This window comes from Carya illinoinensis, chromosome 16 (genome assembly GCF_018687715.1).
Source record: "Carya illinoinensis cultivar Pawnee chromosome 16, C.illinoinensisPawnee_v1, whole genome shotgun sequence".
Lineage (NCBI taxonomy): Eukaryota > Viridiplantae > Streptophyta > Magnoliopsida > Fagales > Juglandaceae > Carya > Carya illinoinensis.
The window spans coordinates 16232916-16377094 of NC_056767.1; positions in this window are offsets into that span (position 1 = coordinate 16232916).

Here is a 144179-nt window from a genome sequence, read left to right on the forward strand (position 1 = left end):
TGCCGTTTACACCAATTTCTAGAGGGAAATCTCGTCAAATGCATGCCACCTTAACCGTCTAGCTGAATTCTCTAGCATTGGACGAACTGCCACGAAGAAACCTGTCTTTTATATCGTTCTTCCAATTGTAGCCTTAGATGTGTGCCATACGCTCCTTATTTGGCCTTGGTGAAACTTGGAACCGGTGCTAAGGGCATTAATCAACTTACAAGCGATTACTCATGTCCAAAACATGTTTTAGGCTGGATTTCCCTTTTAGTTCTTACATACCATTTTAATATGGACATTAATACTTTTATTGTTGTTTCCCACCATTCTTACAGTGCAATAGAAGATTAGACTTGATAAACCACATTTGAACACGAGGAGAGTCGTTCCAACGCCCAAGTCACCGCCAAACGCCACCTAGCTGCACCTCCTTGTGCATTGCAACTAATCCGACTGTACCCTATGCCGTTTACACCATTTTCTCAAGGGAAATCTCAGTAAATGCATCACACCTTAGCTGTCAAAACTCAGTTCTGGCATTGGACGAATTGACTCAAAGAAACCTTTCTTTTCCTCCATTCATCCAATTGTAACCCACAGATGCCATACCATCGGTTTCCCACAAGCCCAAGACGCGCCATACTCCCCTTATCTTGCCTTGGTTAAGCTTCTAACCGGAGTTAAGGTCATTAATCAACTTACAAGTGATTAGTCATCTCTAAACCATGTTTCAAGATTAATTTCCTTTTTAATTCTTTCTCACCGTTTTTATATGGATGTTAATACTTTTTTATAGTTGTTTCCCATCATTCTTAGAGCGGAATAGAAGATTCCACTTGATCCACCACATTTCAATATAAGGAAAGTCACTCCAATGCCAAAGTCACCGTCGATCGCCACCTAGGCGCACCTCTATGTGCACTGCAACTAATCGGACTCTAGCCTATGCTGTTTACGCCATGTCCTCAAGGGAAATATCATCAAATACATCCCATCTTAACTGTTGTAACTCAGTTCCAGCACAGGACGAATTCAAACGAAGAAACCCGTCTTTTCTTTCATTCTTCCAATTGTAGCCCACATATGCCATACCATTGGTTTCCCTCAAGCCCAAGATGTGCCATACGCCCCTAATCTAGATTTCGTGATGCTTGTGACTGGAGTTAAGGGCATTATTCAACTACTAGTGATTATTCATCTTTAAACCATCCTCTGAACTTAATTTCCTTTTTAATTCTTTCTCTCCCTTTTCGTATGGGCCTTATTCCTCTTATTGTTTTCTTTGCCATCATTCTTGGAGTGAATTCGAGGATTAGACCTGATCCACCACATTTCAATACAAGGAAAGTCATTCCAACGCCAGAGTCACCGCCAATCGCCACCTAGGTGTACCTCTTTGTGCATTGCAACGAATCGTACTATAGCCTATGCCGTTTACACCAATTTCTAGAGGGAAATCTCGTCAAATGCATGCCACCTTAACCGTCTAGCTCAATTCTCTAGCATTGGACGAACTGACAGGAAGAAACCTGTCTTTTATATCGTTCTTCCAGTTGTAGCCTTAGATGTGTGCCATACGCTCCTTATTTGGCCTTGGTGAAACTTGGAACTAGTGCTAAGGGCATTAATCAACTTACAAGCGATTACTCATGTCCAAAACATGTTTTAGGCTGGATTTCCCTTTTAGTTCTTTCATACCATTTTAATATGGACATTAATACTTTTATTGTTGTTTCCCACCATTCTTAGAGTGAAATAGAAGATTAGACTTGATAAACCACATTTCAACACGAGGAGAGTCGTTCCAACGCCCAAGTCACCGCCAAACGCCACCTAGCTGCACCTCCTTGTGCATTGCAACTAATCCGACTGTACCCTATGCCGTTTACACCATTTTCTCAAGGGAAATCTCAGTAAATGCATCACACCTTAGCTGTCGAAACTCAGTTCTGGCATTGGACTAATTGACTCAAAGAAACCTTTCTTTTCCTTCATTAATCCAGTTGTAACCCACAGATGCCATACCATCGGTTTCCCTCAAGCCCAAGACGCGCCATACTCCCCTTATCTTGCCTTGGTTAAGCTTGTAACCGGAGTTAAGGTCATTAATCAACTTACAAGTGATTAGTCATCTCTAAACCATGTTTCAAGATTAATTTCCTTTTTAATTCTTTCTCACCGTTTTTATATGGATGTTAATACTTTTTTATAGTTCTTTCCCATCATTCTTAGAGCGGAATAGAAGATTACACTTGATCCACCACATTTCAATATAGGGAAAGTCACTCCAATGCCAAAGTCACCGTCGATCGCCACCCTATATGTGCACTGCAACTAATCGGACTCTAGCCTATGCTGTTTACGCCTTGTGCTCAAGGGAAATATCATCAAATACATCCCACCTTAACTGTTGTAACTCAGTTCCAGCACAGGACGAATTCAAACGAAGAAACCCGTCTTTTCTTTCATTCTTCCAATTGTATCCCACATATGCCATACCATTGGTTTCCCTCAAGCCCAAGATGTGCCATATGCCCCTAATCTAGATTTGGTGATGCTTGTGACTGGAGTTAAGGGCATTATTCAACCACAAGGGATTATTCATCTTTAAACCATCCTCTGAACTTAATTTCCTTTTTAATTCTTTGTCTCCCTTTTCGTATGGGCCTTATTCCTCTTATTGTTTTCTTTGCCATCATTCTTGGAGTGAATTCAAAGATTAGACCTGATCCACCACATTTCAATACAAGGAAAGTCATTCCAACGCCAGAGTCACCGCCAATCGCCACCTAGGTGCACCTCTATGTGCATTGCAACGAATCGTACTATAGCCTTTGCCGTTTACCCCAATTTCTAGAGGGAAATCTCGTCAAATGCATGCCACCTTAACCGTCTAGCTCAATTCTCTAGCATTGGACGAACTGCCACGAAGAAACCTGTCTTTTATATCGTTCTTCCAATTGTAGCCTTAGATGTGTGCCATACGCTCCTTATTTGGCCTTGGTGAAACTTGGAACCGGTGCTAAGGGCATTAATCAACTTACAAGCGATTACTCATGTCCAAAACATGTTTTAGGCTGGATTTCCCTTTTAGTTCTTACATACCATTTTAATATGGACATTAATACTTTTATTGTTGTTTCCCACCATTCTTACAGTGCAATAGAAGATTAGACTTGATAAACCACATTTGAACACGAGGAGAGTCGTTCCAACGCCCAAGTCACCGCCAAACGCCACCTAGCTGCACCTCCTTGTGCATTGCAACTAATCCGACTGTACCCTATGCCGTTTACACCATTTTCTTAAGGGAAATCTCAGTAAATGCATCACACCTTAGCTGTCAAAACTCAGTTCTGGCATTGGACGAATTGACTCAAAGAAACCTTTCTTTTCCTTCATTCATCCAATTGTAACCCACAGATGCCATACCATCGGTTTCCCACAAGCCCAAGACGCGCCATACTCCCCTTATCTTGCCTTGGTTAAGCTTCTAACCGGAGTTAAGGTCATTAATCAACTTACAAGTGATTAGTCATCTCTAAACCATGTTTCAAGATTAATTTCCTTTTTAATTCTTTCTCACCGTTTTTATATGGATGTTAATACTTTTTTATAGTTGTTTCCCATCATTCTTAGAGCGGAATAGAAGATTCCACTTGATCCACCACATTTCAATATAAGGAAAGTCACTCCAATGCCAAAGTCACCGTCGATCGCCACCTAGGCGCACCTCTATGTGCACTGCAACTAATCGGACTCTAGCCTATGCTGTTTACGCCATGTCCTCAAGGGAAATATCATCAAATACATCCCACCTTAACTGTTGTAACTCAGTTCCAGCACAGGACGAATTCAAACGAAGAAACCCGTCTTTTCTTTCATTCTTCCAATTGTAACCCACATATGCCATACCATTGGTTTCCCTCAAGCCCAAGATGTGCCATACGCCCCTAATCTAGATTTGGTGATGCTTGTGACTGGAGTTAAGGGCATTATTCAACTACTAGTGATTATTCATCTTTAAACCATCCTCTGAACTTAATTTCCTTTTTAATTGTTTCTCTCCCATTTCGTATGGGCCTTATTCCTCTTATTGTTGTCTTTGCCATCATTCTTGGAGTGAATTAGAAGATTAGACCTGATCCACCACATTTCAGTACAAGGAAAGTCATTCCAACGCCAGAGTCACCGCCAATCGCCACCTGTACCTCTTTGTGCATTGCAACGAATCGTACTATAGCCTATGCCGTTTACACCAATTTCTAGAGGGAAATCTCATCAAATGCATCCCACCTTAACCGTCTAGCTCAATTCTCTAGCATTGGACGAACTGACAGGAAGAAACCTGTCTTTTATATCGTTCTTCCAGTTGTAGCCTTAGATGTGTGCCATACGCTCGTTATTTGGCCTTGGTGAAACTTGGAACCGGTGCTAAGGGCATTAATCAACTTACAAGCGATTACTCATGTCCAAAACATGTTTTAGGCTGGATTTCCCTTTTAGTTCTTTCATACCATTTTAATATGGACATTAATACTTTTATTGTTGTTTCCCACCATTCTTAGAGTGAAATAGAAGATTAGACTTGATAAACCACGTTTCAATACGAGCAGAGTCGTTCCAACGCCCAAGTCACCGCCAAACGCCACCTAGGTGCACCTCCTTGTGCATTCCAACTAATCGGACCGTACCCTATGCCGTTTACAGCATTTTCTCAAGGGAGATCTCAGTAAATGCATCACACCTTAGCCGTCGAAACTCAGTTCTGGCATTGGACGAATTGCCTCAAACAAACCCTTCTTTTCCTTCATTCATCCAATTGTAACGCACAGATGCCATACCATCGGTTTCCCTCAAGCCCAAGACGCGCCATACTCCCCTTATCTTGCCTTGGTTAAGCTTGTAACCGGAGTTAAGGTCATTAATCAACTTACCAGTGATTAGTCATCTCTAAACCATGTTTCAAGATTAATTTCCTTTTTAATTCTTTCTCACCGTTTTTATATGGATGTTAATACTTTTTTATTGTTGTTTCCTATCATTCTTAGAGCGGAATAGAAGATTACACTTTATCCACCACATTTCAATATAGGGAAAGTCACTCCAACGCCAAAGTCACCGTCGATCGCCACCTAGGCGCACCTATATGTGCACTGCAACTAATCGGACTCTAACCTATGCTGTTTACGCCTTGTCCTCAAGGGAAATATCATCAAATACATCCCACCTTAACTGTTGTAACTCAGTTCCAGCACAGGACGAATTCAAACGAAGAAACCCGTCTTTTCTTTCATTCTTCCAATTGTATCCCACATATGCCATACCATTGGTTTCCCTCAAGCCCAAGATGTGCCATACGCCCCTAATCTAGATTTGGTGATGCTTGTGACTGGAGTTAACGGCATTATTCAACTTCAAGGGATTATTCATCTTTAAACCATCCTCTGAACTTAATTTCCTTTTTAATTCTTTCTCTCCCTTTTCGTATGGGCCTTATTCCTCTTATTGTTTTCTTTGCCATCATTCTTGGAGTGAATTCGAGGATTAGACCTGATCCACCACATTTCAATACAAGGAAAGTCATTCCAACGCCAGAGTCACCGCCAATCGCCACCTAGGTGTACCTCTTTGTGCATTGCAACGAATCGTACTATAGCCTATGCCGTTTACACCAATTTCTAGAGGGAAATCTCGTCAAATGCATGCCACCTTAACCGTCTAGCTCAATTCTCTAGCATTGGACGAACTGACAGGAAGAAACCTGTCTTTTATATCGTTCTTCCAGTTGTAGCCTTAGATGTGTGCCATACGCTCCTTATTTGGCCTTGGTGAAACTTGGAACCGGTGCTAAGGGCATTAATCAACTTACAAGCGATTACTCATGTCCAAAACATGTTTTAGGCTGGATTTCCCTTTTAGTTCTTTCATACCATTTTAATATGGACATTAATACTTTTATTGTTGTTTCCCACCATTCTTAGAGTGAAATAGAAGATTAGACTTGATAAACCACATTTCAACACGAGGAGAGTCGTTCCAACGCCCAAGTCACCGCCAAACGCCACCTAGCTGCACCTCCTTGTGCATTGCAACTAATCCGACTGTACCCTATGCCGTTTACACCATTTTCTCAAGGGAAATCTCAGTAAATGCATCACACCTTAGCTGTCGAAACTCAGTTCTGGCATTGGACTAATTGACTCAAAGAAACCTTTCTTTTCCTTCATTAATCCAGTTGTAACCCACAGATGCCATACCATCGGTTTCCCTCAAGCCAAGACGCGCCATACTCCCCTTATCTTGCCTTGGTTAAGCTTGTAACCGGAGTTAAGGTCATTAATCAACTTACAAGTGATTAGTCATCTCTAAACCATGTTTCAAGATTAATTTCCTTTTTAATTCTTTCTCACCGTTTTTATATGGATGTTAATACTTTTTTATAGTTCTTTCCCATCATTCTTAGAGCGGAATAGAAGATTACACTTGATCCACCACATTTCAATATAGGGAAAGTCACTCCAATGCCAAAGTCACCGTCGATCGCCACCCTATATGTGCACTGCAACTAATCGGACTCTAGCCTATGCTGTTTACGCCTTGTGCTCAAGGGAAATATCATCAAATACATCCCACCTTAACTGTTGTAACTCAGTTCCAGCACAGGACGAATTCAAACGAAGAAACCCGTCTTTTCTTTCATTCTGCAATTGTATCCCACATATGCCATACCATTGGTTTCCCTCAAGCCCAAGATGTGCCATACGCCCCTAATCTAGATTTGGTGATGCTTGTGACTGGAGTTAAGGGCATTATTCAACCACAAGGGATTATTCATCTTTAAACCATCCTCTGAACTTAATTTTCTTTTTAATTCTTTGTCTCCCTTTTCGTATGGGCCTTATTCCTCTTATTGTTTTCTTTGCCATCATTCTTGGAGTGAATTCAAAGATTAGACCTGATCCACCACATTTCAATACAAGGAAAGTCATTCCAACGCCAGAGTCACCGCCAATCGCCACCTAGGTGCACCTCTATGTGCATTGCAACGAATCGTACTATAGCCTTTGCCGTTTACACCAATTTCTAGAGGGAAATCTCGTCAAATGCATGCCACCTTAACCGTCTAGCTCAATTCTCTAGCATTGGACGAACTGCCACGAAGAAACCTGTCTTTTATATCGTTCTTCCAATTGTAGCCTTAGATGTGTGCCATACGCTCCTTATTTGGCCTTGGTGAAACTTGGAACCGGTGCTAAGGGCATTAATCAACTTACAAGCGATTACTCATGTCCAAAACATGTTTTAGGCTGGATTTCCCTTTTAGTTCTTACATACCATTTTAATATGGACATTAATACTTTTATTGTTGTTTCCCACCATTCTTACAGTGCAATAGAAGATTAGACTTGATAAACCACATTTGAACACGAGGAGAGTCGTTCCAACGCCCAAGTCACCGCCAAACGCCACCTAGCTGCACCTCCTTGTGCATTGCAACTAATCCGACTGTACCCTATGCCGTTTACACCATTTTCTCAAGGGAAATCTCAGTAAATGCATCACACCTTAGCTGTCAAAACTCAGTTCTGGCATTGGACGAATTGACTCAAAGAAACCTTTCTTTTCCTTCATTCATCCAATTGTAACCCACAGATGCCATACCATCGGTTTCCCACAAGCCCAAGACGCGCCATACTCCCCTTATCTTGCCTTGGTTAAGCTTGTAACCGGAGTTAAGGTCATTAATCAACTTACAAGTGATTAGTCATCTCTAAACCATGTTTCAAGATTAATTTCCTTTTTAATTCTTTCTCACCGTTTTTATATGGATGTTAATACTTTTTTATTGTTGTTTCCTATCATTCTTAGAGCGGAATAGAAGATTACACTTTATCCACCACATTTCAATATAGGGAAAGTCACTCCAATGCCAAAGTCACTGTCGATCGCCACCTAGGCGCACCTATATGTGCACTGCAACTAATCGGACTCTAACCTATGCTGTTTACGCCTTGTCCTCAAGGGAAATATCATCAAATACATCCCACCTTAACTGTTGTAACTCAGTTCCAGCACAGGACGAATTCAAACGAAGAAACCCGTCTTTTCTTTCATTCTTCCAATTGTATCCCACATATGCCATACCATTGGTTTCCCTCAAGCCCAAGACGTGCCATACGCCCCTAATCTAGATTTGGTGATGCTTGTGACTGGAGTTAACGGCATTATTCAACTACAAGGGATTATTCATCTTTAAACCATCCTCTGAACTTAATTTCCTTTTTAATTCTTTCTCTCCCTTTTCGTATGGGCCTTATTCCTCTTATTGTTTTCTTTGCCATCATTCTTGGAGTGAATTCGAGGATTAGACCTGATCCACCACATTTCAATACAAGGAAAGTCATTCCAACGCCAGAGTCACCGCCAATCGCCACCTAGGTGTACCTCTTTGTGCATTGCAACGAATCGTACTATAGCCTATGCCGTTTACACCAATTTCTAGAGGGAAATCTCGTCAAATGCATGCCACCTTAACCGTCTAGCTCAATTCTCTAGCATTGGACGAACTGACAGGAAGAAACCTGTCTTTTATATCGTTCTTCCAGTTGTAGCCTTAGATGTGTGCCATACGCTCCTTATTTGGCCTTGGTGAAACTTGGAACCGGTGCTAAGGGCATTAATCAACTTACAAGCGATTACTCATGTCCAAAACATGTTTTAGGCTGGATGTCCCTTTTAGTTCTTTCATACCATTTTAATATGGACATTAATACTTTTATTGTTGTTTCCCACCATTCTTAGAGTGAAATAGAAGATTAGACTTGATAAACCACATTTCAATACGAGCAGAGTCGTTCCAACGCCCAAGTCACCGCCAAACGCCACCTAGGTGCACCTCCTTGTGCATTCCAACTAATCGGACCGTACCCTATGCCGTTTACAGCATTTTCTCAAGGGAGATCTCAGTAAATGCATCACACCTTAGCCGTCGAAACTCAGTTCTGGCATTGGACGAATTGACTCAAACAAACCCTTCTTTTCCTTCATTCATCCAATTGTAACGCACAGATGCCATACCATCGGTTTCCCTCAAGCCCAAGACGCGCCATACTCCCCTTATCTTGCCTTGGTTAAGCTTGTAACCGGAGTTAAGATCATTAATCAACTTACCAGTGATTAGTCATCTCTAAACCATGTTTCAAGATTAATTTCCTTTTTAATTCTTTCTCACCGTTTTTATATGGATGTTAATACTTTTTTATTGTTGTTTCCTATCATTCTTAGAGCGGAATAGAAGATTACACTTTATCCACCACATTTCAATATAGGGAAAGTCACTCCAATGCCAAAGTCACTGTCGATCGCCACCTAGGCGCACCTATATGTGCACTGCAACTAATCGGACTCTAACCTATGCTGTTTACGCCTTGTCCTCAAGGGAAATATCATCAAATACATCCCACCTTAACTGTTGTAACTCAGTTCCAGCACAGGACGAATTCAAACGAAGAAACCCGTCTTTTCTTTCATTCTTCCAATTGTATCCCACATATGCCATACCATTGGTTTCCCTCAAGCCCAAGATGTGCCATACGCCCCTAATCTAGATTTGTTGATGCTTGTGACTGGAGTTAACGGCATTATTCAACTACAAGGGATTATTCATCTTTAAACCATCCTCTGAACTTAATTTCCTTTTTAATTCTTTCTCTCCCTTTTCGTATGGGCCTTATTCCTCTTATTGTTTTCTTTGCCATCATTCTTGGAGTGAATTCGAGGATTAGACTTGATCCACCACATTTCAATACAAGGAAAGTCATTCCAACGCCAGAGTCACCGCCAATCGCCACCTAGGTGTACCTCTTTGTGCATTGCAACGAATCGTACTATAGCCTATGCCGTTTACACCAATTTCTAGAGGGAAATCTCGTCAAATGCATGCCACCTTAACCGTCTAGCTCAATTCTCTAGCATTGGACGAACTGACAGGAAGAAACCTGTCTTTTATATCGTTCTTCCAGTTGTAGCCTTAGATGTGTGCCATACGCTCCTTATTTGGCCTTGGTGAAACTTGGAACCGGTGCTAAGGGCATTAATCAACTTACAAGCGATTACTCATGTCCAAAACATGTTTTAGGCTGGATGTCCCTTTTAGTTCTTTCATACCATTTTAATATGGACATTAATACTTTTATTGTTGTTTCCCACCATTCTTAGAGTGAAATAGAAGATTAGACTTGATAAACCACATTTCAATACGAGCAGAGTCGTTCCAACGCCCAAGTCACCGCCAAACGCCACCTAGGTGCACCTCCTTGTGCATTCCAACTAATCGGACCGTACCCTATGCCGTTTACAGCATTTTCTCAAGGGAGATCTCAGTAAATGCATCACACCTTAGCCGTCGAAACTCAGTTCTGGCATTGGACGAATTGACTCAAACAAACCCTTCTTTTCCTTCATTCATCCAATTGTAACGCACAGATGCCATACCATCGGTTTCCCTCAAGCCCAAGACGCGCCATACTCCCCTTATCTTGCCTTGGTTAAGCTTGTAACCGGAGTTAAGATCATTAATCAACTTACCAGTGATTAGTCATCTCTAAACCATGTTTCAAGATTAATTTCCTTTTTAATTCTTTCTCACCGTTTTTATATGGATGTTAATACTTTTTTATTGTTGTTTCCTATCATTCTTAGAGCGGAATAGAAGATTACACTTTATCCACCACATTTCAATATAGGGAAAGTCACTCCAATGCCAAAGTCACTGTCGATCGCCACCTAGGCGCACCTATATGTGCACTGCAACTAATCGGACTCTAACCTATGCTGTTTACGCCTTGTCCTCAAGGGAAATATCATCAAATACATCCCACCTTAACTGTTGTAACTCAGTTCCAGCACAGGACGAATTCAAACGAAGAAACCCGTCTTTTCTTTCATTCTTCCAATTGTATCCCACATATGCCATACCATTGGTTTCCCTCAAGCCCAAGATGTGCCATACGCCCCTAATCTAGATTTGTTGATGCTTGTGACTGGAGTTAACGGCATTATTCAACTACAAGGGATTATTCATCTTTAAACCATCCTCTGAACTTAATTTCCTTTTTAATTCTTTCTCTCCCTTTTCGTATGGGCCTTATTCCTCTTATTGTTTTCTTTGCCATCATTCTTGGAGTGAATTCGAGGATTAGACTTGATCCACCACATTTCAATACAAGGAAAGTCATTCCAACGCCAGAGTCACCGCCAATCGCCACCTAGGTGTACCTCTTTGTGCATTGCAACGAATCGTACTATAGCCTATGCCGTTTACACCAATTTCTAGAGGGAAATCTCGTCAAATGCATGCCACCTTAACCGTCTAGCTCAATTCTCTAGCATTGGACGAACTGACAGGAAGAAACCTGTCTTTTATATCGTTCTTCCAGTTGTAGCCTTAGATGTGTGCCATACGCTCCTTATTTGGCCTTGGTGAAACTTGGAACCGGTGCTAAGGGCATTAATCAACTTACAAGCAATTACTCATGTCCAAAACATGTTTTAGGCTGGATTTCCCTTTTAGTTCTTTCATACCATTTTAATATGGACATTAATACTTTTATTGTTGTTTCCCACCATTCTTAGAGTGAAATAGAAGATTAGACTTGATAAACCACATTTCAACACGAGGAGAGTCGTTCCAACGCCCAAGTCACCGCCAAACGCCACCTAGCTGCACCTCCTTGTGCATTGCAACTAATCCGACTGTACCCTATGCCGTTTACACCATTTTCTCAAGGGAAATCTCAGTAAATGCATCACACCTTAGCTGTCGAAACTCAGTTCTGGCATTGGACTAATTGACTCAAAGAAACCTTTCTTTTCCTTCATTAATCCAGTTGTAACCCACAGATGCCATACCATCGGTTTCCCTCAAGCCCAAGACGCGCCATACTCCCCTTATCTTGCCTTGGTTAAGCTTGTAACCGGAGTTAAGGTCATTAATCAACTTACAAGTGATTAGTCATCTCTAAACCATGTTTCAAGATTAATTTCCTTTTTAATTCTTTCTCACAGTTTTTATATGGATGTTAATACTTTTTTATAGTTCTTTCCCATCATTCTTAGAGCGGAATAGAAGATTACACTTGATCCACCACATTTCAATATAGGGAAAGTCACTCCAATGCCAAAGTCACCGTCGATCGCCACCCTATATGTGCACTGCAACTAATCGGACTCTAGCCTATGCTGTTTACGCCTTGTGCTCAAGGGAAATATCATCAAATACATCCCACCTTAACTGTTGTAACTCAGTTCCAGCACAGGACGAATTCAAACGAAGAAACCCGTCTTTTCTTTCATTCTTCCAATTGTATCCCACATATGCCATACCATTGGTTTCCCTCAAGCCCAAGATGTGCCATACGCCCCTAATCTAGATTTGGTGATGCTTGTGACTGGAGTTAAGGGCATTATTCAACCACAAGGGATTATTCATCTTTAAACCATCCTCTGAACTTAATTTCCTTTTTAATTCTTTCTCTCCCTTTTCGTATGGGCCTTATTCCTCTTATTGTTTTCTTTGCCATCATTCTTGGAGTGAATTCGAGGATTAGACTTGATCCACCACATTTCAATACAAGGAAAGTCATTCCAACGCCAGAGTCACCGCCAATCGCCACCTAGGTGTACCTCTTTGTGCATTGCAACGAATCGTACTATAGCCTATGCCGTTTACACCAATTTCTAGAGGGAAATCTCGTCAAATGCATGCCACCTTAACCGTCTAGCTCAATTCTCTAGCATTGGACGAACTGACAGGAAGAAACCTGTCTTTTATATCGTTCTTCCAGTTGTAGCCTTAGATGTGTGCCATACGCTCCTTATTTGGCCTTGGTGAAACTTGGAACCGGTGCTAAGGGCATTAATCAACTTACAAGCGATTACTCATGTCCAAAACATGTTTTAGGCTGGATTTCCCTTTTAGTTCTTTCATACCATTTTAATATGGACATTAATACTTTTATTGTTGTTTCCCACCATTCTTAGAGTGAAATAGAAGATTAGACTTGATAAACCACATTTCAATACGAGCAGAGTCGTTCCAACGCCCAAGTCACCGCCAAACGCCACCTAGGTGCACCTCCTTGTGCATTCCAACTAATCGGACCGTACCCTATGCCGTTTACAGCATTTTCTCAAGGGAGATCTCAGTAAATGCATCACACCTTAGCCGTCGAAACTCAGTTCTGGCATTGGACGAATTGACTCAAACAAACCCTTCTTTTCCTTCATTCATCCAATTGTAACGCACAGATGCCATACCATCGGTTTCCCTCAAGCCCAAGACGCGCCATACTCCCCTTATCTTGCCTTGGTTAAGCTTGTAACCGGAGTTAAGATCATTAATCAACTTACCAGTGATTAGTCATCTCTAAACCATGTTTCAAGATTAATTTCCTTTTTAATTCTTTCTCACCGTTTTTATATGGATGTTAATACTTTTTTATTGTTGTTTCCTATCATTCTTAGAGCGGAATAGAAGATTACACTTTATCCACCACATTTCAATATAGGGAAAGTCACTCCAATGCCAAAGTCACCGTCGATCGCCACCTAGGCGCACCTATATGTGCACTGCAACTAATCGGACTCTAACCTATGCTGTTTACGCCTTGTGCTCAAGGGAAATATCATCAAATACATCCCACCTTAACTGTTGTAACTCAGTTCCAGCACAGGACGAATTCAAACGAAGAAACCCGTCTTTTCTTTCATTCTTCCAATTGTATCCCACATATGCCATACCATTGGTTTCCCTCAAGCCCAAGATGTGCCATACGCCCCTAATCTAGATTTGGTGATGCTTGTGACTGGAGTTAAGGGCATTATTCAACTACTAGTGATTATTCATCTTTAAACCATCCTCTGAACTTAATTTCCTTTTTAATTCTTTCTCTCCCATTTCGTATGGGCCTTATTCCTCTTATTGTTGTCTTTGCCATCATTCTTGGAGTGAATTAGAAGATTAGACCTGATCCACCACATTTCAGTACAAGGAAAGTCATTCCAAAGCCAGAGTCACCGCCAATCGCCACCTAGGTGTACCTCTTTGTGCATTGCAACGAATCGTACTATAGGCTATGCCGTTTACACCAATTTCTAGAGGGAAATCTCGTCAAATGCATGCCACCTTAACCGTCTAGCTCAATTCTCTAGCATTGGACGAACTGACAGGAAGAAACCTGTCTTTTATATCGTTCTTCCAGTTGTAGCCTTAGATGTGTGCCATACGCTCCTTATTTGGCCTTGGTGAAACTTGGAACCGGTGCTAAGGGCATTAATCAACTTACAAGCGATTACTCATGTCCAAAACATGTTTTAGGCTGGATTTCCCTTTTAGTTCTTTCATACCATTTTAATATGGACATTAATACTTTTATTGTTGTTTCCCACCATTCTTAGAGTGAAATAGAAGATTAGACTTGATAAACCACATTTCAATACGAGCAGAGTCGTTCCAACGCCCAAGTCACCGCCAAACGCCACCTAGGTGCACCTCCTTGTGCATTCCAACTAATCGGACCGTACCCTATGCCGTTTACAGCATTTTCTCAAGGGAGATCTCAGTAAATGCATCACACCTTAGCCGTCAAAACTCAGTTCTGGCATTGGACGAATTGACTCAAACAAACCCTTCTTTTCCTTCATTCATCCAATTGTAACGCACAGATGCCATACCATCGGTTTCCCTCAAGCCCAAGACGCGCCATACTCCCCTTATCTTGCCTTGGTTAAGCTTGTAACCGGAGTTAAGGTCATTAATCAACTTACCAGTGATTAGTCATCTCTAAACCATGTTTCAAGATTAATTTCCTTTTTAATTCTTTCTCACCGTTTTTATATGGATGTTAATACTTTTTTATTGTTGTTTCCTATCATTCTTAGAGCGGAATAGAATATTACACTTTATCCACCACATTTCAATATAGGGAAAGTCACTCCAATGCCAAAGTCACCGTCGATCGCCACCTAGGCGCACCTATATGTGCACTGCAACTAATCGGACTCTAACCTATGCTGTTTACGCCTTGTCCTCAAGGGAAATATCATCAAATACATCCCACCTTAACTGTTGTAACTCAGTTCCAGCACAGGACGAATTCAAACGAAGAAACCCGTCTTTTCTTTCATTCTTCCAATTGTATCCCACATATGCCATACCATTGGTTTCCCTCAAGCCCAAGATGTGCCATACGCCCCTAATCTAGATTTGGTGATGCTTGTGACTGGAGTTAACGGCATTATTCAACTACAAGGGATTATTCATCTTTAAACCATCCTCTGAACTTAATTTCCTTTTTAATTCTTTCTCTCCCTTTTCGTATGGGCCTTATTCCTCTTATTGTTTTCTTTGCCATCATTCTTGGAGTGAATTCGAGGATTAGACCTGATCCACCACATTTCAATACAAGGAAAGTCATTCCAACGCCAGAGTCACCGCCAATCGCCACCTAGGTGTACCTCTTTGTGCATTGCAACGAATCGTACTATAGCCTATGCCGTTTACACCAATTTCTAGAGGGAAATCTCGTCAAATGCATGCCACCTTAACCGTCTAGCTCAATTCTCTAGCATTGGACGAACTGCCACGAAGAAACCTGTCTTTTATATCGTTCTTCCAATTGTAGCCTTAGATGTGTGCCATACGCTCCTTATTTGGCCTTGGTGAAACTTGGAACCGGTGCTAAGGGCATTAATCAACTTACAAGCGATTACTCATGTCCAAAACATGTTTTAGGCTGGATTTCCCTTTTAGTTCTTACATACCATTTTAATATGGACATTAATACTTTTATTGTTGTTTCCCACCATTCTTACAGTGCAATAGAAGATTAGACTTGATAAACCACATTTGAACACGAGGAGAGTCGTTCGAACGCCCAAGTCACCGCCAAACGCCACCTAGGTGCACCTCCTTGTGCATTGCAACTAATCCGACTGTACCCTATGCCGTTTACACCATTTTCTCAAGGGAAATCTCAGTAAATGCATCACACCTTAGCTGTCAAAACTCAGTTCTGGCATTGGACGAATTGACTCAAAGAAACCTTTCTTTTCCTTCATTCATCCAATTGTAACCCACAGATGCCATACCATCGGTTTCCCACAAGCCCAAGACGCGCCACACTCCCCTTATCTTGCCTTGGTTAAGCTTGTAACCGGAGTTAAGGTCATTAATCAACTTACAAGTGATTAGTCATCTCTAAACCATGTTTCAAGATTAATTTCCTTTTTAATTCTTTCTCACCGTTTTTATATGGATGTTAATACTTTTTTATAGTTGTTTCCCATCATTCTGAGAGCGGAATAGAAGATTCCACTTGATCCACCACATTTCAATATAAGGAAAGTCACTCCAATGCCAAAGTCACCGTCGATCGCCACCTAGGCGCACCTCTATGTGCACTGCAACTAATCGTACTCTAGCCTATGCTGTTTACGCCATGTCCTCAAGGGAAATATCATCAAATACATCCCACCTTCACTGTTGTAACTCAGTTCCAGCACAGGACGAATTCAAACGAAGAAACCCGTCTTTTCTTTCATTCTTCCAATTGTAGCCCACATATGCCATACCATTGGTTTCCCTCAAGCCCAAGATGTGCCATACGCCCCTAATCTAGATTTGGTGATGCTTGTGACTGGAGTTAAGGGCATTATTCAACTACTAGTGATTATTCATCTTTAAACCATCCTCTGAACTTAATTTCCTTTTTAATTCTTTCTCTTCCATTTCGTATGGGCCTTATTCCTCTTATTCTTGTCTTTGCCATCATTCTTGGAGTGAATTAGAAGATTAGACCTGATCCACCACATTTCAGTACAAGGAAAGTCATTCCAACGCCAGAGTCACCGCCAATCGCCACCTAGGTGTACCTCTTTGTGCATTGCAACGAATCGTACTATAGCCTATGCCGTTTACACCAATTTCTAGAGGCAAATCTCGTCAAATGCATGCCACCTTAACCGTCTAGCTCAATTCTCTAGCATTGGACGAACTGACAGGAAGAAACCTGTCTTTTATATCGTTCTTCCAGTTGTAGCCTTAGATGTGTGCCATACGCTCCTTATTTGGCCTTGGTGAAACTTGGAACCGGTGCTAAGGGCATTAATCAACTTACAAGCGATTACTCATGTCCAAAACAAGTTTTAGGCTGGATTTCCCTTTTAGTTCTTTCATACCATTTTAATATGGACATTAATACTTTTATTGTTGTTTCCCACCATTCTTAGAGTGAAATAGAAGATTAGACTTGATAAACCACATTTCAATACGAGCAGAGTCGTTCCAACGCCCAAGTCACCGCCAAACGCCACCTAGGTGCACCTCCTTGTGCATTCCAACTAATCGGACCGTACCCTATGCCGTTTACAGCATTTTCTCAAGGGAGATCTCAGTAAATGCATCACACCTTAGCCGTCGAAACTCAGTTCTAGCATTGGACGAATTGACTCAAACAAACCCTTCTTTTCCTTCATTCATCCAATTGTAACGCACAGATGCCATACCATCGGTTTCCCTCAAGCCCAAGACGCGCCATACTCCCCTTATCTTGCCTTGGTTTAAGCTTGTAACCGGAGTTAAGGTCATTAATCAACTTACCAGTGATTAGTCATCTCTAAACCATGTTTCAAGATTAATTTCCTTTTTAATTCTTTCTCATCGTTTTTATATGGATGTTAATACTTTTTTATTGTTGTTTCCTATCATTCTTAGAGCGGAATAGAAGATTACATTTTATCCACCACATTTCAATATAGGGAAAGTCACTCCAATGCCAAAGTCACCGTCGATCGCCACCTAGGCGCACCTATATGTGCACTGCAACTAATCGGACTCTAACCTATGCTGTTTACGCCTTGTCCTCAAGGGAAATATCATCAAATACATCCCACCTTAACTGTTGTGACTCAGTTCCAGCACAGGACGAATTCAAACGAAGAAACCCGTCTTTTCTTTCATTCTTCCAATTGTATCCCACATATGCCATACCATTCGTTTCCCTCAAGCCCAAGATGTGCCATACGCCCCTAATCTAGATTTGGTGATGCTTGTGACTGGAGTTAAGGGCATTATTCAACTACAAGGGATTATTCATCTTTAAACCATCCTCTGAACTTAATTTCCTTTTTAATTCTTTCTCTCCCTTTTCGTATGGGCCTTATTCCTCTTATTGTTTTCTTTGCCATCATTCTTGGAGTGAATTCGAAGATTAGACCTGATCCACCACATTTCAATACAAGGAAAGTCACTCCAATGCCAAAGTCACCGTCGCTCGCCACCTAGGCGCACCTCTATGTGCACTGCAACTAATCGGACTCTAGCCTATGCTGTTTACGCCATGTCCTCAAGGGAAATATCATCAAATACATCCCACCTTAACTGTTGTAACTCAGGTCCAGCACAGGACGAATTCAAACGAAGAAACCCGTCTTTTCTTTCATTCTTCCAATTGTAGTCCACATATGCCATACCATTGGTTTCCCTCAAGCCCAAGATGTGCCATACGGCCCTAATCTAGATTTGGTGATGCTTGTGACTGGAGTTAAGGGCATTATTCAACTACTAGTGATTATTCATCTTTAAACCATCATCTGAACTTAATTTCCTTTTTAATTCTTTCTCTCCCATTTCGTCTGGGCCTTATTCCTCTTATTGTTGTCTTTGCCATCATTCTTGGAGTGAATTAGAAGATTAGACCTGATCCACCACTTTTCAGTACAAGGAAAGTCATTCCAACGCCAGAGTCACTGCCAATCGCCACCTAGGTGTACCTCTTTGTGCATTGCAACGAATCGTACTATAGCCTATGCCGTTTACACCAATTTCTAGAGGGAAATCTCGTCAAATGCATGCCACCTTAACCCTCTAGCTCAATTCTCTAGCATTGGACGAACTGACAGGAAGAAACCTGTCTTTTATATCGTTCTTCCAGTTGTAGCCTTAGATGTGTGCCATACGCTCCTTATTTGGCCTTGGTGAAACTTGGAACCGGTGCTAAGGGCATTAATCAACTTACAAGCGATTACTCATGTCCAAAACATGTTTTAGGCTGGATTTCCCTTTTAGTTCTTTCATACCATTTTAATATGGACATTAATACTTTTATTGTTGTTTCCCACCATTCTTAGAGTGAAATAGAAGATTAGACTTGATAAACCACATTTCAATACGAGCAGAGTCGTTCCAACGCCCAAGTCACCGCCAAACGCCACCTAGGTGCACCTCCTTGTGCATTCCAACTAATCGGACCGTACCCTATGCCGTTTACAGCATTTTCTCAAGGGAGATCTCAGTAAATGCATCACACCTTAGCCGTCAAAACTCAGTTCTGGCATTGGACGAATTGACTCAAACAAACCCTTCTTTTCCTTCATTCATCCAATTGTAACGCACAGATGCCATACCATCGGTTTCCCTCAAGCCCAAGACGCGCCATACTCCCCTTATCTTGCCTTGGTTAAGCTTGTAACCGGAGTTAAGGTCATTAATCAACTTACCAGTGATTAGTCATCTCTAAACCATGTTTCAAGATTAATTTCCTTTTTAATTCTTTCTCACCGTTTTTATATGGATGTTAATACTTTTTTATTGTTGTTTCCTATCATTCTTAGAGCGGAATAGAATATTACACTTTATCCACCACATTTCAATATAGGGAAAGTCACTCCAATGCCAAAGTCACCGTCGATCGCCACCTAGGCGCACCTATATGTGCACTGCAACTAATCGGACTCTAACCTATGCTGTTTACGCCTTGTCCTCAAGGGAAATATCATCAAATACATCCCACCTTAACTGTTGTAACTCAGTTCCAGCACAGGACGAATTCAAACGAAGAAACCCGTCTTTTCTTTCATTCTTCCAATTGTATCCCACATATGCCATACCATTGGTTTCCCTCAAGCCCAAGATGTGCCATACGCCCCTAATCTAGATTTGGTGATGCTTGTGACTGGAGTTAACGGCATTATTCAACTACAAGGGATTATTCATCTTTAAACCATCCTCTGAACTTAATTTCCTTTTTAATTCTTTCTCTCCCTTTTCGTATGGGCCTTATTCCTCTTATTGTTTTCTTTGCCATCATTCTTGGAGTGAATTCGAGGATTAGACCTGATCCACCACATTTCAATACAAGGAAAGTCATTCCAACGCCAGAGTCACCGCCAATCGCCACCTAGGTGTACCTCTTTGCGCATTGCAACGAATCGTACTATAGCCTATGCCGTTTACACCAATTTCTAGAGGGAAATCTCGTCAAATGCATGCCACCTTAACCGTCTAGCTCAATTCTCTAGCATTGGACGAACTGCCACGAAGAAACCTGTCTTTTATATCGTTCTTCCAATTGTAGCCTTAGATGTGTGCCATACGCTCCTTATTTGGCCTTGGTGAAACTTGGAACCGGTGCTAAGCGCATTAATCAACTTACAAGCGATTACTCATGTCCAAAACATGTTTTAGGCTGGATTTCCCTTTTAGTTCTTACATACCATTTTAATATGGACATTAATACTTTTATTGTTGTTTCCCACCATTCTTACAGTGCAATAGAAGATTAGACTTGATAAACCACATTTGAACACGAGGAGAGTCGTTCCAACGCCCAAGTCACCGCCAAACGCCACCTAGGTGCACCTCCTTGTGCATTGCAACTAATCCGACTGTACCCTATGCCGTTTACACCATTTTCTCAAGGGAAATCTCAGTAAATGCATCACACCTTAGCTGTCAAAACTCAGTTCTGGCATTGGACGAATTGACTCAAAGAAACCTTTCTTTTCCTTCATTCATCCAATTGTAACCCACAGATGCCATACCATCGGTTTCCCACAAGCCCAAGACGCGCCAGACTCCCCTTATCTTGCCTTGGTTAAGCTTGTAACCGGAGTTAAGGTCATTAATCAACTTACAAGTGATTAGTCATCTCTAAACCATGTTTCAAGATTAATTTCCTTTTTAATTCTTTCTCACCGTTTTTATATGGATGTTAATACTTTTTTATAGTTGTTTCCCATCATTCTTAGAGCGGAATAGAAGATTCCACTTGATCCACCACATTTCAATATAAGGAAAGTCACTCCAATGCCAAAGTCACCGTCGATCGCAACCTAGGCGCACCTCTATGTGCACTGCAACTAATCGGACTCTAGCCTATGCTGTTTACGCCATGTCCTCAAGGGAAATATCATCAAATACATCCCACCTTAACTGTTGTAACTCAGTTCCAGCACAGGACGAATTCAAACGAAGAAACCCGTCTTTTCTTTCATTCTTCCAATTGTAGCCCACATATGCCATACCATAGGTTTCCCTCAAGCCCAAGATGTGCCATACGCCCCTAATCTAGATTTGGTGATGCTTGTGACTGGAGTTAAGGGCATTATTCAACTACTAGTGATTATTCATCTTTAAACCATCCTCTGAACTTAATTTCCTTTTTAATTCTTTCTCTCCCATTTCGTATGGGCCTTATTCCTCTTATTCTTGTCTTTGCCATCATTCTTGGAGTGAATTAGAAGATTAGACCTGATCCACCACATTTCAGTACAAGGAAAGTCATTCCAACGCCAGAGTCACCGCCAATCGCCACCTAGGTGTACCTCTTTGTGCATTGCAACGAATCGTACTATAGCCTATGCCGTTTACACCAATTTCTAGAGGGAAATCTCGTCAAATGCATGCCACCTTAACCGTCTAGCTCAATTCTCTAGCATTGGACGAACTGACAGGACGAAACCTGTCTTTTATATCGTTCTTCCAGTTGTAGCCTTAGATGTGTGCCATACGCTCCTTATTTGGCCTTGGTGAAACTTGGAACCGGTGCTAAGGGCATTAATCAACTTACAAGCGATTACTCATGTCCAAAACATGTTTTAGGCTGGATTTCCCTTTTAGTTCTTTCATACCATTTTAATATGGACATTAATACTTTTATTGTTGTTTCCCACCATTCTTAGAGTGAAATAGAAGATTAGACTTGATAAACCACATTTCAATACGAGCAGAGTCGTTCCAACGCCCAAGTCACCGCCAAACGCCACCTAGGTGCACCTCCTTGTGCATTCCAACTAATCGGACCGTACCCTATGCCGTTTACAGCATTTTCTCAAGGGAGATCTCAGTAAATGCATCACACCTTAGCCGTCGAAACTCAGTTCTGGCATTGGACGAATTGACTCAAACAAACCCTTCTTTTCCTTCATTCATCCAATTGTAACGCACAGATGCCATACCATCGGTTTCCCTCAAGCCCAAGACGCGCCATACTCCCCTTATCTTGCCTTGGTTAAGCTTGTAACCGGAGTTAAGGTCATTAATCAACTTACCAGTGATTAGTCATCTCTAAACCATGTTTCAAGATTAATTTCCTTTTTAATTCTTTCTCACCGTTTTTATATGGATGTTAATACTTTTTTATTGTTGTTTCCTATCATTCTTAGAGCGGAATAGAAGATTACACTTTATCCACCACATTTCAATATAGGGAAAGTCACTCCAATGCCAAAGTCACCGTCGATTGCCACCTAGGCGCACCTAGATGTGCACTGCAACTAATCGGACTCTAACCTATGCTGTTTACGCCTTGTCCTCAAGGGAAATATCATCAAATACATCCCACCTTAACTGTTGTAACTCAGTTCCAGCACAGGACGAATTCAAACGAAGAAACCCGTCTTTTCTTTCATTCTTCCAATTGTATCCCACATATGCCATACCATTGGTTTCCCTCAAGCCCAAGATGTGCCATACGCCCCTAATCTAGATTTGGTGATGCTTGTGACTGGAGTTAACGGCATTATTCAACTACAAGGGATTATTCATCTTTAAACCATCCTCTGAACTTAATTTCCTTTTTAATTCTTTCTCTCCCTTTTCGTATGGGCCTTATTCCTCTTATTGTTTTCTTTGCCATCATTCTTGGAGTGAATTCGAGGATTAGACCTGATCCACCACATTTCAATACAAGGAAAGTCATTCCAACGCCAGAGTCACCGCCAATCGCCACCTAGGTGTACCTCTTTGCGCATTGCAACGAATCGTACTATAGCCTATGCCGTTTACACCAATTTCTAGAGGGAAATCTCGTCAAATGCATGCCACCTTAACCGTCTAGCTCAATTCTCTAGCATTGGACGAACTGCCACGAAGAAACCTGTCTTTTATATCGTTCTTCCAATTGTAGCCTTAGATGTGTGCCATACGCTCCTTATTTGGCCTTGGTGAAACTTGGAACCGGTGCTAAGCGCATTAATCAACTTACAAGCGATTACTCATGTCCAAAACATGTTTTAGGCTGGATTTCCCTTTTAGTTCTTACATACCATTTTAATATGGACATTAATACTTTTATTGTTGTTTCCCACCATTCTTACAGTGCAATAGAAGATTAGACTTGATAAACCACATTTGAACACGAGGAGAGTCGTTCCAACGCCCAAGTCACCGCCAAACGCCACCTAGGTGCACCTCCTTGTGCATTGCAACTAATCCGACTGTACCCTATGCCGTTTACACCATTTTCTCAAGGGAAATCTCAGTAAATGCATCAAACCTTAGCTGTCAAAACTCAGTTCTGGCATTGGACGAATTGACTCAAAGAAACCTTTCTTTTCCTTCATTCATCCAATTGTAACCCACAGATGCCATACCATCGGTTTCCCACAAGCCCAAGACGCGCCAGACTCCCCTTATCTTGCCTTGGTTAAGCTTGTAACCGGAGTTAAGGTCATTAATCAACTTACAAGTGATTAGTCATCTCTAAACCATGTTTCAAGATTAATTTCCTTTTTAATTCTTTCTCACCGTTTTTATATGGATGTTAATACTTTTTTATAGTTGTTTCCCATCATTCTTAGAGCGGAATAGAAGATTCCACTTGATCCACCACATTTCAATATAAGGAAAGTCACTCCAATGCCAAAGTCACCGTCGATCGCAACCTAGGCGCACCTCTATGTGCACTGCAACTAATCGGACTCTAGCCTATGCTGTTTACGCCATGTCCTCAAGGGAAATATCATCAAATACATCCCACCTTAACTGTTGTAACTCAGTTCCAGCACAGGACGAATTCAAACGAAGAAACCCGTCTTTTCTTTCATTCTTCCAATTGTAGCCCACATATGCCATACCATAGGTTTCCCTCAAGCCCAAGATGTGCCATACGCCCCTAATCTAGATTTGGTGATGCTTGTGACTGGAGTTAAGGGCATTATTCAACTACTAGTGATTATTCATCTTTAAACCATCCTCTGAACTTAATTTCCTTTTTAATTCTTTCTCTCCCATTTCGTATGGGCCTTATTCCTCTTATTCTTGTCTTTGCCATCATTCTTGGAGTGAATTAGAAGATTAGACCTGATCCACCACATTTCAGTACAAGGAAAGTCATTCCAACGCCAGAGTCACCGCCAATCGCCACCTAGGTGTACCTCTTTGTGCATTGCAACGAATCGTACTATAGCCTATGCCGTTTACACCAATTTCTAGAGGGAAATCTCGTCAAATGCATGCCACCTTAACCGTCTAGCTCAATTCTCTAGCATTGGACGAACTGACAGGACGAAACCTGTCTTTTATATCGTTCTTCCAGTTGTAGCCTTAGATGTGTGCCATACGCTCCTTATTTGGCCTTGGTGAAACTTGGAACCGGTGCTAAGGGCATTAATCAACTTACAAGCGATTACTCATGTCCAAAACATGTTTTAGGCTGGATTTCCCTTTTAGTTCTTTCATACCATTTTAATATGGACATTAATACTTTTATTGTTGTTTCCCACCATTCTTAGAGTGAAATAGAAGATTAGACTTGATAAACCACATTTCAATACGAGCAGAGTCGTTCCAACGCCCAAGTCACCGCCAAACGCCACCTAGGTGCACCTCCTTGTGCATTCCAACTAATCGGACCGTACCCTATGCCGTTTACAGCATTTTCTCAAGGGAGATCTCAGTAAATGCATCACACCTTAGCCGTCGAAACTCAGTTCTGGCATTGGACGAATTGACTCAAACAAACCCTTCTTTTCCTTCATTCATCCAATTGTAACGCACAGATGCCATACCATCGGTTTCCCTCAAGCCCAAGACGCGCCATACTCCCCTTATCTTGCCTTGGTTAAGCTTGTAACCGGAGTTAAGGTCATTAATCAACTTACCAGTGATTAGTCATCTCTAAACCATGTTTCAAGATTAATTTCCTTTTTAATTCTTTCTCACCGTTTTTATATGGATGTTAATACTTTTTTATTGTTGTTTCCTATCATTCTTAGAGCGGAATAGAAGATTACACTTTATCCACCACATTTCAATATAGGGAAAGTCACTCCAATGCCAAAGTCACCGTCGATTGCCACCTAGGCGCACCTAGATGTGCACTGCAACTAATCGGACTCTAACCTATGCTGTTTACGCCTTGTCCTCAAGGGAAATATCATCAAATACATCCCACCTTAACTGTTGTAACTCAGTTCCAGCACAGGACGAATTCAAACGAAGAAACCCGTCTTTTCTTTCATTCTTCCAATTGTATCCCACATATGCCATACCATTGGTTTCCCTCAAGCCCAAGATGTGCCATACGCCCCTAATCTAGATTTGGTGATGCTTGTGACTGGAGTTAACGGCATTATTCAACTACAAGGGATTATTCATCTTTAAACCATCCTCTGAACTTAATTTCCTTTTTAATTCTTTCTCTCCCTTTTCGTATGGGCCTTATTCCTCTTATTGTTTTCTTTGCCATCATTCTTGGAGTGAATTCGAGGATTAGACCTGATCCACCACATTTCAATACAAGGAAAGTCATTCCAACGCCAGAGTCACCGCCAATCGCCACCTAGGTGTACCTCTTTGTGCATTGCAACGAATCGTACTATAGCCTATGCCGTTTACACCAATTTCTAGAGGGAAATCTCGTCAAATGCATGCCACCTTAACCGTCTAGCTCAATTCTCTAGCATTGGACGAACTGCCACGAAGAAACCTGTCTTTTATATCGTTCTTCCAATTGTAGCCTTAGATGTGTGCCATACGCTCCTTATTTGGCCTTGGTGAAACTTGGAACCGGTGCTAAGGGCATTAATCAACTTACAAGCGATTACTCATGTCCAAAACATGTTTTAGGCTGGATTTCCCTTTTAGTTCTTACATACCATTTTAATATGGACATTAATACTTTTATTGTTGTTTCCCACCATTCTTACAGTGCAATAGAAGATTAGACTTGATAAACCACATTTGAACACGAGGAGAGTCGTTCGAACGCCCAAGTCACCGCCAAACGCCACCTAGGTGCACCTCCTTGTGCATTGCAACTAATCCGACTGTACCCTATGCCGTTTACACCATTTTCTCAAGGGAAATCTCAGTAAATGCATCACACCTTAGCTGTCAAAACTCAGTTCTGGCATTGGACGAATTGACTCAAAGAAACCTTTCTTTTCCTTCATTCATCCAATTGTAACCCACAGATGCCATACCATCGGTTTCCCACAAGCCCAAGACGCGCCACACTCCCCTTATCTTGCCTTGGTTAAGCTTGTAACCGGAGTTAAGGTCATTAATCAACTTACAAGTGATTAGTCATCTCTAAACCATGTTTCAAGATTAATTTCCTTTTTAATTCTTTCTCACCGTTTTTATATGGATGTTAATACTTTTTTATAGTTGTTTCCCATCATTCTGAGAGCGGAATAGAAGATTCCACTTGATCCACCACATTTCAATATAAGGAAAGTCACTCCAATGCCAAAGTCACCGTCGATCGCCACCTAGGCGCACCTCTATGTGCACTGCAACTAATCGTACTCTAGCCTATGCTGTTTACGCCATGTCCTCAAGGGAAATATCATCAAATACATCCCACCTTAACTGTTGTAACTCAGTTCCAGCACAGGACGAATTCAAACGAAGAAACCCGTCTTTTCTTTCATTCTTCCAATTGTAGCCCACATATGCCATACCATTGGTTTCCCTCAAGCCCAAGATGTGCCATACGCCCCTAATCTAGATTTGGTGATGCTTGTGACTGGAGTTAAGGGCATTATTCAACTACTAGTGATTATTCATCTTTAAACCATCCTCTGAACTTAATTTCCTTTTTAATTCTTTCTCTTCCATTTCGTATGGGCCTTATTCCTCTTATTCTTGTCTTTGCCATCATTCTTGGAGTGAATTAGAAGATTAGACCTGATCCACCACATTTCAGTACAAGGAAAGTCATTCCAACGCCAGAGTCACCGCCAATCGCCACCTAGGTGTACCTCTTTGTGCATTGCAACGAATCGTACTATAGCCTATGCCGTTTACACCAATTTCTAGAGGGAAATCTCGTCAAATGCATGCCACCTTAACCGTCTAGCTCAATTCTCTAGCATTGGACGAACTGACAGGAAGAAACCTGTCTTTTATATCGTTCTTCCAGTTGTAGCCTTAGATGTGTGCCATACGCTCCTTATTTGGCCTTGGTGAAACTTGGAACCGGTGCTAAGGGCATTAATCAACTTACAAGCGATTACTCATGTCCAAAACAAGTTTTAGGCTGGATTTCCCTTTTAGTTCTTTCATACCATTTTAATATGGACATTAATACTTTTATTGTTGTTTCCCACCATTCTTAGAGTGAAATAGAAGATTAGACTTGATAAACCACATTTCAATACGAGCAGAGTCGTTCCAACGCCCAAGTCACCGCCAAACGCCACCTAGGTGCACCTCCTTGTGCATTCCAACTAATCGGACCGTACCCTATGCCGTTTACAGCATTTTCTCAAGGGAGATCTCAGTAAATGCATCACACCTTAGCCGTCGAAACTCAGTTCTAGCATTGGACGAATTGACTCAAACAAACCCTTCTTTTCCTTCATTCATCCAATTGTAACGCACAGATGCCATACCATCGGTTTCCCTCAAGCCCAAGACGCGCCATACTCCCCTTATCTTGCCTTGGTTTAAGCTTGTAACCGGAGTTAAGGTCATTAATCAACTTACCAGTGATTAGTCATCTCTAAACCATGTTTCAAGATTAATTTCCTTTTTAATTCTTTCTCATCGTTTTTATATGGATGTTAATACTTTTTTATTGTTGTTTCCTATCATTCTTAGAGCGGAATAGAAGATTACATTTTATCCACCACATTTCAATATAGGGAAAGTCACTCCAATGCCAAAGTCACCGTCGATCGCCACCTAGGCGCACCTATATGTGCACTGCAACTAATCGGACTCTAACCTATGCTGTTTACGCCTTGTCCTCAAGGGAAATATCATCAAATACATCCCACCTTAACTGTTGTAACTCAGTTCCAGCACAGGACGAATTCAAACGAAAAAACCCGTCTTTTCTTTCATTCTTCCAATTGTATCCCACATATGCCATACCATTCGTTTCCCTCAAGCCCAAGATGTGCCATACGCCCCTAATCTAGATTTGGTGATGCTTGTGACTGGAGTTAAGGGCATTATTCAACTACAAGGGATTATTCATCTTTAAACCATCCTCTGAACTTAATTTCCTTTTTAATTCTTTCTCTCCCTTTTCGTATGGGCCTTATTCCTCTTATTGTTTTCTTTGCCATCATTCTTGGAGTGAATTCGAGGATTAGACCTGATCCACCACATTTCAATACAAGGAAAGTCATTCCAACGCCAGAGTCACCGCCAATCGCCACCTAGGTGTACCTCTTTGCGCATTGCAACGAATCGTACTATAGCCTATGCCGTTTACACCAATTTCTAGAGGGAAATCTCGTCAAATGCATGCCACCTTAACCGTCTAGCTCAATTCTCTAGCATTGGACGAACTGCCACGAAGAAACCTGTCTTTTATATCGTTCTTCCAATTGTAGCCTTAGATGTGTGCCATACGCTCCTTATTTGGCCTTGGTGAAACTTGGAACCGGTGCTAAGCGCATTAATCAACTTACAAGCGATTACTCATGTCCAAAACATGTTTTAGGCTGGATTTCCCTTTTAGTTCTTACATACCATTTTAATATGGACATTAATACTTTTATTGTTGTTTCCCACCATTCTTACAGTGCAATAGAAGATTAGACTTGATAAACCACATTTGAACACGAGGAGAGTCGTTCCAACGCCCAAGTCACCGCCAAACGCCACCTAGGTGCACCTCCTTGTGCATTGCAACTAATCCGACTGTACCCTATGCCGTTTACACCATTTTCTCAAGGGAAATCTCAGTAAATGCATCACACCTTAGCTGTCAAAACTCAGTTCTGGCATTGGACGAATTGACTCAAAGAAACCTTTCTTTTCCTTCATTCATCCAATTGTAACCCACAGATGCCATACCATCGGTTTCCCACAAGCCCAAGACGCGCCAGACTCCCCTTATCTTGCCTTGGTTAAGCTTGTAACCGGAGTTAAGGTCATTAATCAACTTACAAGTGATTAGTCATCTCTAAACCATGTTTCAAGATTAATTTCCTTTTTAATTCTTTCTCACCGTTTTTATATGGATGTTAATACTTTTTTATAGTTGTTTCCCATCATTCTTAGAGCGGAATAGAAGATTCCACTTGATCCACCACATTTCAATATAAGGAAAGTCACTCCAATGCCAAAGTCACCGTCGATCGCAACCTAGGCGCACCTCTATGTGCACTGCAACTAATCGGACTCTAGCCTATGCTGTTTACGCCATGTCCTCAAGGGAAATATCATCAAATACATCCCACCTTAACTGTTGTAACTCAGTTCCAGCACAGGACGAATTCAAACGAAGAAACCCGTCTTTTCTTTCATTCTTCCAATTGTAGCCCACATATGCCATACCATAGGTTTCCCTCAAGCCCAAGATGTGCCATACGCCCCTAATCTAGATTTGGTGATGCTTGTGACTGGAGTTAAGGGCATTATTCAACTACTAGTGATTATTCATCTTTAAACCATCCTCTGAACTTAATTTCCTTTTTAATTCTTTCTCTCCCATTTCGTATGGGCCTTATTCCTCTTATTCTTGTCTTTGCCATCATTCTTGGAGTGAATTAGAAGATTAGACCTGATCCACCACATTTCAGTACAAGGAAAGTCATTCCAACGCCAGAGTCACCGCCAATCGCCACCTAGGTGTACCTCTTTGTGCATTGCAACGAATCGTACTATAGCCTATGCCGTTTACACCAATTTCTAGAGGGAAATCTCGTCAAATGCATGCCACCTTAACCGTCTAGCTCAATTCTCTAGCATTGGACGAACTGACAGGACGAAACCTGTCTTTTATATCGTTCTTCCAGTTGTAGCCTTAGATGTGTGCCATACGCTCCTTATTTGGCCTTGGTGAAACTTGGAACCGGTGCTAAGGGCATTAATCAACTTACAAGCGATTACTCATGTCCAAAACATGTTTTAGGCTGGATTTCCCTTTTAGTTCTTTCATACCATTTTAATATGGACATTAATACTTTTATTGTTGTTTCCCACCATTCTTAGAGTGAAATAGAAGATTAGACTTGATAAACCACATTTCAATACGAGCAGAGTCGTTCCAACGCCCAAGTCACCGCCAAACGCCACCTAGGTGCACCTCCTTGTGCATTCCAACTAATCGGACCGTACCCTATGCCGTTTACAGCATTTTCTCAAGGGAGATCTCAGTAAATGCATCACACCTTAGCCGTCGAAACTCAGTTCTGGCATTGGACGAATTGACTCAAACAAACCCTTCTTTTCCTTCATTCATCCAATTGTAACGCACAGATGCCATACCATCGGTTTCCCTCAAGCCCAAGACGCGCCATACTCCCCTTATCTTGCCTTGGTTAAGCTTGTAACCGGAGTTAAGGTTATTAATCAACTTACCAGTGATTAGTCATCTCTAAACCATGTTTCAAGATTAATTTCCTTTTTAATTCTTTCTCACCGTTTTTATATGGATGTTAATACTTTTTTATTGTTGTTTCCTATCATTCTTAGAGCGGAATAGAAGATTACACTTTATCCACCACATTTCAATATAGGGAAAGTCACTCCAATGCCAAAGTCACCGTCGATTGCCACCTAGGCGCACCTAGATGTGCACTGCAACTAATCGGACTCTAACCTATGCTGTTTACGCCTTGTCCTCAAGGGAAATATCATCAAATACATCCCACCTTAACTGTTGTAACTCAGTTCCAGCACAGGACGAATTCAAACGAAGAAACCCGTCTTTTCTTTCATTCTTCCAATTGTATCCCACATATGCCATACCATTGGTTTCCCTCAAGCCCAAGATGTGCCATACGCCCCTAATCTAGATTTGGTGATGCTTGTGACTGGAGTTAACGGCATTATTCAACTACAAGGGATTATTCATCTTTAAACCATCCTCTGAACTTAATTTCCTTTTTAATTCTTTCTCTCCCTTTTCGTATGGGCCTTATTCCTCTTATTGTTTTCTTTGCCATCATTCTTGGAGTGAATTCGAGGATTAGACCTGATCCACCACATTTCAATACAAGGAAAGTCATTCCAACGCCAGAGTCACCGCCAATCGCCACCTAGGTGTACCTCTTTGTGCATTGCAACGAATCGTACTATAGCCTATGCCGTTTACACCAATTTCTAGAGGGAAATCTCGTCAAATGCATGCCACCTTAACCGTCTAGCTCAATTCTCTAGCATTGGACGAACTGCCACGAAGAAACCTGTCTTTTATATCGTTCTTCCAATTGTAGCCTTAGATGTGTGCCATACGCTCCTTATTTGGCCTTGGTGAAACTTGGAACCGGTGCTAAGGGCATTAATCAACTTACAAGCGATTACTCATGTCCAAAACATGTTTTAGGCTGGATTTCCCTTTTAGTTCTTACATACCATTTTAATATGGACATTAATACTTTTATTGTTGTTTCCCACCATTCTTACAGTGCAATAGAAGATTAGACTTGATAAACCACATTTGAACACGAGGAGAGTCGTTCGAACGCCCAAGTCACCGCCAAACGCCACCTAGGTGCACCTCCTTGTGCATTGCAACTAATCCGACTGTACCCTATGCCGTTTACACCATTTTCTCAAGGGAAATCTCAGTAAATGCATCACACCTTAGCTGTCAAAACTCAGTTCTGGCATTGGACGAATTGACTCAAAGAAACCTTTCTTTTCCTTCATTCATCCAATTGTAACCCACAGATGCCATACCATCGGTTTCCCACAAGCCCAAGACGCGCCACACTCCCCTTATCTTGCCTTGGTTAAGCTTGTAACCGGAGTTAAGGTCATTAATCAACTTACAAGTGATTAGTCATCTCTAAACCATGTTTCAAGATTAATTTCCTTTTTAATTCTTTCTCACCGTTTTTATATGGATGTTAATACTTTTTTATAGTTGTTTCCCATCATTCTGAGAGCGGAATAGAAGATTCCACTTGATCCACCACATTTCAATATAAGGAAAGTCACTCCAATGCCAAAGTCACCGTCGATCGCCACCTAGGCGCACCTCTATGTGCACTGCAACTAATCGTACTCTAGCCTATGCTGTTTACGCCATGTCCTCAAGGGAAATATCATCAAATACATCCCACCTTAACTGTTGTAACTCAGTTCCAGCACAGGACGAATTCAAACGAAGAAACCCGTCTTTTCTTTCATTCTTCCAATTGTAGCCCACATATGCCATACCATTGGTTTCCCTCAAGCCCAAGATGTGCCATACGCCCCTAATCTAGATTTGGTGATGCTTGTGACTGGAGTTAAGGGCATTATTCAACTACTAGTGATTATTCATCTTTAAACCATCCTCTGAACTTAATTTCCTTTTTAATTCTTTCTCTTCCATTTCGTATGGGCCTTATTCCTCTTATTCTTGTCTTTGCCATCATTCTTGGAGTGAATTAGAAGATTAGACCTGATCCACCACATTTCAGTACAAGGAAAGTCATTCCAACGCCAGAGTCACCGCCAATCGCCACCTAGGTGTACCTCTTTGTGCATTGCAACGAATCGTACTATAGCCTATGCCGTTTACACCAATTTCTAGAGGGAAATCTCGTCAAATGCATGCCACCTTAACCGTCTAGCTCAATTCTCTAGCATTGGACGAACTGACAGGAAGAAACCTGTCTTTTATATCGTTCTTCCAGTTGTAGCCTTAGATGTGTGCCATACGCTCCTTATTTGGCCTTGGTGAAACTTGGAACCGGTGCTAAGGGCATTAATCAACTTACAAGCGATTACTCATGTCCAAAACAAGTTTTAGGCTGGATTTCCCTTTTAGTTCTTTCATACCATTTTAATATGGACATTAATACTTTTATTGTTGTTTCCCACCATTCTTAGAGTGAAATAGAAGATTAGACTTGATAAACCACATTTCAATACGAGCAGAGTCGTTCCAACGCCCAAGTCACCGCCAAACGCCACCTAGGTGCACCTCCTTGTGCATTCCAACTAATCGGACCGTACCCTATGCCGTTTACAGCATTTTCTCAAGGGAGATCTCAGTAAATGCATCACACCTTAGCCGTCGAAACTCAGTTCTAGCATTGGACGAATTGACTCAAACAAACCCTTCTTTTCCTTCATTCATCCAATTGTAACGCACAGATGCCATACCATCGGTTTCCCTCAAGCCCAAGACGCGCCATACTCCCCTTATCTTGCCTTGGTTTAAGCTTGTAACCGGAGTTAAGGTCATTAATCAACTTACCAGTGATTAGTCATCTCTAAACCATGTTTCAAGATTAATTTCCTTTTTAATTCTTTCTCATCGTTTTTATATGGATGTTAATACTTTTTTATTGTTGTTTCCTATCATTCTTAGAGCGGAATAGAAGATTACATTTTATCCACCACATTTCAATATAGGGAAAGTCACTCCAATGCCAAAGTCACCGTCGATCGCCACCTAGGCGCACCTATATGTGCACTGCAACTAATCGGACTCTAACCTATGCTGTTTACGCCTTGTCCTCAAGGGAAATATCATCAAATACATCCCACCTTAACTGTTGTAACTCAGTTCCAGCACAGGACGAATTCAAACGAAAAAACCCGTCTTTTCTTTCATTCTTCCAATTGTATCCCACATATGCCATACCATTCGTTTCCCTCAAGCCCAAGATGTGCCATACGCCCCTAATCTAGATTTGGTGATGCTTGTGACTGGAGTTAAGGGCATTATTCAACTACAAGGGATTATTCATCTTTAAACCATCCTCTGAACTTAATTTCCTTTTTAATTCTTTCTCTCCCTTTTCGTATGGGCCTTATTCCTCTTATTGTTTTCTTTGCCATCATTCTTGGAGTGAATTCGAAGATTAGACCTGATCCACCACATTTCAATACAAGGAAAGTCACTCCAATGCCAAAGTCACCGTCGCTCGCCACCTAGGCGCACCTCTATGTGCACTGCAACTAATCGGACTCTAGCCTATGCTGTTTACGCCATGTCCTCAAGGGAAATATCATCAAATACATCCCACCTTAACAGTTGTAACTCAGGTCCAGCACAGGACGAATTCAAACGAAGAAACCCGTCTTTTCTTTCATTCTTCCAATTGTAGTCCACATATGCCATACCATTGGTTTCCCTCAAGTCCAAGATGTGCCATACGGCCCTAATCTAGATTTGGTGATGCTTGTGACTGGAGTTAAGGGCATTATTCAACTACTAGTGATTATTCATCTTTAAACCATCATCTGAACTTAATTTCCTTTTTAATTCTTTCTCTCCCATTTCGTCTGGGCCTTATTCCTCTTATTGTTGTCTTTGCCATCATTCTTGGAGTGAATTAGAAGATTAGACCTGATCCACCACTTTTCAGTACAAGGAAAGTCATTCCAACGCCAGAGTCACTGCCAATCGCCACCTAGGTGTACCTCTTTGTGCATTGCAACGAATCGTACTATAGCCTATGCCGTTTACACCAATTTCTAGAGGGAAATCTCGTCAAATGCATGCCACCTTAACCGTCTAGCTCAATTCTCTAGCATTGGACGAACTGACAGGAAGAAACCTGTCTTTTATATCGTTCTTCCAGTTGTAGCCTTAGATGTGTGCCATACGCTCCTTATTTGGCCTTGGTGAAACTTGGAACCGGTGCTAAGGGCATTAATCAACTTACAAGCGATTACTCATGTCCAAAACATGTTTTAGGCTGGATTTCCCTTTTAGTTCTTTCATACCATTTTAATATGGACATTAATACTTTTATTGTTGTTTCCCACCATTCTTAGAGTGAAATAGAAGATTAGACTTGATAAACCACATTTCAACACGAGGAGAGTCGTTCCAACGCCCAAGTCACCGCCAAACGCCACCTAGCTGCACCTCCTTGTGCATTGCAACTAATCCGACTGTACCCTATGCCGTTTACACCATTTTCTCAAGGGAAATCTCAGTAAATGCATCACACCTTAGCTGTCGAAACTCAGTTCTGGCATTGGACGAATTGACTCAAAGAAACCTTTCTTTTCCTTCATTAATCCAGTTGTAACCCACAGATGCCATACCATCGGTTTCCCTCAAGCCCAAGACGCGCCATACTCCCCTTATCTTGCCTTGGTTAAGCTTGTAACCGGAGTTAAGGTCATTAATCAACTTACAAGTGATTAGTCATCTCTAAACCATGTTTCAAGATTAATTTCGTTTTTAATTCTTTCTCACCGTTTTTATATGGATGTTAATACTTTTTTATAGTTCTTTCCCATCATTCTTAGAGCGGAATAGAAGATTACACTTGATCCACCACATTTCAATATAGGGAAAGTCACTCCAATGCCAAAGTCACCGTCGATCGCCACCCTATATGTGCACTGCAACTAATCGGACTCTAGCCTATGCTGTTTACGCCTTGTGCTCAAGGGAAATATCATCAAATACATCCCACCTTCACTGTTGTAACTCAGTTCCAGCACAGGACGAATTCAAACGAAGAAACCCGTCTTTTCTTTCATTCTTCCAATTGTATCCCACATATGCCATACCATTGGTTTCCCTCAAGCCCAAGATGTGCCATACGCCCCTAATCTAGATTTGGTGATGCTTGTGACTGGAGTTAAGGGCATTATTCAACTACAAGGGATTATTCATCTTTAAACCATCCTCTGAACTTAATTTCCTTTTCAATTCTTTGTCTCCCTTTTCGTATGGGCCTTATTCCTCTTATTGTTTTCTTTGCCATCATTCTTGGAGTGAATTCGAAGATTAGACCTGATCCACCACATTTCAATACAAGGAAAGTCACTCCAATGCCAAAGTCACCGTCGATCGCCACCTAGGCGCACCTCTATGTGCACTGTAACTAATCGGACTCTAGCCTATGATGTTTACGCCATGTCCTCAAGGGAAATATCATCAATCACATCCCACCTTAACTGTTGTAACTCAGTTCCAGCACAGGACGGATTCAAACGAAGAAACCCGTCTTTTCTTTCATTCTTCCAATTGTAGTCCACATATGCCATACCATTGGTTTCCCTCAAGCCCAAGATGTGCCATACGGCCCTAATCTAGATTTGGTGATGCTTGTGACTGGAGTTAAGGGCATTATTCAACTACTAGTGATTATTCATCTTTAAACCATCATCTGAACTTAATTTCCTTTTTAATTCTTTCTCTCCCATTTCGTCTGGGCCTTATTCCTCTTATTGTTGTCTTTGCCATCATTCTTGGAGTGAATTAGAAGATTAGACCTGATCCACCACTTTTCAGTACAAGGAAAGTCATTCCAACGCCAGAGTCACTGCCAATCGCCACCTAGGTGTACCTCTTTGTGCATTGCAACGAATCGTACTATAGCCTATGCCGTTTACACCAATTTCTAGAGGGAAATCTCGTCAAATGCATCCCACCTTAACCGTCTAGCTCAATTCTCTAGCATTGGACGAACTGACAGGAAGAAACCTGTCTTTTATATCGTTCTTCCAGTTGTAGCCTTAGATGTGTGCCATACGCTCCTTATTTGGCCTTGGTGAAACTTGGAACCGGTGCTAAGAGCATTAATCAACTTACAAGCGATTACTAATGGCCAAAACATGTTTTAGGCTGGATTTCCCTTTTAGTTCTTTCATACCATTTTAATATTGACATTAATACTCTTATTGTTGTTTCCCACCATTCTTAAGAGTGAAATAGAAGATTAGACTTGATAAACAACTTTTCAACACGAGCAGAGTCGTTCCAACGCCCAAGTCACCACCAAACGCCACCTAGGTGCACCTCCTTGTGCATTGCAACTAATCCGACTGTACCCTATGCCGTTTACACCATTTTCTCAAGGGAAATCTCAGTAAATGAATCACACCTTAGCTGTCGAAACTCAGTTCTGGCATTGGACGAATTGACTCAAGGAAACCTTTCTTTTCCTTCATTCATCCAATTGTAACCCACAGATGCCATACCATCGGTTTCCCTCAAGCCCAAGACGCGCCATACTCCCCTTATCTTGCCTTGGTTAAGCTTGTAACCGGAGTTAAGGTCCTTAATCAACTTACAAGTGATTAGTCATCTCTAAACCATGTTTCAAGATTAATTTCCTTTTTAATTCTTTCTCACTGTTTTTATATGGATCTTAATACTTTTTTATAGTTGTTTCCCATCATTCTTAGAGCGGAATAGAAGTTTCCACTTGATCCACCACATTTCAATATACGGAAAGTCACTCCAATGCCAAAGTCACCGTCGATCGCCACCTAGGCGCACCTCTATGTGCACTGCAACTAATCGGACTCTAGCCTATGCTGTTTACGCCATGTCCTCAAGGGAAATATCATCAAATACATCCCACCTTAACTGTTGTAACTCAGTTCCAGCAGAGGACGAATTCAAACGAAGAAACCCGTCTTTTCTTTCATTCTTCCAATTGTAGTCCACATATGCCATACCATTGGTTTCCCTCAAGCCCAAGATGTGCCATACGCCCCTAATCTAGATTTGGTGATGCTTGTGACTGGAGTTAAGGGCATTATTCAACTACTAGTGATTATTCATCTTTAAACCATCCTCTGAACTTAATTTCCCTTTTAATTCTTTCTCTCCCATTTCGTATGGGCCTTATTCCTCTTATTGTTGTCTTTGCCATCATTCTTGGAGTGAATTAGAAGATTAGACCTGATCAACCACATTTCAGTACAAGGAAAGTCATTCCAACGCCAGAGTCACTGCCACTCGCCACCTAGGTGTACCTCTTTGTGCATTGCAACGAATCGTACTATAGCCTATGCCGTTTACACCAATTTCTAGAGGGAAATCTCGTCAAATGCATCCCACCTTAACCGTCTAGCTCAATTTTCTAGCATTGGACGAACTGACAGGAAGAAACCTGTCTTTTATATCGTTCTTCCAGTTGTAGACTTAGATGTGTGCCATACGCTCCTTATTTGGCCTTGGTGAAACTTGGAACCGGTGCTAAGGGCGTTAATCAACTTACAAGCGATTACTCATGTCCAAAACATGTTTTAGGCTGGATTGCCCTTTTAGTTCTTTCATACCATTTTAATATGGACATTAATACTTTTATTGTTGTTTCCCACCATTCTTAGAGTGAAATAGAAGATTAGACTTGATAAACAACTTTTCAACACGAGCAGAGTCGTTCCAACGCCCAAGTCACCGCCAAACGCCACCTAGGTGCACCTCCTTGTGCATTCCAACTAATCGGACTGTACCCTTTGCCGTTTACAGCATTTTCTCAAGGGAGATCTCAGTAAATGCATCACACCTTAGCCGTCGAAACTCAGTTCTGGCATTGGACGAATTGACTCAAACAAACCCTTCTTTTCCTTCATTCATCCAATTGTAACGCACAGATGCCATACCATCGGTTTCCCTCAAGCCGAAGACGCGCCATACTCCCCTTATCTTGCCTTGGTTAAGCTTGTAACCGGAATTAAGGTCACTAATCAACTTACCAGTGATTAGTCATCTCTAAACCATGTTTCAAGATTAATTTCCTTTTTAATTCTTTCTCACCGTTTTTATATGGATGTTAATACTTTTTTATTGTTGTTTCCTATCATTCTTAGAGCGGAATAGAAGATTACACTTGATCCACCACATTTCAATATAGGAAAAGTCACTCCAATGCCAAAGTCACCGTCGATCGCCACCTAGGCGCACCTCTATGTGCACCTAGGCCCGCCTTAACTGTTGTAACTCAGTTCCAGGACAGGACGAATTCAAACGAAGAAACCCGTCTTTTCTTTCATTCTTCCAATTGTAGCCCACATATGCCATACCATTGGTTTCCCTCAAGCCCAAGATGTGCCAGACGGCCCTAATCTAGATTTGGTGATGCTTGTGACTGGAGTTAAGGGCATTATTCAACTACTAGTGATTATTCATCTTTAAACCATCATCTGAACTTAATTTCCTTTTTAATTCTTTCTCTCCCATTTCGTCTGGGCCTTATTCCTCTTATTGTTGTCTTTGCCATCATTCTTGGAGTGAATTAGAAGATTAGACCTGATCCACCACATTTCAGTACAAGGAAAGTCATTCCAACGCCAGAGTCACCGCCAATCGCCACCTAGGTGTACCTCTTTGTGCATTGCAACGAATCGTACTATAGCCTAAGCCGTTTACACCAATTTCTAGAGGAAAATCTCGTCAAATGCATCCCACCTTAACCGTCTAGCTCAATTCTCTAGCATTGGACGAACTGACAGGAAGAAACCTGTCTTTTATATCGTTCTTCCAGTTGTAGCCTTAGATGTGTGCCATACGCTCCTTATCTGGCCTTGGTGAAACTTGGAGCCGGTGCTAAGGGCATTAATCAACTTACAAGCGCTTAGTCATGTCCAAAACATGTTTTAGGCTGGATTTCCCTTTTAGTTCTTTCATACCATTTTAATGTGGACATTAATACTCTTATTGTTGTTTCCCACCATTCTTAGAGTGAAATAGAAGATTAGACTTGATAAACCACTTTTCAACACGAGCAGAGTCGTTCCAACGCCCAAGTCACCACCAAACGCCACCTAGGTGCACCTCCTTGTGCATTGCAACTAATCGGACTGTACCCTATGCTGTTTACAGCATTTTCTCAAGGGAGATCTCAGTAAATGCATCACACCTTAGCCGTCGAAACTCAGTTCTGGCATTGGACGAATTGACTCAAACAAACCCTTCTTTTCCTTCATTCAACCAATTGTAACCCACAGATGCCGTACCATCGGTTTCCCTCAAGCCCAAGACGCGCCATACTACGCTTATCTTCCCTTGGTTAAGCTTGTAACCGCAGTTAAGGTCATTAATCAACTTACCAGTGATTAGTCATCTCTAAACCATGTTTCAAGATTAATTTCCTTTTTAATCCTTTCTCACCGTTTTTATATGGATGTTAATACTTTTTTATTGTTGTTTCCCATCATTCTTAGAGCGGAATAGAAGATTACACTTGATCCACCACATTTCAATATAAGGAAAGTCACTCCAATGCCAAAGTCACCGTCGAGCGCCACCTAGGCGCACCTCTATGTGCACTGCAACTAATTGGACTCTAGCCTATGCTGTTTACGCCATGTCCTCAAGGGAAATATCATCAAATACATCCCACCTTAACTGTTGTAACTCAGTTCCAGCACAGGACGAATTCAAACGAAGAAACCCGTCTTTTCTTTCATTCTTCCAATTGTAGCCCACATATGCCATACCATTGGTTTCCCTCAAGCCCAAGATGTGCCATACGCCCCTAATCTAGATTTGGTGATGCTTGTGACTGGAGTTAAGGGCATTATTCAACTACTAGTGATTATTCATCTTTAAACCATCCTCTGAACTTAATTTCCTTTTTAATTCTTTCTCTCCCATTTCGTATGGGCCTTATTCCTCTTCTTGTTGTCTTTGCCATCATTCTTGGAGTGAATTAGAAGATTAGACCTGATCCACCACATTTCAGTACAAGGAAAGTCATTCCAACGCCAGAGTCACCGCCAATCGCCACCTAGGTGTACCTCTTTGTGCATTGCAACGAATCGTACTATAGCCTAAGCCGTTTACACCAATTTCTAGAGGAAAATCTCGTCAAATGCATCCCACCTTAACCGTCTAGCTCAATTCTCTAGCATTGGACGAACTGACAGGAAGAAACCTGTCTTTTATATCGTTCTTCCAGTTGTAGCCTTAGATGTGTGCCATACGCTCCTTATCTGGCCTTGGTGAAACTTGGAACCGGTGCTAAGGGCATTAATCAACTTACAAGCGATTACTCATGTCCAAAACATGTTTTAGGCTGGATTTCCCTTTTAGTTCTTTCATACCATTTTAATATGGACATTAATACTTTTATTATTGTTTCCCACCATTCTTAGAGTGAAATAGAAGATTAGACTTGATAAACCACATTTCAACACGAGCAGAGTCGTTCCAACGCCCAAGTCACCGCCAAACGCCACCTAGGTGCACCTCCTTGTGCATTCCAACTAATCGGACTGTACCCTATGCCGTTTACAGCATTTTCTCAAGGGAGATCTCAGTAAATGCATCACACCTTAGCCGTCGAAACTCAGTTCTGGCATTGGACAAATTGACTCAAACAAACCCTTCTTTTCCTTCATTCATCCAATTGTAACGCACAGATACCATACCATCGGTTTCCCTCAAGCCCAAGACGCGCCATACTCCCCTTATCTTGCCTTGGTTAAGCTTGTAACCGAAGTTAAGGTCATTAATCAACTTACCAGTGATTAGTCATCTCTAAACCATGTTTCAAGATTAATTTCCTTTTTAATTCTTTCTCACCGTTTTTATATGGATGTTAATACTTTTTTATTGTTGTTTCCTATCATTCTTAGAGCGGAATAGAAGATTACACTTGATCCACCACATTTCAATATAGGGAAAGTCACTCCAATGCCAAAGTCACCGTCGATCGCCACCTAGGCGCACCTCTATGTGCACTGCAACTAATCGGACTCTAGCCTATGCTGTTTACGCCATGTCCTCAAGGGAAATATCATCAAATACATCCCGCCTTAACTGTTGTAACTCAGTTCCAGCACAGGACGAATTCAAACGAAGAAACCCGTCTTTTCTTTCATTCTTCCAATTGTAGTCCACATATGCCATACCATTGGTTTCCCTCAAGCCCAAGATGTGCCATACGGCCCTAATCTAGATTTGGTGATGCTTGTGACTGGAGTTAAGGGCATTATTCAACTACTAGTGATTATTCATCTTTAAACCATCATCTGAACTTAATTTCCTTTTTAATTCTTTCTCTCCCATTTCGTCTGGGCCTTATTCCTCTTATTGTTGTCTTTGCCATCATTCTTGGAGTGAATTAGAAGATTAGACCTGATCCACCACTTTTCAGTACAAGGAAAGTCATTCCAACGCCAGAGTCACTGCCAATCGCCACCTAGGTGTACCTCTTTGTGCATTGCAACGAATCGTACTATAGCCTATGCCGTTTACACCAATTTCTAGAGGGAAATCTCGTCAAATGCATCCCACCTTAACCGTCTAGCTCAATTCTCTAGCATTGGACGAACTGACAGGAAGAAACCTGTCTTTTATATCGTTCTTCCAGTTGTAGCCTTAGATGTGTGCCATACGCTCCTTATTTGGCCTTGGTGAAACTTGGAACCGGTGCTAAGGGCATTAATCAACTTACAAGCGATTACTAATGGCCAAAACATGTTTTAGGCTGGATTTCCCTTTTAGTTCTTTCATACCATTTTAATATTGACATTAATACTCTTATTGTTGTTTCGCACCATTCTTAAGAGTGAAATAGAAGATTAGACTTGATAAACAACTTTTCAACACGAGCAGAGTCGTTCCAACGCCCAAGTCACCACCAAACGCCACCTAGGTGCACCTCCTTGTGCATTGCAACTAATCCGACTGTACCCTATGCCGTTTACACCATTTTCTCAAGGGAAATCTCAGTAAATGAATCACACCTTAGCTGTCGAAACTCAGTTCTGGCATTGGACGAATTGACTCAAGGAAACCTTTCTTTTCCTTCATTCATCCAATTGTAACCCACAGATGCCATACCATCGGTTTCCCTCAAGCCCAAGACGCGCCATACTCCCCTTATCTTGCCTTGGTTAAGCTTGTAACCGGAGTTAAGGTCATTAATCAACTTACAAGTGATTAGTCATCTCTAAACCATGTTTCAAGATTAATTTCCTTTTTAATTCTTTCTCACTGTTTTTATATGGATCTTAATACTTTTTTATAGTTGTTTCCCATCATTCTTAGAGCGGAATAGAAGATTCCACTTGATCCACCACATTTCAATATACGGAAAGTCACTCCAATGCCAAAGTCACCGTCGATCGCCACCTAGGCGCACCTCTATGTGCACTGCAACTAATCGGACTCTAGCCTATGCTGTTTACGCCATGTCCTCAAGGGAAATATCATCAAATACATCCCACCTTAACTGTTGTAACTCAGTTCCAGCACAGGACGAATTCAAACGAAGAAACCCGTCTTTTCTTTCATTCTTCCAATTGTAGTCCACATATGCCATACCATTGGTTTCCCTCAAGCCCAAGATGTGCCATACGCCCCTAATCTAGATTTGGTGATGCTTGTGACTGGAGTTAAGGGCATTATTCAACTACTAGTGATTATTCATCTTTAAACCATCCTCTGAACTTAATTTCCTTTTTAATTCTTTCTCTCCCATTTCGTATGGGCCTTATTCCTCTTATTGTTGTCTTTGCCATCATTCTTGGAGTGAATTAGAAGATTAGACGTGATCCACCACATTTCAATACAAGGAAAGTCATTCCAACGCCAGAGTCACTGCCACTCGCCACCTAGGTGTACCTCTTTGTGCATTGCAACGAATCGTACTATAGCCTATGCCGTTTACACCAATTTCTAGAGGGAAATCTCGTCAAATGCATCCCACCTTAACCGTCTAGCTCAATTTTCTAGCATTGGACGAACTGACAGGAAGAAACCTGTCTTTTATATCGTTCTTCCAGTTGTAGACTTAGATGTGTGCCATACGCTCCTTATTTGGCCTTGGTGAAACTTGGAACCGGTGCTAAGGGCATTAATCAACTTACAAGCGATTACTCATGTCCAAAACATGTTTTAGGCTGGATTTCCCTTTTAGTTCTTTCATACCATTTTAATATGGACATTAATACTTTTATTGTTGTTTCCCACCATTCTTAGAGTGAAATAGAAGATTAGACTTGATAAACCACATTTCAACACGAGCAGAGTCGTTCCAACGCCCAAGTCACCGCCAAACGCCACCTAGGTGCACCTCCTTGTGCATTCCAACTAATCGGACTGTACCCTATGCCGTTTACAGCATTTTCTCAAGGGAGATCTCAGTAAATGCATCACACCTTAGCCGTCGAAACTCAGTTATGGCATTGGACAAATTGACTCAAACAAACCCTTCTTTTCCTTCATTCATCCAATTGTAACGCACAGATACCATACCATCGGTTTCCCTCAAGCCCAAGACGCGCCATACTCCCCTTATCTTGCCTTGGTTAAGCTTGTAACCGAAGTTAAGGTCATTAATCAACTTACCAGTGATTAGTCATCTCTAAACCATGTTTCAAGATTAATTTCCTTTTTAATTCTTTCTCACCGTTTTTATATGGATGTTAATACTTTTTTATTGTTGTTTCCTATCATTCTTAGAGCGGAATAGAAGATTACACTTGATCCACCACATTTCAATATAGGGAAAGTCACTCCAATGCCAAAGTCACCGTCGATCGCCACCTAGGCGCACTTCTATGTGCACTGCAACTAATCGGACTCTAGCCTATGCTGTTTACGCCATGTCCTCAAGGGAAATATCATCAAATACATCCCGCCTTAACTGTTGTAACTCAGTTCCAGCACAGGACGAATTCAAACGAAGAAACCCGTCTTTTCTTTCATTCTTCCAATTGTAGTCCACATATGCCATACCATTGGTTTCCCTCAAGCCCAAGATGTGCCATACGGCCCTAATCTAGATTTGGTGATGCTTGTGACTGGAGTTAAGGGCATTATTCAACTACTAGTGATTATTCATCTTTAAACCATCATCTGAACTTAATTTCCTTTTTAATTCTTTCTCTCCCATTTCGTCTGGGCCTTATTCCTCTTATTGTTGTCTTTGCCATCATTCTTGGAGTGAATTAGAAGATTAGACCTGATCCACCACTTTTCAGTACAAGGAAAGTCATTCCAACGCCAGAGTCACTGCCAATCGCCACCTAGGTGTACCTCTTTGTGCATTGCAACGAATCGTACTATAGCCTATGCCGTTTACACCAATTTCTAGAGGGAAATCTCGTCAAATGCATCCCACCTTAACCGTCTAGCTCAATTCTCTAGCATTGGACGAACTGACAGGAAGAAACCTGTCTTTTATATCGTTCTTCCAGTTGTAGCCTTAGATGTGTGCCATACGCTCCTTATTTGGCCTTGGTGAAACTTGGAACCGGTGCTAAGGGCATTAATCAACTTACAAGCGATTACTAATGGCCAAAACATGTTTTAGGCTGGATTTCCCTTTTAGTTCTTTCATACCATTTTAATATTGACATTAATACTCTTATTGTTGTTTCGCACCATTCTTAAGAGTGAAATAGAAGATTAGACTTGATAAACAACTTTTCAACACGAGCAGAGTCGTTCCAACGCCCAAGTCACCACCAAACGCCACCTAGGTGCACCTCCTTGTGCATTGCAACTAATCCGACTGTACCCTATGCCGTTTACACCATTTTCTCAAGGGAAATCTCAGTAAATGAATCACACCTTAGCTGTCGAAACTCAGTTCTGGCATTGGACGAATTGACTCAAGGAAACCTTTCTTTTCCTTCATTCATCCAATTGTAACCCACAGATGCCATACCATCGGTTTCCCTCAAGCCCAAGACGCGCCATACTCCCCTTATCTTGCCTTGGTTAAGCTTGTAACCGGAGTTAAGGTCATTAATCAACTTACAAGTGATTAGTCATCTCTAAACCATGTTTCAAGATTAATTTCCTTTTTAATTCTTTCTCACTGTTTTTATATGGATCTTAATACTTTTTTATAGTTGTTTCCCATCATTCTTAGAGCGGAATAGAAGATTCCACTTGATCCACCACATTTCAATATACGGAAAGTCACTCCAATGCCAAAGTCACCGTCGATCGCCACCTAGGCGCACCTCTATGTGCACTGCAACTAATCGGACTCTAGCCTATGCTGTTTACGCCATGTCCTCAAGGGAAATATCATCAAATACATCCCACCTTAACTGTTGTAACTCAGTTCCAGCACAGGACGAATTCAAACGAAGAAACCCGTCTTTTCTTTCATTCTTCCAATTGTAGTCCACATATGCCATACCATTGGTTTCCCTCAAGCCCAAGATGTGCCATACGCCCCTAATCTAGATTTGGTGATGCTTGTGACTGGAGTTAAGGGCATTATTCAACTACTAGTGATTATTCATCTTTAAACCATCCTCTGAACTTAATTTCCTTTTTAATTCTTTCTCTCCCATTTCGTATGGGCCTTATTCCTCTTATTGTTGTCTTTGCCATCATTCTTGGAGTGAATTAGAAGATTAGACGTGATCCACCACATTTCAATACAAGGAAAGTCATTCCAACGCCAGAGTCACTGCCACTCGCCACCTAGGTGTACCTCTTTGTGCATTGCAACGAATCGTACTATAGCCTATGCCGTTTACACCAATTTCTAGAGGGAAATCTCGTCAAATGCATCCCACCTTAACCGTCTAGCTCAATTTTCTAGCATTGGACGAACTGACAGGAAGAAACCTGTCTTTTATATCGTTCTTCCAGTTGTAGACTTAGATGTGTGCCATACGCTCCTTATTTGGCCTTGGTGAAACTTGGAACCGGTGCTAAGGGCATTAATCAACTTACAAGCGATTACTCATGTCCAAAACATGTTTTAGGCTGGATTTCCCTTTTAGTTCTTTCATACCATTTTAATATGGACATTAATACTTTTATTGTTGTTTCCCACCATTCTTAGAGTGAAATAGAAGATTAGACTTGATAAACCACATTTCAACACGAGCAGAGTCGTTCCAACGCCCAAGTCACCGCCAAACGCCACCTAGGTGCACCTCCTTGTGCATTCCAACTAATCGGACTGTACCCTATGCCGTTTACAGCATTTTCTCAAGGGAGATCTCAGTAAATGCATCACACCTTAGCCGTCGAAACTCAGTTATGGCATTGGACAAATTGACTCAAACAAACCCTTCTTTTCCTTCATTCATCCAATTGTAACGCACAGATACCATACCATCGGTTTCCCTCAAGCCCAAGACGCGCCATACTCCCCTTATCTTGCCTTGGTTAAGCTTGTAACCGAAGTTAAGGTCATTAATCAACTTACCAGTGATTAGTCATCTCTAAACCATGTTTCAAGATTAATTTCCTTTTTAATTCTTTCTCACCGTTTTTATATGGATGTTAATACTTTTTTATTGTTGTTTCCTATCATTCTTAGAGCGGAATAGAAGATTACACTTGATCCACCACATTTCAATATAGGGAAAGTCACTCCAATGCCAAAGTCACCGTCGATCGCCACCTAGGCGCACTTCTATGTGCACTGCAACTAATCGGACTCTAGCCTATGCTGTTTACGCCATGTCCTCAAGGGAAATATCATCAAATACATCCCGCCTTAACTGTTGTAACTCAGTTCCAGCACAGGACGAATTCAAACGAAGAAACCCGTCTTTTCTTTCATTCTTCCAATTGTAGTCCACATATGCCATACCATTGGTTTCCCTCAAGCCCAAGATGTGCCATACGGCCCTAATCTAGATTTGGTGATGCTTGTGACTGGAGTTAAGGGCATTATTCAACTACTAGTGATTATTCATCTTTAAACCATCATCTGAACTTAATTTCCTTTTTAATTCTTTCTCTCCCATTTCGTCTGGGCCTTATTCCTCTTATTGTTGTCTTTGCCATCATTCTTGGAGTGAATTAGAAGATTAGACCTGATCCACCACTTTTCAGTACAAGGAAAGTCATTCCAACGCCAGAGTCACTGCCAATCGCCACCTAGGTGTACCTCTTTGTGCATTGCAACGAATCGTACTATAGCCTATGCCGTTTACACCAATTTCTAGAGGGAAATCTCGTCAAATGCATCCCACCTTAACCGTCTAGCTCAATTCTCTAGCATTGGACGAACTGACAGGAAGAAACCTGTCTTTTATATCGTTCTTCCAGTTGTAGCCTTAGATGTGTGCCATACGCTCCTTATTTGGCCTTGGTGAAACTTGGAACCGGTGCTAAGGGCATTAATCAACTTACAAGCGATTACTAATGGCCAAAACATGTTTTAGGCTGGATTTCCCTTTTAGTTCTTTCATACCATTTTAATATTGACATTAATACTCTTATTGTTGTTTCGCACCATTCTTAAGAGTGAAATAGAAGATTAGACTTGATAAACAACTTTTCAACACGAGCAGAGTCGTTCCAACGCCCAAGTCACCACCAAACGCCACCTAGGTGCACCTCCTTGTGCATTGCAACTAATCCGACTGTACCCTATGCCGTTTACACCATTTTCTCAAGGGAAATCTCAGTAAATGAATCACACCTTAGCTGTCGAAACTCAGTTCTGGCATTGGACGAATTGACTCAAGGAAACCTTTCTTTTCCTTCATTCATCCAATTGTAACCCACAGATGCCATACCATCGGTTTCCCTCAAGCCCAAGACGCGCCATACTCCCCTTATCTTGCCTTGGTTAAGCTTGTAACCGGAGTTAAGGTCATTAATCAACTTACAAGTGATTAGTCATCTCTAAACCATGTTTCAAGATTAATTTCCTTTTTAATTCTTTCTCACTGTTTTTATATGGATCTTAATACTTTTTTATAGTTGTTTCCCATCATTCTTAGAGCGGAATAGAAGATTCCACTTGATCCACCACATTTCAATATACGGAAAGTCACTCCAATGCCAAAGTCACCGTCGATCGCCACCTAGGCGCACCTCTATGTGCACTGCAACTAATCGGACTCTAGCCTATGCTGTTTACGCCATGTCCTCAAGGGAAATATCATCAAATACATCCCACCTTAACTGTTGTAACTCAGTTCCAGCACAGGACGAATTCAAACGAAGAAACCCGTCTTTTCTTTCATTCTTCCAATTGTAGTCCACATATGCCATACCATTGGTTTCCCTCAAGCCCAAGATGTGCCATACGCCCCTAATCTAGATTTGGTGATGCTTGTGACTGGAGTTAAGGGCATTATTCAACTACTAGTGATTATTCATCTTTAAACCATCCTCTGAACTTAATTTCCTTTTTAATTCTTTCTCTCCCATTTCGTATGGGCCTTATTCCTCTTATTGTTGTCTTTGCCATCATTCTTGGAGTGAATTAGAAGATTAGACCTGATCCACCACATTTCAATACAAGGAAAGTCATTCCAACGCCAGAGTCACTGCCACTCGCCACCTAGGTGTACCTCTTTGTGCATTGCAACGAATCGTACTATAGCCTATGCCGTTTACACCAATTTCTAGAGGGAAATCTCGTCAAATGCATCCCACCTTAACCGTCTAGCTCAATTTTCTAGCATTGGACGAACTGACAGGAAGAAACCTGTCTTTTATATCGTTCTTCCAGTTGTAGACTTAGATGTGTGCCATACGCTCCTTATTTGGCCTTGGTGAAACTTGGAACCGGTGCTAAGGGCATTAATCAACTTACAAGCGATTACTCATGTCCAAAACATGTTTTAGGCTGGATTTCCCTTTTAGTTCTTTCATACCATTTTAATATGGACATTAATACTTTTATTGTTGTTTCCCACCATTCTTAGAGTGAAATAGAAGATTAGACTTGATAAACCACATTTCAACACGAGCAGAGTCGTTCCAACGCCCAAGTCACCGCCAAACGCCACCTAGGTGCACCTCCTTGTGCATTCCAACTAATCGGACTGTACCCTATGCCGTTTACAGCATTTTCTCAAGGGAGATCTCAGTAAATGCATCACACCTTAGCTGTCGAAACTCAGTTATGGCATTGGACAAATTGACTCAAACAAACCCTTCTTTTCCTTCATTCATCCAATTGTAACGCACAGATACCATACCATCGGTTTCCCTCAAGCCCAAGACGCGCCATACTCCCCTTATCTTGCCTTGGTTAAGCTTGTAACCGAAGTTAAGGTCATTAATCAACTTACCAGTGATTAGTCATCTCTAAACCATGTTTCAAGATTAATTTCCTTTTTAATTCTTTCTCACCGTTTTTATATGGATGTTAATACTTTTTTATTGTTGTTTCCTATCATTCTTAGAGCGGAATAGAAGATTACACTTGATCCACCACATTTCAATATAGGGAAAGTCACTCCAATGCCAAAGTCACCGTCGATCGCCACCTAGGCGCACTTCTATGTGCACTGCAACTAATCGGACTCTAGCCTATGCTGTTTACGCCATGTCCTCAAGGGAAATATCATCAAATACATCCCGCCTTAACTGTTGTAACTCAGTTCCAGCACAGGACGAATTCAAACGAAGAAACCCGTCTTTTCTTTCATTCTTCCAATTGTAGTCCACATATGCCATACCATTGGTTTCCCTCAAGCCCAAGATGTGCCATACGGCCCTAATCTAGATTTGGTGATGCTTGTGACTGGAGTTAAGGGCATTATTCAACTACTAGTGATTATTCATCTTTAAACCATCATCTGAACTTAATTTCCTTTTTAATTCTTTCTCTCCCATTTCGTCTGGGCCTTATTCCTCTTATTGTTGTCTTTGCCATCATTCTTGGAGTGAATTAGAAGATTAGACCTGATCCACCACTTTTCAGTACAAGGAAAGTCATTCCAACGCCAGAGTCACTGCCAATCGCCACCTAGGTGTACCTCTTTGTGCATTGCAACGAATCGTACTATAGCCTATGCCGTTTACACCAATTTCTAGAGGGAAATCTCGTCAAATGCATCCCACCTTAACCGTCTAGCTCAATTCTCTAGCATTGGACGAACTGACAGGAAGAAACCTGTCTTTTATATCGTTCTTCCAGTTGTAGCCTTAGATGTGTGCCATACGCTCCTTATTTGGCCTTGGTGAAACTTGGAACCGGTGCTAAGGGCATTAATCAACTTACAAGCGATTACTAATGGCCAAAACATGTTTTAGGCTGGATTTCCCTTTTAGTTCTTTCATACCATTTTAATATTGACATTAATACTCTTATTGTTGTTTCGCACCATTCTTAAGAGTGAAATAGAAGATTAGACTTGATAAACAACTTTTCAACACGAGCAGAGTCGTTCCAACGCCCAAGTCACCACCAAACGCCACCTAGGTGCACCTCCTTGTGCATTGCAACTAATCCGACTGTACCCTATGCCGTTTACACCATTTTCTCAAGGGAAATCTCAGTAAATGAATCACACCTTAGCTGTCGAAACTCAGTTCTGGCATTGGACGAATTGACTCAAGGAAACCTTTCTTTTCCTTCATTCATCCAATTGTAACCCACAGATGCCATACCATCGGTTTCCCTCAAGCCCAAGACGCGCCATACTCCCCTTATCTTGCCTTGGTTAAGCTTGTAACCGGAGTTAAGGTCATTAATCAACTTACAAGTGATTAGTCATCTCTAAACCATGTTTCAAGATTAATTTCCTTTTTAATTCTTTCTCACTGTTTTTATATGGATCTTAATACTTTTTTATAGTTGTTTCCCATCATTCTTAGAGCGGAATAGAAGATTCCACTTGATCCACCACATTTCAATATACGGAAAGTCACTCCAATGCCAAAGTCACCGTCGATCGCCACCTAGGCGCACCTCTATGTGCACTGCAACTAATCGGACTCTAGCCTATGCTGTTTACGCCATGTCCTCAAGGGAAATATCATCAAATACATCCCACCTTAACTGTTGTAACTCAGTTCCAGCACAGGACGAATTCAAACGAAGAAACCCGTCTTTTCTTTCATTCTTCCAATTGTAGTCCACATATGCCATACCACTGGTTTCCCTCAAGCCCAAGATGTGCCATACGCCCCTAATCTAGATTTGGTGATGCTTGTGACTGGAGTTAAGGGCATTATTCAACTACTAGTGATTATTCATCTTTAAACCATCCTCTGAACTTAATTTCCTTTTTAATTCTTTCTCTCCCATTTCGTATGGCCCTTATTCCTCTTATTGTTGTCTTTGCCATCATTCTTGGAGTGAATTAGAAGATTAGACCTGATCCACCACATTTCAGTACAAGGAAAGTCATTCCAACGCCAGAGTCACCGCCAATCGCCACCTAGGTGTACCTCTTTGTGCATTGCAACGAATCGTACTATAGCCTAAGCCGTTTACACCAATTTCTAGAGGAAAATCTCGTCAAATGCATCCCACCTTAACCGTCTAGCTCAATTCTCTAGCATTGGACGAACTGACAGGAAGAAACCTGTCTTTTATATCGTTCTTCCAGTTGTAGCCTTAGATGTGTGCCATACGCTCCTTATCTGGCCTTGGTGAAACTTGGAACCGGTGCTAAGGGCATTAATCAACTTACAAGCGATTACTCATGTCCAAAACATGTTTTAGGCTGGATTTCCCTTTTAGTTCTTTCATACCATTTTAATATGGACATTAATACTTTTATTGTTGTTTCCCACCATTCTTAGAGTGAAATAGAAGATTAGACTTGATAAACCACATTTCAACACGAGCAGAGTCGTTCCAACGCCCAAGTCACCGCCAAACGCCACCTAGGTGCACCTCCTTGTGCATTCCAACTAATCGGACGGTACCCTTTGCCGTTTACAGCATTTTCTCAAGGGAGATCTCAGTAAATGCATCACACCTTAGCCGTCGAAACTCAGTTCTGGCATTGGACGAATTGACTCAAACAAACCCTTCTTTTCCTTCATTCATCCAATTGTAACGCACAGATGCCATACCATCGGTTTCCCTCAAGCCGAAGACGCGCCATACTCCCCTTATCTTGCCTTGGTTAAGCTTGTAACCGGAGTTAAGGTCACTAATCAACTTACCAGTGATTAGTCATCTCTAAACCATGTTTCAAGATTAATTTCCTTTTTAATTCTTTCTCACCGTTTTTATATGGATGTTAATACTTTTTTATTGTTGTTTCCTATCATTCTTAGAGCGGAATAGAAGATTACACTTGATCCACCACATTTCAATATAGGGAAAGTCACTCCAATGCCAAAGTCACCGTCGATCGCCACCTAGGCGCACCTCTATGTGCACTGCAACTAATCGGACTCTAGCCTATGCTGTTTACGCCATGTCCTCAAGGGAAATATCATCAAATACATCCCGCCTTAACTGTTGTAACTCAGTTCCAGCACAGGACGAATTCAAACGAAGAAACCCGTCTTTTCTTTCATTCTTCCAATTGTAGTCCACATATGCCATACCATTGGTTTCCCTCAAGCCCAAGATGTGCCATACGGCCCTAATCTAGATTTGGTGATGCTTGTGACTGGAGTTAAGGGCATTATTCAACTACTAGTGATTATTCATCTTTAAACCATCATCTGAACTTAATTTCCTTTTTAATTCTTTCTCTCCCATTTCGTCTGGGCCTTATTCCTCTTATTGTTGTCTTTGCCATCATTCTTGGAGTGAATTAGAAGATTAGACCTGATCCACCACTTTTCAGTACAAGGAAAGTCATTCCAACGCCAGAGTCACTGCCAATCGCCACCTAGGTGTACCTCTTTGTGCATTGCAACGAATCGTACTATAGCCTATGCCGTTTACACCAATTTCTAGAGGGAAATCTCGTCAAATGCATCCCACCTTAACCGTCTAGCTCAATTCTCTAGCATTGGACGAACTGACAGGAAGAAACCTGTCTTTTATATCGTTCTTCCAGTTGTAGCCTTAGATGTGTGCCATACGCTCCTTATTTGGCCTTGGTGAAACTTGGAACCGGTGCTAAGGGCATTAATCAACTTACAAGCGATTACTAATGGCCAAAACATGTTTTAGGCTGGATTTCCCTTTTAGTTCTTTCATACCATTTTAATATTGACATTAATACTCTTATTGTTGTTTCCCACCATTCTTAAGAGTGAAATAGAAGATTAGACTTGATAAACAACTTTTCAACACGAGCAGAGTCGTTCCAACGCCCAAGTCACCACCAAACGCCACCTAGGTGCACCTCCTTGTGCATTGCAACTAATCCGACTGTACCCTATGCCGTTTACACCATTTTCTCAAGGGAAATCTCAGTAAATGAATCACACCTTAGCTGTCGAAACTCAGTTCTGGCATTGGACGAATTGACTCAAGGAAACCTTTCTTTTCCTTCATTCATCCAATTGTAACCCACAGATGCCATACCATCGGTTTCCCTCAAGCCCAAGACGCGCCATACTCCCCTTATCTTGCCTTGGTTAAGCTTGTAACCGGAGTTAAGGTCATTAATCAACTTACAAGTGATTAGTCATCTCTAAACCATGTTTCAAGATTAATTTCCTTTTTAATTCTTTCTCACCGTTTTTATATGGATCTTAATACTTTTTTATAGTTGTTTCCCATCATTCTTAGAGCGGAATAGAAGATTCCACTTGATCCACCACATTTCAATATACGGAAAGTCACTCCAATGCCAAAGTCACCGTCGATCGCCACCTAGGCGCACCTCTATGTGCACTGCAACTAATTGGACTCTAGCCTATGCTGTTTACGCCATGTCCTCAAGGGAAATATCATCAAATACATCCCACCTTAACTGTTGTAACTCAGTTCCAGCACAGGACGAATTCAAACGAAGAAACCCGTCTTTTCTTTCATTCTTCCAATTGTAGCCCACATATGCCATACCATTGGTTTCCCTCAAGCCCAAGATGTGCCATACGCCCCTAATCTAGATTTGGTGATGCTTGTGACTGGAGTTAAGGGCATTATTCAACTACTAGTGATTATTCATCTTTAAACCATCATCTGAACTTAATTTCCTTTTTAATTCTTTCTCTCCCATTTCGTCTGGGCCTTATTCCTCTTATTGTTGTCTTTGCCATCATTCTTGGAGTGAATTAGAAGATTAGACCTGATCCACCACATTTCAGTACAAGGAAAGTCATTCCAACGCCAGAGTCACCACCAATCGCCACCTAGGTGTACCTCTTTGTGCATTGCAACGAATCGTACTATAGCCTATGCCGTTTACACCAATTTCTAGAGGGAAATCTCGTCAAATGCATCCCACCTTAACCGTCTAGCTCAATTCTCTAGCATTGGACGAACTGACAGGAAGAAACCTGTCTTTTATATCGTTCTTTCAGTTGTAGCCTTAGATGTGTGCCATACGCTCCTTATTTGGCCTTGGTGAAACCTGGAACCGGTGCTAAGGGCATTAATCAACTTACAAGCGATTACTAATGGCCAAAACATGTTTTAGGCTGGATTTCCCTTTTAGTTCTTTCATACCATTTTAATATTGACATTAATACTCTTATTGTTGTTTCCCACCATTCTTAAGAGTGAAATAGAAGATTAGAATTGATAAACCACTTTTCAACACGAGCAGAGTCGTTCCAACGCCCAAGTCACCACCAAACGCCACCTAGGTGCACCTCCTTGTGCGTTGCAACTAATCCGACTGTACCCTATGCCGTTTACACCATTTTCTCAAGGGAAATCTCAGTAAATGAATCACACCTTAGCTGTCGAAACTCAGTTCTGGCATTGGACGAATTGACTCAAGGAAACCTTTCTTTTCCTTCATTCATCCAATTGTAACCCACAGATGCCATAACATCGGTTTCCCTCAAGCCCAAGACGCGCCATACTCCCCTTATCTTGCCTTGGTTAAGCTTGTAACCAGAGTTAAGGTCATTAATCAACTTACAAGTGATTAGTCATCTCTAAACCATGTTTCAAGATTAATTTCCTTTTTAATTCTTTCTCACTGTTTTTATATGGATCTTAATACTTTTTTATAGTTGTTTCCCATCATTCTTAGAGCGGAATAGAAGATTCCACTTGATCCACCACATTTCAATATACGGAAAGTCACTCCAATGCCAAAGTCACCGTCGATCGCCACCTAGGCGCACCTCTATGTGCACTGCAACTAATCGGACTCTAGCCTATGCTGTTTATGCCATGTCCTCAAGGGAAATATCATCAAATACATCCCACCTTAACTGTTGTAACTCAGTTCCAGCACAGGACGAATTCAAACGAAGAAACCCGTCTTTTCTTTCATTCTTCCAATTGTAGTCCACATATGCCATACCATTGGTTTCCCTCAAGCCCAAGATGTGCCATACGCCCCTAATCTAGATTTGGTGATGCTTGTGACTGGAGTTAAGGGCATTATTCAACTACTAGTGATTATTCATCTTTAAACCATCCTCTGAACTTAATTTCCTTTTTAATTCTTTCTCTCCCATTTCGTATGGGCCTTATTCCTCTTATTGTTGTCTTTGCCATCATTCTTGGAGTGAATTAGAAGATTAGACCTGATCCACCACATTTCAGTACAAGGAAAGTCATTCCAACGCCAGAGTCACCGCCAATCGCCACCTAGGTGTACCTCTTTGTGCATTGCAACGAATCGTACTATAGCCTAAGCCGTTTACACCAATTTCTAGAGGAAAATCTCGTCAAATGCATCCCACCTTAACCGTCTAGCTCAATTATCTAGCATTGGACGAACTGACAGGAAGAAACCTGTCTTTTATATCGTTCTTCCAGTTGTAGCCTTAGATGTGTGCCATACGCTCCTTATCTGGCCTTGCTGAAACTTGGAACCGGTGCTAAGGGCATTAATCAACTTACAAGCGATTACTCATGTCCAAAACATGTTTTAGGCTGGATTTCCCTTTTAGTTCTTTCATACCATTTTAATATGGACATTAATACATTTATTATTGTTTCCCACCATTCTTAGAGTGAAATAGAAGATTAGACTTGATAAACCACATTTCAACACGAGCAGAGTCGTTCCAACGCCCAAGTCACCGCCAAACGCCACCTAGGTGCACCTCCTTGTGCATTCCAACTAATCGGACTGTACCCTATGCCGTTTACAGCATTTTCTCAAGGGAGATCTCAGTAAATGCATCACACCTTAGCCGTCGAAACTCAGTTCTGGCATTGGACAAATTGACTCAAACAAACCCTTCTTTTCCTTCATTCATCCAATTGTAACGCACAGATACCATACCATCGGTTTCCCTCAAGCCCAAGACGCGCCATACTCCCCTTATCTTGCCTTGGTTAAGCTTGTAACCGAAGTTAAGGTCATTAATCAACTTACCAGTGATTAGTCATCTCTAAACCATGTTTCAAGATTAATTTCCTTTTTAATTCTTTCTCACCGTTTTTATATGGATGTTAATACTTTTTTATTGTTGTTTCCTATCATTCTTAGAGCGGAATAGAAGATTACACTTGATCCACCACATTTCAATATAGGGAAAGTCACTCCAATGCCAAAGTCACCGTCGATCGCCACCTAGGCGCACCTCTATGTGCACTGCAACTAATCGGACTCTAGCCTATGCTGTTTACGCCATGTCCTCAAGGGAAATATCATCAAATACATCCCGCCTTAACTGTTGTAACTCAGTTCCAGCACAGGACGAATTCAAACGAAGAAACCCGTCTTTTCTTTCATTCTTCCAATTGTAGTCCACATATGCCATACCATTGGTTTCCCTCAAGCCCAAGATGTGCCATACGGCCCTAATCTAGATTTGGTGATGCTTGTGACTGGAGTTAAGGGCATTATTCAACTACTAGTGATTATTCATCTTTAAACCATCATCTGAACTTAATTTCCTTTTTAATTCTTTCTCTCCCATTTCGTCTGGGCCTTATTCCTCTTATTGTTGTCTTTGCCATCATTCTTGGAGTGAATTAGAAGATTAGACCTGATCCACCACTTTTCAGTACAAGGAAAGTCATTCCAACGCCAGAGTCACTGCCAATCGCCACCTAGGTGTACCTCTTTGTGCATTGCAACGAATCGTACTATAGCCTATGCCGTTTACACCAATTTCTAGAGGGAAATCTCGTCAAATGCATCCCACCTTAACCGTCTAGCTCAATTCTCTAGCATTGGACGAACTGACAGGAAGAAACCTGTCTTTTATATCGTTCTTCCAGTTGTAGCCTTAGATGTGTGCCATACGCTCCTTATTTGGCCTTGGTGAAACTTGGAACCGGTGCTAAGGGCATTAATCAACTTACAAGCGATTACTAATGGCCAAAACATGTTTTAGGCTGGATTTCCCTTTTAGTTCTTTCATACCATTTTAATATTGACATTAATACTCTTATTGTTGTTTCCCACCATTCTTAAGAGTGAAATAGAAGATTAGACTTGATAAACAACTTTTCAACACGAGCAGAGTCGTTCCAACGCCCAAGTCACCACCAAACGCCACCTAGGTGCACCTCCTTGTGCATTGCAACTAATCCGACTGTACCCTATGCCGTTTACACCATTTTCTCAAGGGAAATCTCAGTAAATGAATCACACCTTAGCTGTCGAAACTCAGTTCTGGCATTGGACGAATTGACTCAAGGAAACCTTTCTTTTCCTTCATTCATCCAATTGTAACCCACAGATGCCATACCATCGGTTTCCCTCAAGCCCAAGACGCGCCATACTCCCCTTATCTTGCCTTGGTTAAGCTTGTAACCGGAGTTAAGGTCATTAATCAACTTACAAGTGATTAGTCATCTCTAAACCATGTTTCAAGATTAATTTCCTTTTTAATTCTTTCTCACCGTTTTTATATGGATCTTAATACTTTTTTATAGTTGTTTCCCATCATTCTTAGAGCGGAATAGAAGATTCCACTTGATCCACCACATTTCAATATACGGAAAGTCACTCCAATGCCAAAGTCACCGTCGATCGCCACCTAGGCGCACCTCTATGTGCACTGCAACTAATTGGACTCTAGCCTATGCTGTTTACGCCATGTCCTCAAGGGAAATATCATCAAATACATCCCACCTTAACTGTTGTAACTCAGTTCCAGCACAGGACGAATTCAAACGAAGAAACCCGTCTTTTCTTTCATTCTTCCAATTGTAGCCCACATATGCCATACCATTGGTTTCCCTCAAGCCCAAGATGTGCCATACGCCCCTAATCTAGATTTGGTGATGCTTGTGACTGGAGTTAAGGGCATTATTCAACTACTAGTGATTATTCATCTTTAAACCATCATCTGAACTTAATTTCCTTTTTAATTCTTTCTCTCCCATTTCGTCTGGGCCTTATTCCTCTTATTGTTGTCTTTGCCATCATTCTTGGAGTGAATTAGAAGATTAGACCTGATCCACCACATTTCAGTACAAGGAAAGTCATTCCAACGCCAGAGTCACCACCAATCGCCACCTAGGTGTACCTCTTTGTGCATTGCAACGAATCGTACTATAGCCTATGCCGTTTACACCAATTTCTAGAGGGAAATCTCGTCAAATGCATCCCACCTTAACCGTCTAGCTCAATTCTCTAGCATTGGACGAACTGACAGGAAGAAACCTGTCTTTTATATCGTTCTTTCAGTTGTAGCCTTAGATGTGTGCCATACGCTCCTTATTTGGCATTGGTGAAACTTGGAACCGGTGCTAAGGGCATTAATCAACTTACAAGCGATTACTAATGGCCAAAACATGTTTTAGGCTGGATTTCCCTTTTAGTTCTTTCATACCATTTTAATATTGACATTAATACTCTTATTGTTGTTTCCCACCATTCTTAAGAGTGAAATAGAAGATTAGAATTGATAAACCACTTTTCAACACGAGCAGAGTCGTTCCAACGCCCAAGTCACCACCAAACGCCACCTAGGTGCACCTCCTTGTGCATTGCAACTAATCCGACTGTACCCTATGCCGTTTACACCATTTTCTCAAGGGAAATCTCAGTAAATGAATCACACCTTAGCTGTCGAAACTCAGTTCTGGCATTGGACGAATTGACTCAAGGAAACCTTTCTTTTCCTTCATTCATCCAATTGTAACCCACAGATGCCATACCATCGGTTTCCCTCAAGCCCAAGACGCGCCATACTCCCCTTATCTTGCCTTGGTTAAGCTTGTAACCAGAGTTAAGGTCATTAATCAACTTACAAGTGATTAGTCATCTCTAAACCATGTTTCAAGATTAATTTCCTTTTTAATTCTTTCTCACTGTTTTTATATGGATCTTAATACTTTTTTATAGTTGTTTCCCATCATTCTTAGAGCGGAATAGAAGATTCCACTTGATCCACCACATTTCAATATACGGAAAGTCACTCCAATGCCAAAGTCACCGTCGATCGCCACCTAGGCGCACCTCTATGTGCACTGCAACTAATCGGACTCTAGCCTATGCTGTTTACGCCATGTCCTCAAGGGAAATATCATCAAATACATCCCACCTTAACTGTTGTAACTCAGTTCCAGCACAGGACGAATTCAAACGAAGAAACCCGTCTTTTCTTTCATTCTTCCAATTGTAGTCCACATATGCCATACCACTGGTTTCCCTCAAGCCCAAGATGTGCCATACGCCCCTAATCTAGATTTGGTGATGCTTGTGACTGGAGTTAAGGGCATTATTCAACTACTAGTGATTATTCATCTTTAAACCATCCTCTGAACTTAATTTCCTTTTTAATTCTTTCTCTCCCATTTCGTATGGGCCTTATTCCTCTTATTGTTGTCTTTGCCATCATTCTTGGAGTGAATTAGAAGATTAGACCTGATCCACCACATTTCAGTACAAGGAAAGTCATTCCAACGCCAGAGTCACCGCCAATCGCCACCTAGGTGTACCTCTTTGTGCATTGCAACGAATCGTACTATAGCCTAAGCCGTTTACACCAATTTCTAGAGGAAAATCTCGTCAAATGCATCACACCTTAACCGTCTAGCTCAATTCTCTAGCATCGGACGAACTGACAGGAAGAAACCTGTCTTTTATATCGTTCTTCCAGTTGTAGCCTTAGATGTGTGCCATACGCTCCTTATCTGGCCTTGGTGAAACTTGGAACCGGTGCTAAGGGCATTAATCAACTTACAAGCGATTACTCATGTCCAAAACATGTTTTAGGCTGGATTTCCCTTTTAGTTCTTTCATACCATTTTAATATGGACATTAATACTTTTATTGTTGTTTCCCACCATTCTTAGAGTGAAATAGAAGATTAGACTTGATAAACCACATTTCAACACGAGCAGAGTCGTTCCAACGCCCAAGTCACCGCCAAACGCCACCTAGGTGCACCTCCTTGTGCATTCCAACTAATCGGACGGTACCCTTTGCCGTTTACAGCATTTTCTCAAGGGAGATCTCAGTAAATGCATCACACCTTAGCCGTCGAAACTCAGTTCTGGCATTGGACGAATTGACTCAAACAAACCCTTCTTTTCCTTCATTCATCCAATTGTAACGCACAGATGCCATACCATCGGTTTCCCTCAAGCCGAAGACGCGCCATACTCCCCTTATCTTGCCTTGGTTAAGCTTGTAACCGGAGTTAAGGTCACTAATCAACTTACCAGTGATTAGTCATCTCTAAACCATGTTTCAAGATTAATTTCCTTTTTAATTCTTTCTCACCGTTTTTATATGGATGTTAATACTTTTTTATTGTTGTTTCCTATCATTCTTAGAGCGGAATAGAAGATTACACTTGATCCACCACATTTCAATATAGGGAAAGTCACTCCAATGCCAAAGTCACCGTCGATCGCCACCTAGGCGCACCTCTATGTGCACTGCAACTAATCGGACTCTAGCCTATGCTGTTTACGCCATGTCCTCAAGGGAAATATCATCAAATACATCCCGCCTTAACTGTTGTAACTCAGTTCCAGCACAGGACGAATTCAAACGAAGAAACCCGTCTTTTCTTTCATTCTTCCAATTGTAGTCCACATATGCCATACCATTGGTTTCCCTCAAGCCCAAGATGTGCCATACGGCCCTAATCTAGATTTGGTGATGCTTGTGACTGGAGTTAAGGGCATTATTCAACTACTAGTGATTATTCATCTTTAAACCATCATCTGAACTTAATTTCCTTTTTAATTCTTTCTCTCCCATTTCGTCTGGGCCTTATTCCTCTTATTGTTGTCTTTGCCATCATTCTTGGAGTGAATTAGAAGATTAGACCTGATCCACCACTTTTCAGTACAAGGAAAGTCATTCCAACGCCAGAGTCACTGCCAATCGCCACCTAGGTGTACCTCTTTGTGCATTGCAACGAATCGTACTATAGCCTATGCCGTTTACACCAATTTCTAGAGGGAAATCTCGTCAAATGCATCCCACCTTAACCGTCTAGCTCAATTCTCTAGCATTGGACGAACTGACAGGAAGAAACCTGTCTTTTATATCGTTCTTCCAGTTGTAGCCTTAGATGTGTGCCATACGCTCCTTATTTGGCCTTGGTGAAACTTGGAACCGGTGCTAAGGGCATTAATCAACTTACAAGCGATTACTAATGGCCAAAACATGTTTTAGGCTGGATTTCCCTTTTAGTTCTTTCATACCATTTTAATATTGACATTAATACTCTTATTGTTGTTTCCCACCATTCTTAAGAGTGAAATAGAAGATTAGACTTGATAAACAACTTTTCAACACGAGCAGAGTCGTTCCAACGCCCAAGTCACCACCAAACGCCACCTAGGTGCACCTCCTTGTGCATTGCAACTAATCCGACTGTACCCTATGCCGTTTACACCATTTTCTCAAGGGAAATCTCAGTAAATGAATCACACCTTAGCTGTCGAAACTCAGTTCTGGCATTGGACGAATTGACTCAAGGAAACCTTTCTTTTCCTTCATTCATCCAATTGTAACCCACAGATGCCATACCATCGGTTTCCCTCAAGCCCAAGACGCGCCATACTCCCCTTATCTTGCCTTGGTTAAGCTTGTAACCGGAGTTAAGGTCATTAATCAACTTACAAGTGATTAGTCATCTCTAAACCATGTTTCAAGATTAATTTCCTTTTTAATTCTTTCTCACCGTTTTTATATGGATCTTAATACTTTTTTATAGTTGTTTCCCATCATTCTTAGAGCGGAATAGAAGATTCCACTTGATCCACCACATTTCAATATACGGAAAGTCACTCCAATGCCAAAGTCACCGTCGATCGCCACCTAGGCGCACCTCTATGTGCACTGCAACTAATTGGACTCTAGCCTATGCTGTTTACGCCATGTCCTCAAGGGAAATATCATCAAATACATCCCACCTTAACTGTTGTAACTCAGTTCCAGCACAGGACGAATTCAAACGAAGAAACCCGTCTTTTCTTTCATTCTTCCAATTGTAGCCCACATATGCCATACCATTGGTTTCCCTCAAGCCCAAGATGTGCCATACGCCCCTAATCTAGATTTGGTGATGCTTGTGACTGGAGTTAAGGGCATTATTCAACTACTAGTGATTATTCATCTTTAAACCATCATCTGAACTTAATTTCCTTTTTAATTCTTTCTCTCCCATTTCGTCTGGGCCTTATTCCTCTTATTGTTGTCTTTGCCATCATTCTTGGAGTGAATTAGAAGATTAGACCTGATCCACCACATTTCAGTACAAGGAAAGTCATTCCAACGCCAGAGTCACCACCAATCGCCACCTAGGTGTACCTCTTTGTGCATTGCAACGAATCGTACTATAGCCTATGCCGTTTACACCAATTTCTAGAGGGAAATCTCGTCAAATGCATCCCACCTTAACCGTCTAGCTCAATTCTCTAGCATTGGACGAACTGACAGGAAGAAACCTGTCTTTTATATCGTTCTTTCAGTTGTAGCCTTAGATGTGTGCCATACGCTCCTTATTTGGCCTTGGTGAAACTTGGAACCGGTGCTAAGGGCATTAATCAACTTACAAGCGATTACTAATGGCCAAAACATGTTTTAGGCTGGATTTCCCTTTTAGTTCTTTCATACCATTTTAATATTGACATTAATACTCTTATTGTTGTTTCCCACCATTCTTAAGAGTGAAATAGAAGATTAGAATTGATAAACCACTTTTCAACACGAGCAGAGTCGTTCCAACGCCCAAGTCACCACCAAACGCCACCTAGGTGCACCTCCTTGTGCATTGCAACTAATCCGACTGTACCCTATGCCGTTTACACCATTTTCTCAAGGGAAATCTCAGTAAATGAATCACACCTTAGCTGTCGAAACTCAGTTCTGGCATTGGACGAATTGACTCAAGGAAACCTTTCTTTTCCTTCATTCATCCAATTGTAACCCACAGATGCCATACCATCGGTTTCCCTCAAGCCCAAGACGCGCCATACTCCCCTTATCTTGCCTTGGTTAAGCTTGTAACCAGAGTTAAGGTCATTAATCAACTTACAAGTGATTAGTCATCTCTAAACCATGTTTCAAGATTAATTTCCTTTTTAATTCTTTCTCACTGTTTTTATATGGATCTTAATACTTTTTTATAGTTGTTTCCCATCATTCTTAGAGCGGAATAGAAGATTCCACTTGATCCACCACATTTCAATATACGGAAAGTCACTCCAATGCCAAAGTCACCGTCGATCGCCACCTAGGCGCACCTCTATGTGCACTGCAACTAATCGGACTCTAGCCTATGCTGTTTACGCCATGTCCTCAAGGGAAATATCATCAAATACATCCCACCTTAACTGTTGTAACTCAGTTCCAGCACAGGACGAATTCAAACGAAGAAACCCGTCTTTTCTTTTCATTCTTCCAATTGTAGTCCACATATGCCATACCATTGGTTTCCCTCAAGCCCAAGATGTGCCATACGCCCCTAATCTAGATTTGGTGATGCTTGTGACTGGAGTTAAGGGCATTATTCAACTACTAGTGATTATTCATCTTTAAACCATCCTCTGAACTTAATTTCCTTTTTAATTCTTTCTCTCCCATTTCGTATGGGCCTTATTCCTCTTATTGTTGTCTTTGCCATCATTCTTGGAGTGAATTAGAAGATTAGACCTGATCCACCACATTTCAGTACAAGGAAAGTCATTCCAACGCCAGAGTCACCGCCAATCGCCACCTAGGTGTACCTCTTTGTGCATTGCAACGAATCGTACTATAGCCTAAGCCGTTTACACCAATTTCTAGAGGAAAATCTCGTCAAATGCATCCCACCTTAACCGTCTAGCTCAATTATCTAGCATTGGACGAACTGACAGGAAGAAACCTGTCTTTTATATCGTTCTTCCAGTTGTAGCCTTAGATGTGTGCCATACGCTCCTTATTTGGCCTTGGTGAAACTTGGAACCGGTGCTAAGGGCATTAATCAACTTACAAGCGATTACTCATGTCCAAAACATGTTTTAGGCTGGATTTCCCTTTTAGTTCTTTCATACCATTTTAATATGGACATTAATACATTTATTATTGTTTCCCACCATTCTTAGAGTGAAATAGAAGATTAGACTTGATAAACCACATTTCAACACGAGCAGAGTCGTTCCAACGCCCAAGTCACCGCCAAACGCCACCTAGGTGCACCTCCTTGTGCATTCCAACTAATCGGACTGTACCCTATGCCGTTTACAGCATTTTCTCAAGGGAGATCTCAGTAAATGCATCACACCTTAGCCGTCGAAACTCAGTTCTGGCATTGGACAAATTGACTCAAACAAACCCTTCTTTTCCTTCATTCATCCAATTGTAACGCACAGATACCATACCATCGATTTCCCTCAAGCCCAAGACGCGCCATACTCCCCTTATCTTGCCTTGGTTAAGCTTGTAACCGAAGTTAAGGTCATTAATCAACTTACCAGTGATTAGTCATCTCTAAACCATGTTTCAAGATTAATTTCCTTTTTAATTCTTTCTCACCGTTTTTATATGGATGTTAATACTTTTTTATTGTTGTTTCCTATCATTCTTAGAGCGGAATAGAAGATTACACTTGATCCACCACATTTCAATATAGGGAAAGTCACTCCAATGCCAAAGTCACCGTCGATCGCCACCTAGGCGCACCTCTATGTGCACTGCAACTAATCGGACTCTAGCCTATGCTGTTTACGCCATGTCCTCAAGGGAAATATCATCAAATACATCCCGCCTTAACTGTTGTAACTCAGTTCCAGCACAGGACGAATTCAAACGAAGAAACCCGTCTTTTCTTTCATTCTTCCAATTGTAGTCCACATATGCCATACCATTGGTTTCCCTCAAGCCCAAGATGTGCCATACGGCCCTAATCTAGATTTGGTGATGCTTGTGACTGGAGTTAAGGGCATTATTCAACTACTAGTGATTATTCATCTTTAAACCATCATCTGAACTTAATTTCCTTTTTAATTCTTTCTCTCCCATTTCGTCTGGGCCTTATTCCTCTTATTGTTGTCTTTGCCATCATTCTTGGAGTGAATTAGAAGATTAGACCTGATCCACCACTTTTCAGTACAAGGAAAATTATTCCAACGCCAGAGTCACTGCCAATCGCCACCTAGGTGTACCTCTTTGTGCATTGCAACGAATCGTACTATAGCCTATGCCGTTTACACTAATTTCTAGAGGGAAATCTCGTCAAATGCATCCCACCTTAACCGTCTAGCTCAATTCTCTAGCATTGGACGAACTGACAGGAAGAAACCTGTCTTTTATATCGTTCTTCCAGTTGTAGCCTTAGATGTGTGCCATACGCTCCTTATTTGGCCTTGGTGAAACTTGGAACCGGTGCTAAGGGCATTAATCAACTTACAAGCGATTACTAATGGCCAAAACATGTTTTAGGCTGGATTTCCCTTTTAGTTCTTTCATACCATTTTAATATTGACATTAATACTCTTATTGTTGTTTCCCACCATTCTTAAGAGTGAAATAGAAGATTAGACTTGATAAACAACTTTTCAACACGAGCAGAGTCGTTCCAACGCCCAAGTCACCACCAAACGCCACCTAGGTGCACCTCCTTGTGCATTGCAACTAATCCGACTGTACCCTATGCCGTTTACACCATTTTCTCAAGGGAAATCTCAGTAAATGAAGCACACCTTAGCTGTCGAAACTCAGTTCTGGCATTGGACGAATTGACTCAAGGAAACCTTTCTTTTCCTTCATTCATCCAATTGTAACCCACAGATGCCATACCATCGGTTTCCCTCAAGCCCAAGACGCGCCATACTCCCCTTATCTTGCCTTGGTTAAGCTTGTAACCGGAGTTAAGGTCATTAATCAACTTACAAGTGATTAGTCATCTCTAAACCATGTTTCAAGATTAATTTCCTTTTTAATTCTTTCTCACCGTTTTTATATGGATCTTAATACTTTTTTATAGTTGTTTCCCATCATTCTTAGAGCGGAATAGAAGATTCCACTTGATCCACCACATTTCAATATACGGAAAGTCACTCCAATGCCAAAGTCACCGTCGATCGCCACCTAGGCGCACCTCTATGTGCACTGCAACTAATTGGACTCTAGCCTATGCTGTTTACGCCATGTCCTCAAGGGAAATATCATCAAATACATCCCACCTTAACTGTTGTAACTCAGTTCCAGCACAGGACGAATTCAAACGAAGAAACCCGTCTTTTCTTTCATTCTTCCAATTGTAGCCCACATATGCCATACCATTGGTTTCCCTCAAGCCCAAGATGTGCCATACGCCCCTAATCTAGATTTGGTGATGCTTGTGACTGGAGTTAAGGGCATTATTCAACTACTAGTGATTATTCATCTTTAAACCATCATCTGAACTTAATTTCCTTTTTAATTCTTTCTCTCCCATTTCGTCTGGGCCTTATTCCTCTTATTGTTGTCTTTGCCATCATTCTTGGAGTGAATTAGAAGATTAGACCTGATCCACCACATTTCAGTACAAGGAAAGTCATTCCAACGCCAGAGTCACCACCAATCGCCACCTAGGTGTACCTCTTTGTGCATTGCAACGAATCGTACTATAGCCTATGCCGTTTACACCAATTTCTAGAGGGAAATCTCGTCAAATGCATCCCACCTTAACCGTCTAGCTCAATTCTCTAGCATTGGACGAACTGACAGGAAGAAACCTGTCTTTTATATCGTTCTTTCAGTTGTAGCCTTAGATGTGTGCCATACGCTCCTTATTTGGCCTTGGTGAAACTTGGAACCGGTGCTAAGGGCATTAATCAACTTACAAGCGATTACTAATGGCCAAAACATGTTTTAGGCTGGATTTCCCTTTTAGTTCTTTCATACCATTTTAATATTGACATTAATACTCTTATTGTTGTTTCCCACCATTCTTAAGAGTGAAATAGAAGATTAGAATTGATAAACCACTTTTCAACACGAGCAGAGTCGTTCCAACGCGCAAGTCACCACCAAACGCCACCTAGGTGCACCTCCTTGTGCATTGCAACTAATCCGACTGTACCCTATGCCGTTTACACCATTTTCTCAAGGGAAATCTCAGTAAATGAATCACACCTTAGCTGTCGAAACTCAGTTCTGGCATTGGACGAATTGACTCAAGGAAACCTTTCTTTTCCTTCATTCATCCAATTGTAACCCACAGATGCCATACCATCGGTTTCCCTCAAGCCCAAGACGCGCCATACTCCCCTTATCTTGCCTTGGTTAAGCTTGTAACCAGAGTTAAGGTCATTAATCAACTTACAAGTGATTAGTCATCTCTAAACCATGTTTCAAGATTAATTTCCTTTTTAATTCTTTCTCACTGTTTTTATATGGATCTTAATACTTTTTTATAGTTGTTTCCCATCATTCTTAGAGCGGAATAGAAGATTCCACTTGATCCACCACATTTCAATATACGGAAAGTCACTCCAATGCCAAAGTCACCGTCGATCGCCACCTAGGCGCACCTCTATGTGCACTGCAACTAATCGGACTCTAGCCTATGCTGTTTACGCCATGTCCTCAAGGGAAATATCATCAAATACATCCCACCTTAACTGTTGTAACTCAGTTCCAGCACAGGACGAATTCAAACGAAGAAACCCGTCTTTTCTTTCATTCTTCCAATTGTAGTCCACATATGCCATACCATTGGTTTCCCTCAAGCCCAAGATGTGCCATACGCCCCTAATCTAGATTTGGTGATGCTTGTGACTGGAGTTAAGGGCATTATTCAACTACTAGTGATTATTCATCTTTAAACCATCCTCTGAACTTAATTTCCTTTTTAATTCTTTCTCTCCCATTTCGTATGGGCCTTATTCCTCTTATTGTTGTCTTTGCCATCATTCTTGGAGTGAATTAGAAGATTAGACCTGATCCACCACATTTCAGTACAAGGAAAGTCATTCCAACGCCAGAGTCACCGCCAATCGCCACCTAGGTGTACCTCTTTGTGCATTGCAACGAATCGTACTATAGCCTAAGCCGTTTACACCAATTTCTAGAGGAAAATCTCGTCAAATGCATCCCACCTTAACCGTCTAGCTCAATTATCTAGCATTGGACGAACTAACAGGAAGAAACCTGTCTTTTATATCGTTCTTCCAGTTGTAGCCTTAGATGTGTGCCATACGCTCCTTATCTGGCCTTGGTGAAACTTGGAACCGGTGCTAAGGGCATTAATCAACTTACAAGCGATTACTCATGTCCAAAACATGTTTTAGGCTGGATTTCCCTTTTAGTTCTTTCATACCATTTTAATATGGACACTAATACATTTATTATTGTTTCCCACCATTCTTAGAGTGAAATAGAAGATTAGACTTGATAAACCACATTTCAACACGAGCAGAGTCGTTCCAACGCCCAAGTCACCGCCAAACGCCACCTAGGTGCACGTCCTTGTGCATTCCAACTAATCGGACTGTAGCCTATGCCGTTTACAGCATTTTCTCAAGGGAGATCTCAGTAAATGCATCACACCTTAGCCGTCGAAACTCAGTTCTGGCATTGGACAAATTGACTCAAACAAACCCTTCTTTTCCTTCATTCATCCAATTGTAACGCACAGATACCATACCATCGGTTTCCCTCAAGCCCAAGACGCGCCATACTCCCCTTATCTTGCCTTGGTTAAGCTTGTAACCGAAGTTAAGGTCATTAATCAACTTACCAGTGATTAGTCATCTCTAAACCATGTTTCAAGATTAATTTCCTTTTTAATTCTTTCTCACCGTTTTTATATGGATGTTAATACTTTTTTATTGTTGTTTCCTATCATTCTTAGAGCGGAATAGAAGATTACACTTGATCCACCACATTTCAATATAGGGAAAGTCACTCCAATGCCAAAGTCACCGTCGATCGCCACCTAGGCGCACCTCTATGTGCACTGCAACTAATCGGACTCTAGCCTATGCTGTTTACGCCATGTCCTCAAGGGAAATATCATCAAATACATCCCGCCTTAACTGTTGTAACTCAGTTCCAGCACAGGACGAATTCAAACGAAGAAACCCGTCTTTTCTTTCATTCTTCCAATTGTAGTCCACATATGCCATACCATTGGTTTCCCTCAAGCCCAAGATGTGCCATACGGCCCTAATCTAGATTTGGTGATGCTTGTGACTGGAGTTAAGGGCATTATTCAACTACTAGTGATTATTCATCTTTAAACCATCATCTGAACTTAATTTCTTTTTTAATTCTTTCTCTCCCATTTCGTCTGGGCCTTATTCCTCTTATTGTTGTCTTTGCCATCATTCTTGGAGTGAATTAGAAGATTAGACCTGATCCACCACTTTTCAGTACAAGGAAAGTCATTCCAACGCCAGAGTCACTGCCAATCGCCACCTAGGTGTACCTCTTTGTGCATTGCAACGAATCGTACTATAGCCTATGCCGTTTACACCAATTTCTAGAGGGAAATCTCGTCAAATGCATCCCACCTTAACCGTCTAGCTCAATTCTCTAGCATTGGACGAACTGACAGGAAGAAACCTGTCTTTTATATCGTTCTTCCAGTTGTAGCCTTAGATGTGTGCCATACGCTCCTTATTTGGCCTTGGTGAAACTTGGAACCGGTGCTAAGGGCATTAATCAACTTACAAGCGATTACTAATGGCCAAAACATGTTTTAGGCTGGATTTCCCTTTTAGTTCTTTCATACCATTTTAATATTGACATTAATACTCTTATTGTTGTTTCCCACCATTCTTAAGAGTGAAATAGAAGATTAGACTTGATAAACAACTTTTCAACACGAGCAGAGTCGTTCCAACGCCCAAGTCACCACCAAACGCCACCTAGGTGCACCTCCTTGTGCATTGCAACTAATCCGACTGTACCCTATGCCGTTTACACCATTTTCTCAAGGGAAATCTCAGTAAATGAATCACACCTTAGCTGTCGAAACTCAGTTCTGGCATTTGACGAATTGACTCAAGGAAACCTTTCTTTTCCTTCATTCATCCAATTGTAACCCACAGATGCCATACCATCGGTTTCCCTCAAGCCCAAGACGCGCCATACTCCCCTTATCTTGCCTTGGTTAAGCTTGTAACCGGAGTTAAGGTCATTAATCAACTTACAAGTGATTAGTCATCTCTAAACCATGTTTCAAGATTAATTTCCTTTTTAATTCTTTCTCACCGTTTTTATATGGATCTTAATACTTTTTTATAGTTGTTTCCCATCATTCTTAGAGCGGAATAGAAGATTCCACTTGATCCACCACATTTCAATATACGGAAAGTCACTCCAATGCCAAAGTCACCGTCGATCGCCACCTAGGCGCACCTCTATGTGCACTGCAACTAATTGGACTCTAGCCTATGCTGTTTACGCCATGTCCTCAAGGGAAATATCATCAAATACATCCCACCTTAACTGTTGTAACTCAGTTCCAGCACAGGACGAATTCAAACGAAGAAACCCGTCTTTTCTTTCATTCTTCCAATTGTAGCCCACATATGCCATACCATTGGTTTCCCTCAAGCCCAAGATGTGCCATACGCCCCTAATCTAGATTTGGTGATGCTTGTGACTGGAGTTAAGGGCATTATTCAACTACTAGTGATTATTCATCTTTAAACCATCATCTGAACTTAATTTCCTTTTTAATTCTTTCTCTCCCATTTCGTCTGGGCCTTATTCCTCTTATTGTTGTCTTTGCCATCATTCTTGGAGTGAATTAGAAGATTAGACCTGATCCACCACATTTCAGTACAAGGAAAGTCATTCCAACGCCAGAGTCACCACCAATCGCCACCTAGGTGTACCTCTTTGTGCATTGCAACGAATCGTACTATAGCCTATGCCGTTTACACCAATTTCTAGAGGGAAATCTCGTCAAATGCATCCCACCTTAACCGTCTAGCTCAATTCTCTAGCATTGGACGAACTGACAGGAAGAAACCTGTCTTTTATATCGTTCTTTCAGTTGTAGCCTTAGATGTGTGCCATACGCTCCTTATTTGGCCTTGGTGAAACTTGGAACCGGTGCTAAGGGCATTAATCAACTTACAAGCGATTACTAATGGCCAAAACATGTTTTAGGCTGGATTTCCCTTTTAGTTCTTTCATACCATTTTAATATTGACATTAATACTCTTATTGTTGTTTCCCACCATTCTTAAGAGTGAAATAGAAGATTAGAATTGATAAACCACTTTTCAACACGAGCAGAGTCGTTCCAACGCCCAAGTCACCACCAAACGCCACCTAGGTGCACCTCCTTGTGCATTGCAACTAATCCGACTGTACCCTATGCCGTTTACACCATTTTCTCAAGGGAAATCTCAGTAAATGAATCACACCTTAGCTGTCGAAACTCAGTTCTGGCATTGGACGAATTGACTCAAGGAAACCTTTCTTTTCCTTCATTCATCCAATTGTAACCCACAGATGCCATACCATCGGTTTCCCTCAAGCCCAAGACGCGCCATACTCCCCTTATCTTGCCTTGGTTAAGCTTGTAACCAGAGTTAAGGTCATTAATCAACTTACAAGTGATTAGTCATCTCTAAACCATGTTTCAAGATTAATTTCCTTTTTAATTCTTTCTCACTGTTTTTATATGGATCTTAATACTTTTTTATAGTTGTTTCCCATCATTCTTAGAGCGGAATAGAAGATTCCACTTGATCCACCACATTTCAATATACGGAAAGTCACTCCAATGCCAAAGTCACCGTCGATCGCCACCTAGGCGCACCTCTATGTGCACTGCAACTAATCGGACTCTAGCCTATGCTGTTTACGCCATGTCCTCAAGGGAAATATCATCAAATACATCCCACCTTAACTGTTGTAACTCAGTTCCAGCACAGGACGAATTCAAACGAAGAAACCCGTCTTTTCTTTCATTCTTCCAATTGTAGTCCACATATGCCATACCATTGGTTTCCCTCAAGCCCAAGATGTGCCATACGCCCCTAATCTAGATTTGGTGATGCTTGTGACTGGAGTTAAGGGCATTATTCAACTACTAGTGATTATTCATCTTTAAACCATCCTCTGAACTTAATTTCCTTTTTAATTCTTTCTCTCCCATTTCGTATGGGCCTTATTCCTCTTATTGTTGTCTTTGCCATCATTCTTGGAGTGAATTAGAAGATTAGACCTGATCCACCACATTTCAGTACAAGGAAAGTCATTCCAACGCCAGAGTCACCGCCAATCGCCACCTAGGTGTACCTCTTTGTGCATTGCAACGAATCGTACTATAGCCTAAGCCGTTTACACCAATTTCTAGAGGAAAATCTCGTCAAATGCATCCCACCTTAACCGTCTAGCTCAATTATCTAGCATTGGACGAACTGACAGGAAGAAACCTGTCTTTTATATCGTTCTTCCAGTTGTAGCCTTAGATGTGTGCCATACGCTCCTTATCTGGCCTTGGTGAAACTTGGAACCGGTGCTAAGGGCATTAATCAACTTACAAGCGATTACTCATGTCCAAAACATGTTTTAGGCTGGATTTCCCTTTTAGTTCTTTCATACCATTTTAATATGGACATTAATACATTTATTATTGTTTCCCACCATTCTTAGAGTGAAATAGAAGATTAGACTTGATAAACCACATTTCAACACGAGCAGAGTCGTTCCAACGCCCAAGTCACCGCCAAACGCCACCTAGGTGCACCTCCTTGTGCATTCCAACTAATCGGACTGTAGCCTATGCCGTTTACAGCATTTTCTCAAGGGAGATCTCAGTAAATGCATCACACCTTAGCCGTCGAAACTCAGTTCTGGCATTGGACAAATTGACTCAAACAAACCCTTCTTTTCCTTCATTCATCCAATTGTAACGCACAGATACCATACCATCGGTTTCCCTCAAGCCCAAGACGCGCCATACTCCCCTTATCTTGCCTTGGTTAAGCTTGTAACCGAAGTTAAGGTCATTAATCAACTTACCAGTGATTAGTCATCTCTAAACCATGTTTCAAGATTAATTTCCTTTTTAATTCTTTCTCACCGTTTTTATATGGATGTTAATACTTTTTTATTGTTGTTTCCTATCATTCTTAGAGCGGAATAGAAGATTACACTTGATCCACCACATTTCAATATAGGGAAAGTCACTCCAATGCCAAAGTCACCGTCGATCGCCACCTAGGCGCACCTCTATGTGCACTGCAACTAATCGGACTCTAGCCTATGCTGTTTACGCCATGTCCTCAAGGGAAATATCATCAAATACATCCCGCCTTAACTGTTGTAACTCAGTTCCAGCACAGGACGAATTCAAACGAAGAAACCCGTCTTTTCTTTCATTCTTCCAATTGTAGTCCACATATGCCATACCATTGGTTTCCCTCAAGCCCAAGATGTGCCATACGGCCCTAATCTAGATTTGGTGATGCTTGTGACTGGAGTTAAGGGCATTATTCAACTACTAGTGATTATTCATCTTTAAACCATCATCTGAACTTAATTTCTTTTTTAATTCTTTCTCTCCCATTTCGTCTGGGCCTTATTCCTCTTATTGTTGTCTTTGCCATCATTCTTGGAGTGAATTAGAAGATTAGACCTGATCCACCACTTTTCAGTACAAGGAAAGTCATTCCAACGCCAGAGTCACTGCCAATCGCCACCTAGGTGTACCTCTTTGTGCATTGCAACGAATCGTACTATAGCCTATGCCGTTTACACCAATTTCTAGAGGGAAATCTCGTCAAATGCATCCCACCTTAACCGTCTAGCTCAATTCTCTAGCATTGGACGAACTGACAGGAAGAAACCTGTCTTTTATATCGTTCTTCCAGTTGTAGCCTTAGATGTGTGCCATACGCTCCTTATTTGGCCTTGGTGAAACTTGGAACCGGTGCTAAGGGCATTAATCAACTTACAAGCGATTACTAATGGCCAAAACATGTTTTAGGCTGGATTTCCCTTTTAGTTCTTTCATACCATTTTAATATTGACATTAATACTCTTATTGTTGTTTCCCACCATTCTTAAGAGTGAAATAGAAGATTAGACTTGATAAACAACTTTTCAACACGAGCAGAGTCGTTCCAACGCCCAAGTCACCACCAAACGCCACCTAGGTGCACCTCCTTGTGCATTGCAACTAATCCGACTGTACCCTATGCCGTTTACACCATTTTCTCAAGGGAAATCTCAGTAAATGAATCACACCTTAGCTGTCGAAACTCAGTTCTGGCATTGGACGAATTGACTCAAGGAAACCTTTCTTTTCCTTCATTCATCCAATTGTAACCCACAGATGCCATACCATCGGTTTCCCTCAAGCCCAAGACGCGCCATACTCCCCTTATCTTGCCTTGGTTAAGCTTGTAACCGGAGTTAAGGTCATTAATCAACTTACAAGTGATTAGTCATCTCTAAACCATGTTTCAAGATTAATTTCCTTTTTAATTCTTTCTCACCGTTTTTATATGGATCTTAATACTTTTTTATAGTTGTTTCCCATCATTCTTAGAGCGGAATAGAAGATTCCACTTGATCCACCACATTTCAATATACGGAAAGTCACTCCAATGCCAAAGTCACCGTCGATCGCCACCTAGGCGCACCTCTATGTGCACTGCAACTAATTGGACTCTAGCCTATGCTGTTTACGCCATGTCCTCAAGGGAAATATCATCAAATACATCCCACCTTAACTGTTGTAACTCAGTTCCAGCACAGGACGAATTCAAACGAAGAAACCCGTCTTTTCTTTCATTCTTCCAATTGTAGCCCACATATGCCATACCATTGGTTTCCCTCAAGCCCAAGATGTGCCATACGCCCCTAATCTAGATTTGGTGATGCTTGTGACTGGAGTTAAGGGCATTATTCAACTACTAGTGATTATTCATCTTTAAACCATCATCTGAACTTAATTTCCTTTTTAATTCTTTCTCTCCCATTTCGTCTGGGCCTTATTCCTCTTATTGTTGTCTTTGCCATCATTCTTGGAGTGAATTAGAAGATTAGACCTGATCCACCACATTTCAGTACAAGGAAAGTCATTCCAACGCCAGAGTCACCACCAATCGCCACCTAGGTGTACCTCTTTGTGCATTGCAACGAATCGTACTATAGCCTATGCCGTTTACACCAATTTCTAGAGGGAAATCTCGTCAAATGCATCCCACCTTAACCGTCTAGCTCAATTCTCTAGCATTGGACGAACTGACAGGAAGAAACCTGTCTTTTATATCGTTCTTTCAGTTGTAGCCTTAGATGTGTGCCATACGCTCCTTATTTGGCCTTGGTGAAACTTGGAACCGGTGCTAAGGGCATTAATCAACTTACAAGCGATTACTAATGGCCAAAACATGTTTTAGGCTGGATTTCCCTTTTAGTTCTTTCATACCATTTTAATATTGACATTAATACTCTTATTGTTGTTTCCCACCATTCTTAAGAGTGAAATAGAAGATTAGAATTGATAAACCACTTTTCAACACGAGCAGAGTCGTTCCAACGCCCAAGTCACCACCAAACGCCACCTAGGTGCACCTCCTTGTGCATTGCAACTAATCCGACTGTACCCTATGCCGTTTACACCATTTTCTCAAGGGAAATCTCAGTAAATGAATCACACCTTAGCTGTCGAAACTCAGTTCTGGCATTGGACGAATTGACTCAAGGAAACCTTTCTTTTCCTTCATTCATCCAATTGTAACCCACAGATGCCATACCATCGGTTTCCCTCAAGCCCAAGACGCGCCATACTCCCCTTATCTTGCCTTGGTTAAGCTTGTAACCAGAGTTAAGGTCATTAATCAACTTACAAGTGATTAGTCATCTCTAAACCATGTTTCAAGATTAATTTCCTTTTTAATTCTTTCTCACTGTTTTTATATGGATCTTAATACTTTTTTATAGTTGTTTCCCATCATTCTTAGAGCGGAATAGAAGATTCCACTTGATCCACCACATTTCAATATACGGAAAGTCACTCCAATGCCAAAGTCACCGTCGATCGCCACCTAGGCGCACCTCTATGTGCACTGCAACTAATCGGACTCTAGCCTATGCTGTTTACGCCATGTCCTCAAGGGAAATATCATCAAATACATCCCACCTTAACTGTTGTAACTCAGTTCCAGCACAGGACGAATTCAAACGAAGAAACCCGTCTTTTCTTTCATTCTTCCAATTGTAGTCCACATATGCCATACCATTGGTTTCCCTCAAGCCCAAGATGTGCCATACGCCCCTAATCTAGATTTGGTGATGCTTGTGACTGGAGTTAAGGGCATTATTCAACTACTAGTGATTATTCATCTTTAAACCATCCTCTGAACTTAATTTCCTTTTTAATTCTTTCTCTCCCATTTCGTATGGGCCTTATTCCTCTTATTGTTGTCTTTGCCATCATTCTTGGAGTGAATTAGAAGATTAGACCTGATCCACCACATTTCAGTACAAGGAAAGTCATTCCAACGCCAGAGTCACCGCCAATCGCCACCTAGGTGTACCTCTTTGTGCATTGCAACGAATCGTACTATAGCCTAAGCCGTTTACACCAATTTCTAGAGGAAAATCTCGTCAAATGCATCCCACCTTAACCGTCTAGCTCAATTATCTAGCATTGGACGAACTGACAGGAAGAAACCTGTCTTTTATATCGTTCTTCCAGTTGTAGCCTTAGATGTGTGCCATACGCTCCTTATCTGGCCTTGGTGAAACTTGGAACCGGTGCTAAGGGCATTAATCAACTTACAAGCGATTACTCATGTCCAAAACATGTTTTAGGCTGGATTTCCCTTTTAGTTCTTTCATACCATTTTAATATGGACATTAATACATTTATTATTGTTTCCCACCATTCTTAGAGTGAAATAGAAGATTAGACTTGATAAACCACATTTCAACACGAGCAGAGTCGTTCCAACGCCCAAGTCACCGCCAAACGCCACCTAGGTGCACCTCCTTGTGCATTCCAACTAATCGGACTGTAGCCTATGCCGTTTACAGCATTTTCTCAAGGGAGATCTCAGTAAATGCATCACACCTTAGCCGTCGAAACTCAGTTCTGGCATTGGACAAATTGACTCAAACAAACCCTTCTTTTCCTTCATTCATCCAATTGTAACGCACAGATACCATACCATCGGTTTCCCTCAAGCCCAAGACGCGCCATACTCCCCTTATCTTGCCTTGGTTAAGCTTGTAACCGAAGTTAAGGTCATTAATCAACTTACCAGTGATTAGTCATCTCTAAACCATGTTTCAAGATTAATTTCCTTTTTAATTCTTTCTCACCGTTTTTATATGGATGTTAATACTTTTTTATTGTTGTTTCCTATCATTCTTAGAGCGGAATAGAAGATTACACTTGATCCACCACATTTCAATATAGGGAAAGTCACTCCAATGCCAAAGTCACCGTCGATCGCCACCTAGGCGCACCTCTATGTGCACTGCAACTAATCGGACTCTAGCCTATGCTGTTTACGCCATGTCCTCAAGGGAAATATCATCAAATACATCCCGCCTTAACTGTTGTAACTCAGTTCCAGCACAGGACGAATTCAAACGAAGAAACCCGTCTTTTCTTTCATTCTTCCAATTGTAGTCCACATATGCCATACCATTGGTTTCCCTCAAGCCCAAGATGTGCCATACGGCCCTAATCTAGATTTGGTGATGCTTGTGACTGGAGTTAAGGGCATTATTCAACTACTAGTGATTATTCATCTTTAAACCATCATCTGAACTTAATTTCCTTTTTAATTCTTTCTCTCCCATTTCGTCTGGGCCTTATTCCTCTTATTGTTGTCTTTGCCATCATTCTTGGAGTGAATTAGAAGATTAGACCTGATCCACCACTTTTCAGTACAAGGAAAGTCATTCCAACGCCAGAGTCACTGCCAATCGCCACCTAGGTGTACCTCTTTGTGCATTGCAACGAATCGTACTATAGCCTATGCCGTTTACACCAATTTCTAGAGGGAAATCTCGTCAAATGCATCCCACCTTAACCGTCTAGCTCAATTCTCTAGCATTGGACGAACTGACAGGAAGAAACCTGTCTTTTATATCGTTCTTCCAGTTGTAGCCTTAGATGTGTGCCATACGCTCCTTATTTGGCCTTGGTGAAACTTGGAACCGGTGCTAAGGGCATTAATCAACTTACAAGCGATTACTAATGGCCAAAACATGTTTTAGGCTGGATTTCCCTTTTAGTTCTTTCATACCATTTTAATATTGACATTAATACTCTTATTGTTGTTTCGCACCATTCTTAAGAGTGAAATAGAAGATTAGACTTGATAAACAACTTTTCAACACGAGCAGAGTCGTTCCAACGCCCAAGTCACCACCAAACGCCACCTAGGTGCACCTCCTGGTGCATTGCAACTAATCCGACTGTACCCTATGCCGTTTACACCATTTTCTCAAGGGAAATCTCAGTAAATGAATCATACCTTAGCTGTCGAAACTCAGTTCTGGCATTGGACGAATTGACTCAAGGAAACCTTTCTTTTCCTTCATTCATCCAATTGTAACCCACAGATGCCATACCATCGGTTTCCCTCAAGCCCAAGACGCGCCATACTCCCCTTATCTTGCCTTGGTTAAGCTTGTAACCAGAGTTAAGGTCATTAATCAACTTACAAGTGATTAGTCATCTCTAAACCATGTTTCAAGATTAATTTCCTTTTTAATTCTTTCTCACTGTTTTTATATGGATCTTAATACTTTTTTATAGTTGTTTCCCATCATTCTTAGAGCGGAATAGAAGATTCCACTTGATCCACCACATTTCAATATACGGAAAGTCACTCCAATGCCAAAGTCACCGTCGATCGCCACCTAGGCGCACCTCTATGTGCACTGCAACTAATTGGACTCTAGCCTATGCTGTTTACGCCATGTCCTCAAGGGAAATATCATCAAATACATCCCACCTTAACTGTTGTAACTCAGTTCCAGCACAGGACGAATTCAAACGAAGAAACCCGTCTTTTCTTTCATTCTTCCAATTGTAGCCCACATATGCCATACCATTGGTTTCCCTCAAGCCCAAGATGTGCCATACGCCCCTAATCTAGATTTGGTGATGCTTGTGACTGGAGTTAAGGGCATTATTCAACTACTAGTGATTATTCATCTTTAAACCATCATCTGAACTTAATTTCCTTTTTAATTCTTTCTCTCCCATTTCGTCTGGGCCTTATTCCTCTTATTGTTGTCTTTGCCATCATTCTTGGAGTGAATTAGAAGATTAGACCTGATCCACCACATTTCAGTACAAGGAAAGTCATTCCAACGCCAGAGTCACCACCAATCGCCACCTAGGTGTACCTCTTTGTGCATTGCAACGAATCGTACTATAGCCTATGCCGTTTACACCAATTTCTAGAGGGAAATCTCGTCAAATGCATCCCACCTTAACCGTCTAGCTCAATTCTCTAGCATTGGACGAACTGACAGGAAGAAACCTGTCTTTTATATCGTTCTTTCAGTTGTAGCCTTAGATGTGTGCCATACGCTCCTTATTTGGCCTTGGTGAAACTTGGAACCGGTGCTAAGGGCATTAATCAACTTACAAGCGATTACTAATGGCCAAAACATGTTTTAGGCTGGATTTCCCTTTTAGTTCTTTCATACCATTTTAATATTGACATTAATACTCTTATTGTTGTTTCCCACCATTCTTAAGAGTGAAATAGAAGATTAGAATTGATAAACCACTTTTCAACACGAGCAGAGTCGTTCCAACGCCCAAGTCACCACCAAACGCCACCTAGGTGCACCTCCTTGTGCATTGCAACTAATCCGACTGTACCCTATGCCGTTTACACCATTTTCTCAAGGGAAATCTCAGTAAATGAATCACACCTTAGCTGTCGAAACTCAGTTCTGGCATTGGACGAATTGACTCAAGGAAACCTTTCTTTTCCTTCATTCATCCAATTGTAACCCACAGATGCCATACCATCGGTTTCCCTCAAGCCCAAGACGCGCCATACTCCCCTTATCTTGCCTTGGTTAAGCTTGTAACCAGAGTTAAGGTCATTAATCAACTTACAAGTGATTAGTCATCTCTAAACCATGTTTCAAGATTAATTTCCTTTTTAATTCTTTCTCACTGTTTTTATATGGATCTTAATACTTTTTTATAGTTGTTTCCCATCATTCTTAGAGCGGAATAGAAGATTCCACTTGATCCACCACATTTCAATATACGGAAAGTCACTCCAATGCCAAAGTCACCGTCGATCGCCACCTAGGCGCACCTCTATGTGCACTGCAACTAATCGGACTCTAGCCTATGCTGTTTACGCCATGTCCTCAAGGGAAATATCATCAAATACATCCCACCTTAACTGTTGTAACTCAGTTCCAGCACAGGACGAATTCAAACGAAGAAACCCGTCTTTTCTTTCATTCTTCCAATTGTAGTCCACATATGCCATACCATTGGTTTCCCTCAAGCCCAAGATGTGCCATACGCCCCTAATCTAGATTTGGTGATGCTTGTGACTGGAGTTAAGGGCATTATTCAACTACTAGTGATTATTCATCTTTAAACCATCCTCTGAACTTAATTTCCTTTTTAATTCTTTCTCTCCCATTTCGTATGGGCCTTATTCCTCTTATTGTTGTCTTTGCCATCATTCTTGGAGTGAATTAGAAGATTAGACCTGATCCACCACATTTCAGTACAAGGAAAGTCATTCCAACGCCAGAGTCACCGCCAATCGCCACCTAGGTGTACCTCTTTGTGCATTGCAACGAATCGTACTATAGCCTAAGCCGTTTACACCAATTTCTAGAGGAAAATCTCGTCAAATGCATCCCACCTTAACCGTCTAGCTCAATTATCTAGCATTGGACGAACTGACAGGAAGAAACCTGTCTTTTATATCGTTCTTCCAGTTGTAGCCTTAGATGTGTGCCATACGCTCCTTATCTGGCCTTGGTGAAACTTGGAACCGGTGCTAAGGGCATTAATCAACTTACAAGCGATTACTCATGTCCAAAACATGTTTTAGGCTGGATTTCCCTTTTAGTTCTTTCATACCATTTTAATATGGACATTAATACATTTATTATTGTTTCCCACCATTCTTAGAGTGAAATAGAAGATTAGACTTGATAAACCACATTTCAACACGAGCAGAGTCGTTCCAACGCCCAAGTCACCGCCAAACGCCACCTAGGTGCACCTCCTTGTGCATTCCAACTAATCGGACTGTACCCTATGCCGTTTACAGCATTTTCTCAAGGGAGATCTCAGTAAATGCATCACACCTTAGCCGTCGAAACTCAGTTCTGGCATTGGACAAATTGACTCAAACAAACCCTTCTTTTCCTTCATTCATCCAATTGTAACGCACAGATACCATACCATCGGTTTCCCTCAAGCCCAAGACGCGCCATACTCCCCTTATCTTGCCTTGGTTAAGCTTGTAACCGAAGTTAAGGTCATTAATCAACTTACCAGTGATTAGTCATGTCTAAACCATGTTTCAAGATTAATTTCCTTTTTAATTCTTTCTCACCGTTTTTATATGGATGTTAATACTTTTTTATTGTTGTTTCCTATCATTCTTAGAGCGGAATAGAAGATTACACTTGATCCACCACATTTCAATATAGGGAAAGTCACTCCAATGCCAAAGTCACCGTCGATCGCCACCTAGGCGCACCTCTATGTGCACTGCAACTAATCGGACTCTAGCCTATGCTGTTTACGCCATGTCCTCAAGGGAAATATCATCAAATACATCCCGCCTTAACTGTTGTAACTCAGTTCCAGCACAGGACGAATTCAAACGAAGAAACCCGTCTTTTCTTTCATTCTTCCAATTGTAGTCCACATATGCCATACCATTGGTTTCCCTCAAGCCCAAGATGTGCCATACGGCCCTAATCTAGATTTGGTGATGCTTGTGACTGGAGTTAAGGGCATTATTCAACTACTAGTGATTATTCATCTTTAAACCATCATCTGAACTTAATTTCCTTTTTAATTCTTTCTCTCCCATTTCGTCTGGGCCTTATTCCTCTTATTGTTGTCTTTGCCATCATTCTTGGAGTGAATTAGAAGATTAGACCTGATCCACCACTTTTCAGTACAAGGAAAGTCATTCCAACGCCAGAGTCACTGCCAATCGCCACCTAGGTGTACCTCTTTGTGCATTGCAACGAATCGTACTATAGCCTATGCCGTTTACACCAATTTCTAGAGGGAAATCTCGTCAAATGCATCCCACCTTAACCGTCTAGCTCAATTCTCTAGCATTGGACGAACTGACAGGAAGAAACCTGTCTTTTATATCGTTCTTCCAGTTGTAGCCTTAGATGTGTGCCATACGCTCCTTATTTGGCCTTGGTGAAACTTGGAACCGGTGCTAAGGGCATTAATCAACTTACAAGCGATTACTAATGGCCAAAACATGTTTTAGGCTGGATTTCCCTTTTAGTTCTTTCATACCATTTTAATATTGACATTAATACTCTTATTGTTGTTTCGCACCATTCTTAAGAGTGAAATAGAAGATTAGACTTGATAAACAACTTTTCAACACGAGCAGAGTCGTTCCAACGCCCAAGTCACCACCAAACGCCACCTAGGTGCACCTCCTGGTGCATTGCAACTAATCCGACTGTACCCTATGCCGTTTACACCATTTTCTCAAGGGAAATCTCAGTAAATGAATCATACCTTAGCTGTCGAAACTCAGTTCTGGCATTGGACGAATTGACTCAAGGAAACCTTTCTTTTCCTTCATTCATCCAATTGTAACCCACAGATGCCATACCATCGGTTTCCCTCAAGCCCAAGACGCGCCATACTCCCCTTATCTTGCCTTGGTTAAGCTTGTAACCAGAGTTAAGGTCATTAATCAACTTACAAGTGATTAGTCATCTCTAAACCATGTTTCAAGATTAATTTCCTTTTTAATTCTTTCTCACTGTTTTTATATGGATCTTAATACTTTTTTATAGTTGTTTCCCATCATTCTTAGAGCGGAATAGAAGATTCCACTTGATCCACCACATTTCAATATACGGAAAGTCACTCCAATGCCAAAGTCACCGTCGATCGCCACCTAGGCGCACCTCTATGTGCACTGCAACTAATCGGACTCTAGCCTATGCTGTTTACGCCATGTCCTCAAGGGAAATATCATCAAATACATCCCACCTTAACTGTTGTAACTCAGTTCCAGCACAGGACGAATTCAAACGAAGAAACCCGTCTTTTCTTTCATTCTTCCAATTGTAGTCCACATATGCCATACCATTGGTTTCCCTCAAGCCCAAGATGTGCCATACGCCCCTAATCTAGATTTGGTGATGCTTGTGACTGGAGTTAAGGGCATTATTCAACTACTAGTGATTATTCATCTTTAAACCATCCTCTGAACTTAATTTCCTTTTTAATTCTTTCTCTCCCATTTCGTATGGGCCTTATTCCTCTTATTGTTGTCTTTGCCATCATTCTTGGAGTGAATTAGAAGATTTGATGTGAACCCCAATCGACTCGCTTTGAGACCCAACAACAATATTGGAAAAACAAACCCAAGAACGCCAAACTCAAGTCTATGGATGGAGAATTTAGACCCGTTGAGAACTCGTTTCAAGAACCTAGATTATATCAAAATCTAGACCCGTTGAAATCCCGTCTCAAGAACCCAAATTACGAGGAGGAACGCCACAAAGGTTGTGATTTACCTTTGATAAGTTCAAGAGTTCAATTAAGAACAAGAGGAGAAAACTCACTCACAATTAAAATTCGAAATAAAATAATGTCTGCCTTGAAATGGCTGATTACATTCTTTAAATACCCTCCCCAAAACATGATAAAACCCTAGACTAAAATTTGAGACCCTTTCTCTCAAAAATGCCCTTTGGTGAACAGTAGCCGCGTGTACTGTAGCGTGAACAGTTTCATGCTACAGTACTTCTAAACCCTAGTTCAAATAAGTAAGACATATGTGGGTTAAGCATCCTCTAGCCCACTTATTCAAAACTAATAATAAAAATCCTTTAAACAAATTGAAAGCCTTAATATCTAAAGGCCATATTTCTAAGTCAAGTCTTCCACAGCTTGGATCAAGTGGATCAAAGCTGGTTTTTCTTCTTTCAAGCCCATCTTGAGTGTTGGGCTCTTGCTAGCTTCTTCCCAAGTGGTTTGTACTAATCCTTGCATTGCTTCCTTGATCTTCTTGGCTCTCGATCTTGTAATTGGCCCATCTGGAACTTGCAAAGGATCTTTAAGAGTAGGCCTGCCTTGGTTCCCATCATTCCCCCTCTCCTCAAAAGGATTCGACCTCGAATCTTCACCTACGTCAAAAGGAGAAAGATCAGAAACATTGAAAGTAGCAGACACATTATACTCACCTGGAAGATCCACTTTATAGGCATTGTCATTAATTTTCTCAAGGATTTGGAAAGGTCCATCTCCTCGAGGATGCAACTTAGTCCTCCGATGAGCTGGGAATCTTTCTTTGCGCATGTGAACCCAAACCCAATCTCCAGGTTCAAAGATGACACGCCTTCGCCCTTTATTGGCTTGGGAAGCAACTCTTTCATTCTTTTGCGCAATTTGAAGCCGCACCCTCTCATGGAGTGACTTCACCAACTCCGCCTTCTTTTGTCCATCCAAGCTACTCCTGCCATCAACCGGTAAAGGCATCAAATCTAAAGGGGTAAGCGGATTGAATCCATAAACAATTGCAAAAGGAGAATATGAAGTAGTAGTATGCATGGTCCTATTATATGCAAACTCTATGAATGGCAAACAATCCTCCCAAGTTTTTAAATTCTTATGAACAACAGTGCGTAAAAGCTGAGTTAAGGTCCTATTAACTACTTCAGTTTGACCATCAGTCTGCGGATGACAAGTAGTGGAAAATAAGAGCTTGGTACCCAATTTCCCCCACAACACCTTCCAAAAGTAGCTAAGGAATTTAACATCCCTATCAGAAACAATACTCCTGGGAACACCATGGAGTCGCACTATCTCCCTGAAAAACAAGTCAGCTATGTTTGTGGCATCATCTGTTTTATGGCATGGAATGAAATGTGCCATTTTACTAAATCTATCCACAACCACAAAAATAGAATCTCTACCCCTTTTGGTCCTAGGTAGCCCCAAAACAAAGTCCATAGATATGTCGACCCATGGTTCACTAGGAACGGGTAAGGGTGTATACAACCCATGTGGCAACACTTTAGATTTGGCCTTCCTACATGTAATGCACCTGCCACAAATGCGAGTGACATCTCTCTTCATCTTAGGCCAAAAGAAATGTTCATGCAAAATATCCAAAGTCTTCTTGACACCAAAGTGTCCCATTAATCCACCACCATGTGCCTCACGCACTAGTAATTCACGCATGGAACAACCAGGCACACAAAGTTTGTTTTCTTTAAACAAGTAACCCTCATGCTTGTAAAACTTACCAAATGCCACCTTATCACATGCCACGTACACATTAGAGAAGTCAGCGTCATCGGCATATAGGTCTTTTACGTATTCAAACCCAAGCATCTTAGCACTCATAGAAGTAAGAAGTACATACCTTCGAGATAAAGCATCAGCAACAATGTTCTCCTTACCTTGCTTGTAACAGATGACATATGGAAATGTCTCAATGTATTCCATCCAACGAGCATGCCTTTTATTCAACTTACCTTGACCCTTGAGATGCTTTAATGATTCATGATCGGTGTGGATCACAAATTCCCTAGGCCATAGGTAGTGTTGCCAAGTCTCCAATGCACGAATAAGAGCATAAAGCTCTTTGTCATAAGTAGGGTACTTGAGTGAGGCCCCACTTAACTTTTCACTGAAGAAAGCTATGGGCCGCCTATCCTGCATCAAAACAGCTCCAATCCCTATACCTGAGGCATCACATTCAATCTCAAAAGCTTTGTTAAAATCAGGTAATGCTAGCACAGGTGCAGAGCACAACCTTTCTTTAATGGTGGCAAAAGCATTCTCTTGAGTAGCCCCCCAATGAAACCCAACATTCTTTTTAATGACTTCAGTGAGTGGTGCAGCAATGGTGCTAAAATCTTTAACAAAACGCCGATAAAAGCTAGCTAAACCATGAAAGCTTCTTACCTCAGTGATACTCTTTGGCGTTGGCCACTCCTTGATGGCCTTGACTTTCTCTTCATCCACCTCAATACCCTTTGTACTAACAACATATCCAAGAAAAACAACTCTTTCCATGCAAAAGGTACATTTCTTGAAATTAGCATACAACTTTTCACATCTCAACACATCAAACACATATCTCAAATGCTCAATATGCTCATTTAAGTCCTTGCTATACACTAGGATATCATCAAAATACACAACCACAAACTTGCCAATGAATGCACGTAGGACATGGTTCATCAATCTCATGAAAGTACTGGGCGCATTTGTAAGTCCAAATGGCATAACCAACCATTCATAAAGGCCATACTTTGTCTTAAAAGCAGTTTTCCATTCATCACCCTCTTTCATTCTAATTTGATGGTACCCACTTTTAAGATCAATTTTACTAAAAATACAAGAGCCATGCAATTCATCAAGCATATCATCTAATCTAGGAATGGGATGCCGATACTTTACTGTAATATTGTTGACCGCCCTGCAATCAACACACATTCTCCACGTCCCATCCTTCTTTGGCACTAATAGCACTGGTACTGCACATGGGCTCATGCTCTCCCTCACGTACCCCTTGCTCATCAAGTCCTCAACTTGCCTCTGAAGTTCCTTTGTCTCCTCTGGATTACTCCTATAGGCTGGTCGGTTTGGAATAGCAGCTCCAGGTACAAAATCAATCTGATGCTCAATGCCTCTAATGGGTGGCAACTCATTAGGCATCTCCTCTGGGAATACATCATCAAACTCCTGCAACAAGGAAATAGCCAAACTAGGAAGAGACCGGTGAGTGTCATCAAGAGTAAGATAAGACTCTTTATAGACAAGAAAAATCATAGGGCGATCTGCGAAGAAAGCCCTCTTAACCTCACTCTCTCTGGCATAGAAACTCACTTTTGTCTTTCCTTTTCTCTCTGCAGACTCTCTTTCTTTTTTCTCTCGTGGCTCTACTCTTTTTTCTCTACTCTCAGCCACATCTCTACTTTCTTTTTCACTCTTTTTGTTGTGCTCATTTTCACTATCACTCTTTCTTTTCTGCTCAATCTCTTTTTCACTCATTCTTTTTTGATCACTCTCATTTTCACTCTTTCTTTTTTGATCACTCGCATTTTCACTCTTTCTTTTCTGAGCAACCTCACTTTTCAGTTTCAATTGGTCTTCATAGACCTGGCTTGGAGTTAAAGGAGCAAGCTTGATTGTTTTACCCTCCTTTACAAAGCTGTACATGTTTTTGAACCCATCATGTGTCACCCTCCTATCATATTGCCACGGCCTCCCCAACAAAATATGGCCAGCATGCATAGGCACAACATCACAAAGCACCTCATCCTGATACCTTCCAATTGAAAAAGGAACTAACACTTGTCTTTCCACCCTAACTTCCCCACAATCATTCAACCACTGCAATTTGTATGGTCTAGAGTGTTTTAAGGTTGGTAAATTCAATTTCTCAACCAAAGTAGTGCTAGCCACATTAGTACAACTCCCTCCATCAATAATCATACTACATACTTTGCTGTTGACGTGACATCTAGTATGGAAAATGTTCTCTCTCTGTTGCTCGGCATCATCCACCTTAATGTGTGTGTTGAGAGCACGCCTAGCAACAAGAGACTCACTCACAGCATATATCACTCCTTCGTCATCACTAGCATCAACTAACTCGGGCACTCCATCACGATCATCCTCACTCTCAGTCATCACCTCCCCATTGTCACGCATAATCATCACTCGCCTATTTGGACATTGAGAAGCAATGTGCCCTGAACCCAAACACTTAAAACATTTAATATCTCTATTCCTTGAAGGTTGAGATTCTACCTTGGCTTTGCTGCTAGGTCCCTCATCTTTGCCCTTAGGTGGTTCGATCTTTCTCTTTGCTTCAGTAGGATCATTCCTATCCCACTTTGATTTCCAAGTAGTGCTAGGAACCGAAGTGTACCTTGCTGTCCCTTTTCTCTTTAATTGCCTCTCCACCTTCATAGCCATGTGCACCATGTCCTCTATCTCCACATAATGTTGCAATTCAACTACATTGGCTATATCTCTATTCAAACCACTCAAAAATCTAGCCATGGTGGCCTCCCGGTCCTCCTCTACATTAGCCCGAATCATAGCCACCTCCATCTCCTTATGGTAATCCTCCACACTCCTAGACCCCTGTGTAAGATTTTGGAGCTTTTGATAAAGGTCCCTATAGTAGTGACTAGGTACAAATCTCCGCCTCATGAGAGCTTTCAACTCTCCCCATGTCTCTATAGGCCTCTCATGATTCCTTCTCCTAGTGGTCACTAATTGATCCCACCAAATAATAGCATAATCAGTGAATTCAATTACTGCCAACTTTACTTTCTTCTCCTCAGAGTAATTATGACAATCAAATACCAAATCTATTTTTTTCTCCCACTCTAGATAAACCTCTGGGTCAGTTCTACCTTGGAAAGATGGTATTGTCATTTTGATGCTCCCCAAGTCTCTATCGACACCATCCCGACCCCCTAGGTTCCCCTCAAATCCTCTTTCACGCCTAACTCCTCTATGTCTACCCAACCCAATTTCAGATGTTAGGTCTTCCTCATCCTCATCATCTCCTTCATTCTCATATGCATTTTCAACCCTAGGCTCACGTCGCCTCCGATGTCTCCCACCTTGCAAATTTCTAATCTCTGCTTGTTGTTGATTCATCCTATCCTCCATTTGTCCCAATAGCATGTTCATCCGCTCAAACTGTTGTTGCATGGCTTGCAACACAAATGAGTTATCTGCTATCCCCTTGGGTGATGAGCCACTGCGGTGAGACATTGTAATGTGCAGCTAAAAGAAAATGTTAGCAGAAAAAAAGGACCTCACACGCTCCCTTACGTGTTTACACTCAAATGATGGCACTCCACTCGTGTTTTTCACTCTGAATTGGCTTTTTTTTTTCGATAATAATCTCACACTCTCTTGCCTTTTACCTCTAGTTTTCCCACTCAAGTTCTTTCAGAACTAATTGAACTCAATCAAGACAAAGCAACCTTGTTTAATCCCAACTAGTAATTAGATCCAAGAAACAAGAACAAGAGAAACACGGAAGGAAAGAAACGACACGAGAATAACGGAAATTATACGAATGGAAGAGTGACTGTAACACAAGATACCAACTATAATGAAGGATGCACAACCCCTATGATGAAAGGCTCAAGAAAAAAATTTTGGATTTTTCTACCCCTCTTTTTTTTTTTTTTTTTTTTTTTGGACGATTTTTTTTTTCTTTTTTTTTTTCTTTTCTTTTCTTTTCTTTTCTTTTCCTTTCCTTTCTTTTCTTTTCTTTTCTTTTCTTTTCCTTTCCTTTCTTTTCTTTTCTTTTCTCAACAATTCATCCACAAACAGAAATATTCAATTGGGATAATCAAACAATTGAATTCAAACATATAAAAAATGACAAGGAAATAGAAGGGAATCAATGAAACCCTACAAATTTCAAACCCTAGCTGGTGCAAATTTTGGCAGCCTAAGGAAAAACGAATTTCTGCACCCTTTTTTTTTTTTTTTTTTGGAACCTTAGAACATTGAAGCCCTAGAATTTACGATGCAATAAATAAAAGATAGAATCAGACCTGATTGGAAACCTGGCTCTGAATACCAAATGATGTGAACCCCAATCGACTCGCTTTGAGACCCAACAACAATATTGGAAAAACAAACCCAAGAACGCCAAACTCAAGTCTATGGATGGAGAATTTAGACCCGTTGAGAACTCGTTTCAAGAACCTAGATTATATCAAAATCTAGACCCGTTGAAATCCCGTCTCAAGAACCCAAATTACGAGGAGGAACGCCACAAAGGTTGTGATTTACCTTTGATAAGTTCAAGAGTTCAATTAAGAACAAGAGGAGAAAACTCACTCACAATTAAAATTCGAAATAAAATAATGTCTGCCTTGAAATGGCTGATTACATTCTTTAAATACCCTCCCCAAAACATGATAAAACCCTAGACTAAAATTTGAGACCCTTTCTCTCAAAAATGCCCTTTGGTGAACAGTAGCCGCGTGTACTGTAGCGTGAACAGTTTCATGCTACAGTACTTCTAAACCCTAGTTCAAATAAGTAAGACATATGTGGGTTAAGCATCCTCTAGCCCACTTATTCAAAACTAATAATAAAAATCCTTTAAACAAATTGAAAGCCTTAATATCTAAAGGCCATATTTCTAAGTCAAGTCTTCCACAGCTTGGATCAAGTGGATCAAAGCTGGTTTTTCTTCTTTCAAGCCCATCTTGAGTGTTGGGCTCTTGCTAGCTTCTTCCCAAGTGGTTTGTACTAATCCTTGCATTGCTTCCTTGATCTTCTTGGCTCTCGATCTTGTAATTGGCCCATCTGGAACTTGCAAAGGATCTTTAAGAGTAGGCCTGCCTTGGTTCCCATCAAGATTAGACCTGATCCACCACATTTCAGTACAAGGAAAGTCATTCCAACGCCAGAGTCACCGCCAATCGCCACCTAGGTGTACCTCTTTGTGCATTGCAACGAATCGTACTATAGCCTAAGCCGTTTACACCAATTTCTAGAGGAAAATCTCGTCAAATGCATCCCACCTTAACCGTCTAGCTCAATTATCTAGCATTGGACGAACTGACAGGAAGAAACCTGTCTTTTATATCGTTCTTCCAGTTGTAGCCTTAGATGTGTGCCATACGCTCCTTATCTGGCCTTGGTGAAACTTGGAACCGGTGCTAAGGGCATTAATCAACTTACAAGCGATTACTCATGTCCAAAACATGTTTTAGGCTGGATTTCCCTTTTAGTTCTTTCATACCATTTTAATATGGACATTAATACATTTATTATTGTTTCCCACCATTCTTAGAGTGAAATAGAAGATTAGACTTGATAAACCACATTTCAACACGAGCAGAGTCGTTCCAACGCCCAAGTCACCGCCAAACGCCACCTAGGTGCACCTCCTTGTGCATTCCAACTAATCGGACTGTACCCTATGCCGTTTACAGCATTTTCTCAAGGGAGATCTCAGTAAATGCATCACACCTTAGCCGTCGAAACTCAGTTCTGGCATTGGACAAATTGACTCAAACAAACCCTTCTTTTCCTTCATTCATCCAATTGTAACGCACAGATACCATACCATCGGTTTCCCTCAAGCCCAAGACGCGCCATACTCCCCTTATCTTGCCTTGGTTAAGCTTGTAACCGAAGTTAAGGTCATTAATCAACTTACCAGTGATTAGTCATCTCTAAACCATGTTTCAAGATTAATTTCCTTTTTAATTCTTTCTCACCGTTTTTATATGGATGTTAATACTTTTTTATTGTTGTTTCCTATCATTCTTAGAGCGGAATAGAAGATTACACTTGATCCACCACATTTCAATATAGGGAAAGTCACTCCAATGCCAAAGTCACCGTCGATCGCCACCTAGGCGCACCTCTATGTGCACTGCAACTAATCGGACTCTAGCCTATGCTGTTTACGCCATGTCCTCAAGGGAAATATCATCAAATACATCCCGCCATAACTGTTGTAACTCAGTTCCAGCACAGGACGAATTCAAACGAAGAAACCCGTCTTTTCTTTCATTCTTCCAATTGTAGTCCACATATGCCATACCATTGGTTTCCCTCAAGCCCAAGATGTGCCATACGGCCCTAATCTAGATTTGGTGATGCTTGTGACTGGAGTTAAGGGCATTATTCAACTACTAGTGATTATTCATCTTTAAACCATCATCTGAACTTAATTTCCTTTTTAATTCTTTCTCTCCCATTTCGTCTGGGCCTTATTCCTCTTATTGTTGTCTTTGCCATCATTCTTGGAGTGAATTAGAAGATTAGACCTGATCCACCACTTTTCAGTACAAGGAAAGTCATTCCAACGCCAGAGTCACTGCCAATCGCCACCTAGGTGTACCTCTTTGTGCATTGCAACGAATCGTACTATAGCCTATGCCGTTTACACCAATTTCTAGAGGGAAATCTCGTCAAATGCATCCCACCTTAACCGTCTAGCTCAATTCTCTAGCATTGGACGAACTGACAGGAAGAAACCTGTCTTTTATATCGTTCTTCCAGTTGTAGCCTTAGATGTGTGCCATACGCTCCTTATTTGGCCTTGGTGAAACTTGGAACCGGTGCTAAGGGCATTAATCAACTTACAAGCGATTACTAATGGCCAAAACATGTTTTAGGCTGGATTTCCCTTTTAGTTCTTTCATACCATTTTAATATTGACATTAATACTCTTATTGTTGTTTCGCACCATTCTTAAGAGTGAAATAGAAGATTAGACTTGATAAACAACTTTTCAACACGAGCAGAGTCGTTCCAACGCCCAAGTCACCACCAAACGCCACCTAGGTGCACCTCCTGGTGCATTGCAACTAATCCGACTGTACCCTATGCCGTTTACACCATTTTCTCAAGGGAAATCTCAGTAAATGAATCATACCTTAGCTGTCGAAACTCAGTTCTGGCATTGGACGAATTGACTCAAGGAAACCTTTCTTTTCCTTCATTCATCCAATTGTAACCCACAGATGCCATACCATCGGTTTCCCTCAAGCCCAAGACGCGCCATACTCCCCTTATCTTGCCTTGGTTAAGCTTGTAACCAGAGTTAAGGTCATTAATCAACTTACAAGTGATTAGTCATCTCTAAACCATGTTTCAAGATTAATTTCCTTTTTAATTCTTTCTCACTGTTTTTATATGGATCTTAATACTTTTTTATAGTTGTTTCCCATCATTCTTAGAGCGGAATAGAAGATTCCACTTGATCCACCACATTTCAATATACGGAAAGTCACTCCAATGCCAAAGTCACCGTCGATCGCCACCTAGGCGCACCTCTATGTGCACTGCAACTAATCGGACTCTAGCCTATGCTGTTTACGCCATGTCCTCAAGGGAAATATCATCAAATACATCCCACCTTAACTGTTGTAACTCAGTTCCAGCACAGGACGAATTCAAACGAAGAAACCCGTCTTTTCTTTCATTCTTCCAATTGTAGTCCACATATGCCATACCATTGGTTTCCCTCAAGCCCAAGATGTGCCATACGCCCCTAATCTAGATTTGGTGATGCTTGTGACTGGAGTTAAGGGCATTATTCAACTACTAGTGATTATTCATCTTTAAACCATCCTCTGAACTTAATTTCCTTTTTAATTCTTTCTCTCCCATTTCGTATGGGCCTTATTCCTCTTATTGTTGTCTTTGCCATCATTCTTGGAGTGAATTAGAAGATTAGACCTGATCCACCACATTTCAATACAAGGAAAGTCATTCCAACGCCAGAGTCACTGCCACTCGCCACCTAGGTGTACCTCTTTGTGCATTGCAACGAATCGTACTATAGCCTATGCCGTTTACACCAATTTCTAGAGGGAAATCTCGTCAAATGCATCCCACCTTAACCGTCTAGCTCAATTTTCTAGCATTGGACGAACTGACAGGAAGAAACCTGTCTTTTATATCGTTCTTCCAGTTGTAGACTTAGATGTGTGCCATACGCTCCTTATTTGGCCTTGGTGAAACTTGGAACCGGTGCTAAGGGCATTAATCAACTTACAAGCGATTACTCATGTCCAAAACATGTTTTAGGCTGGATTTCCCTTTTAGTTCTTTCATACCATTTTAATATGGACATTAATACTTTTATTGTTGTTTCCCACCATTCTTAGAGTGAAATAGAAGATTAGACTTGATAAACCACATTTCAACACGAGCAGAGTCGTTCCAACGCCCAAGTCACCGCCAAACGCCACCTAGGTGCACCTCCTTGTGCATTCCAACTAATCGGACTGTACCCTTTGCCGTTTACAGCATTTTCTCAAGGGAGATCTCAGTAAATGCATCACAACTTAGCCGTCGAAACTCAGTTCTGGCATTGGACGAATTGACTCAAACAAACCCTTCTTTTCCTTCATTCATCCAATTGTAACGCACAGATGCCATACCATCGGTTTCCCTCAAGCCGAAGACGCGCCATACTCCCCTTATCTTGCCTTGGTTAAGCTTGTAACCGGAGTTAAGGTCACTAATCAACTTACCAGTGATTAGTCATCTCTAAACCATGTTTCAAGATTAATTTCCTTTTTAATTCTTTCTCACCGTTTTTATATGGATGTTAATACTTTTTTATTGTTGTTTCCTATCATTCTTAGAGCGGAATAGAAGATTACACTTGATCCACCACATTTCAATATAGGGAAAGTCACTCCAATGCCAAAGTCACCGTCGATCGCCACCTAGGCGCACCTCTATGTGCACTGCAACTAATCGGACTCTAGCCTATGCTGTTTACGCCATGTCCTCAAGGGAAATATCATCAAATACATCCCGCCTTAACTGTTGTAACTCAGTTCCAGGACAGGACGAATTCAAACGAAGAAACCCGTCTTTTCTTTCATTCTTCCAATTGTAGCCCACATATGCCATACCATTGGTTTCCCTCAAGCCCAAGATGTGCCATACGGCCCTAATCTAGATTTGGTGATGCTTGTGACTGGAGTTAAGGGCATTATTCAACTACTAGTGATTATTCATCTTTAAACCATCATCTGAACTTAATTTCCTTTTTAATTCTTTCTCTCCCATTTCGTCTGGGCCTTATTCCTCTTATTGTTGTCTTTGCCATCATTCTTGGAGTGAATTAGAAGATTAGACCTGATCCACCACATTTCAGTACAAGGAAAGTCATTCCAACGCCAGAGTCACTGCCAATCGCCACCTAGGTGTACCTCTTTGTGCATTGCAACGAATCGTACTATAGCCTAAGCCGTTTACACCAATTTCTAGAGGAAAATCTCGTCAAATGCATCCCACCTTAACCGTCTAGCTCAATTCTCTAGCATTGGACGAACTGACAGGAAGAAACCTGTCTTTTATATCGTTCTTCCAGTTGTAGCCTTAGATGTGTGCCATACGCTCCTTATCTGGCCTTGGTGAAACTTGGAGCCGGTGCTAAGGGCATTAATCAACTTACAAGCGCTTAGTCATGTCCAAAACATGTTTTAGGCTGGATTTCCCTTTTAGTTCTTTCATAGCATTTAAATGTGGACATTAATACTCTTATTGTTGTTTCCCACCATTCTTAGAGTGAAATAGAAGATTAGACTTGATAAACCACTTTTCAACACGAGCAGAGTCGTTCCAACGCCCAAGTCACCACCAAACGCCACCTAGGTGCACCTCCTTGTGCATTCCAACTAATCGGACTGTACCCTATGCCGTTTACAGCATTTTCTCAAGGGAGATCTCAGTAAATGCATCACACCTTAGCCGTCGAAACTCAGTTCTGGCATTGGACGAATTGACTCAAACAAACCCTTCTTTTCCTTCATTCAACCAATTGTAACCCACAGATGCCGTACCATCGGTTTCCCTCAAGCCCAAGACGCGCCATACTACGCTTACCTTCCCTTGGTTAAGCTTGTAACCGCAGTTAAGGTCATTAATCAACTTACCAGTGATTAGTCATCTCTAAACCATGTTTCAAGATTAATTTCCTTTTTAATTCTTTCTCACCGTTTTTATATGGATGTTAATACTTTTTTATTGTTGTTTCCCATCATTCTTAGAGCGGAATAGAAGATTACACTTGATCCACCACATTTCAATATAAGGAAAGTCACTCCAATGCCAAAGTCACCGTCGAGCGCCACCTAGGCGCACCTCTATGTGCACTGCAACTAATTGGACTCTAGCCTATGCTGTTTACGCCATGTCCTCAAGGGAAATATCATCAAATACATCCCACCTTAACTGTTGTAACTCAGTTCCAGCACAGGACGAATTCAAACGAAGAAACCCGTCTTTTCTTTCATTCTTCCAATTGTAGCCCACATATGCCATACCATTGGTTTCCCTCAAGCCCAAGATGTGCCATACGCCCCTAATCTAGATTTGGTGATGCTTGTGACTGGAGTTAAGGGCATTATTCAACTACTAGTGATTATTCATCTTTAAACCATCATCTGAACTTAATTTCCTTTTTAATTCTTTCTCTCCCATTTCGTCTGGGCCTTATTCCTCTTATTGTTGTCTTTGCCATCATTCTTGGAGTGAATTAGAAGATTAGACCTGATCCACCACATTTCAGTACAAGGAAAGTCATTCCAACGCCAGAGTCACCACCAATCGCCACCTAGGTGTACCTCTTTGTGCATTGCAACGAATCGTACTATAGCCTATGCCGTTTACACCAATTTCTAGAGGGAAATCTCGTCAAATGCATCCCACCTTAACCGTCTAGCTCAATTCTCTAGCATTGGACGAACTAACAGGAAGAAACCTGTCTTTTATATCGTTCTTCCAGTTGTAGCCTTAGATGTGTGCCATACGCTCCTTATTTGGCCTTGGTGAAACTTGGAACCGGTGCTAAGGGCATTAATCAACTTACAAGCGATTACTAATGGCCAAAACATGTTTTAGGCTGGATTTCCCTTTTAGTTCTTTCATACCATTTTAATATTGACATTAATACTCTTATTGTTGTTTCCCACCATTCTTAAGAGTGAAATAGAAGATTAGAATTGATAAACCACTTTTCAACACGAGCAGAGTCGTTCCAACGCCCAAGTCACCACCAAACGCCACCTAGGTGCACCTCCTTGTGCATTGCAACTAATCCGACTGTACCCTATGCCGTTTACACCATTTGCTCAAGGGAAATCTCAGTAAATGAATCACACCTTAGCTGTCGAAACTCAGTTCTGGCATTGGACGAATTGACTCAAGGAAACCTTTCTTTTCCTTCATTCATCCAATTGTAACCCACAGATGCCATACCATCGGTTTCCCTCAAGCCCAAGACGCGCCATACTCCCCTTATCTTGCCTTGGTTAAGCTTGTAACCGGAGTTAAGGTCATTAATCAACTTACAAGTGATTAGTCATCTCTAAACCATGTTTCAAGATTAATTTCCTTTTTAATTCTTTCTCACTGTTTTTATATGGATCTTAATACTTTTTTATAGTTGTTTCCCATCATTCTTAGAGCGGAATAGAAGATTCCACTTGATCCACCACATTTCAATATACGGAAAGTCACTCCAATGCCAAAGTCACCGTCGATCGCCACCTAGGCGCACCTCTATGTGCACTGCAACTAATCGGACTCTAGCCTATGCTGTTTACGCCATGTCCTCAAGGGAAATATCATCAAATACATCCCACCTTAACTGTTGTAACTCAGTTCCAGCACAGGACGAATTCAAACGAAGAAACCCGTCTTTTCTTTCATTCTTCCAATTGTAGTCCACATATGCCATACCATTGGTTTCCCTCAAGCCCAAGATGTGCCATACGCCCCTAATCTAGATTTGGTGATGCTTGTGACTGGAGTTAAGGGCATTATTCAACTACTAGTGATTATTCATCTTTAAACCATCCTCTGAACTTAATTTCCTTTTTAATTCTTTCTCTCCCATTTCGTATGGGCCTTATTCCTCTTATTGTTGTCTTTGCCATCATTCTTGGAGTGAATTAGAAGATTAGACCTGATCCACCACATTTCAGTACAAGGAAAGTCATTCCAACGCCAGAGTCACCGCCAATCGCCACCTAGGTGTACCTCTTTGTGCATTGCAACGAATCGTACTATAGCCTAAGCCGTTTACACCAATTTCTAGAGGAAAATCTCGTCAAATGCATCCCACCTTAACCGTCTAGCTCAATTCTCTAGCATTGGACGAACTGACAGGAAGAAACCTGTCTTTTATATCGTTCTTCCAGTTGTAGCCTTAGATGTGTGCCATACGCTCCTTATCTGGCCTTGGTGAAACTTGGAACCGGTGCTAAGGGCATTAATCAACTTACAAGCGATTACTCATGTCCAAAACATGTTTTAGGCTGGATTTCCCTTTTAGTTCTTTCATACCATTTTAATATGGACATTAATACTTTTATTATTGTTTCCCACCATTCCTAGAGTGAAATAGAAGATTAGACTTGATAAACCACATTTCAACACGAGCAGAGTCGTTCCAACGCCCAAGTCACCGCCAAACGCCACCTTGGTGCACCTCCTTGTGCATTCCAACTAATCGGACTGTACCCTATGCCGTTTACAGCATTTTCTCAAGGGAGATCTCAGTAAATGCATCACACCTTAGCCGTCGAAACTCAGTTCTGGCATTGGACGAATTGACTCAAACGAACCCATCTTTTCCTTCATTCATCCAATTGTAACGCACAGATGCCATACCATCGGTTTCCCTCAAGCCCAAGACGCGCCATACTCCCCATATCTTGCCTTGGTTAAGCTTGTAACCGGAGTTAAGGTCATTAATCAACTTACCAGTGATGAGTCATCTCTAAACCATGTTTCAAGATTAATTTCCTTTTTAATTCTTTCTCACCGTTTTTATATGGATGTTAATACTTTTTTATTGTTGTTTCCCATCATTCTTAGAGCGGAATAGAAGATTACACTTGATCCACCATATTTCAATATAAGGAAAGTCACTCCAATGCCAAAGTCACCGTCGATCGCCAGCTAGGCGCACCTCTATGTGCACTGCAACTAATCGGACTCTAGCCTATGCTGTTTACGCCATGTCCTCAAGGGAAATATCATCAAATACATCCCACCTTAACTGTTGTAACTCAGTTCCAGCACAGGACGAATTCAAACGAAGAAATCCGTCTTTTCTTTCATTCTTCCAATTGTAGTCCACATATGCCACACCATTGGTTTCCCTCAAGCCCAAGATGTGCCATACGCCCCTAATCTAGATTTGGTGATGCTTGTGACTGGAGTTAAGGGCATTATTCAACTACTAGTGATTATTCATCTTTAAACCATCATCTGAACTTAATTTCCTTTTTAATTCTTTCTCTCCCATTTCGTCTGGGCCTTATTCCTCTTATTGTTGTCTTTCCCATCATTCTTGGAGTGAATTAGAAGATTAGACCTGATCGACCACATTTCAGTACAAGGAAAGTCATTCCAACGCCAGAGTCACCGCCAATCGCCACCTAGGTGTACCTCTTTGTGCATTGCAACGAATCGTACTATAGCCTAAGCCGTTTACACCAATTTCTAGAGGAAAATCTCGTCAAATGCATCCCACCTTAACCGTCTAGCTCAATTCTCTAGCATTGGACGAACTGACAGGAAGAAACCTGTCTTTTATATCGTTCTTCCAGTTGTAGCCTTAGATGTGTGCCATACGCTCCTTATCTGGCCTTGGTGAAACTTGGAGCCGGTGCTAAGGGCATTAATCAACTTACAAGCGCTTAGTCATGTCCAAAACATGTTTTAGGCTGGATTTCCCTTTTAGTTCTTTCATAGCATTTAAATGTGGACATTAATACTCTTATTGTTGTTTCCCACCATTCTTAGAGTGAAATAGAAGATTAGACTTGATAAACCACTTTTCAACACGAGCAGAGTCGTTCCAACGCCCAAGTCACCACCAAACGCCACCTAGGTGCACCTCCTTGTGCATTCCAACTAATCGGACTGTACCCTATGCCGTTTACAGCATTTTCTCAAGGGAGATCTCAGTAAATGCATCACACCTTAGCCGTCGAAACTCAGTTCTGGCATTGGACGAATTGACTCAAACAAACCCTTCTTTTCCTTCATTCAACCAATTGTAACCCACAGATGCCGTACCATCGGTTTCCCTCAAGCCCAAGACGCGCCATACTACGCTTATCTTCCCTTGGTTAAGCTTGTAACCGCAGTTAAGGTCATTAATCAACTTACCAGTGATTAGTCATCTCTAAACCATGTTTCAAGATTAATTTCCTTTTTAATTCTTTCTCACCGTTTTTATATGGATGTTAATACTTTTTTATTGTTGTTTCCCATCATTCTTAGAGCGGAATAGAAGATTACACTTGATCCACCACATTTCAATATAAGGAAAGTCACTCCAATGCCAAAGTCACCGTCGAGCGCCACCTAGGCGCACCTCTATGTGCACTGCAACTAATTGGACTCTAGCCTATGCTGTTTACGCCATGTCCTCAAGGGAAATATCATCAAATACATCCCACCTTAACTGTTGTAACTCAGTTCCAGCACAGGACGAATTCAAACGAAGAAACCCGTCTTTTCTTTCATTCTTCCAATTGTAGCCCACATATGCCATACCATTGGTTTCCCTCAAGCCCAAGATGTGCCATACGCCCCTAATCTAGATTTGGTGATGCTTGTGACTGGAGTTAAGGGCATTATTCAACTACTAGTGATTATTCATCTTTAAACCATCATCTGAACTTAATTTCCTTTTTAATTCTTTCTCTCCCATTTCGTCTGGGCCTTATTCCTCTTATTGTTGTCTTTGCCATCATTCTTGGAGTGAATTAGAAGATTAGACCTGATCCACCACATTTCAGTACAAGGAAAGTCATTCCAACGCCAGAGTCACCACCAATCGCCACCTAGGTGTACCTCTTTGTGCATTGCAACGAATCGTACTATAGCCTATGCCGTTTACACCAATTTCTAGAGGGAAATCTCGTCAAATGCATCCCACCTTAACCGTCTAGCTCAATTCTCTAGCATTGGACGAACTAACAGGAAGAAACCTGTCTTTTATATCGTTCTTCCAGTTGTAGCCTTAGATGTGTGCCATACGCTCCTTATTTGGCCTTGGTGAAACTTGGAACCGGTGCTAAGGGCATTAATCAACTTACAAGCGATTACTAATGGCCAAAACATGTTTTAGGCTGGATTTCCCTTTTAGTTCTTTCATACCATTTTAATATTGACATTAATACTCTTATTGTTGTTTCCCACCATTCTTAAGAGTGAAATAGAAGATTAGAATTGATAAACCACTTTTCAACACGAGCAGAGTCGTTCCAACGCCCAAGTCACCACCAAACGCCACCTAGGTGCACCTCCTTGTGCATTGCAACTAATCCGACTGTACCCTATGCCGTTTACACCATTTGCTCAAGGGAAATCTCAGTAAATGAATCACACCTTAGCTGTCGAAACTCAGTTCTGGCATTGGACGAATTGACTCAAGGAAACCTTTCTTTTCCTTCATTCATCCAATTGTAACCCACAGATGCCATACCATCGGTTTCCCTCAAGCCCAAGACGCGCCATACTCCCCTTATCTTGCCTTGGTTAAGCTTGTAACCGGAGTTAAGGTCATTAATCAACTTACAAGTGATTAGTCATCTCTAAACCATGTTTCAAGATTAATTTCCTTTTTAATTCTTTCTCACTGTTTTTATATGGATCTTAATACTTTTTTATAGTTGTTTCCCATCATTCTTAGAGCGGAATAGAAGATTCCACTTGATCCACCACATTTCAATATACGGAAAGTCACTCCAATGCCAAAGTCACCGTCGATCGCCACCTAGGCGCACCTCTATGTGCACTGCAACTAATCGGACTCTAGCCTATGCTGTTTACGCCATGTCCTCAAGGGAAATATCATCAAATACATCCCACCTTAACTGTTGTAACTCAGTTCCAGCACAGGACGAATTCAAACGAAGAAACCCGTCTTTTCTTTCATTCTTCCAATTGTAGTCCACATATGCCATACCATTGGTTTCCCTCAAGCCCAAGATGTGCCATACGCCCCTAATCTAGATTTGGTGATGCTTGTGACTGGAGTTAAGGGCATTATTCAACTACTAGTGATTATTCATCTTTAAACCATCCTCTGAACTTAATTTCCTTTTTAATTCTTTCTCTCCCATTTCGTATGGGCCTTATTCCTCTTATTGTTGTCTTTGCCATCATTCTTGGAGTGAATTAGAAGATTAGACCTGATCCACCACATTTCAGTACAAGGAAAGTCATTCCAACGCCAGAGTCACCGCCAATCGCCACCTAGGTGTACCTCTTTGTGCATTGCAACGAATCGTACTATAGCCTAAGCCGTTTACACCAATTTCTAGAGGAAAATCTCGTCAAATGCATCCCACCTTAACCGTCTAGCTCAATTCTCTAGCATTGGACGAACTGACAGGAAGAAACCTGTCTTTTATATCGTTCTTCCAGTTGTAGCCTTAGATGTGTGCCATACGCTCCTTATCTGGCCTTGGCGAAACTTGGAACCGGTGCTAAGGGCATTAATCAACTTACAAGCGATTACTCATGTCCAAAACATGTTTTAGGCTGGATTTCCCTTTTAGTTCTTTCATACCATTTTAATATGGACATTAATACTTTTATTATTGTTTCCCACCATTCCTAGAGTGAAATAGAAGATTAGACTTGATAAACCACATTTCAACACGAGCAGAGTCGTTCCAACGCCCAAGTCACCGCCAAACGCCACCTTGGTGCACCTCCTTGTGCATTCCAACTAATCGGACTGTACCCTATGCCGTTTACAGCATTTTCTCAAGGGAGATCTCAGTAAATGCATCACACCTTAGCCGTCGAAACTCAGTTCTGGCATTGGACGAATTGACTCAAACGAACCCATCTTTTCCTTCATTCATCCAATTGTAACGCACAAATGCCATACCATCGGTTTCCCTCAAGCCCAAGACGCGCCATACTCCCCATATCTTGCCTTGGTTAAGCTTGTAACCGGAGTTAAGGTCATTAATCAACTTACCAGTGATGAGTCATCTCTAAACCATGTTTCAAGATTAATTTCCTTTTTAATTCTTTCTCACCGTTTTTATATGGATGTTAATACTTTTTTATTGTTGTTTCCCATCATTCTTAGAGCGGAATAGAAGATTACACTTGATCCACCATATTTCAATATAAGGAAAGTCACTCCAATGCCAAAGTCACCGTCGATCGCCAGCTAGGCGCACCTCTATGTGCACTGCAACTAATCGGACTCTAGCCTATGCTGTTTACGCCATGTCCTCAAGGGAAATATCATCAAATACATCCCACCTTAACTGTTGTAACTCAGTTCCAGCACAGGACGAATTCAAACGAAGAAATCCGTCTTTTCTTTCATTCTTCCAATTGTAGTCCACATATGCCACACCATTGGTTTCCCTCAAGCCCAAGATGTGCCATACGCCCCTAATCTAGATTTGGTGATGCTTGTGACTGGAGTTAAGGGCATTATTCAACTACTAGTGATTATTCATCTTTAAACCATCATCTGAACTTAATTTCCTTTTTAATTCTTTCTCTCCCATTTCGTCTGGGCCTTATTCCTCTTATTGTTGTCTTTCCCATCATTCTTGGAGTGAATTAGAAGATTAGACCTGATCGACCACATTTCAGTACAAGGAAAGTCATTCCAACGCCAGAGTCACCGCCAATCGCCACCTAGGTGTACCTCTTTGTGCATTGCAACGAATCGTACTATAGCCTAAGCCGTTTACACCAATTTCTAGAGGAAAATCTCGTCAAATGCATCCCACCTTAACCGTCTAGCTCAATTCTAAGCATTGGACGAACTGACAGGAAGAAACCTGTCTTTTATATCGTTCTTCCTGTTGTAGCCTTAGATGTGTGCCATACGCTCCTTATTTGGCCTTGGTGAAACTTGGAACCGGTGCTAAGGGCATTAATCAACTTACAAGCGATTACTCATATCCAAAACATGTTTTAGGCTGGATTTCCCTTTTAGTTCTTTCATACCATCTTAATATGGACATTAATACTTTTATTGTTGTTTCCCACCATTCTTAGAGTGAAATAGAAGATTAGACTTGATAAACCACATTTCAACACGAGGAGAGTCGTTCCAACGCCCAAGTCACCGCCAAACGCCACCTAGGTGCACCTCCTTGTGCATTGCAACTAATCCGACTGTACCCTATGCCGTTTACACCATTTTCTCAAGGGAAATCTCAGTAAATGCATCACACCTTAGCTGTCGAAACTCAGTTCTGGTATTGGTCGAATTGACTCAAAGAAACCTTTCTTTTCCTTCATTCATCCAATTCGAACCCACAGATGCCATACCATCAGTTTCCCTCAAGCCCAAGACGCGCCATACTCCCCTTATCTTGCCTTGGTTAAGCTTGTAACCGGAGTTAAGGTCATTAATCAACTTACAAGTGATTAGTCATCTCTAAACCATGTTTCAAGATTAATTTCCTTTTTAATTCTTTCACACTGTTTTTATATGGATGTTAATACTTTTTTATAGTTGTTTCCCATCATTCTTAGAGCGGAATAGAAGATTACACTTTATCCACCACATTTCAATATAAGGAAAGTCACTCCAATACAAAAGCCACCGTCGATCGCCACCTAGGCGCACCTCTATGTGCACTGCAACTAATCGGACTCTAGCCTATGCTGTTTACGTCATGTCCTCAAGGGAAATATCATCAAATACATCCCACCTTCACTGTTGTAACTCAGTTCCAGCACAGGACGAATTCAAACGAAGAAACCCGTCTTTTCTTTCATTCTTCCAATTGTAGCCCACATATGCCATACCATTGGTTTCCCTCAAGCCCAAGATGTGCCATACGCCCCTAATCTAGATTTGGTGATGCTTGTGACTGGAGTTAAGGGCATTATTCAACTACTAGTGATTATTCATCTTTAAACCATCCTCTGAACTTAATTTCTTTTTTAATTCTTTCTCTCCCATTTCGTATGGGCCTTATTCCTCTTATTGTTGTCTTTGCCATCATTCTTGGAGAGAATTAGAAGATTAGACCTGATCCACCACATTTCAGTACAAGGAAAGTCATTCCAACGCCAGAGTCACCGCCAATCGCCACCTAGGTGTACCTCTTTGTGCATTGCAACGAATCGTACTATAGCCTATGCCGTTTACACCAATTTCTAGAGGGAAATCTCGTCAAATGCATCCCACCTTAACCGTCTAGCTCAATTCTCTAGCATTGGACGAACTGACAGGAAGAAACCTGTCTTTTATATCGTTCTTCCAGTTGTAGCCTTAGATGTGTGCCATACGCTCCTTATCTGGCCTTGGCGAAACTTGGAACCGGTGCTAAGGGCATTAATCAACTTACAAGCGATTACTCATGTCCAAAACATGTTTTAGGCTGGATTTCCCTTTTAGTTCTTTCATACCATTTTAATATGGACATTAATACTTTTATTGTTGTTTCCCACCATTCTTAGAGTGAAATAGAAGATTAGACTTGATAAACCACATTTCAACACGAGCAGAGTCGTTCCAACGCCCAAGTCACCGCCAAAAGCCACCTAGGTGCACCTCCTTGTGCATTCCAACTAATCGGACTGTACCCTTTGCCGTTTACAGCATTTTCTCAAGGGAGATCTCAGTAAATGCATCACACCTTAGCCGTCGAAACTCAGTTCTGGCATTGGACGAATTGACTCAAACAAACCCTTCTTTTCCTTCATTCATCCAATTGTAACGCACAGATGCCATACCATCGGTTTCCCTCAAGCCGAAGACGCGCCATACTCCCCTTATCTTGCCTTGGTTAAGCTTGTAACCGGAGTTAAGGTCACTAATCAACTTACCAGTGATTAGTCATCTCTAAACCATGTTTCAAGATTAATTTCCTTTTTAATTCTTTCTCACCGTTTTTATATGGATGTTAATACTTTTTTATTGTTGTTTCCTATCATTCTTAGAGCGGAATAGAAGATTACACTTGATCCACCACATTTCAATATAGGGAAAGTCACTCCAATGCCAAAGTCACCGTCGATCGCCACCTAGGCGCACCTCTATGTGCACTGCAACTAATCGGACTCTAGCCTATGCTGTTTACGCCATGTCCTCAAGGGAAATATCATCAAATACATCCCGCCTTAACTGTTGTAACTCAGTTCCAGGACAGGACGAATTCAAACGAAGAAACCCGTCTTTTCTTTCATTCTTCCAATTGTAGCCCACATATGCCATACCATTGGTTTCCCTCAAGCCCAAGATGTGCCATACGGCCCTAATCTAGATTTGGTGATGCTTGTGACTGGAGTTAAGGGCATTATTCAACTACTAGTGATTATTCATCTTTAAACCATCATCTGAACTTAATTTCCTTTTTAATTCTTTCTCTCCCATTTCGTCTGGGCCTTATTCCTCTTATTGTTGTCTTTGCCATCATTCTTGGAGTGAATTAGAAGATTAGACCTGATCCACCACATTTCAGTACAAGGAAAGTCATTCCAACGCCAGAGTCACTGCCAATCGCCACCTAGGTGTACCTCTTTGTGCATTGCAACGAATCGTACTATAGCCTAAGCCGTTTACACCAATTTCTAGAGGAAAATCTCGTCAAATGCATCCCACCTTAACCGTCTAGCTCAATTCTCTAGCATTGGACGAACTGACAGGAAGAAACCTGTCTTTTATATCGTTCTTCCAGTTGTAGCCTTAGATGTGTGCCATACGCTCCTTATCTGGCCTTGGTGAAACTTGGAGCCGGTGCTAAGGGCATTAATCAACTTACAAGCGCTTAGTCATGTCCAAAACATGTTTTAGGCTGGATTTCCCTTTTAGTTCTTTCATAGCATTTAAATGTGGACATTAATACTCTTATTGTTGTTTCCCACCATTCTTAGAGTGAAATAGAAGATTAGACTTGATAAACCACTTTTCAACACGAGCAGAGTCGTTCCAACGCCCAAGTCACCACCAAACGCCACCTAGGTGCACCTCCTTGTGCATTCCAACTAATCGGACTGTACCCTATGCCGTTTACAGCATTTTCTCAAGGGAGATCTCAGTAAATGCATCACACCTTAGCCGTCGAAACTCAGTTCTGGCATTGGACGAATTGACTCAAACAAACCCTTCTTTTCCTTCATTCAACCAATTGTAACCCACAGATGCCGTACCATCGGTTTCCCTCAAGCCCAAGACGCGCCATACTACGCTTATCTTCCCTTGGTTAAGCTTGTAACCGCAGTTAAGGTCATTAATCAACTTACCAGTGATTAGTCATCTCTAAACCATGTTTCAAGATTAATTTCCTTTTTAATTCTTTCTCACCGTTTTTATATGGATGTTAATACTTTTTTATTGTTGTTTCCCATCATTCTTAGAGCGGAATAGAAGATTACACTTGATCCACCACATTTCAATATAAGGAAAGTCACTCCAATGCCAAAGTCACCGTCGAGCGCCACCTAGGCGCACCTCTATGTGCACTGCAACTAATTGGACTCTAGCCTATGCTGTTTACGCCATGTCCTCAAGGGAAATATCATCAAATACATCCCACCTTAACTGTTGTAACTCAGTTCCAGCACAGGACGAATTCAAACGAAGAAACCCGTCTTTTCTTTCATTCTTCCAATTGTAGCCCACATATGCCATACCATTGGTTTCCCTCAAGCCCAAGATGTGCCATACGCCCCTAATCTAGATTTGGTGATGCTTGTGACTGGAGTTAAGGGCATTATTCAACTACTAGTGATTATTCATCTTTAAACCATCATCTGAACTTAATTTCCTTTTTAATTCTTTCTCTCCCATTTCGTCTGGGCCTTATTCCTCTTATTGTTGTCTTTGCCATCATTCTTGGAGTGAATTAGAAGATTAGACCTGATCCACCACATTTCAGTACAAGGAAAGTCATTCCAACGCCAGAGTCACCACCAATCGCCACCTAGGTGTACCTCTTTGTGCATTGCAACGAATCGTACTATAGCCTATGCCGTTTACACCAATTTCTAGAGGGAAATCTCGTCAAATGCATCCCACCTTAACCGTCTAGCTCAATTCTCTAGCATTGGACGAACTAACAGGAAGAAACCTGTCTTTTATATCGTTCTTCCAGTTGTAGCCTTAGATGTGTGCCATACGCTCCTTATTTGGCCTTGGTGAAACTTGGAACCGGTGCTAAGGGCATTAATCAACTTACAAGCGATTACTAATGGCCAAAACATGTTTTAGGCTGGATTTCCCTTTTAGTTCTTTCATACCATTTTAATATTGACATTAATACTCTTATTGTTGTTTCCCACCATTCTTAAGAGTGAAATAGAAGATTAGAATTGATAAACCACTTTTCAACACGAGCAGAGTCGTTCCAACGCCCAAGTCACCACCAAACGCCACCTAGGTGCACCCTCCTTGTGCATTGCAACTAATCCGACTGTACCCTATGCCGTTTACACCATTTGCTCAAGGGAAATCTCAGTAAATGAATCACACCTTAGCTGTCGAAACTCAGTTCTGGCATTGGACGAATTGACTCAAGGAAACCTTTCTTTTCCTTCATTCATCCAATTGTAACCCACAGATGCCATACCATCGGTTTCCCTCAAGCCCAAGACGCGCCATACTCCCCTTATCTTGCCTTGGTTAAGCTTGTAACCGGAGTTAAGGTCATTAATCAACTTACAAGTGATTAGTCATCTCTAAACCATGTTTCAAGATTAATTTCCTTTTTAATTCTTTCTCACTGTTTTTATATGGATCTTAATACTTTTTTATAGTTGTTTCCCATCATTCTTAGAGCGGAATAGAAGATTCCACTTGATCCACCACATTTCAATATACGGAAAGTCACTCCAATGCCAAAGTCACCGTCGATCGCCACCTAGGCGCACCTCTATGTGCACTGCAACTAATCGGACTCTAGCCTATGCTGTTTACGCCATGTCCTCAAGGGAAATATCATCAAATACATCCCACCTTAACTGTTGTAACTCAGTTCCAGCACAGGACGAATTCAAACGAAGAAACCCGTCTTTTCTTTCATTCTTCCAATTGTAGTCCACATATGCCATACCATTGGTTTCCCTCAAGCCCAAGATGTGCCATACGCCCCTAATCTAGATTTGGTGATGCTTGTGACTGGAGTTAAGGGCATTATTCAACTACTAGTGATTATTCATCTTTAAACCATCCTCTGAACTTAATTTCCTTTTTAATTCTTTCTCTCCCATTTCGTATGGGCCTTATTCCTCTTATTGTTGTCTTTGCCATCATTCTTGGAGTGAATTAGAAGATTAGACCTGATCCACCACATTTCAGTACAAGGAAAGTCATTCCAACGCCAGAGTCACCGCCAATCGCCACCTAGGTGTACCTCTTTGTGCATTGCAACGAATCGTACTATAGCCTAAGCCGTTTACACCAATTTCTAGAGGAAAATCTCGTCAAATGCATCCCACCTTAACCGTCTAGCTCAATTCTCTAGCATTGGACGAACTGACAGGAAGAAACCTGTCTTTTATATCGTTCTTCCAGTTGTAGCCTTAGATGTGTGCCATACGCTCCTTATCTGGCCTTGGTGAAACTTGGAACCGGTGCTAAGGGCATTAATCAACTTACAAGCGATTACTCATGTCCAAAACATGTTTTAGGCTGGATTTCCCTTTTAGTTCTTTCATACCATTTTAATATGGACATTAATACTTTTATTATTGTTTCCCACCATTCCTAGAGTGAAATAGAAGATTAGACTTGATAAACCACATTTCAACACGAGCAGAGTCGTTCCAACGCCCAAGTCACCGCCAAACGCCACCTTGGTGCACCTCCTTGTGCATTCCAACTAATCGGACTGTACCCTATGCCGTTTACAGCATTTTCTCAAGGGAGATCTCAGTAAATGCATCACACCTTAGCCGTCGAAACTCAGTTCTGGCATTGGACGAATTGACTCAAACGAACCCATCTTTTCCTTCATTCATCCAATTGTAACGCACAGATGCCATACCATCGGTTTCCCTCAAGCCCAAGACGCGCCATACTCCCCATATCTTGCCTTGGTTAAGCTTGTAACCGGAGTTAAGGTCATTAATCAACTTACCAGTGATGAGTCATCTCTAAACCATGTTTCAAGATTAATTTCCTTTTTAATTCTTTCTCACCGTTTTTATATGGATGTTAATACTTTTTTATTGTTGTTTCCCATCATTCTTAGAGCGGAATAGAAGATTACACTTGATCCACCATATTTCAATATAAGGAAAGTCACTCCAATGCCAAAGTCACCGTCGATCGCCAGCTAGGCGCACCTCTATGTGCACTGCAACTAATCGGACTCTAGCCTATGCTGTTTACGCCATGTCCTCAAGGGAAATATCATCAAATACATCCCACCTTAACTGTTGTAACTCAGTTCCAGCACAGGACGAATTCAAACGAAGAAATCCGTCTTTTCTTTCATTCTTCCAATTGTAGTCCACATATGCCACACCATTGGTTTCCCTCAAGCCCAAGATGTGCCATACGCCCCTAATCTAGATTTGGTGATGCTTGTGACTGGAGTTAAGGGCATTATTCAACTACTAGTGATTATTCATCTTTAAACCATCATCTGAACTTAATTTCCTTTTTAATTCTTTCTCTCCCATTTCGTCTGGGCCTTATTCCTCTTATTGTTGTCTTTCCCATCATTCTTGGAGTGAATTAGAAGATTAGACCTGATCGACCACATTTCAGTACAAGGAAAGTCATTCCAACGCCAGAGTCACCGCCAATCGCCACCTAGGTGTACCTCTTTGTGCATTGCAACGAATCGTACTATAGCCTAAGCCGTTTACACCAATTTCTAGAGGAAAATCTCGTCAAATGCATCCCACCTTAACCGTCTAGCTCAATTCTAAGCATTGGACGAACTGACAGGAAGAAACCTGTCTTTTATATCGTTCTTCCTGTTGTAGCCTTAGATGTGTGCCATACGCTCCTTATTTGGCCTTGGTGAAACTTGGAACCGGTGCTAAGGGCATTAATCAACTTACAAGCGATTACTCATATCCAAAACATGTTTTAGGCTGGATTTCCCTTTTAGTTCTTTCATACCATCTTAATATGGACATTAATACTTTTATTGTTGTTTCCCACCATTCTTAGAGTGAAATAGAAGATTAGACTTGATAAACCACATTTCAACACGAGGAGAGTCGTTCCAACGCCCAAGTCACCGCCAAACGCCACCTAGGTGCACCTCCTTGTGCATTGCAACTAATCCGACTGTACCCTATGCCGTTTACACCATTTTCTCAAGGGAAATCTCAGTAAATGCATCACACCTTAGCTGTCGAAACTCAGTTCTGGTATTGGTCGAATTGACTCAAAGAAACCTTTCTTTTCCTTCATTCATCCAATTCGAACCCACAGATGCCATACCATCAGTTTCCCTCAAGCCCAAGACGCGCCATACTCCCCTTATCTTGCCTTGGTTAAGCTTGTAACCGGAGTTAAGGTCATTAATCAACTTACAAGTGATTAGTCATCTCTAAACCATGTTTCAAGATTAATTTCCTTTTTAATTCTTTCACACTGTTTTTATATGGATGTTAATACTTTTTTATAGTTGTTTCCCATCATTCTTAGAGCGGAATAGAAGATTACACTTTATCCACCACATTTGAATATAAGGAAAGTCACTCCAATACAAAAGCCACCGTCGATCGCCACCTAGGCGCACCTCTATGTGCACTGCAACTAATCGGACTCTAGCCTATGCTGTTTACGTCATGTCCTCAAGGGAAATATCATCAAATACATCCCACCTTCACTGTTGTAACTCAGTTCCAGCACAGGACGAATTCAAACGAAGAAACCCGTCTTTTCTTTCATTCTTCCAATTGTAGCCCACATATGCCATACCATTGGTTTCCCTCAAGCCCAAGATGTGCCATACGCCCCTAATCTAGATTTGGTGATGCTTGTGACTGGAGTTAAGGGCATTATTCAACTACTAGTGATTATTCATCTTTAAACCATCATCTGAACTTAATTTCCTTTTTAATTCTTTCTCTCCCATTTCGTCTGGGCCTTATTCCTCTTATTGTTGTCTTTGCCATCATTCTTGGAGTGAATTAGAAGATTAGACCTGATCCACCACATTTCAGTACAAGGAAAGTCATTCCAACGCCAGAGTCACTGCCAATCGCCACCTAGGTGTACCTCTTTGTGCATTGCAACGAATCGTACTATAGCCTAAGCCGTTTACACCAATTTCTAGAGGAAAATCTCGTCAAATGCATCCCACCTTAACCGTCTAGCTCAATTCTCTAGCATTGGACGAACTGACAGGAAGAAACCTGTCTTTTATATCGTTCTTCCAGTTGTAGCCTTAGATGTGTGCCATACGCTCCTTATCTGGCCTTGGTGAAACTTGGAGCCGGTGCTAAGGGCATTAATCAACTTACAAGCGCTTAGTCATGTCCAAAACATGTTTTAGGCTGGATTTCCCTTTTAGTTCTTTCATAGCATTTAAATGTGGACATTAATACTCTTATTGTTGTTTCCCACCATTCTTAGAGTGAAATAGAAGATTAGACTTGATAAACCACTTTTCAACACGAGCAGAGTCGTTCCAACGCCCAAGTCACCACCAAACGCCACCTAGGTGCACCTCCTTGTGCATTCCAACTAATCGGACTGTACCCTATGCCGTTTACAGCATTTTCTCAAGGGAGATCTCAGTAAATGCATCACACCTTAGCCGTCGAAACTCAGTTCTGGCATTGGACGAATTGACTCAAACAAACCCTTCTTTTCCTTCATTCAACCAATTGTAACCCACAGATGCCGTACCATCGGTTTCCCTCAAGCCCAAGACGCGCCATACTACGCTTATCTTCCCTTGGTTAAGCTTGTAACCGCAGTTAAGGTCATTAATCAACTTACCAGTGATTAGTCATCTCTAAACCATGTTTCAAGATTAATTTCCTTTTTAATTCTTTCTCACCGTTTTTATATGGATGTTAATACTTTTTTATTGTTGTTTCCCATCATTCTTAGAGCGGAATAGAAGATTACACTTGATCCACCACATTTCAATATAAGGAAAGTCACTCCAATGCCAAAGTCACCGTCGAGCGCCACCTAGGCGCACCTCTATGTGCACTGCAACTAATTGGACTCTAGCCTATGCTGTTTACGCCATGTCCTCAAGGGAAATATCATCAAATACATCCCACCTTAACTGTTGTAACTCAGTTCCAGCACAGGACGAATTCAAACGAAGAAACCCGTCTTTTCTTTCATTCTTCCAATTGTAGCCCACATATGCCATACCATTGGTTTCCCTCAAGCCCAAGATGTGCCATACGCCCCTAATCTAGATTTGGTGATGCTTGTGACTGGAGTTAAGGGCATTATTCAACTACTAGTGATTATTCATCTTTAAACCATCATCTGAACTTAATTTCCTTTTTAATTCTTTCTCTCCCATTTCGTCTGGGCCTTATTCCTCTTATTGTTGTCTTTGCCATCATTCTTGGAGTGAATTAGAAGATTAGACCTGATCCACCACATTTCAGTACAAGGAAAGTCATTCCAACGCCAGAGTCACCACCAATCGCCACCTAGGTGTACCTCTTTGTGCATTGCAACGAATCGTACTATAGCCTATGCCGTTTACACCAATTTCTAGAGGGAAATCTCGTCAAATGCATCCCACCTTAACCGTCTAGCTCAATTCTCTAGCATTGGACGAACTAACAGGAAGAAACCTGTCTTTTATATCGTTCTTCCAGTTGTAGCCTTAGATGTGTGCCATACGCTCCTTATTTGGCCTTGGTGAAACTTGGAACCGGTGCTAAGGGCATTAATCAACTTACAAGCGATTACTAATGGCCAAAACATGTTTTAGGCTGGATTTCCCTTTTAGTTCTTTCATACCATTTTAATATTGACATTAATACTCTTATTGTTGTTTCCCACCATTCTTAAGAGTGAAATAGAAGATTAGAATTGATAAACCACTTTTCAACACGAGCAGAGTCGTTCCAACGCCCAAGTCACCACCAAACGCCACCTAGGTGCACCCTCCTTGTGCATTGCAACTAATCCGACTGTACCCTATGCCGTTTACACCATTTGCTCAAGGGAAATCTCAGTAAATGAATCACACCTTAGCTGTCGAAACTCAGTTCTGGCATTGGACGAATTGACTCAAGGAAACCTTTCTTTTCCTTCATTCATCCAATTGTAACCCACAGATGCCATACCATCGGTTTCCCTCAAGCCCAAGACGCGCCATACTCCCCTTATCTTGCCTTGGTTAAGCTTGTAACCGGAGTTAAGGTCATTAATCAACTTACAAGTGATTAGTCATCTCTAAACCATGTTTCAAGATTAATTTCCTTTTTAATTCTTTCTCACTGTTTTTATATGGATCTTAATACTTTTTTATAGTTGTTTCCCATCATTCTTAGAGCGGAATAGAAGATTCCACTTGATCCACCACATTTCAATATACGGAAAGTCACTCCAATGCCAAAGTCACCGTCGATCGCCACCTAGGCGCACCTCTATGTGCACTGCAACTAATCGGACTCTAGCCTATGCTGTTTACGCCATGTCCTCAAGGGAAATATCATCAAATACATCCCACCTTAACTGTTGTAACTCAGTTCCAGCACAGGACGAATTCAAACGAAGAAACCCGTCTTTTCTTTCATTCTTCCAATTGTAGTCCACATATGCCATACCATTGGTTTCCCTCAAGCCCAAGATGTGCCATACGCCCCTAATCTAGATTTGGTGATGCTTGTGACTGGAGTTAAGGGCATTATTCAACTACTAGTGATTATTCATCTTTAAACCATCCTCTGAACTTAATTTCCTTTTTAATTCTTTCTCTCCCATTTCGTATGGGCCTTATTCCTCTTATTGTTGTCTTTGCCATCATTCTTGGAGTGAATTAGAAGATTAGACCTGATCCACCACATTTCAGTACAAGGAAAGTCATTCCAACGCCAGAGTCACCGCCAATCGCCACCTAGGTGTACCTCTTTGTGCATTGCAACGAATCGTACTATAGCCTAAGCCGTTTACACCAATTTCTAGAGGAAAATCTCGTCAAATGCATCCCACCTTAACCGTCTAGCTCAATTCTCTAGCATTGGACGAACTGACAGGAAGAAACCTGTCTTTTATATCGTTCTTCCAGTTGTAGCCTTAGATGTGTGCCATACGCTCCTTATCTGGCCTTGGTGAAACTTGGAACCGGTGCTAAGGGCATTAATCAACTTACAAGCGATTACTCATGTCCAAAACATGTTTTAGGCTGGATTTCCCTTTTAGTTCTTTCATACCATTTTAATATGGACATTAATACTTTTATTATTGTTTCCCACCATTCCTAGAGTGAAATAGAAGATTAGACTTGATAAACCACATTTCAACACGAGCAGAGTCGTTCCAACGCCCAAGTCACCGCCAAACGCCACCTTGGTGCACCTCCTTGTGCATTCCAACTAATCGGACTGTACCCTATGCCGTTTACAGCATTTTCTCAAGGGAGATCTCAGTAAATGCATCACACCTTAGCCGTCGAAACTCAGTTCTGGCATTGGACGAATTGACTCAAACGAACCCATCTTTTCCTTCATTCATCCAATTGTAACGCACAGATGCCATACCATCGGTTTCCCTCAAGCCCAAGACGCGCCATACTCCCCATATCTTGCCTTGGTTAAGCTTGTAACCGGAGTTAAGGTCATTAATCAACTTACCAGTGATGAGTCATCTCTAAACCATGTTTCAAGATTAATTTCCTTTTTAATTCTTTCTCACCGTTTTTATATGGATGTTAATACTTTTTTATTGTTGTTTCCCATCATTCTTAGAGCGGAATAGAAGATTACACTTGATCCACCATATTTCAATATAAGGAAAGTCACTCCAATGCCAAAGTCACCGTCGATCGCCAGCTAGGCGCACCTCTATGTGCACTGCAACTAATCGGACTCTAGCCTATGCTGTTTACGCCATGTCCTCAAGGGAAATATCATCAAATACATCCCACCTTAACTGTTGTAACTCAGTTCCAGCACAGGACGAATTCAAACGAAGAAATCCGTCTTTTCTTTCATTCTTCCAATTGTAGTCCACATATGCCACACCATTGGTTTCCCTCAAGCCCAAGATGTGCCATACGCCCCTAATCTAGATTTGGTGATGCTTGTGACTGGAGTTAAGGGCATTATTCAACTACTAGTGATTATTCATCTTTAAACCATCATCTGAACTTAATTTCCTTTTTAATTCTTTCTCTCCCATTTCGTCTGGGCCTTATTCCTCTTATTGTTGTCTTTCCCATCATTCTTGGAGTGAATTAGAAGATTAGACCTGATCGACCACATTTCAGTACAAGGAAAGTCATTCCAACGCCAGAGTCACCGCCAATCGCCACCTAGGTGTACCTCTTTGTGCATTGCAACGAATCGTACTATAGCCTAAGCCGTTTACACCAATTTCTAGAGGAAAATCTCGTCAAATGCATCCCACCTTAACCGTCTAGCTCAATTCTAAGCATTGGACGAACTGACAGGAAGAAACCTGTCTTTTATATCGTTCTTCCTGTTGTAGCCTTAGATGTGTGCCATACGCTCCTTATTTGGCCTTGGTGAAACTTGGAACCGGTGCTAAGGGCATTAATCAACTTACAAGCGATTACTCATATCCAAAACATGTTTTAGGCTGGATTTCCCTTTTAGTTCTTTCATACCATCTTAATATGGACATTAATACTTTTATTGTTGTTTCCCACCATTCTTAGAGTGAAATAGAAGATTAGACTTGATAAACCACATTTCAACACGAGGAGAGTCGTTCCAACGCCCAAGTCACCGCCAAACGCCACCTAGGTGCACCTCCTTGTGCATTGCAACTAATCCGACTGTACCCTATGCCGTTTACACCATTTTCTCAAGGGAAATCTCAGTAAATGCATCACACCTTAGCTGTCGAAACTCAGTTCTGGTATTGGTCGAATTGACTCAAAGAAACCTTTCTTTTCCTTCATTCATCCAATTCGAACCCACAGATGCCATACCATCAGTTTCCCTCAAGCCCAAGACGCGCCATACTCCCCTTATCTTGCCTTGGTTAAGCTTGTAACCGGAGTTAAGGTCATTAATCAACTTACAAGTGATTAGTCATCTCTAAACCATGTTTCAAGATTAATTTCCTTTTTAATTCTTTCACACTGTTTTTATATGGATGTTAATACTTTTTTATAGTTGTTTCCCATCATTCTTAGAGCGGAATAGAAGATTACACTTTATCCACCACATTTCAATATAAGGAAAGTCACTCCAATGCCAAAGTCACCGTCGAGCGCCACCTAGGCGCACCTCTATGTGCACTGCAACTAATTGGACTCTAGCCTATGCTGTTTACGCCATGTCCTCAAGGGAAATATCATCAAATACATCCCACCTTCACTGTTGTAACTCAGTTCCAGCACAGGACGAATTCAAACGAAGAAACCCGTCTTTTCTTTCATTCTTCCAATTGTAGCCCACATATGCCATACCATTGGTTTCCCTCAAGCCCAAGATGTGCCATACGCCCCTAATCTAGATTTGGTGATGCTTGTGACTGGAGTTAAGGGCATTATTCAACTACTAGTGATTATTCATCTTTAAACCATCATCTGAACTTAATTTCCTTTTTAATTCTTTCTCTCCCATTTCGTCTGGGCCTTATTCCTCTTATTGTTGTCTTTGCCATCATTCTTGGAGTGAATTAGAAGATTAGACCTGATCCACCACATTTCAGTACAAGGAAAGTCATTCCAACGCCAGAGTCACTGCCAATCGCCACCTAGGTGTACCTCTTTGTGCATTGCAACGAATCGTACTATAGCCTAAGCCGTTTACACCAATTTCTAGAGGAAAATCTCGTCAAATGCATCCCACCTTAACCGTCTAGCTCAATTCTCTAGCATTGGACGAACTGACAGGAAGAAACCTGTCTTTTATATCGTTCTTCCAGTTGTTGCCTTAGATGTGTGCCATACGCTCCTTATCTGGCCTTGGTGAAACTTGGAGCCGGTGCTAAGGGCATTAATCAACTTACAAGCGCTTAGTCATGTCCAAAACATGTTTTAGGCTGGATTTCCCTTTTAGTTCTTTCATAGCATTTAAATGTGGACATTAATACTCTTATTGTTGTTTCCCACCATTCTTAGAGTGAAATAGAAGATTAGACTTGATAAACCACTTTTCAACACGAGCAGAGTCGTTCCAACGCCCAAGTCACCACCAAACGCCACCTAGGTGCACCTCCTTGTGCATTCCAACTAATCGGACTGTACCCTATGCCGTTTACAGCATTTTCTCAAGGGAGATCTCAGTAAATGCATCACACCTTAGCCGTCGAAACTCAGTTCTGGCATTGGACGAATTGACTCAAACAAACCCTTCTTTTCCTTCATTCAACCAATTGTAACCCACAGATGCCGTACCATCGGTTTCCCTCAAGCCCAAGACGCGCCATACTACGCTTATCTTCCCTTGGTTAAGCTTGTAACCGCAGTTAAGGTCATTAATCAACTTACCAGTGATTAGTCATCTCTAAACCATGTTTCAAGATTAATTTCCTTTTTAATTCTTTCTCACCGTTTTTATATGGATGTTAATACTTTTTTATTGTTGTTTCCCATCATTCTTAGAGCGGAATAGAAGATTACACTTGATCCACCACATTTCAATATAAGGAAAGTCACTCCAATGCCAAAGTCACCGTCGAGCGCCACCTAGGCGCACCTCTATGTGCACTGCAACTAATTGGACTCTAGCCTATGCTGTTTACGCCATGTCCTCAAGGGAAATATCATCAAATACATCCCACCTTAACTGTTGTAACTCAGTTCCAGCACAGGACGAATTCAAACGAAGAAACCCGTCTTTTCTTTCATTCTTCCAATTGTAGCCCACATATGCCATACCATTGGTTTCCCTCAAGCCCAAGATGTGCCATACGCCCCTAATCTAGATTTGGTGATGCTTGTGACTGGAGTTAAGGGCATTATTCAACTACTAGTGATTATTCATCTTTAAACCATCATCTGAACTTAATTTCCTTTTTAATTCTTTCTCTCCCATTTCGTCTGGGCCTTATTCCTCTTATTGTTGTCTTTGCCATCATTCTTGGAGTGAATTAGAAGATTAGACCTGATCCACCACATTTCAGTACAAGGAAAGTCATTCCAACGCCAGAGTCACCACCAATCGCCACCTAGGTGTACCTCTTTGTGCATTGCAACGAATCGTACTATAGCCTATGCCGTTTACACCAATTTCTAGAGGGAAATCTCGTCAAATGCATCCCACCTTAACCGTCTAGCTCAATTCTCTAGCATTGGACGAACTAACAGGAAGAAACCTGTCTTTTATATCGTTCTTCCAGTTGTAGCCTTAGATGTGTGCCATACGCTCCTTATTTGGCCTTGGTGAAACTTGGAACCGGTGCTAAGGGCATTAATCAACTTACAAGCGATTACTAATGGCCAAAACATGTTTTAGGCTGGATTTCCCTTTTAGTTCTTTCATACCATTTTAATATTGACATTAATACTCTTATTGTTGTTTCCCACCATTCTTAAGAGTGAAATAGAAGATTAGAATTGATAAACCACTTTTCAACACGAGCAGAGTCGTTCCAACGCCCAAGTCACCACCAAACGCCACCTAGGTGCACCCTCCTTGTGCATTGCAACTAATCCGACTGTACCCTATGCCGTTTACACCATTTGCTCAAGGGAAATCTCAGTAAATGAATCACACCTTAGCTGTCGAAACTCAGTTCTGGCATTGGACGAATTGACTCAAGGAAACCTTTCTTTTCCTTCATTCATCCAATTGTAACCCACAGATGCCATACCATCGGTTTCCCTCAAGCCCAAGACGCGCCATACTCCCCTTATCTTGCCTTGGTTAAGCTTGTAACCGGAGTTAAGGTCATTAATCAACTTACAAGTGATTAGTCATCTCTAAACCATGTTTCAAGATTAATTTCCTTTTTAATTCTTTCTCACTGTTTTTATATGGATCTTAATACTTTTTTATAGTTGTTTCCCATCATTCTTAGAGCGGAATAGAAGATTCCACTTGATCCACCACATTTCAATATACGGAAAGTCACTCCAATGCCAAAGTCACCGTCGATCGCCACCTAGGCGCACCTCTATGTGCACTGCAACTAATCGGACTCTAGCCTATGCTGTTTACGCCATGTCCTCAAGGGAAATATCATCAAATACATCCCACCTTAACTGTTGTAACTCAGTTCCAGCACAGGACGAATTCAAACGAAGAAACCCGTCTTTTCTTTCATTCTTCCAATTGTAGTCCACATATGCCATACCATTGGTTTCCCTCAAGCCCAAGATGTGCCATACGCCCCTAATCTAGATTTGGTGATGCTTGTGACTGGAGTTAAGGGCATTATTCAACTACTAGTGATTATTCATCTTTAAACCATCCTCTGAACTTAATTTCCTTTTTAATTCTTTCTCTCCCATTTCGTATGGGCCTTATTCCTCTTATTGTTGTCTTTGCCATCATTCTTGGAGTGAATTAGAAGATTAGACCTGATCCACCACATTTCAGTACAAGGAAAGTCATTCCAACGCCAGAGTCACCGCCAATCGCCACCTAGGTGTACCTCTTTGTGCATTGCAACGAATCGTACTATAGCCTAAGCCGTTTACACCAATTTCTAGAGGAAAATCTCGTCAAATGCATCCCACCTTAACCGTCTAGCTCAATTCTCTAGCATTGGACGAACTGACAGGAAGAAACCTGTCTTTTATATCGTTCTTCCAGTTGTAGCCTTAGATGTGTGCCATACGCTCCTTATCTGGCCTTGGTGAAACTTGGAACCGGTGCTAAGGGCATTAATCAACTTACAAGCGATTACTCATGTCCAAAACATGTTTTAGGCTGGATTTCCCTTTTAGTTCTTTCATACCATTTTAATATGGACATTAATACTTTTATTATTGTTTCCCACCATTCCTAGAGTGAAATAGAAGATTAGACTTGATAAACCACATTTCAACACGAGCAGAGTCGTTCCAACGCCCAAGTCACCGCCAAACGCCACCTTGGTGCACCTCCTTGTGCATTCCAACTAATCGGACTGTACCCTATGCCGTTTACAGCATTTTCTCAAGGGAGATCTCAGTAAATGCATCACACCTTAGCCGTCGAAACTCAGTTCTGGCATTGGACGAATTGACTCAAACGAACCCATCTTTTCCTTCATTCATCCAATTGTAACGCACAGATGCCATACCATCGGTTTCCCTCAAGCCCAAGACGCGCCATACTCCCCATATCTTGCCTTGGTTAAGCTTGTAACCGGAGTTAAGGTCATTAATCAACTTACCAGTGATGAGTCATCTCTAAACCATGTTTCAAGATTAATTTCCTTTTTAATTCTTTCTCACCGTTTTTATATGGATGTTAATACTTTTTTATTGTTGTTTCCCATCATTCTTAGAGCGGAATAGAAGATTACACTTGATCCACCATATTTCAATATAAGGAAAGTCACTCCAATGCCAAAGTCACCGTCGATCGCCAGCTAGGCGCACCTCTATGTGCACTGCAACTAATCGGACTCTAGCCTATGCTGTTTACGCCATGTCCTCAAGGGAAATATCATCAAATACATCCCACCTTAACTGTTGTAACTCAGTTCCAGCACAGGACGAATTCAAACGAAGAAATCCGTCTTTTCTTTCATTCTTCCAATTGTAGTCCACATATGCCACACCATTGGTTTCCCTCAAGCCCAAGATGTGCCATACGCCCCTAATCTAGATTTGGTGATGCTTGTGACTGGAGTTAAGGGCATTATTCAACTACTAGTGATTATTCATCTTTAAACCATCATCTGAACTTAATTTCCTTTTTAATTCTTTCTCTCCCATTTCGTCTGGGCCTTATTCCTCTTATTGTTGTCTTTCCCATCATTCTTGGAGTGAATTAGAAGATTAGACCTGATCGACCACATTTCAGTACAAGGAAAGTCATTCCAACGCCAGAGTCACCGCCAATCGCCACCTAGGTGTACCTCTTTGTGCATTGCAACGAATCGTACTATAGCCTAAGCCGTTTACACCAATTTCTAGAGGAAAATCTCGTCAAATGCATCCCACCTTAACCGTCTAGCTCAATTCTAAGCATTGGACGAACTGACAGGAAGAAACCTGTCTTTTATATCGTTCTTCCTGTTGTAGCCTTAGATGTGTGCCATACGCTCCTTATTTGGCCTTGGTGAAACTTGGAACCGGTGCTAAGGGCATTAATCAACTTACAAGCGATTACTCATATCCAAAACATGTTTTAGGCTGGATTTCCCTTTTAGTTCTTTCATACCATCTTAATATGGACATTAATACTTTTATTGTTGTTTCCCACCATTCTTAGAGTGAAATAGAAGATTAGACTTGATAAACCACATTTCAACACGAGGAGAGTCGTTCCAACGCCCAAGTCACCGCCAAACGCCACCTAGGTGCACCTCCTTGTGCATTGCAACTAATCCGACTGTACCCTATGCCGTTTACACCATTTTCTCAAGGGAAATCTCAGTAAATGCATCACACCTTAGCTGTCGAAACTCAGTTCTGGTATTGGTCGAATTGACTCAAAGAAACCTTTCTTTTCCTTCATTCATCCAATTCGAACCCACAGATGCCATACCATCAGTTTCCCTCAAGCCCAAGACGCGCCATACTCCCCTTATCTTGCCTTGGTTAAGCTTGTAACCGGAGTTAAGGTCATTAATCAACTTACAAGTGATTAGTCATCTCTAAACCATGTTTCAAGATTAATTTCCTTTTTAATTCTTTCACACTGTTTTTATATGGATGTTAATACTTTTTTATAGTTGTTTCCCATCATTCTTAGAGCGGAATAGAAGATTACACTTTATCCACCACATTTGAATATAAGGAAAGTCACTCCAATACAAAAGCCACCGTCGATCGCCACCTAGGCGCACCTCTATGTGCACTGCAACTAATCGGACTCTAGCCTATGCTGTTTACGTCATGTCCTCAAGGGAAATATCATCAAATACATCCCACCTTCACTGTTGTAACTCAGTTCCAGCACAGGACGAATTCAAACGAAGAAACCCGTCTTTTCTTTCATTCTTCCAATTGTAGCCCACATATGCCATACCATTGGTTTCCCTCAAGCCCAAGATGTGCCATACGCCCCTAATCTAGATTTGGTGATGCTTGTGACTGGAGTTAAGGGCATTATTCAACTACTAGTGATTATTCATCTTTAAACCATCCTCTGAACTTAATTTCTTTTTTAATTCTTTCTCTCCCATTTCGTATGGGCCTTATTCCTCTTATTGTTGTCTTTGCCATCATTCTTGGAGAGAATTAGAAGATTAGACCTGATCCACCACATTTCAGTACAAGGAAAGTCATTCCAACGCCAGAGTCACCGCCAATCGCCACCTAGGTGTACCTCTTTGTGCATTGCAACGAATCGTACTATAGCCTATGCCGTTTACACCAATTTCTAGAGGGAAATCTCGTCAAATGCATCCCACCTTAACCGTCTAGCTCAATTCTCTAGCATTGGACGAACTGACAGGAAGAAACCTGTCTTTTATATCGTTCTTCCAGTTGTAGCCTTAGATGTGTGCCATACGCTCCTTATCTGGCCTTGGCGAAACTTGGAACCGGTGCTAAGGGCATTAATCAACTTACAAGCGATTACTCATGTCCAAAACATGTTTTAGGCTGGATTTCCCTTTTAGTTCTTTCATACCATTTTAATATGGACATTAATACTTTTATTGTTGTTTCCCACCATTCTTAGAGTGAAATAGAAGATTAGACTTGATAAACCACATTTCAACACGAGCAGAGTCGTTCCAACGCCCAAGTCACCGCCAAAAGCCACCTAGGTGCACCTCCTTGTGCATTCCAACTAATCGGACTGTACCCTTTGCCGTTTACAGCATTTTCTCAAGGGAGATCTCAGTAAATGCATCACACCTTAGCCGTCGAAACTCAGTTCTGGCATTGGACGAATTGACTCAAACAAACCCTTCTTTTCCTTCATTCATCCAATTGTAACGCACAGATGCCATACCATCGGTTTCCCTCAAGCCGAAGACGCGCCATACTCCCCTTATCTTGCCTTGGTTAAGCTTGTAACCGGAGTTAAGGTCACTAATCAACTTACCAGTGATTAGTCATCTCTAAACCATGTTTCAAGATTAATTTCCTTTTTAATTCTTTCTCACCGTTTTTATATGGATGTTAATACTTTTTTATTGTTGTTTCCTATCATTCTTAGAGCGGAATAGAAGATTACACTTGATCCACCACATTTCAATATAGGGAAAGTCACTCCAATGCCAAAGTCACCGTCGATCGCCACCTAGGCGCACCTCTATGTGCACTGCAACTAATCGGACTCTAGCCTATGCTGTTTACGCCATGTCCTCAAGGGAAATATCATCAAATACATCCCGCCTTAACTGTTGTAACTCAGTTCCAGGACAGGACGAATTCAAACGAAGAAACCCGTCTTTTCTTTCATTCTTCCAATTGTAGCCCACATATGCCATACCATTGGTTTCCCTCAAGCCCAAGATGTGCCATACGGCCCTAATCTAGATTTGGTGATGCTTGTGACTGGAGTTAAGGGCATTATTCAACTACTAGTGATTATTCATCTTTAAACCATCATCTGAACTTAATTTCCTTTTTAATTCTTTCTCTCCCATTTCGTCTGGGCCTTATTCCTCTTATTGTTGTCTTTGCCATCATTCTTGGAGTGAATTAGAAGATTAGACCTGATCCACCACATTTCAGTACAAGGAAAGTCATTCCAACGCCAGAGTCACCGCCAATCGCCACCTAGGTGTACCTCTTTGTGCATTGCAACGAATCGTACTATAGCCTAAGCCGTTTACACCAATTTCTAGAGGAAAATCTCGTCAAATGCATCCCACCTTAACCGTCTAGCTCAATTCTCTAGCATTGGACGAACTGACAGGAAGAAACCTGTCTTTTATATCGTTCTTCCAGTTGTAGCCTTAGATGTGTGCCATACGCTCCTTATCTGGCCTTGGTGAAACTTGGAGCCGGTGCTAAGGGCATTAATCAACTTACAAGCGCTTAGTCATGTCCAAAACATGTTTTAGGCTGGATTTCCCTTTTAGTTCTTTCATACCATTTTAATGTGGACATTAATACTCTTATTGTTGTTTCCCACCATTCTTAGAGTGAAATAGAAGATTAGACTTGATAAACCACTTTTCAACACGAGCAGAGTCGTTCCAACGCCCAAGTCACCAGCAAACGCCACCTAGGTGCACCTCCTTGTGCATTCCAACTAATCGGACTGTACCCTATGCCGTTTACAGCATTTTCTCAAGGGAGATCTCAGTAAATGCATCACACCCTAGCCGTCGAAACTCAGTTCTGGCATTGAACGAATTGACTCAAACAAACCCTTCTTTTCCTTCATTCAACCAATTGTAACCCACAGATGCCATACCATCGGTTTCCCTCAAGCCCAAGACGCGCCATACTACGCTTATCTTCCCTTGGTTAAGCTTGTAACCGCAGTTAAGGTCATTAATCAACTTACCAGTGATTAGTCATCTCTAAACCATGTTTCAAGATTAATTTCCTTTTTAATTCTTTCTCACCGTTTTATATGGATGTTAATACTTTTTTATTGTTGTTTCCCATCATTCTTAGAGCGGAATAGAAGATTACACTTGATCCACCACATTTCAATATAAGGAAAGTCACTCCAATGCCAAAGTCACCGTCGAGCGCCACCTAGGCGCACCTCTATGTGCACTGCAACTAATCGGACTCTAGCCTATGCTATTTACGCCATGTCCTCAAGGGAAATATCATCAAATACATCCCACCTTAACTGTTGTAACTCAGTTCCAGCACAGGACGAATTCAAACGAAGAAACCCGTCTTTTCTTTCATTCTTCCAATTGTAGCCCACATATGCCATACCATTGGTTTCCCTCAAGGCCAAGATGTGCCATACGCCCCTAATCTAGATTTGGTGATGCTTGTGACTGGAGTTAAGGGCATTATTCAACTACTAGTGATTATTCATCTTTAAACCATCATCTGAACTTAATTTCCTTTTTAATTCTTTCTCTCCCATTTCGTCTGGGCCTTATTCCTCTTATTGTTGTCTTTGCCATCATTCTTGGAGTGAATTAGAAGATTAGACCTCATCCACCACATTTCAGTACAAGGAAAGTCATTCCAACGCCAGAGTCACCGCCAATCGCCACCTAGGTGTACCTCTTTGTGCATCGCAACGAATCGTACTATAGCCTATGCCGTTTACACCAATTTCTAGAGGAACATCTCGTCAAATGCATCCCACCTTAACCGTCTAGCTCAATTCTCTAGCATTGGACGAACTGACAGGAAGTAACCTGTCTTTTATATCGTTCTTCCAGTTGTAGCCTTAGATGTGTGCCATACGCTCCTTATCTGGCCTTGGTGAAACTTGGAACCGGTGCTAAGGGCATTAATCAACTTACAAGCGATGACTCATGTCCAAAACATGTTTTAGGCTGGATTTCCCTTTTTGTTCTTTCATACCATTTTAATATGGACATGAATACTTTTATTGTTGTTTCCCACCATTCTTAGAGTGAAATAGAAGATTAGACTTGATAAACCACATTTCAACACGAGCAGAGTCGTTCCAACGCCCAAGTCACCGCCAAACGCCACCTAGGTGCACCTCCTTGTGCATTCCAACTAATCGGACTGTACCCTATGCCGTTTACAGCATTTTCTCAAGGGAAATCTCAGTAAATGCATCACACCTTAGTTGTCGAAACTCAGTTCTGGCATTGGTCGAATTGACTCAAAGAAACCTTTCTTTTCCTTCATTCATCCAATTGTAACCCACAGATGCCATACCATCGGTTTCCCTCAAGCCCAAGACGCGCCATACTCCCCTTATCTTGCCTTGGTTAAGCTTGTAACCGGAGTTAAGGTCATTAATCAACTTACCAGGGATTAGTCATCTCTAAACCATGTTTCAAGATTAATTTCCTTTTTAATTCTTTCTCACCGTTTTTATATGGATGTTAATACTTTTTTATTGTTGTTTCCCATCATTCTTAGAGCGGAATAGAAGATTACACTTGATCCACCACATTTCAATGTAAGGAAAGTCACTCCAATGCCAAAGTCACCGTCGATCGCCACCTAGGCGCACCTCTATGTGCACTGCAACTAATCGGACTCTAGCCTATGCTGTTTACGCCATGTCCTCAAGGGAAATATCATCAAATACATCCCACCTTAACTGTTGTAACTCAGTTCCAGCACAGGACGAATTCAAACGAAGAAATCCGTCTTTTCTTTCATTCTTCCAATTGTAGTCCACATATGCCACACCATTGGTTTCCCTCAAGCCCAAGATGTGCCATACGCCCCTAATCTAGATTTGGTGATGCTTGTGACTGGAGTTAAGGGCATTATTCAACTACTAGTGATTATTCATCTTTAAACCATCATCTGAACTTAATTTCCTTTTTAATTCTTTCTCTCCCATTTCGTCTGGGCCTTATTCCTCTTATTGTTGTCTTTCCCATCATTCTTGGAGTGAATTAGAAGATTAGACCTGATCGACCACATTTCAGTACAAGGAAAGTCATTCCAACGCCAGAGTCACCGCCAATCGCCACCTAGGTGTACCTCTTTGTGCATTGCAACGAATCGTACTATAGCCTAAGCCGTTTACACCAATTTCTAGAGGAAAATCTCGTCAAATGCATCCCACCTTAACCGTCTAGCTCAATTCTAAGCATTGGACGAACTGACAGGAAGAAACCTGTCTTTTATATCGTTCTTCCTGTTGTAGCCTTAGATGTGTGCCATACGCTCCTTATTTGGCCTTGGTGAAACCTGGAACCGGTGCTAAGGGCATTAATCAACTTACAAGCGATTACTCATATCCAAAACATGTTTTAGGCTGGATTTCCCTTTTAGTTCTTTCATACCATCTTAATATGGACATTAATACTTTTATTGTTGTTTCCCACCATTCTTAGAGTGAAATAGAAGATTAGACTTGATAAACCACATTTCAACACGAGGAGAGTCGTTCCAACGCCCAAGTCACCGCCAAACGCCACCTAGGTGCACCTCCTTGTGCATTGCAACTAATCCGACTGTACCCTATGCCGTTTACACCATTTTCTCAAGGGAAATCTCAGTAAATGCATCACACCTTAGCTGTCGAAACTCAGTTCTGGTATTGGTCGAATTGACTCAAAGAAACCTTTCTTTTCCTTCATTCATCCAATTCGAACCCACAGATGCCATACCATCAGTTTCCCTCAAGCCCAAGACGCGCCATACTCCCCTTATCTTGCCTTGGTTAAGCTTGTAACCGGAGTTAAGGTCATTAATCAACTTACAAGTGATTAGTCATCTCTAAACCATGTTTCAAGATTAATTTCCTTTTTAATTCTTTCACACTGTTTTTATATGGATGTTAATACTTTTTTATAGTTGTTTCCCATCATTCTTAGAGCGGAATAGAAGATTACACTTTATCCACCACATTTCAATATAAGGAAAGTCACTCCAATACAAAAGCCACCGTCGATCGCCACCTAGGCGCACCTCTATGTGCACTGCAACTAATCGGACTCTAGCCTATGCTGTTTACGTCATGTCCTCAAGGGAAATATCATCAAATACATCCCACCTTCACTGTTGTAACTCAGTTCCAGCACAGGACGAATTCAAACGAAGAAACCCGTCTTTTCTTTCATTCTTCCAATTGTAGCCCACATATGCCATACCATTGGTTTCCCTCAAGCCCAAGATGTGCCATACGCCCCTAATCTAGATTTGGTGATGCTTGTGACTGGAGTTAAGGGCATTATTCAACTACTAGTGATTATTCATCTTTAAACCATCCTCTGAACTTAATTTCTTTTTTAATTCTTTCTCTCCCATTTCGTCTGGGCCTTATTCCTCTTATTGTTGTCTTTGCCATCATTCTTGGAGTGAATTAGAAGATTAGACCTGATCCACCACATTTCAGTACAAGGAAAGTCATTCCAACGCCAGAGTCACCGCCAATCGCCACCTAGGTGTACCTCTTTGTGCATTGCAACGAATCGTACTATAGCCTAAGCCGTTTACACCAATTTCTAGAGGAAAATCTCGTCAAATGCATCCCACCTTAACCGTCTAGCTCAATTCTAAGCATTGGACGAACTGACAGGAAGAAACCTGTCTTTTATATCGTTCTTCCAGTTGTAGCCTTAGATGTGTGCCATACGCTCCTTATCTGGCCTTGGTGAAACTTGGAGCCGGTGCTAAGGGCATTAATCAACTTACAAGCGCTTAGTCATGTCCAAAACATGTTTTAGGCTGGATTTCCCTTTTAGTTCTTTCATACCATTTTAATGTGGACATTAATACTCTTATTGTTGTTTCCCACCATTCTTAGAGTGAAATAGAAGATTAGACTTGATAAACCACTTTTCAACACGAGCAGAGTCGTTCCAACGCCCAAGTCACCGCCAAAAGCCACCTAGGTGCACCTCCTTGTGCATTCCAACTAATCGGACTGTACCCTTTGCCGTTTACAGCATTTTCTCAAGGGAGATCTCAGTAAATGCATCACACCTTAGCCGTCGAAATTCAGTTCTGGCATTGGACGAATTGACTCAAACAAACCCTTCTTTTCCTTCATTCATCCAGTTGTAACGCACAGATGCCATACCATCGGTTTCCCTCAAGCCGAAGACGCGCCATACTCCCCTTATCTTGCCTTGGTTAAGCTTGTAACCGGAGTTAAGGTCACTAATCAACTTACCAGTGATTAGTCATCTCTAAACCATGTTTCAAGATTAATTTCCTTTTTAATTCTTTCTCACCGTTTTTATATGGATGTTAATACTTTTTTATTGTTGTTTCCTATCATTCTTAGAGCGGAATAGAAGATTACACTTGATCCACCACATTTCAATATAGGGAAAGTCACTCCAATGCCAAAGTCACCGTCGATCGCCACCTAGGCGCACCTCTATGTGCACTGCAACTAATCGGACTCTAGCCTATGCTGTTTACGCCATGTCCTCAAGGGAAATATCATCAAATACATCCCGCCTTAACTGTTGTAACTCAGTTCCAGGACAGGACGAATTCAAACGAAGAAACCCGTCTTTTCTTTCATTCTTCCAATTGTAGCCCACATATGCCATACCATTGGTTTCCCTCAAGCCCAAGATGTGCCATACGGCCCTAATCTAGATTTGGTGATGCTTGTGACTGGAGTTAAGGGCATTATTCAACTACTAGTGATTATTCATCTTTAAACCATCATCTGAACTTAATTTCCTTTTTAATTCTTTCTCTCCCATTTCGTCTGGGCCTTATTCCTCTTATTGTTGTCTTTGCCATCATTCTTGGAGTGAATTAGAAGATTAGACCTGATCCACCACATTTCAGTACAAGGAAAGTCATTCCAACGTCAGAGTCACCGCCAATCGCCACCTAGGTGTACCTCTTTGTGCATTGCAACGAATCGTACTATAGCCTAAGCCGTTTACACCAATTTCTAGAGGAAAATCTCGTCAAATGCATCCCACCTTAACCGTCTAGCTCAATTCTAAGCATTGGACGAACTGACAGGAAGAAACCTGTCTTTTATATCGTTCTTCCTGTTGTAGCCTTAGATGTGTGCCATACGCTCCTTATTTGGCCTTGGTGAAACCTGGAACCGGTGCTAAGGGCATTAATCAACTTACAAGCGATTACTCATATCCAAAACATGTTTTAGGCTGGATTTCCCTTTTAGTTCTTTCATACCATCTTAATATGGACATTAATACTTTTATTGTTGTTTCCCACCATTCTTAGAGTGAAATAGAAGATTAGACTTGATAAACCACATTTCAACACGAGGAGAGTCGTTCCAACGCCCAAGTCACCGCCAAACGCCACCTAGGTGCACCTCCTTGTGCATTGCAACTAATCCGACTGTACCCTATGCCGTTTACACCATTTTCTCAAGGGAAATCTCAGTAAATGCATCACACCTTAGCTGTCGAAACTCAGTTCTGGTATTGGTCGAATTGACTCAAAGAAACCTTTCTTTTCCTTCATTCATCCAATTCGAACCCACAGATGCCATACCATCAGTTTCCCTCAAGCCCAAGACGCGCCATACTCCCCTTATCTTGCCTTGGTTAAGCTTGTAACCGGAGTTAAGGTCATTAATCAACTTACAAGTGATTAGTCATCTCTAAACCATGTTTCAAGATTAATTTCCTTTTTAATTCTTTCACACTGTTTTTATATGGATGTTAATACTTTTTTATAGTTGTTTCCCATCATTCTTAGAGCGGAATAGAAGATTACACTTTATCCACCACATTTCAATATAAGGAAAGTCACTCCAATACAAAAGCCACCGTCGATCGCCACCTAGGCGCACCTCTATGTGCACTGCAACTAATCGGACTCTAGCCTATGCTGTTTACGTCATGTCCTCAAGGGAAATATCATCAAATACATCCCACCTTCACTGTTGTAACTCAGTTCCAGCACAGGACGAATTCAAACGAAGAAACCCGTCTTTTCTTTCATTCTTCCAATTGTAGCCCACATATGCCATACCATCGGTTTCCCTCAAGCCCAAGATGTGCCATACGCCCCTAATCTAGATTTGGTGATGCTTGTGACTGGAGTTAAGGGCATTATTCAACTACTAGTGATTATTCATCTTTAAACCATCCTCTGAACTTAATTTCTTTTTTAATTCTTTCTCTCCCATTTCGTCTGGGCCTTATTCCTCTTATTGTTGTCTTTGCCATCATTCTTGGAGTGAATTAGAAGATTAGACCTGATCCACCACATTTCAGTACAAGGAAAGTCATTCCAACGCCAGAGTCACCGCCAATCGCCACCTAGGTGTACCTCTTTGTGCATTGCAACGAATCGTACTATAGCCTAAGCCGTTTACACCAATTTCTAGAGGAAAATCTCGTCAAATGCATCCCACCTTAACCGTCTAGCTCAATTCTAAGCATTGGACGAACTGACAGGAAGAAACCTGTCTTTTATATCGTTCTTCCAGTTGTAGCCTTAGACGTGTGCCATACGCTCCTTATCTGGCCTTGGCGAAACTTGGAACCGGTGCTAAGGGCATTAATCAACTTACAAGCGCTTAGTCATGTCCAAAACATGTTTTAGGCTGGATTTCCCTTTTAGTTCTTTCATACCATTTTAATATGGACATTAATACTTTTATTGTTGTTTCCCACCATTCTTAGAATGAAATAGAAGATTAGACTTGATAAACCACATTTCCACATGAGCAGAGTCGTTCCAACGCCCAAGTCACCGCCAAAAGCCACCTAGGTGCACCTCCTTGTGCATTCCAACTAATCGGACTGTACCCTTTGCCGTTTACAGCATTTTCTCAAGGGAGATCTCAGTAAATGCATCACACCTTAGCCGTCGAAACTCAGTTCTGGCATTGGACGAATTGACTCAAACAAACCCTTCTTTTCCTTCATTCATCCAATTGTAACGCACAGATGCCATACCATCGGTTTCCCTCAAGCCGAAGACGCGCCATACTCCCCTTATCTTGCCTTGGTTAAGCTTGTAACCGGAGTTAAGGTCACTAATCAACTTACCAGTGATTAGTCATCTCTAAACCATGTTTCAAGATTAATTTCCTTTTTAATTCTTTCTCACCGTTTTTATATGGATGTTAATACTTTTTTATTGTTGTTTCCTATCATTCTTAGAGCGGAATAGAAGATTACACTTGATCCACCACATTTCAATATAGGGAAAGTCACTCCAATGCCAAAGTCACCGTCGATCGCCACCTAGGCGCACCTCTATGTGCACTGCAACTAATCGGACTCTAGCCTATGCTGTTTACGCCATGTCCTCAAGGGAAATATCATCAAATACATCCCGCCTTAACTGTTGTAACTCAGTTCCAGGACAGGACGAATTCAAACGAAGAAACCCGTCTTTTCTTTCATTCTTCCAATTGTAGCCCACATATGCCATACCATTGGTTTCCCTCAAGCCCAAGATGTGCCATACGGCCCTAATCTAGATTTGGTGATGCTTGTGACTGGAGTTAAGGGCATTATTCAACTACTAGTGATTATTCATCTTTAAACCATCATCTGAACTTAATTTCCTTTTTAATTCTTTCTCTCCCATTTCGTCTGGGCCTTATTCCTCTTATTGTTGTCTTTGCCATCATTCTTGGAGTGAATTAGAAGATTAGACCTGATCCACCACATTTCAGTACAAGGAAAGTCATTCCAACGCCAGAGTCACCGCCAATCGCCACCTAGGTGTACCTCTTTGTGCATTGCAACGAATCGTACTATAGCCTAAGCCGTTTACACCAATTTCTAGAGGAAAATCTCGTCAAATGCATCCCACCTTAACCGTCTAGCTCAATTCTAAGCATTGGACGAACTGACAGGAAGAAACCTGTCTTTTATATCGTTCTTCCTGTTGTAGCCTTAGATGTGTGCCATACGCTCCTTATTTGGCCTTGGTGAAACCTGGAACCGGTGCTAAGGGCATTAATCAACTTACAAGCGATTACTCATATCCAAAACATGTTTTAGGCTGGATTTCCCTTTTAGTTCTTTCATACCATCTTAATATGGACATTAATACTTTTATTGTTGTTTCCCACCATTCTTAGAGTGAAATAGAAGATTAGACCTGATAAACCACATTTCAACACGAGGAGAGTCGTTCCAACGCCCAAGTCACCGCCAAACGCCACCTAGGTGCACCTCCTTGTGCATTGCAACTAATCCGACTGTACCCTATGCCGTTTACACCATTTTCTCAAGGGAAATCTCAGTAAATGCATCACACCTTAGCTGTCGAAACTCAGTTCTGGTATTGGTCGAATTGACTCAAAGAAACCTTTCTTTTCCTTCATTCATCCAATTCGAACCCACAGATGCCATACCATCAGTTTCCCTCAAGCCCAAGACGCGCCATACTCCCCTTATCTTGCCTTGGTTAAGCTTGTAACCGGAGTTAAGGTCATTAATCAACTTACAAGTGATTAGTCATCTCTAAACCATGTTTCAAGATTAATTTCCTTTTTAATTCTTTCACACTGTTTTTATATGGATGTTAATACTTTTTTATAGTTGTTTCCCATCATTCTTAGAGCGGAATAGAAGATTACACTTTATCCACCACATTTCAATATAAGGAAAGTCACTCCAATACAAAAGCCACCGTCGATCGCCACCTAGGCGCACCTCTATGTGCACTGCAACTAATCGGACTCTAGCCTATGCTGTTTACGTCATGTCCTCAAGGGAAATATCATCAAATACATCCCACCTTCACTGTTGTAACTCAGTTCCAGCACAGGACGAATTCAAACGAAGAAACCCGTCTTTTCTTTCATTCTTCCAATTGTAGCCCACATATGCCATACCATCGGTTTCCCTCAAGCCCAAGATGTGCCATACGCCCCTAATCTAGATTTGGTGATGCTTGTGACTGGAGTTAAGGGCATTATTCAACTACTAGTGATTATTCATCTTTAAACCATCCTCTGAACTTAATTTCTTTTTTAATTCTTTCTCTCCCATTTCGTCTGGGCCTTATTCCTCTTATTGTTGTCTTTGCCATCATTCTTGGAGTGAATTAGAAGATTAGACCTGATCCACCACATTTCAGTACAAGGAAAGTCATTCCAACGCCAGAGTCACCGCCAATCGCCACCTAGGTGTACCTCTTTGTGCATTGCAACGAATCGTACTATAGCCTAAGCCGTTTACACCAATTTCTAGAGGAAAATCTCGTCAAATGCATCCCACCTTAACCGTCTAGCTCAATTCTAAGCATTGGACGAACTGACAGGAAGAAACCTGTCTTTTATATCGTTCTTCCAGTTGTAGCCTTAGATGTGTGCCATACGCTCCTTATCTGGCCTTGGCGAAACTTGGAACCGGTGCTAAGGGCATTAATCAACTTACAAGCGCTTAGTCATGTCCAAAACATGTTTTAGGCTGGATTTCCCTTTTAGTTCTTTCATACCATTTTAATATGGACATTAATACTTTTATTGTTGTTTCCCACCATTCTTAGAATGAAATAGAAGATTAGACTTGATAAACCACATTTCCACATGAGCAGAGTCGTTCCAACGCCCAAGTCACCGCCAAAAGCCACCTAGGTGCACCTCCTTGTGCATTCCAACTAATCGGACTGTACCCTTTGCCGTTTACAGCATTTTCTCAAGGGAGATCTCAGTAAATGCATCACACCTTAGCCGTCGAAACTCAGTTCTGGCATTGGACGAATTGACTCAAACAAACCCTTCTTTTCCTTCATTCATCCAATTGTAATGCACAGATGCCATACCATCGGTTTCCCTCAAGCCGAAGACGCGCCATACTCCCCTTATCTTGCCTTGGTTAAGCTTGTAACCGGAGTTAAGGTCACTAATCAACTTACCAGTGATTAGTCATCTCTAAACCATGTTTCAAGATTAATTTCCTTTTTAATTCTTTCTCACCGTTTTTATATGGATGTTAATACTTTTTTATTGTTGTTTCCTATCATTCTTAGAGCGGAATAGAAGATTACACTTGATCCACCACATTTCAATATAGGGAAAGTCACTCCAATGCCAAAGTCACCGTCGATCGCCACCTAGGCGCACCTCTATGTGCACTGCAACTAATCGGACTCTAGCCTATGCTGTTTACGCCATGTCCTCAAGGGAAATATCATCAAATACATCCCGCCTTAACTGTTGTAACTCAGTTCCAGGACAGGACGAATTCAAACGAAGAAACCCGTCTTTTCTTTCATTCTTCCAATTGTAGCCCACATATGCCATACCATTGGTTTCCCTCAAGCCCAAGATGTGCCATACGGCCCTAATCTAGATTTGGTGATGCTTGTGACTGGAGTTAAGGGCATTATTCAACTACTAGTGATTATTCATCTTTAAACCATCATCTGAACTTAATTTCCTTTTTAATTCTTTCTCTCCCATTTCGTCTGGGCCTTATTCCTCTTATTGTTGTCTTTGCCATCATTCTTGGAGTGAATTAGAAGATTAGACCTGATCCACCACATTTCAGTACAAGGAAAGTCATTCCAACGCCAGAGTCACCGCCAATCGCCACCTAGGTGTACCTCTTTGTGCATTGCAACGAATCGTACTATAGCCTAAGCCGTTTACACCAATTTCTAGAGGAAAATCTCGTCAAATGCATCCCACCTTAACCGTCTAGCTCAATTCTAAGCATTGGACGAACTGACAGGAAGAAACCTGTCTTTTATATCGTTCTTCCTGTTGTAGCCTTAGATGTGTGCCATACGCTCCTTATTTGGCCTTGGTGAAACCTGGAACCGGTGCTAAGGGCATTAATCAACTTACAAGCGATTACTCATATCCAAAACATGTTTTAGGCTGGATTTCCCTTTTAGTTCTTTCATACCATCTTAATATGGACATTAATACTTTTATTGTTGTTTCCCACCATTCTTAGAGTGAAATAGAAGATTAGACTTGATAAACCACATTTCCACACGAGCAGAGTCGTTCCAACGCCCAAGTCACCGCCAAAAGCCACCTAGGTGCACCTCCTTGTGCATTCCAACTAATCGGACTGTACCCTTTGCCGTTTACAGCATTTTCTCAAGGGAGATCTCAGTAAATGCATCACACCTTAGCCGTCGAAACTCAGTTCTGGCATTGGACGAATTGACTCAAACAAACCCTTCTTTTCCTTCATTCATCCAATTGTAATGCACAGATGCCATACCATCGGTTTCCCTCAAGCCGAAGACGCGCCATACTCCCCTTATCTTGCCTTGGTTAAGCTTGTAACCGGAGTTAAGGTCACTAATCAACTTACCAGTGATTAGTCATCTCTAAACCATGTTTCAAGATTAATTTCCTTTTTAATTCTTTCTCACCGTTTTTATATGGATGTTAATACTTTTTTATTGTTGTTTCCTATCATTCTTAGAGCGGAATAGAAGATTACACTTGATCCACCACATTTCAATATAGGGAAAGTCACTCCAATGCCAAAGTCACCGTCGATCGCCACCTAGGCGCACCTCTATGTGCACTGCAACTAATCGGACTCTAGCCTATGCTGTTTACGCCATGTCCTCAAGGGAAATATCATCAAATACATCCCGCCTTAACTGTTGTAACTCAGTTCCAGCACAGGACGAATTCAAACGAAGAAACCCGTCTTTTCTTTCCTTCTTCCAATTGTAGCCCACATATGCCATACCATTGGTTTCCCTCAAGCCCAAGATGTGCCATACGGCCCTAATCTAGATTTGGTGATGCTTGTGACTGGAGTTACGGGCATTATTCAACTACTAGTGATTATTCATCTTTAAACCATCATCTGAACTTAATTTCCTTTTTAATTCTTTCTCTCCCATTTCGTCTGGGCCTTATTCCTCTTATTGTTGTCTTTGCCGTCATTCTTGGAGTGAATTAGAAGATTAGACCTGATCCACCACATTTAAGTACAAGGAAAGTCATTCCAACGCCAGAGTCACCGCCAATCGCCACCTAGGTGTACCTCTTTGTGCATTGTAACGAATCGTACTATAGCCTAAGCCGTTTACACCAATTTCTAGAGGAAAATCTCGTCAAATGCATCCCACCTTAACCGTCTAGCTCAATTCTCTAGCATTGGACGAACTGACAGGAAGAAACCTGTCTTTTATATCGTTCTTCCAGTTGTAGCCTTAGATGTGTGCCATACGCTCCTTATCTGGCCTTGGTGAAACTTGGAGCCGGTGCTAAGGGCATTAATCAACTTACAAGCGCTTAGTCATGTCCAAAACATGTTTTAGGCTGGATTTCCCTTTTAGTTCTTTCATACCATTTTAATGTGGACATTAATACTCTTATTGTTGTTTCCCACCATTCTTAGAGTGAAATAGAAGATTAGACTTGATAAACCACTTTTCAACACGAGCAGAGTCGTTCCAACGCCCAAGTCACCAGCAAACGCCACCTAGGTGCACCTCCTTGTGCATTCCAACTAATCGGACTGTACCCTATGCCGTTTACAGCATTTTCTCAAGGGAGATCTCAGTAAATGCATCACACCCTAGCCGTCGAAACTCAGTTCTGGCATTGAACGAATTGACTCAAACAAACCCTTCTTTTCCTTCATTCAACCAATTGTAACCCACAGATGCCATACCATCGGTTTCCCTCAAGCCCAAGACGCGCCATACTACGCTTATCTTCCCTTGGTTAAGCTTGTAACCGCAGTTAAGGTCATTAATCAACTTACCAGTGATTAGTCATCTCTAAACCATGTTTCAAGATTAATTTCCTATTTAATTCTTTCTCACCGTTTTATATGGATGTTAATACTTTTTTATTGTTGTTTCCCATCATTCTTAGAGCGGAATAGAAGATTACACTTGATCCACCACATTTCAATATAAGGAAAGTCACTCCAATGCCAAAGTCACCGTCGAGCGCCACCTAGGCGCACCTCTATGTGCACTGCAACTAATCGGACTCTAGCCTATGCTGTTTACGCCATGTCCTCAAGGGAAATATCATCAAATACATCCCACCTTAACTGTTGTAACTCAGTTCCAGCACAGGACGAATTCAAACGAAGAAACCCGTCTTTTCTTTCATTCTTCCAATTGTAGCCCACATATGCCATACCATTGGTTTCCCTCAAGCCCAAGATGTGCCATACGCCCCTAATCTAGATTTGGTGATGCTTGTGACTGGAGTTAAGGGCATTATTCAACTACTAGTGATTATTCATCTTTAAACCATCATCTGAACTTAATTTCCTTTTTAATTCTTTCTCTCCCATTTCGTCTGGGCCTTATTCCTCTTATTGTTGTCTTTGCCATCATTCTTGGAGTGAATTAGAAGATTAGACCTCATCCACCACATTTCAGTACAAGGAAAGTCATTCCAACGCCAGAGTCACCGCCAATCGCCACCTAGGTGTACCTCTTTGTGCATCGCAACGAATCGTACTATAGCCTATGCCGTTTACACCAATTTCTAGAGGAAAATCTCGTCAAATGCATCCCACGTTAACCGTCTAGCTCAATTCTCTAGCATTGGACGAACTGACAGGAAGTAACCTGTCTTTTATATCGTTCTTCCAGTTGTAGCCTTAGATGTGTGCCATACGCTCCTTATCTGGCCTTGGTGAAACTTGGAACCGGTGCTAAGGGCATTAATCAACTTACAAGCGATGACTCATGTCCAAAACATGTTTTAGGCTGGATTTCCCTTTTAGTTCTTTCATACCATTTTAATATGGACGTGAATACTTTTATTGTTGTTTCCCACCATTCTTAGAGTGAAATAGAAGATTAGACTTGATAAACCACATTTCAACACGAGCAGAGTCGTTCCAACGCCCAAGTCACCGCCAAACGCCACCTAGGTGCACCTCCTTGTGCATTCCAACTAATCGGACTGTACCCTATGCCGTTTACAGCATTTTCTCAAGGGAAATCTCAGTAAATGCATCACACCTTAGCTGTCGAAACTCAGTTCTGGCATTGGTCGAATTGACTCAAAGAAACCTTTCTTTTCCTTCATTCATCCAATTGTAACCCACAGATGCCATACCATCGGTTTCCCTCAAGCCCAAGACGCGCCATACTCCCCTTATCTTGCCTTGGTTAAGCTTGTAACTGGAGTTAAGGTCATTAATCAACTTACCAGGGATTAGTCATCTCTAAACCATGTTTCAAGATTAATTTCCTTTTTAATTCTTTCTCACCGTTTTTATATGGATGTTAATACTTTTTTATTGTTGTTTCCCATCATTCTTAGAGCGGAATAGAAGATTACACTTGATCCACCACATTTCAATGTAAGGAAAGTCACTCCAATGCCAAAGTCACCGTCGATCGCCACCTAGGCGCACCTCTATGTGCACTGCAACTAATCGGACTCTAGCCTATGCTGTTTACGCCATGTCCTCAAGGGAAATATCATCAAATACATCCCGCCTTAACTGTTGTAACTCAGTTCCAGCACAGGACGAATTCAAACGAAGAAACCCGTCTTTTCTTTCATTCTTCCAATTGTAGCCCACATATGCCATACCATTGGTTTCCCTCAAGCCCAAGATGTGCCATACGGCCCTAATCTAGATTTGGTGATGCTTGTGACTGGAGTTACGGGCATTATTCAACTACTAGTGATTATTCATCTTTAAACCATCATCTGAACTTAATTTCCTTTTTAATTCTTTCTCTCCCATTTCGTCTGGGCCTTATTCCTCTTATTGTTGTCTTTGCCATCATTCTTGGAGTGAATTAGAAGATTAGACCTGATCCACCACATTTCAGTACAAGGAAAGTCATTCCAACGCCAGAGTCACCGCCAATCGCCACCTAGGTGTACCTCTTTGTGCATTGCAACGAATCGTACTATAGCCTAAGCCGTTTACACCAATTTCTAGAGGAAAATCTCGTCAAATGCATCCCACCTTAACCGTCTAGCTCAATTCTCTAGCATTGGACGAACTGACAGGAAGAAACCTGTCTTTTATATCGTTCTTCCAGTTGTAGCCTTAGATGTGTGCCATACGCTCCTTATCTGGCCTTGGTGAAACTTGGAGCCGGTGCTAAGGGCATTAATCAACTTACAAGCGCTTAGTCATGTCCAAAACATGTTTTAGGCTGGATTTCCCTTTTAGTTCTTTCATACCATTTTAATGTGGACATTAATACTCTTATTGTTGTTTCCCACCATTCTTAGAGTGAAATAGAAGATTAGACTTGATAAACCACTTTTCAACACGAGCAGAGTCGTTCCAACGCCCAAGTCACCAGCAAACGCCACCTAGGTGCACCTCCTTGTGCATTCCAACTAATCGGACTGTACCCTATGCCGTTTACAGTATTTTCTCAAGGGAGATCTCAGTAAATGCATCACACCCTAGCCGTCGAAACTCAGTTCTGGCATTGAACGAATTGACTCAAACAAACCCTTCTTTTCCTTCATTCAACCAATTGTAACCCACAGATGCCATACCATCGGTTTCCCTCAAGCCCAAGACGCGCCATACTACGCTTATCTTCCCTTGGTTAAGCTTGTAACCGCAGTTAAGGTCATTAATCAACTTACCAGTGATTAGTCATCTCTAAACCATGTTTCAAGATTAATTTCCTTTTTAATTCTTTCTCACCGTTTTATATGGATGTTAATACTTTTTTATTGTTGTTTCCCATCATTCTTAGAGCGGAATAGAAGATTACACTTGATCCACCACATTTCAATATAAGGAAAGTCACTCCAATGCCAAAGTCACCGTCGAGCGCCACCTAGGCGCACCTCTATGTGCACTGCAACTAATCGGACTCTAGCCTATGCTGTTTACGCCATGTCCTCAAGGGAAATATCATCAAATACATCCCACCTTAACTGTTGTAACTCAGTTCCAGCACAGGACGAATTCAAACGAAGAAACCCGTCTTTTCTTTCATTCTTCCAATTGTTGCCCACATATGCCATACCATTGGTTTCCCTCAAGCCCAAGATGTGCCATACGCCCCTAATCTAGATTTGGTGATGCTTGTGACTGGAGTTAAGGGCATTATTCAACTACTAGTGATTATTCATCTTTAAACCATCATCTGAACTTAATTTCCTTTTTAATTCTTTCTCTCCCATTTCGTCTGGGCCTTATTCCTCTTATTGTTGTCTTTGCCATCATTCTTGGAGTGAATTAGAAGATTAGACCTCATCCACCACATTTCAGTACAAGGAAAGTCATTCCAACGCCAGAGTCACCGCCAATCGCCACCTAGGTGTACCTCTTTGTGCATCGCAACGAATCGTACTATAGCCTATGCCGTTTACACCAATTTCTAGAGGAAAATCTCGTCAAATGCATCCCACCTTAACCGTATAGCTCAATTCTCTAGCATTGGACGAACTGACAGGAAGTAACCTGTCTTTTATATCGTTCTTCCAGTTGTAGCCTTAGATGTGTGCCATACGCTCCTTATCTGGCCTTGGTGAAACTTGGAACCGGTGCTAAGGGCATTAATCAACTTACAAGCGATGACTCATGTCCAAAACATGTTTTAGGCTGGATTTCCCTTTTAGTTCTTTCATACCATTTTAATATGGACGTGAATACTTTTATTGTTGTTTCCCACCATTCTTAGAGTGAAATAGAAGATTAGACTTGATAAACCACATTTCAACACGAGCAGAGTCGTTCCAACGCCCAAGTCACCGCCAAACGCCACCTAGGTGCACCTCCTTGTGCATTCCAACTAATCGGACTGTACCCTATGCCGTTTACAGCATTTTCTCAAGGGAAATCTCAGTAAATGCATCACACCTTAGCTGTCGAAACTCAGTTCTGGCATTGGTCGAATTGACTCAAAGAAACCTTTCTTTTCCTTCATTCATCCAATTGTAACCCACAGATGCCATACCATCGGTTTCCCTCAAGCCCAAGACGCGCCATACTCCCCTTATCTTGCCTTGGTTAAGCTTGTAACTGGAGTTAAGGTCATTAATCAACTTACCAGGGATTAGTCATCTCTAAACCATGTTTCAAGATTAATTTCCTTTTTAATTCTTTCTCACCGTTTTTATATGGATGTTAATACTTTTTTATTGTTGTTTCCCATCATTCTTAGAGCGGAATAGAAGATTACACTTGATCCACCACATTTCAATGTAAGGAAAGTCACTCCAATGCCAAAGTCACCGTCGATCGCCACCTAGGCGCACCTCTATGTGCACTGCAACTAATCGGACTCTAGCCTATGCTGTTTACGCCATGTCCTCAAGGGAAATATCATCAAATACATCCCACCTTAACTGTTGTAACTCAGTTCCAGCACAGGACGAATTCAAACGAAGAAATCCGTCTTTTCTTTCATTCTTCCAATTGTAGTCCACATATGCCACACCATTGGTTTCCCTCAAGCCCAAGATGTGCCATACGCCCCTAATCTAGATTTGGTGATGCTTGTGACTGGAGTTAAGGGCATTATTCAACTAGTAGTGATTATTCATCTTTAAACCATCATCTGAACTTAATTTCCTTTTTAATTCTTTCTCTCCCATTTC